The 125,352-nt window shown below is 35.1% G+C and overlaps 15 protein-coding genes, 3 long non-coding RNA genes and 1 other non-coding gene across 55 annotated transcripts; 17 read left to right on the top strand and 2 right to left on the bottom strand.

The window, feature by feature from the left end:
* Nucleotides 1–3,257: 3,257 nt before the first annotated feature.
* Nucleotides 3,258–7,528, top strand: LOC112756066 (uncharacterized). Of its 3 annotated transcripts, none has more exons than XR_003179147.2 (6): nt 3,258–3,480; nt 4,578–4,629; nt 6,046–6,213; nt 6,324–6,368; nt 6,652–6,730; nt 7,225–7,528. It is a non-coding gene; the product is annotated as an uncharacterized lncRNA (long non-coding RNA). The 3 variants fall into 3 exon arrangements; XR_003179148.2 differs by lacking the exon at nt 3,258–3,480 and adding an exon at nt 3,539–3,676; XR_003179143.2 differs by lacking the exon at nt 3,258–3,480 and having other exon boundaries at nt 4,335–4,629.
* Nucleotides 7,529–8,616: 1,088 nt separating this feature from the next.
* On the bottom strand, nt 8,617–9,640 carry LOC140176257 (uncharacterized). Its single transcript, XR_011867140.1, has 2 exons — nt 9,163–9,640; nt 8,617–9,076 (listed from the first exon to the last, which is right to left on the bottom strand). It is a non-coding gene; the product is annotated as an uncharacterized lncRNA (long non-coding RNA).
* A 276-nt stretch (nt 9,641–9,916) lies between these two features.
* Nucleotides 9,917–17,577, top strand: LOC112756017 (uncharacterized). Of its 8 annotated transcripts, none has more exons than XM_072206187.1 (13): nt 9,917–10,879; nt 11,835–11,969; nt 13,356–13,620; nt 13,713–13,785; nt 13,867–13,962; nt 14,134–14,184; nt 14,812–14,967; nt 15,143–15,336; nt 15,630–15,710; nt 16,032–16,078; nt 16,452–16,546; nt 16,849–16,900; nt 17,003–17,577. In XM_072206187.1, exons 10-13 carry the CDS (start codon nt 16,058–16,060, stop codon nt 17,426–17,428), a joined length of 594 nt encoding a protein of 197 aa, XP_072062288.1. In that variant the 5' UTR covers nt 9,917–10,879; nt 11,835–11,969; nt 13,356–13,620; nt 13,713–13,785; nt 13,867–13,962; nt 14,134–14,184; nt 14,812–14,967; nt 15,143–15,336; nt 15,630–15,710; nt 16,032–16,057; the 3' UTR covers nt 17,429–17,577. The 8 variants fall into 8 exon arrangements, with proteins under 8 accessions (XP_072062288.1, XP_025660219.1, XP_072062291.1 ...); XM_072206180.1 differs by lacking the exon at nt 16,452–16,546 and having other exon boundaries at nt 9,990–10,665; nt 10,740–10,879; XM_025804434.3 differs by lacking the exon at nt 16,452–16,546.
* A 2,929-nt stretch (nt 17,578–20,506) lies between these two features.
* On the top strand, nt 20,507–34,085 carry LOC112755990 (hydroxyisourate hydrolase). Of its 8 annotated transcripts, none has more exons than XM_072206128.1 (19): nt 20,510–20,907; nt 20,985–21,048; nt 21,553–21,608; nt 21,743–21,818; nt 21,914–21,985; nt 22,104–22,191; nt 22,438–22,696; nt 23,347–23,462; nt 24,190–24,410; nt 24,535–24,563; nt 24,655–24,742; nt 26,762–26,852; nt 28,623–28,861; nt 29,884–31,914; nt 32,130–32,231; nt 32,427–32,523; nt 32,795–32,890; nt 33,273–33,374; nt 33,482–34,085. In XM_072206128.1, the coding sequence occupies exons 1-14, from the start codon at nt 20,752–20,754 to the stop codon at nt 31,656–31,658; spliced, it is 3,330 nt and encodes a 1,109-aa protein (XP_072062229.1). In that variant the 5' UTR covers nt 20,510–20,751; the 3' UTR covers nt 31,659–31,914; nt 32,130–32,231; nt 32,427–32,523; nt 32,795–32,890; nt 33,273–33,374; nt 33,482–34,085. The 8 variants fall into 8 exon arrangements, with proteins under 8 accessions (XP_072062226.1, XP_072062229.1, XP_072062239.1 ...); XM_072206138.1 differs by having other exon boundaries at nt 29,055–31,914; XM_072206125.1 differs by lacking the exon at nt 32,795–32,890 and having other exon boundaries at nt 20,507–20,907.
* A 424-nt stretch (nt 34,086–34,509) lies between these two features.
* LOC112755961 (putative disease resistance RPP13-like protein 1) lies at nt 34,510–44,213 on the top strand. Of its 12 annotated transcripts, none has more exons than XR_011867134.1 (7): nt 34,510–36,719; nt 36,828–37,033; nt 37,337–37,451; nt 39,624–42,914; nt 43,151–43,214; nt 43,364–43,398; nt 43,605–44,213. XR_011867134.1 is itself a non-coding variant. In XM_029293448.2 (5 exons), exons 3-4 carry the CDS (start codon nt 37,387–37,389, stop codon nt 42,907–42,909), a joined length of 3,351 nt encoding a protein of 1,116 aa, XP_029149281.1. In that variant the 5' UTR covers nt 34,510–36,719; nt 36,828–37,033; nt 37,337–37,386; the 3' UTR covers nt 42,910–42,914; nt 43,605–43,961. The 12 variants fall into 12 exon arrangements, 6 of the variants coding, with proteins under 6 accessions (XP_029149281.1, XP_072062202.1, XP_072062205.1 ...); XR_011867132.1 differs by having other exon boundaries at nt 43,364–43,465; XR_011867137.1 differs by having other exon boundaries at nt 34,719–36,719; nt 37,337–37,543; nt 43,364–43,465.
* Nucleotides 44,214–47,610: 3,397 nt separating this feature from the next.
* LOC112755952 (putative disease resistance RPP13-like protein 1) lies at nt 47,611–52,718 on the top strand. Its single transcript, XM_025804310.3, has 3 exons — nt 47,611–50,898; nt 51,583–51,651; nt 52,327–52,718. Exon 1 carries the CDS (start codon nt 47,747–47,749, stop codon nt 50,891–50,893), a length of 3,147 nt encoding a protein of 1,048 aa, XP_025660095.1. The 5' UTR covers nt 47,611–47,746; the 3' UTR covers nt 50,894–50,898; nt 51,583–51,651; nt 52,327–52,718.
* Nucleotides 52,719–53,127: 409 nt separating this feature from the next.
* On the top strand, nt 53,128–59,197 carry LOC112755934 (putative disease resistance RPP13-like protein 1). 3 transcript variants are annotated; one of them, XM_025804291.3, is made up of 4 exons: nt 53,185–56,654; nt 57,892–58,001; nt 58,154–58,277; nt 58,617–59,197. In XM_025804291.3, the coding sequence occupies exon 1, from the start codon at nt 53,350–53,352 to the stop codon at nt 56,647–56,649; it is 3,300 nt and encodes a 1,099-aa protein (XP_025660076.1). In that variant the 5' UTR covers nt 53,185–53,349; the 3' UTR covers nt 56,650–56,654; nt 57,892–58,001; nt 58,154–58,277; nt 58,617–59,197. The 3 variants fall into 3 exon arrangements, with proteins under 3 accessions (XP_025660083.1, XP_025660076.1, XP_072062246.1); XM_025804298.3 differs by lacking the exon at nt 58,154–58,277 and having other exon boundaries at nt 53,128–56,654; XM_072206145.1 differs by lacking the exon at nt 58,617–59,197 and having other exon boundaries at nt 58,123–58,245.
* A 5,981-nt stretch (nt 59,198–65,178) lies between these two features.
* On the top strand, nt 65,179–65,763 carry LOC140177574 (putative disease resistance RPP13-like protein 1). The gene has a single exon (XM_072210701.1). The coding sequence runs from the start codon at nt 65,179–65,181 to the stop codon at nt 65,761–65,763; it is 585 nt and encodes a 194-aa protein (XP_072066802.1).
* A 38-nt stretch (nt 65,764–65,801) lies between these two features.
* LOC112729534 (putative disease resistance RPP13-like protein 1) lies at nt 65,802–66,782 on the top strand. The gene has a single exon (XM_025779711.1). The coding sequence runs from the start codon at nt 65,802–65,804 to the stop codon at nt 66,780–66,782; it is 981 nt and encodes a 326-aa protein (XP_025635496.1).
* Nucleotides 66,783–66,955: 173 nt separating this feature from the next.
* LOC112729525 (putative disease resistance RPP13-like protein 1) lies at nt 66,956–68,332 on the top strand. Its single transcript, XM_025779702.1, has one exon. It carries the CDS (start codon nt 66,956–66,958, stop codon nt 68,330–68,332), a length of 1,377 nt encoding a protein of 458 aa, XP_025635487.1.
* A 1,806-nt stretch (nt 68,333–70,138) lies between these two features.
* Nucleotides 70,139–72,683, top strand: LOC112755928 (uncharacterized). Of its 2 annotated transcripts, XR_003179108.3 has the most exons (6): nt 70,139–70,671; nt 70,800–70,865; nt 71,070–71,205; nt 71,298–71,357; nt 71,456–71,581; nt 72,015–72,683. It is a non-coding gene; the product is annotated as an uncharacterized lncRNA (long non-coding RNA). The 2 variants fall into 2 exon arrangements; XR_003179107.3 differs by lacking the exon at nt 70,139–70,671 and having other exon boundaries at nt 70,725–70,865.
* A 1,892-nt stretch (nt 72,684–74,575) lies between these two features.
* On the top strand, nt 74,576–103,543 carry LOC112720405 (putative disease resistance RPP13-like protein 1). The gene is made up of 5 exons (XM_072206168.1): nt 74,576–74,667; nt 74,901–74,991; nt 98,783–102,846; nt 102,945–103,014; nt 103,137–103,543. The coding sequence occupies exon 3, from the start codon at nt 98,808–98,810 to the stop codon at nt 100,275–100,277; it is 1,470 nt and encodes a 489-aa protein (XP_072062269.1). The 5' UTR covers nt 74,576–74,667; nt 74,901–74,991; nt 98,783–98,807; the 3' UTR covers nt 100,278–102,846; nt 102,945–103,014; nt 103,137–103,543.
* LOC112755913 (putative disease resistance RPP13-like protein 1) lies at nt 76,373–80,749 on the top strand. Of its 2 annotated transcripts, XM_025804251.3 has the most exons (3): nt 76,373–79,856; nt 79,986–80,130; nt 80,262–80,749. In XM_025804251.3, the coding sequence occupies exon 1, from the start codon at nt 76,500–76,502 to the stop codon at nt 79,599–79,601; it is 3,102 nt and encodes a 1,033-aa protein (XP_025660036.1). In that variant the 5' UTR covers nt 76,373–76,499; the 3' UTR covers nt 79,602–79,856; nt 79,986–80,130; nt 80,262–80,749. The 2 variants fall into 2 exon arrangements, with proteins under 2 accessions (XP_025660036.1, XP_025660043.1); XM_025804258.3 differs by lacking the exon at nt 79,986–80,130.
* TRNAM-CAU (transfer RNA methionine (anticodon CAU)) lies at nt 81,302–81,386 on the bottom strand. The gene is given in 2 exon segments: nt 81,302–81,337; nt 81,349–81,386. It is a non-coding gene; the product is annotated as a tRNA-Met (tRNA).
* Nucleotides 89,543–95,138, top strand: LOC112755905 (putative disease resistance RPP13-like protein 1). Of its 4 annotated transcripts, none has more exons than XM_072206163.1 (5): nt 89,543–93,100; nt 93,927–94,057; nt 94,302–94,393; nt 94,489–94,602; nt 94,703–95,138. In XM_072206163.1, exon 1 carries the CDS (start codon nt 89,797–89,799, stop codon nt 91,243–91,245), a length of 1,449 nt encoding a protein of 482 aa, XP_072062264.1. In that variant the 5' UTR covers nt 89,543–89,796; the 3' UTR covers nt 91,246–93,100; nt 93,927–94,057; nt 94,302–94,393; nt 94,489–94,602; nt 94,703–95,138. The 4 variants fall into 4 exon arrangements, with proteins under 4 accessions (XP_072062264.1, XP_072062262.1, XP_072062261.1 ...); XM_072206160.1 differs by having other exon boundaries at nt 89,597–93,100; XM_072206161.1 differs by having other exon boundaries at nt 93,927–94,393.
* On the top strand, nt 100,674–101,321 carry LOC140177567 (putative disease resistance RPP13-like protein 1). Its single transcript, XM_072210692.1, has one exon. The coding sequence runs from the start codon at nt 100,674–100,676 to the stop codon at nt 101,319–101,321; it is 648 nt and encodes a 215-aa protein (XP_072066793.1).
* LOC112755891 (putative disease resistance RPP13-like protein 1) lies at nt 100,928–102,900 on the top strand. Its single transcript, XM_072206173.1, has 2 exons — nt 100,928–102,402; nt 102,701–102,900. Exon 1 carries the CDS (start codon nt 101,354–101,356, stop codon nt 102,395–102,397), a length of 1,044 nt encoding a protein of 347 aa, XP_072062274.1. The 5' UTR covers nt 100,928–101,353; the 3' UTR covers nt 102,398–102,402; nt 102,701–102,900.
* A 3,415-nt stretch (nt 103,544–106,958) lies between the features above and the next one.
* LOC112755900 (putative disease resistance RPP13-like protein 1) lies at nt 106,959–109,357 on the top strand. Its single transcript, XM_072211895.1, has 2 exons — nt 106,959–107,111; nt 107,380–109,357. The coding sequence occupies exon 2, from the start codon at nt 108,172–108,174 to the stop codon at nt 108,904–108,906; it is 735 nt and encodes a 244-aa protein (XP_072067996.1). The 5' UTR covers nt 106,959–107,111; nt 107,380–108,171; the 3' UTR covers nt 108,907–109,357.
* Nucleotides 109,358–113,973: 4,616 nt separating this feature from the next.
* On the top strand, nt 113,974–119,065 carry LOC112729477 (putative disease resistance RPP13-like protein 1). Of its 3 annotated transcripts, XM_025779660.3 has the most exons (4): nt 114,124–117,637; nt 117,748–117,811; nt 118,494–118,562; nt 118,653–119,065. In XM_025779660.3, the coding sequence occupies exon 1, from the start codon at nt 114,336–114,338 to the stop codon at nt 117,630–117,632; it is 3,297 nt and encodes a 1,098-aa protein (XP_025635445.1). In that variant the 5' UTR covers nt 114,124–114,335; the 3' UTR covers nt 117,633–117,637; nt 117,748–117,811; nt 118,494–118,562; nt 118,653–119,065. The 3 variants fall into 3 exon arrangements, with proteins under 3 accessions (XP_029149275.1, XP_072062251.1, XP_025635445.1); XM_029293442.2 differs by lacking the exon at nt 118,494–118,562 and having other exon boundaries at nt 113,974–117,637; XM_072206150.1 differs by having other exon boundaries at nt 113,981–117,811.
* Nucleotides 119,066–125,352: the final 6,287 nt, after the last annotated feature.

Genomic DNA, 125,352 nt, shown 5'->3' with positions numbered 1-125,352 from the left:
CCCGGTCTTCTTCTGGACCCGGGACTACCAACTCATACTTTGGCTCGTCCTCCTCAGAAGTACAAATCCTGTGGTGAGTATGAAGATGAGTAATAAACTCAGCATCGACCAAGGGTTCCTCCCCTAGGACGTGATATCAACCCATTGAGAAAGAACATATACGAAAGCCCATTTCCTTTTCTTATAAAGGGTGACAAAAACCTACAAAAGAAAAAGAAAAGGAAAATAAAAAACACGGTCTCTAAAGGGATGATATACGGAACCAAAATCTACAAACCAAACTATCTACCTATAAAATAAAAGCATGCAAAACACAAAGCATGTCATGAAAGAAGAAAAGCTAACCTTTAGCCAAAAAGTGAAGGTTGGAAGAAGCAGAAGTCCAAACACAAGAACGCAACACGAACGAAGAAAGAAGAAATTTGAAAAATTGCAGAAACGAAAAAATGAAAGAGAGGGAAAGTATTTAATAACATGCTAAGGGACATAATGGTAAAAGCGGGGCAGTCATTAATGAGAATGCACCGTCCAAGACCTACGCACATCCCTAACGGACACGACGCTTGATTAGACGTAACTGTCAGAACCAAAAGGACACGGAAAGTCACGTCGGTCCTCCAACAAGTCGGCTACGACCCCGAGCAGAATACTCGAACCCAAATCTTGAAAAAATTGGGCTCGAGTAGGGGCACTGTTCATACCCTGGCCCAATAATAAAGGCCCAGGATCAAGCAAAGGACCTAATCCAAAGGTTGGGTCTCACCAGTACCAATCTTCATCCTATGAAGTCGGTACTCACCACGACCTGTCTAAAGAAGTCGGGCACGAGATTAGCTGGCGGATAAACACTCATTTAAATGAGTAACTACCCCTAGAATCTCTCTAACCACTTCCACGAGCCATATCTTAACCTCCCTAAGATAATGGAACGGTTAACACCTAAAAATGGCACTACTCCAACGGTGGTTATTGGTTCACCACTATAAATACACTGACACCTCAGGTATCTCTAAGCCCAATACTCTCTAGACCTGCTTACACCCTTGCTGACTTAGGTATCGGAGTGTCTTTGCAGGTACCACCTCCATCTCCTCACACAAACAAGTCGGACAGAACCTCCCGAGTTGCAGATCCTTCGGAATCCTCCTCCTTCACACATTTGGGCCAACCAACTCCATCTAGCCCATCAATATCCGGTTACCCACCGTAACAATTACCAATCGTTGAAACTGCATATCTGAATTTGTCACGAATTTAGCAAAACTGAACTGAAACTAAGGGAATTTAATTTCATTATGTGCTCCACTTCGAAGATTCTCGGGCAACGTAAAAAGCATGGAGGGAATGGAACTTGAACTTGCCCTATAAAGTTCCGTAGATGCTATTCCTCAATCAAAAATCGAGCTCCTCCTAAGAAATCTAACTTTAATCACATTCCATTAGGTTGGTCATAATAGGTGAGTAGATCCAACCATCCTTCGATAAAGTAGAGACTATTGCCTCTTCTTTGAACGCTTACATCCATGTAGTTGGAACCCGAATCAGTGAAGACAACTCGATGAGGTATTTCATGGATGTGATGCATTGTAAATGATTGTGGCAAAAGACAATCGAACTGGAACATTAGACGATAAGAATAACTTAGAGTAACAACAAATTAAAAATTATCAAAAGAATAATATAATAGAATGATATAATGAAATATTATAAAAAAATTATAAATTGTACCTTAAAAGGATCAAATTCAATAAAAAACGAAGAATACATTCTTATTCTATGAAGTAGTAAAAAAAAATACTAAATATAAAATTATGAATTCACTCACAAATTTAGATTCATGTACCACAGGAAAACACTATATATAAATTTTAGTAAAACAAAAATAAATATGTAAATTACCTATTATTAAGATAATTTTTTAACAATGCATTAAATATTGATTTGATACAATTATAATGAATATATATTCCTAAATTAGTATAATTATATATTAATTTCATCATATCACGGGTAACAAAGATCTTTTATTATTAGTATTACTATTATTGATATTATTATTATCATTAAAATGAATAAAAGTATTTTTAATTGATAATTGATAAGAAGTTTAATAATACATTAAATTTTGATTTGATACAATTATAATGAAAATATGTTTCTAAATTAATAATTATATATTATTTATTAAATATTAAATACAAAAATTATATTAAGGATATTTTTATAAAATAATTTAGAAAAATTATTTGATATACGTGAATTGGATAACAAAGATTTATTATTATTATTATTACTATTATTGATATTATTATTATCATTAAAATTAAAAGTATTTTTAATATAATTGATAAGTAGTTTTATAGTGCATTAAATATTGATTTGATATAATTATAATAAGGATATGTTGCTAAATTAGTATAATTATATATTATTCATTTAGTATTAATTATAATATAATTACAATAAAATAATTTAGAATAGAAAAAAAAATTTATTCGTTTTGGAGGAAACGGAGCATGAGAGATCGCACGTACCTTAGTAGTTGGGGAAAACCCAATTTAGTATACTAGTAATAATTTTTAAAACCGAGTTATTAGCCTTTGCCAAATTATTTTAATATGAGGATAAGATGATGTTTTGATTTAAGATTGATATTTAAGTGATTATATATTATGATATGTAAAAAATGTGTCCAACACGTATTTTACGTATTGTCAGAAAATGTTTGTTTTAATATGATAATAAAATTTATACGTACCGATACGTTTAAAAATATAAACAAATAATAATTAGAAATATAAAATTTATTTTCTACATCAGCATTTATTTTTTGTTTAAAATATATATTATATTATCATTTTTACTATAATATTTTTTTAATTAAATACAAATAAAAATATTTTTTTATTTAATTCTATAAAAAGACTTAAATATCTTTTTGTATGTTGGATAAAATGTAATCTCTTTAAATTAATCAAATATCAGTCATCTATTGATTTCTCGCCGCGCTCCTCCCACGTGCTCCCGCCGTGTCCCTTCCCTGGACCCTCTCTCTCCTCTGTCCTCTTCTGACCCACCACTGAAGCCCACACTCCCGCTCGGTCCGCCTCCGGGTGCGGGCCGGCCGTCTCGGTCCGTCGTCTCGGTTTCGGGACCTCGCCGTCGCCGAGTCGTCGTAGACCGTAGTCCGTGGTGAGTCCCTGCATCGTCGCTTCCCCTGTTCTGTCTTTTCCAAATTTTCCTTCTCCTTGTATTTTGAGATGATGTTGAATTGCTAACCAATTAATTTACTTTGTTTCTGATCTAAATGTTGCTATAAATCATTGTCGGTAAAATCATTGTAATATTTTTCCCAAATTGACGTTATTGCTTGAGATCTTATGTGTGTGGACATGCACGTGGCGGGTTGGGATTGAAGAAATCCCAGTCATTCGGATCTTTGGTTTGTGATTCAAACTCAATTGGGGTTCAGCCATTCAGGTGTGTGTGATTTGTTCTGATTCCAAATGTGATTGTTTTTTTTGTTCCTTTGTCGTGCCTGGTTTATGCAGATTACATGTTTGAGATTTTGATTCTATGGTTTTGAAGCTGAAAATTTTGCTATAGAATGTTCAATTTTCATTATATTCTATCACCTTCAATTTCGATAGTGAAGGTTTGAAGCCTTGATTCAAAGGTAAGAAGAGATAGTTTTTCAAGTTTATTGGCTGAATTAAGAAATTTGGGTTGCCCTGCAGTTAACTTGTTTCTTTTTAGCATTTCAGTTGTTAATTATGTCTATGTTCTTATTTAGCAATTCTATTGAAAGTATTCCAAAGTGCATATTTTTTGAACTACACTGTAAGTGCATCTGTTCAAGCAGTCTGTTTTTTTTTTTTAATCTTTATATCTGATTTCTTGACTGTCATTGAATATGACCCGTCATTTTATAAACACAGTTTTGCTTGTTGTCAGCTCAATAAATTCTTATATGAATCAGATAAGATATTAACTGATTGATGAAACTGTCCTGTATGAACCACAATGAAAGAAATAAAAATTTCCTTGGAGATGAAATATACTGTTTTAAATTAAGGTTTCTTTTATAATGCATTATTTCTCTTTTTTTTTTGCCAAAAATTTAATTTATTCAGTCAGAAATCAAGGTAACAAAGTAATTCCGTTAAAGTCAAAACTTACTTATTTATTTGATGTAATTCCTAGGATACATGTCATTATTGTTTCATGCTCACTGAGAACTTGTATGGATATCTCCCTTTTTAAAGTTGGTGGAAAGCAGATGCACAGGCTGAATTTGCCTTTTTAATTGCAAAGATAATTTATAACAATGAAATTAAAGGATTGGTTTTCATGGTTAAATTTATAGTTACCTCTTAGGTCCTAGATATCTTAGTATGCTATGTCTTATGTTGCTCAAATTCATCTGTTGCATGAACCATTCATATATGTATCTTTCCATATATCACATTATCTATTTTCTTAAAGGTGTGGTTTCTTTGATGATTCCATCAATATCATTGTTTATTTAATTGTTAATCCAACACTTTGTTCATGTAAAATAAATTGAATGCTTCTAGGTTTGGGTAAAGTGGGGAGAGAGACGCCAGTTCATTGCCCAGAACAAGCTAGGTAACTTAATGATAATTTTTTATAATAGATCAGTTGTTCATTCCTTCTTTGAATTGTCCAGTTATATTTAGGTCTTCCTAGTTTGTGATTAGTTCAACAATTGTCTGTGATTTGACTTTTAGGTTGGATAGTACTTGATTTTGTTACAAACTAGAAATTTGCTTCGATTCACACTTTCACTGTATCAACTGGTCTTTCACTCACTTACAGCTCATAACAAGCATGCCAGTAGCATTTGTCATAGTATACGGAAGATGTAGCTAATTGAAATGCAGATTTTGATTATTTGGGAAGTCTTTTGTGAACAAATTTTACAAAAATATATTCCTGTTGCCTCCATCTAGGCATGTTTATTATGCATGGTGATGCTCATTAAATTGTTTAGGAAGTATTTTTCTTAAAATTTTACAAAAATATAATTATTTCTATACTTTTATTTGCATATATAATAAACTTCTAATATCTGGTTTTGGTGCTTTTTGAGAAAAGGGATAGTTTCCTAGGTGCTTTTTTCAAACTTGTTATTATACCAGTTGCAATTTGGATTAGTATGACTTAGAGGATGTATCATTAGCTCATTACTTTAAACACAAACTATATTACCTTACTAACACAAGTTGAGGCTAAAATCATGTTTGGGCTTTGGGAGTTGGGACATAGCTCAGCTCAATTTTATTGAGCATATTTGAAATGAATTGAGACTTGGTTTGCATGCTTCAATTCATTAACTGGGCTACTTTTTCAATGCCAAGACAAACATGCACTATGATTCTAATTAGATCCAATGATAATTGCATAGTTAACGGAACTAGCTTTTCAAGGTTGAATTGGTGATTTTAATGAATAAGCTATAAACCTCAAAGTGTCCATATTGTTAAATATCCGATGTTCTGAATGCTGCATGACATCTACATCTTCAAAGAACTACCCTGAATTTAGTTTATAATTAATTTTCAGTTGAACCAGTGGGACGATCTTATTTTTCACTTCCTCCCGCCAGGCTCACCTTTCTTTCTGTTATATTTTTATGCTTACATATATTCTTTACAGGGATGACTTCCTGTCACAAGGTAGTTGGTGATATCAGTGCACTTAGGAGGTTGTATTATAATATGTACAAATTTTCTTATTTCACAAAAATAGTTTTGCACTTGGTTGACTCGGTTAAGTAACAATAGAAGAAGGAAGTATGTAATGCATGAATCATAATAAAATAATGGCCTAATTAAGCAACAAGATCCATTAGTTTACCTTAGGTTTCTTGAAATTTATTACCATGTTAATATTCTGGGGTAAAAAGTAAGTGAAAGATTATTGTGCGATTTTATGTTCATCTGTCCTGTGTTAGTGGTTTTTTCCTTGGTACTGTTCACTAATTTAGACAAGTGCCTTTCTCTAATATGCCCTCATTTTCAGGAATGTCACAATACACATATTTCATAACAATTTGATCACCGGTGAAAACTCATATAGCAAACTCTCTCTTGTTGATTTGAGGAGCTGTTTGATTTAGCTAATTCAGATTCAACTGCCACTTCTCAGTACCAATTTAGCATTACCGTTTGTTAGCTCTATAATGAACAGGTATTGTTCTCTTTTACTTACTATATACAACTTTTCTGGTATCCAATGTTTGCTTCCTGGTAACTGTTGGCATTAGATTATCAAGGCCTTTTTTTTGAATGTTCCTGCAGGCTAGAGATCTTGTCTTGATTTTGCAATGACTCCTTCTCATTGAGGTAAATATTCGTCATGGAATTTCGTAGCAGACAACATGTTAGTTTATTAGTTATGTATTTTTAGTTTTTACTGACTTCCTGAAGTTCCTTTCTAGCAGTAGCATCTATAGTTGTAAAGACGGTTGTCATGATGTTTTGAGAATCTCTAGTAAAACATCTCAAGATGGTTAATAATAATATTATCGTTCTTTGGCAATAAAGGTCATTTGAATTGGGAGTTTGGCACAGCCCAATATTTTTCATTGTATGGTAATTTGTTTTTCTTGTTCAATGTTCATCTCAGGTGCAAGATTTACACCTTATTATTCCTGGCTATTTCTTTTGAGTGGAGCAGTGATACACGCCCGCTTTCTTATCAGCAGGTTAATATTGTGTACATTAAAATTGCACTTTCATGGATATTCTGATATTTTGGAAACTATGAGAGTAGACTATTAATTATTTCTTTATTATGCATATATATCAATTTTATAGATAAAGATAATGTTCCTAGCTATATAGATAAATATGAGTAGAAAAATGATGCAAACTCTATTGTAATTAGAACATACAAAGTAAGTATATGCCAATCAAGCAGTTTCCAGAACTCTTTCAAAATGCAGCTGTGAGTATATGCTGAGCAGGAAAAGAGGGGAATTTGTGTGATATTCAGTACAGTTTGAATAATATGTATCAGCTTTGCGTAGGGTCTTACATTTTGTAAAGGTCTAAAGGGAAGTTAGGGTGTTTAATGCGACCATTCAAATGGTTATTGTAATTGATATTAGTTCAGAACAATTGGAATTTTTAATTTATGCATGTTAAAATTGCTGATTCTATCTCCCTTTCTCTAATAATTCTTCATGCATGTGTACAGGATCTGCCACAGACTTTTCCTGGCCATCCATGGTTGGACACTCTCGAGGACATGCTGCTCTTAGACGTGTTCTTGTTGTTTATTCTTTATGCGATTCTAATGTTGGATATTGTCAGGTGGATTTGATCTGCTCTTCCTTCTTATTCTGAATTATTTTCCCCTCTCTTAAGTTCTTGTTGGATGATCTGGCCTCCTTGTTTTCAGGATGCTTGTATTGTAGATCAGAATTGTAAAATTTAATACCTTAATAACTTAACTGTTACTGTTATAATGTGAATAAATGTCAACTTAGGACATTGTGCTATTTCATTGCCCTAGATTTACATTATTAAAGAGGCATTTGCACCTGTTCAGTTTAACTTTTGTTAGCTCGACATTTTATTTTAATAGTGTAATAGAGAGGAATTGGTTGTATAATAAAGTGGTGGTTTGTAATTTTGAAGTGTAAAGGTTTTGGAAAATCTTTACTCACTCTTGATCTCAACATCTGAGGGCAACAAGCAAAAATACGGATGCATTTAGGAAATATAAATTCTCTTATTAATTATTATACATATATCATATCACTTTAGAGGATTCATTTGTGAATTATTTATCAACAAAAATTATGAGATGTAGATTTATCTTTTTGGGGTGAGATGTCGCCAGTTTCAGCGATAATGGCAATGAAGAACGATCGATACTTATTTGATAGCTAATAACTACCTGAGTATTTAATTTCTGTTGACATTTATGTAAGCAATCCATTTAATTTTTTAAATAATTTTGGATAAAATATAATATTTAAAAAGGAGCATGTTACTTCCATGGGTGAATTATACTACAAGATCCACGGTTATATCTTACAAAACTTGATCTTCAATTATAATGGCAAAAAAGCTGTCAATTGGAATAAGGACAGGTTCAATGATGTATCATCTATTACATGCCCACACTGACCTATGCTTCATGAAATACCAAGAGAAGACTGCAGATGCAGATCATCCATCTCTGCAAGTTCTTTAGTAATTCATCTTGAGAAGCTATCAACCTTCTTCAGCATCTGTAGAGCAGCCCTACCACCCTCGACACAAGTAACTGTTGCCCTATATTTCTGTAAAACACCTTCTGCAACTTTTCTGTTCACTGCATTAGCATCAACCACCAAAATTCTTTTTTGTAATGATAGATTCCCAAGTTTGGATACTTTCTTTCTAGTTGTTTGCCTTTTTTCAATTCCAAGGGATTCTCTATAGGAGCAAACCAAAACACTCAGCCAAAAAGGCTTCATTAATATATCATCAATGACACCTAAACTAGAAGAGACTGTATAATCAAACTATGGAGTAAAGTAACTTTGGTTATTACGTTTGAATAAACATACAATCGAGTAAAGTAACAGAAAAAAGATTTATCAACGGTAAATACTCATTCAGCCTTAATTATTTACAAAAGAACTTCTACTTTCAAAGTCCACTTGCATGGGGAATTAAATACTAAGAAAAAGCCAGCAAATATGGCATGGCTTATGGTTAATAATTCAAACTGTTACATAGAGATATTTAGGGAATAGCCAATTATAAAAAATTGTATTGAGTGGTTAAAGAAATGCAACGAATAAGGATGAAACAAGAGTTTGGCTACAGCCATAGACAACAATATCTAGGATACATGAAACCTGTTGGCTCTGCTTCCTCTAGAAATTTTTTTAACATCTTTGGATGGTACTCTAGAATCTCACAATATATAAGTTCTTCTACATCTTCCTTTGTTATCCTGCGTCTCTCAAACTCAAATTCCATCTTTGTAACTGGCTGGCAGAAGGTTTTCTCTCAACCTTGGCCAAGCCTTTAAAATATGGAGCCGCTAACGCCTAACAATATCATACACAAGATACCAAGTTAATAAAAGATTACCAAAGAAACTGAACCAAAGACGGATGAAAATTCAGAATTCAACCTCTTCAGCAGAAGGCCAATCTTTAGGCTCAAGGGCCAACATTCTATCTAACAAACGAAGAGCAAGGGGGTCTGCATTAGGAAACTTCTGGGAGAAAGGAACTGGCTTCTTCTTGGGTATGCTGCTCAAGTATCTCCGAGCTTTCTCATTCCTTACCTATTAATATGCAACCAAGGTTGCATTGAGTAAAAACTAAAACACACAAGACTGCAAAGAGGAAGGGAAACTGAAGAACAGATCCTAGCACACTACAAGATTTCTGCTTGTTTATGGAGATTTTTTTGTGGAAGTTTTGAAAAACCTCCCTAACATATTTTATTTATGGCAAAATATAAAACCTCCATTAATTAAAACTAGTTTAAATTTCTAAGCCCAATTTTCTAAACCAATAGCCAGTGCCTAACCTATTCTGATTAAACCCAAACAAATTTAACTCAAAAAAAAACTTAGACCAAAAAAATTGGAAGAGGAAGAAGAGGGAGAACACTACAAAAAAAATATCCATTTAACCACATTTTTTAGGCTACATTTGAAAAGCGTAATATAGGAATAGGTTACGCTTTTTTCTGTGTTTTTTTTTTAGGAAAATAAAAAATACATTTGTAGCATCACTTGAAAATTGTAGTCTTAGATATTATAAATGTCACTTATAAAGTATAGCCTTATCTTAAAAACTATGAGTTCACTTTTTACACCAAAAAATACACTTTTAAAAAATAACCTATTTATCAGATTTTAGGTACGCTTTAAAAGTGCTGTCTAATGTATCTCAGATCAAATGTCCAACACTCTAATATTTGTTTTTTTCAATTTTCAGCAAATAATACACATACAAACACTTAGCCAAATAAAATGAAAACATAAAAGTGTAAAACCCCAGCTTAGCTTTTCCCTTCTTCACGCCACCCCCAACCCAGAGAAGACTCTGCGCCATCACCACTCACTATAACATCCCTAATTTCTAACCCAAAATCCCCAAACTAACTCAGAAAATCCTAATTTCCCCGATTCCTAACCCTAACAGCCGCAACCTCACCCTCCTTCAACGTAACAAACAAAAGCAGCCACTGTAGAGAGAAGAGGGACCGGGAGAAGAAGAGAAGAGAGGAAAGGCCTGCCCAGCCGTCACCACCGCAGCGCCGCTGCAGCTATTGCCACCTTCAGAGCTGCGGAAAGTCGTCCTCCCTGCCGTCGAATGCCGCCGTCGTGTCGCACATGAGAGAGAGAGAGAGAGAGAGACAGATTCGAGAGGAGCTACCCACGATCGCTGCCGTCGAAGCCAGGCTCGTCGCCGTCACCACCTACGAAGCTGCGAGGAGCCGCTGTCGTGCTCGTGTCGCTGGGCGCCGTCGAGCTTCCCTCACCCTGAGCCGTCGATCTGTCGCCACCGCTACAAGGGCTTGTCGCTGGAGCCACGACTGTCACTGAGCTTCCGTCGCCGCTGCCGTTCAAGCCGCTGCTGCCGTCGATTTGTAGTTGCTGCGATTGGAGCCACTAGCGGGGGTGAGTTGCTACTGCCTTGTTGCCGTCCTAATCATATTCAACGTCCACTGCCCTGAGCTGTTTCTGCCCTTCAGTTTGTTGAGTTCGGATTCCTTGTGCTACTGTAACTGTCATTACTGAGGTGGGAACCAACGTTTCTGTTTGGCTGCTGCTGAAGGTCTTCCACCATCACTGGAGCTGCCCAGAATCATCGTGGAAGCTGCCAAGATATATGGTTGATTTCTAATTATGCCAAGACATCATCACTAATTAAGTTTTATGTTGATTTTTTTTATTTTATTTTATGTCCTGACTGCATTATAACTTGTGAATTCCATTTCCTTTTTGATATTCAATGTTTTGACAAACTGCCATGGTTTATAATCTATTGATACTTGCCATTTTCATGCTTAATCAGTCTGATTTAGAGATATTTTGGAGCTGACTAAGGCTTTTAACATGAAAGAGACTGAGGCAAAGGCATATATATATTTAAAATCCTGATTACTTTCCTTTAATGCATCACAGCCTTTAATGCATCAGCTTGCTCTTTTTATTTTGTTATGCTTCTGTTTTGTGTTGCCTCCTTAATAGTAAAAAAGATTAAGGAGGCTCTATTTTGTGTTTTAGTTAATAGTTTAAGGATTAAGACATGATATTGACTAATGAATATGAATGAATAGTATTATCCTATTGTGCATTTCACCAAAACTCCTTATTTAACAGCTAATATTATATATAGTTCTACGTTCCTAGTAATCTTAGTGGAAAGTAATTAGCTGAAGTTGCTGGTTTTTTGTTGCAAAGTGGTAGTTAATTACTACACTCACCTAACTATATCAGCTTATAACTCTCGAGGGGTAAAATATCTACATAAAGGTAGTGATGCTTTATTTGAATGTATTGATTTTTGTTTATCTATATAAAGACTTGTTTGAGAAGTGCATGGAGATTGCTCAGAAGTCTCTTGATGATGTACATGATGTTGTCCTTGATAGTTATTCAGATGATTGTTACTAAGAAAGTTATAGATTGTCCTTGATAGTTATTCTGTGTTGTCCTTGATTGTCTTATGGATTTTGTGCTGGAGTTGTAGATTTTCTGTTCTTGGTATTAGATTTCTTTGTTTTCTCTTTTCAAATAGGATATTGTGAAAAGCTTATTTTTGGTTTTATAATGTAACTGTTTAGGATGCTGGTTTCAATCGTAATCATTCCAGTGAAGTTTCTTCTCCGGTTGCTGGGCACTTTCCAGGTTATATGGACTATCAAGTAGGAATGAGACCACAGATCCCTGTTGAGAGAAAATGGGCCCTCGGGATTCAGGTGCAGTGTTTTACTTGGCTAAATATATAGTTATTAGACTTGCAATGCTGTTATGCTTAAATATATAGTTATTAGACTTGACTTTCTTTTACTGCTGGCTACTCTGGATATCTAGTCTATCTTTAAAGTTTTGCAGGTATTTAATTTCCTGATTATTTTGGTTATTTCTCTAAATAAACTCTGTATATTTCTTAATATTAGACAAGTTGTGTTACTTGCAATAATAATACTCCTTTTTATACACTTCCAACTTTTCAATATAAAAAAACTATAATTGAAAAAATAAAAAATAATTGTATACTATTTTCTAAATAAAAAAGTCAATAGGTTAAGATATAACAAAAAATAGTGTAAGTATTACTTCTCAATGTTAGAGTTGCTTATAGCTATCAAACAAGTTGGTATGATCCATTTAGGCCTACTTGACTAATTATATATCAAATATGTGCGTCTCTAAAATGAAAGCTTAGTCCATTTAAAAGAAATTCACTGAGCTAGATAAACTAGTCCATTTATTTTTATTTTTTATTTTTTATTTAAATAGGCAGTTTTTTATTAAAAAATTAAAAAAATGGGCTAAAATAACTTGAGATTGTTCTAAAATCTGGGTAAGGGAATTTAGCAGCCTTGATTTCAAAGTTAACAACAAAGTTATTTTATTGAGATTAAGTAGAGGTAGAATCTTGCAGGTGAGTTCTTTTATTTCAGATATCAGAGTTGTGTATTGTGGTGTACTAAGAAATTGTCTTGCTTCTTTGAAGAACAAGTGATATGCTTGTGTCTTATTTTATTTTCTGGATATAGTTAATCAAAGTGTGTGTTATCTGTTTCTTGGATATAGTTAATCATGTGTTATCTGTTTCCATTTATTTTTCATAGAGAGAATAGATGCAAATGGGGTAGAAATTGGTAACTCATGCAATGTTTTTCAACTTCATATGTTTAGTTTGAGTGAAGATTTGAATGGAACTAAAGTATTTATAACAGATTTGTGTTGAATGGTAGTATACTTAACAGATTTTTATAATCAAGTGTGTGCTAGAACTAGTTGCATGAAATGTTAGTCAGTGTCTATTTGGATTAGAAAGAATTCAAGAATGGAATACATGTATTCAGATTAGATTTGAGTTAGAGTTCATTGTGCACTACCACATACTGGTTGTGACTTGTGGCAAAACATGTTCTTTGGATTAAATCATGACTTAAAATCTGTTTATATGGATTGTGGAGTATCACTGCTTCTAGTAAGGGTCTAATGTTGTTTGCTGTAGGCTTATAAAGCATTGAATGAGTGGGTTATCAGGTGATTTATTACATTGTTGTTTCCTTCAATTAGTATTGAAATCAAGAATTAATTGGAAACTTTGGTCTATGAATAATTTGTAGGTAGAGGAGCGTGGTGTTCCAGTGGAAGAATTGTTAGAAGCTGATGAAGTTTTCTGCACCGGAACTGTTGTGGTTATCAACCCTGTTTTCTCTGTAACCTATTGGGATTGTGATACTGATTTCTGGTGGCATGTATCAATGAATTTTCGAATAATGATTTATTTTTCTGTGTGACATGTTTGTATTAATTCATCAACACTAATTCATCACTAAGTTATGGAGTTCTAGTTAATACGAGCTCTTTGTTATTCACTGCTCTAATCAGGTTACTACTCTATCTTAAGGACCATCAATTGCTTGTTGGTTGTTACTTCTTTTACAATCTTTACCTTATTGTATTTATGAATCATCAAACAGCTGGAGCAGAGGTGCAAGCATTGGGCATCATAGTGATGATAACAGACCCTACCTCAAACAGCGGCACTTTGCAGTCAGGATTCCACTTTCCATTACTCCTCTCTTTTATTGAATTTTATTTAATACTGTTGTTGACAATTTTGGTTCATCAAAGGTGGTGTGCTATTTAAATAATTATGGCAAGGATTTCAATGATGGACTCTTTCGTTTCCGGGATGGCCAGCCAATGTCAATTATGCCAATGGCTGGAGTGAGTTTATACTCTTTCACTACTACCACTTGTGTTTTTCTTTTCTGGTCAAATGGTTTCTACTGCTAAATAAGGAGAGTGATTTCTCAAAATTTCATTATTGAAATGATTCAATGTAAGAGGAAATGTTTCGCTTTTTAATTTATTTTATCCTTTTTTATCTTTTAACAGGATGTTCTGATGTATACTGCTGAACAGCGAAACATTCATTCTGTTGATGAGGTATATTCAATTGTGCTCCTTTCTTGCATGCCCTTACTTACTTGGCCTTGTACATAATCATCTGTTTTATTTCAATTTAAATCTCCTTCTCCCGGACTCCGTGTCCTTAGAAGAAAAGGGATAGAAGAGAAAACAGGAAATCATAATTTTCATCTTTGATAATTACCTGATGGGAAACCATATTAATTCTTGAAAAGAGTACTTACTTTAGGGTACCATTCTAAAGATTCCAGAATGCTGAAATGAAATAGTCAAGGATGTATCTGGTGCTTTCACTGATTTATGTCAAAATATTATTTTGGTGAATTGGTCATATGAACTCATTTGATCTTCTTTACAATTTGTGTAACTGAATTATTAGTTCCCGAGGAAGGTGTGAATGTGATTGAGGGTAGCAACTAGCAACTAGCAAGTAGCAACAATAAGAGAAGAATCCTAGGTTTACTTTTGTGGCTTCATGTTTGGTTTCTATCCTTTTTAATTCTCATTTTTCTTTTTTTTTTTTTTTTTTCTTGCAAAACAGGTCTAGCTCTCTGAACTTCAAAGAAAGTTGTCTATATTGATGACTATAACACAAGAAATCATTGCCACCGAGCTTAAATTATTAATTTTTTTTTATATAAACAGGTCTAGCTAAAGGTGTTGCTGTTGGAATATCTATAGCTGGAACAAGTGGGGTTCTGCCATTATTAATTTGTGCTTGTGTTAGATATTTCCAGAAGAAGGAAAAAGAAAAAATTAAATTGCCAACAGAAGATTTTATATCAAGTTCAACCCAAGATGGTAACTGTATTTTATTGAAATTCTAGGCTTCTTAATCTACTATTTGTTTCTTTCTATTTGATTAAGTTATATTAACTATGACACAATGTTAAAATGTTCAATGAATTAATTATGTTGTGATCATGAATTCATAATAATAACACTTTTTGTTTCTTTTTTCCTTATCCTTGTAAAGCATCTAGCAGTGGTGAATATGAAACTTTAGGATCCACAGCTGCTAGTGCTTCTGGCCTTCCAGCAATTATGGCGGCAAAATCGATGGAATTCTCTTATCAAGAACTAGCCGAGGCTACAAATAACTTCAGCTCTGATAACAAAATTGGTCAGGGTAGATTTGCAGCAGTCTATTTTGCAGAATTGAGAGGCCAAGTAAAAACAAGCCAATTATATCTTTAATAATGTTATATAATCTTCCAGAATTAAAAGGAAAAATAAATTATCTTTGACCATTAGTAGCTTATCTGCATAATTTTATTGATAGTTAAAGATAGTAAAAATGGTAGTTAGGCATTTGGCAAACGAATAAAATTGATGAGACGTGGCAAGGGACCACATACATATACATAATAAATATAATAATAATAATACTAATAATGCTACAAGATTAGTGGTCCTATCTATATATGATTTTGCAAACCCTTTGATGAAAATTTCAATGCTAGTTGGTGAAGATCAACACAAAAAGTCCACAAACAACAAAGAGGTGGTGGAGCCATGAAGGTATTAATATGTCAGCATTAAAGGTTAGCTCTAAATTATAAAATGTTCTTCTATTGTTGTGTTCTGTTCTAACCAAAATTCACATATCAGAAACCCGTGAGCATCACAGTGTAACTCTCACAAGTTTTCATAACAGTGAGTTCCATATAGGAATAATAACAGGCAAAGATTTTTGTATATAAATCCAAGGCTATAATCTGCAGCTTTTGGAGTGTTTAGCAAAGTTGAAATTAAAGATATCATATATCTCTTGATGAGTAAGCTTCTATAATATGATTTTTTTAAGAATGTTATGTACCAAACTTAATCATCAGCTTTTAATTCTGGATGGTTTCATTTTGCAGGATATTAGGAAGAGTTTAATTATCTTATGGAGATTTCATCTGAATTGGTAATAACATATTCATATCTATAGTTTAGCACATGTATGTTATCAAAATCAATTATGAAATTTTTTGCATTATTGTATATTATGTATATGCAAGGTATAATGGAGGATCCTAATAGCTTTCTCTGGCACTTAAGCTCTATTGATACTTGTGCCTAACTACCATTTTAACCATTTAGTTCTTTATCTCACACTGTTCCTGTTTATATCCACCGTGATGTGAAACCTGCTACCATATTAATATATAAATACTTCCGTGAAAAGGTTAGTTTATTGTAATATTCTTGGTAATAATCATTATTTTCCAATTTTTGTTTTCTTTTTTCTGATGAGACTAATATTAAAACTGTCTAATAAGGTTTTGGAAATTCACCAGGTTGCAAATTTTGGGCTAACTAAACTTAGGGAAGTTGGAAGCTTTTTATCACTTCATACTCGTCTTGTGGGAACATTTGGATACATGCCTCCAGTGTAAGAACTTAGTTGTTAATTGTCTTAGAACATAACAGTAAGTATTAGAAAATATAAAATAAGTCAACGAAAGTTGTGGTTGATACAATTTATAGATTCTGAATGTCTAAGAACTTGGTTTGACATGACTGAATTTATAGATTCTTGGGTTGGGCATAATGTCAGATGTGAGTGTTATCTCTACTTTAGTGACATCTTTTTTCCATTCTTGATTCAAAATGATATCTTCCTTTGATTTTGGTCATCTCTGCTTTGTATATTATTGATATTTTGCACCCAATTTAATGTTATTTCTACTTTAGCGGATCAAAATGCTTCAACCAGCTAAAGGTTGTTATGGGCGCAGCACCAACAGTAAGTTTTACTCTCATCATTATGATCTTGTGTTATCAGAATGTGAACTTCATATTATGTTTCTATGTAGATTGAATTTTAACAAATTGCTAAATTATGCAGATACTTCTGGCAATCAAATCAGAAGAAAACAAGCTACAAGAAGTCATGGTTGGATTAGCAGCAAATGTTTTCACATTCATGTCCTCTCAGGAATCAAGCTATGTATTTCAAGAAGCCGGAATCATTGAAGTTGAACTGGCAAGTATACTAGTACATATTCTCAAGAAGCACAAGTATCCGGCAACAAAGGTGCTGAGGATAAGGAGGTTTGCCATAGAGTTTGCGATTTGGATGATGAAAGACAAAGCAGAAAACATAGATACCTTCAAGCATATGGGAATGGAGAAGGTGCTGGAAGGTGTATTAGAAATCACATCAGAGCTTGAAAGCTTCAATGTTTTCTCTGGTACTGTTGGATTGAACAGGCACAATCTAACAATTCACTCACTGGTTGAGACAGCCTTCAAGTTGCTGGAAAATAGGTGAAGTAATACATCACTTTTGAACCATATTGTAAAATCAGTAATCCATGTTAACGTTGAGCAAAAATTGTAAATTTGTAACACCGTACACTGTTGTTTGTTTTGTGTAAATGTGTATTATCCCACATTAATTTTGATTTTGGTTTTGGTTTTTGGTTCTGATGGTTATTTATTTATTTTTCCCTCTAGATTTTGATTCTTCAGTCGAAGAATCAAGGCTTTATTGATTTATATCAATAAGAACCAATTATTAATGAAAATTCAGGAGGAACACTTTTCAATGCTATACTCCATGGCATTTATATTTATTAAATTTTGATATTAAAAAATAAATTTTTAATTTGAGAGTATGTAAATGAGATGAGATTAAGAATGTTTTTAAATTAAAAAGAAATAAATAATTATAGAATTTGTGGAGGTTTGAAAATCTCACAAAATAGTTAATTTTTATTAAATTAAAAAATTAATTTGTGGGGGTTTTCAACTGTTACAAAAGTGATTTAAAACCCCCACAAAAGTTTAATATAAAATCTCTACTAAACATACATAAAATTCTCCACTAAATAGATTGTGGAGGTTTTTAAAAACCTCAGCAAAAGCACCTTAAATTTTTTGGGGTTTTAGAAACCTCTACAAACTATTTGGAGGGGGTAATAAACCTCGACAAATAAAAAAAAAATTGCCACAAATAAACAAAAATCTTATAGTGGCAATGGCTTCAAGAGATGGTGTTTCAAGAAGATCAGTCATGAGATCCAATTGATGGACAACATTCTTCCTAGGGAAAAGAGGCTTTCCAGTCAAAAGTTCTGCGAAAATGCATACAATGCTCCATATGTCTATAGCTGGTCAAAAGTTCTGCGAAAATGCATACAATGCTCCATATGTCTATAGCTGGTGTATACCGGAAAGAAAATGATTTCAGGTAATAGTGATTTACTGAATGAAATATAATAGATAAGTGAAAGACACACAAGTAGATTCATAAACCAACTAAAGTATTTAGCATATGGCAAGGAAGCATAAACATTTGCAAGACCAATTATTATTTATTAACCACACGCAAGCCCCATATCCAGCACACAACTAAAACAGTAACAGAACAAAATTTCAATCACCAAAAGAGTATAAATTCATACATAGGTAATAGATACATTCACAAGTCACCACACATATCATCTCCTACCTCTCAACATCCACTAAATTCCTCCCTAAAAATACAAAACACCAATTCAAAACATATTAAGATACATACATGTAAATCTAAATATACATATGAGTTGAATAACTTTACCTTTTTTCTCTGATCAGGCAGCATCTTTAAATTTTTTACAATATATTATATACTATATTTTGATTATCCATTTTTTTTAAATTGATTAAGAAACAAATTTGTATATTTTCGGTTTAAAAAATGAATTTATATTTTAAATTATTTTTTTCATGTTTTTTGATCAATTATGTTTATTCATATAAATATTTTTTACTTAAAAAAAAGTAAAGAATAATTCCAACCCAATTTCATCCCAAACAAATTTAATAACATCCATTTTTATCGCATAAAGCCATAATGAAAACTATTCCTAGAAATTTGCCAAGTTCACTCTAAGTTAGTCAATTAGCCATAATCACTCTTGTAAAGCTGCTCTCTAATTAAAAATAAAAGCTAAAAACTGCTGTACCTACAATACATTGTCATTATAGCAAAGTTTTAAAATCAAACTGGTTATCAAATCGTTCTAACTACTGATTTACTAGTTTAATTGGTTTGACTGTAGTTCAACCAAAAAAACTGTTTTTTAATAAAATAATACATAAAATATAAATACACAGAGTAAAACATAATTATAATCTAATATAAACTTTAAAATATCATCAAAAGTAAAAATATTACTTAAACCACAATATTATGATTTTTTCAAAATACAAACTCAAAAGTCAAATTAAAAAAAAAACCATAAAATGCCATATGATAAACTATTTAAGATTATTCACAATCCTACACCACACAATTATGAAAAATCACAGTTTACAGATTAACTAACAACAATTATTTAAGATTATTCACAATCCTAACCAACACAATAATGAAAAATCACACTTCATATATTAACTAACAACAACTATTCAAGATTATTCATAATCCTAAACTACAAAGTAATGAAAAATCACAGTTCATAGATTAATGGACAACAATTATTTAAAATTATTCACAATCCTAAACCACACAGGAATGAAAAATTAGAGTTTACAAATTAACTAACAATAATAACAGTTAAAAAAAATCTAAAAGAGAGCAAATTGAGTAGTGAGCACACAGGAAGACAGAGAGCACGACTGGAGGGGCTGACCCGGCTGAAGGGGTGGAGCGCGGTAGAACAGAGATAATATATATTAACTATAATCACAAATTAAACAATTTTAAATGAAATAATTTATATAACGATAATCTTATTTATTGTTATAAATACTGAATTAAATAAGTTATTATTATTTTTTATTTGAAACTATTTTTTATTAAACTAGCCTCAATATTACATATCAAATAATGCAAAATATAATTTCATACCCACTTTAATAACTTTACCATATATACAATAATGTTTCTCATAAAACTTAAGCAAAATAAATTATTTCAAAACTATTTACCATCCAAATATAAAGTAATAATTCTGATATAAATTAGCTTATATATAAACATTAAAGTAATTACATATATATAATTATTAAAACGACACCATTAAAAAAAACCAATTTTAAACAAAAAAAAATCCAAACCAAATTATATTTATTTTATAATTTGGTTTTAATCTACATATATAGTTATTAATAAAATACTAATAATTTTAGGAATATCGTGTTGAAAGTCACGTTCTAGAATTCAACATCCAAATCTTTTGTACTACAAATTATTTTAAACAAAACACCTTTTAAATTTAACTTTAATTTAAACATATTTAATTTAATTTACAAAAATAACAATTTTTAATATTTATTATATACTATCATTAATTTGCTTAATTTACTGCCCGGTTCTCATTCCAGTGGATATATAATATAGCAAGGATGCCGGCCAGCATTTGATCCTAAACTGCTACATCCTTTTGCATAATAAGTGTCATCATCACTTGATTATTTTAGTGTAATTCATAAATCAATATATTTAAATACAAATTATTTATATTTAGACACATTTAGTCCACACAAATATATTTGGTGACTGATGAACTTATCTTGTTACTGAAACCACATTTGAGTGCTTTCATGAAATGAATGAAGAAATAGTATAACAGGTTCTAACATAGCAGACAAACACAAGCATAGTTGATGGAATCCAAATCCAAAGCATCCTTCAACCTTGCTCTGAATCTCATTCTCTTACTTCTGAATTTGCCACTGAGAGTAGTTCTTAGTGTTGATGAATACAGCATAAATGACTTCCCACTTGATTTTGTCTTTGGTTCTGGGACAACTGCATATCAGGTTCATCTTTAATTTCTTCATATATACATAAATAATGTAATATATGATTGTTTTTATAAGAATATATATGTATATAGTGGGAAGGAGCTGTTAATGAAGATGGAAGAACACCTAGTGTTTGGGATACCTTTGCCCATGATGGTTGGTATTCCTATTCCATTTTGTCTTTTTCATGAGTTTGTTTTCTTAATTTTTTTTTTGTGTTAAATTAAAAAAAGTAATACTTTCTAGTTTCAATGTATTTCCATAGGTTTATCTTCAGTTTTCTAGAGTTTTGTTTGAAAAGTTAAAGAAATTAAACTTTTTTCAATATTATTAAGGATATAGAAAAGCACAGGTTCAAAAGCATGCAGAAGCAAAACATATTAGCATAAAAATATTAACATACTTTTATGGATTCACCTAACCTTTCTCTTTGCATAATACAAGCTAGTTGAGCTTTGGTCAAATTGATTCTAGTTATCAAATATTATATAAGTGCGAATATCATTTTATACCCTTTTTAGTAATTTTATCATATAAAAACAGTTTAATCATTAGTCCTTATGATTTTTACATTTTAGGTTCTTAGTACCAAAAAATGGTTTAGTTATATCTATTGTTTAATTATGCACACATGCATTCCTCTCAAATTGTAATTCACAGGTGATATGCATGAAGAAAATGGAGATGTAGCCTGTGATGGATACCATAAATATAAGGTGAATAGACATGGCCCTAGCTTCAATTTATATTCCTTTGCCCAATAATGCATACCTTGTAGTTCACCTGTTTGTTGAAAGTCCTGAAAAAGGTTTTAACATTTTAATTGTTTCTTTGGGAATATATAATGCAGGAAGATGTGAAGCTGATGGTGGAAACAGGCCTTGAAGCCTATAGATTCTCCATTTCTTGGTCAAGATTGATTCCAAGTATATAATACTCAAACTTGTGTACATTTTTATTTCTTTCTTCATTAAAGGCTTTTCTGAATGCATTTGAAAGTTGTGATTTTCTTTGTTCTCAGATGGTAGAGGACCTATCAATCCCAAGGCATTAGAGTTCTACAACAATCTTATCAATGAACTGATCAGCAATGGTTTCATATGAATTTCTTAATTTGTGGAACTATACTTTGAAAATTACTTCCAGAACAGAACAAAGTCGCAATCAGTTCTGATTCTTAAACTGATTTATCCATTTTGTGCCTTGAGCAGGAATCCAACCACATGTGACACTAAACAACTTTGATTTTCCACAGGCACTTGAAGATGAATATGGAGGATGGATTAGTCCTCAAATGATGTATTTCTTGATCTCTTGCACTGTAATGTTGTTAGCATTAGTTCATGAAACTTATACTGAATTAATTACTTTATGCAAAAGGATGTAAATCCTCTAGTTCACTTTATTTTCCTTATTGTTATTATCATCTTGCTTAGCTTCTTCATATGATAACAGGCCTTTCACATTCATATGTGATTTAGCAAACACTATGCATAAAAAAAAAAAAAAACTAATGGATAAATTACTTGGTGTGTGTGAATGCAGAAGCGACTTCACAAATTATGCAGATGTGTGTTTTAGAGAGTTCGGTGATAGAGTATTGTATTGGATCACTGTGAATGAGCCAAATATGATTGCTCTAGGTGGTTATGATCAAGCAATCGTACCACCCCAGCATTGTTCTCCTCCATTTTGTGTTAACAAAAGCATCAGGGGAAACTCAACAACTGAGCCTTACTTGGTAGTTCATCACATTTTGTTAGCACATTCTTCAGCTGCAAGATTGTATAGGACAAAATATAAGGTATAATACTATAATACCAGACCTTTAATTTTTCCACAGAAAAAGAGTGTATATTTTACTTCAAATCTTACATTGTATTTTTTTTTTTCTAAAATTAGTTTGGAAGTCTCTATAATTTCACTTAATTTTTAATTTGTTACTATAGCTTAAAAGTTTGTAATAAAGTTCATATATATATATATATATATATATATATATATATATATTTTTTAAATTCGATCAAATCATTATAATTTAGACAGTTCTAACTAAGTCTAGTTACTATACTAACATTTTTCAGTTAGGTTCTTCTAGTTGTAAAGTTTGTAGCAAGTCCTTATATTGTACATTAACTTTCAGAAGAAAACAAGCATTTATAATCCAATACAATATAGGAACTTAAATACAAACTTTCAAACTAAGGAAACCAAGTGAAAATCAAGTGAAACTATAAGGCCTCCAAAATAACATATATAATCTTTATTATATTATTTATGTGCTATTCCTTACTAATTTCTGTATGTGGTTAAATGCCAAGAACTTCAACTCATATACAAGAAAAGATTATTCTGACCCTCAATCTATTTATATTGGATTTAGTCTCCTTGCTGAAAATTGTTGACCTGGTTGCAAAAGAATGTGATTCCAGAGATACATGTCTGAATTTGCAGGACAAACAACATGGATTTGTTGGTATCACTATCTACATATTTGGGCTTTTCCCTCATACAAATACAGAAAAAGACAGAACAGCAACTGAAAGATATCGAGATTTTACTGTTGGTTGGTTAGATACAAACACCACACTAGTTCAATTCACTTCTCTTTTGCTTTTATTTTCATAGTTTTTCTTCTTAAGACAAGTTAACATATATACATAATATGAGTGTATCAATGAAGTTACAATTCATGTTTAACCTTTTTATTCTCAATAGTGTTTTTGGGCAGAAATACAGAAACATAAAATACAATTTGTTTGAAGGATATAGATACAAAAATAAATAACTTATGCAGAAAAAAAAATTGACTAATTTTTGTCCATCCGAAAAAGGAGAGTCTTGGAGATGAGTTGTCTCTGTATGAGCTAAAGGTCACAAATTCAAGCTGTAGAATCAGTTACTAATGCTTGTATTAGGTTATGACAGCCTACATTACACTCTTTAAGTATGACCCTTTTCCGGACCTTGTGTAACGCAAGATACTTTGCACAAGCTATCTTTTTCTTGTCCATCCGGAAATTGGGGACAATGGAGACGGAGACATAACTATTTTGTCTACTCTCTATCTCAGTATTTGTTCTGAGAGACTTACAAAATATAGCTTATCGACCACTAGGCCTAAAGTTTGCTTTATTCCATTGACCATGATACTATTTTTATTTGATCTCAAGTTATTAACACTTTTGAGAGCTTCCTTTTGGGGAAAATATTCTCAAGGAACTTTTATGTCAAGTTTCTGTGCTGGTTATTATATAAGTTAAGATATTGTACTCTTATTTCCCTGCTCTATTGCAGGATTATGGAGCCATTTTTGCATGGAGACTATCCCATTTCCATGAGAGAAACTGCTGGTGCAAGAATTCCATCCTTCACAAATCGCGAATCCGAACTGGTTAAGGGTTCATGTGATTTCATAGGTTTAATTCACTACAGCAATGCTAATATCACAGATAATAGTGAAGCACTGAAGAACAATCTGAGAGATTACACAGCAGATATAGCTGCAAAACTAATCTGTAATGAAATTTCCAACTAGTTGAACTTTCAATTCTCTTAACATTATTTGATAGTTTTCATTCATGTCCACAACTATGTGTACCGTTCATTTATGAATAATGAGTACTTTCTTGGTTTTGGCAGCTGGACTGAATCCATTTTCAAATGAAGAGGTGATTCTTTTCTTTCCTTTTTCATTTTTTTTACCAGTTACATCACTTTACTGTACAACTAACGTGGCTTTGAATGCTTTGACTGAATCAGTACCCTGTCGCACCGTGGGGTTTACATGAAGAATTGAATAAATTCAAGCTCCGTTATGGCAATCTTCCTATATTCATATATGAAAATGGTAAATCCCTTTCACTTTGGCATTTCTGATAGTTCTGTATTTTTGAATAAGAAATCATAGATGACCATTAGATGCACATAGAATATTATTCACATACCTACTCCAATAAAAAAATATGTGTTGTCTCATCATCCTGATAAGTGAGCATCTTAAGTTCTATGAAAATTATGACTGAATTATTGAATCCTTGGAGGATTTGTTGAAGATGGGTTTGGTGAACTAACAAAATGAATCACTAATTGCACTAAATTTAACTGCTTGGTGTATGATATAGATCAAGATACTTTAGTGGTATACGAAGGTTGTAAAAGGTTTAGAGAAAGAGGGTTGAATCTATGTCCTTTTTTTTTAATGAAATAACCCTTTAATTACAAACTTTCAATCTGAATCTGTTTGAAGTTAGCAGTGAAAAATTTATGAGACAATTTATTTTTGTCTCATGAATATCAGAAAACAGAACAGAGAAGAGAAGAGAGAAGCTGACACCATCATGTATCCTGGTTCAGTTGCCTTGTGCAATGCAACCTACATCCAATTTCCATCACAACAGTGGTGAAATTTTCATTATAGTTAAAGTATTACATACACCAATCACATAATTGGCACAATTCTTTCCCTTTCAAGTTCTAACCTAACTTGACTTGACTATGCTAATACCTAACTCTTCATTCTTAGTGCTAACCCAACTAAAAAAGTGGTACTTCACAGGAACTGGATACAAGACAATGGAAACATCCTAAAGAAATCTGAAATCACTCTAGATTTTTCATTCAAGTGTATCACTCAGCCTTTTATCACTCTTTGGCTTTTTCATATGCTCTCTCTTTCAGCCTTTTACCACTCAAGAAATTACAAAAAAGATATACATTGAAAATTAAATTACAATCTATAAAACATAATGGAGATTGATGCTTCAACAACCTTAGTTGCTATAGGTAGAACCAGATTCACTTTCTTCTGATTTAGTTCTTCATTCTGGCGGAATGCTTCTTTTACTAGAGAGCATCGTCCACGTTGATGAACTTCTTTAGAGAAAACTTCACAGAACAAAAACCTCAAACCTTGGTTCTCTCTCCTTGCCTTCAGAAGCATAAAACAACTTTCTTTTGTATCTTATTGCATGTTGTTGAGATGTTTTATTTCAGGTCAACTCATCGAGCTGTGTACTTCACCAACTTACCCTTTCACATTCTTCTATTAATCCCCAAAATGGGAAAATGAAACAAATCCCTTTTTCTTGACTGAATGCCTAAGAATAGTAAAGAAAAAAAAATTTCAATAGTAAACCCAGATCTGAACCCTTGAGCTACTATTTTGTTCCCAAGAAACAATCTTAACCTTTGATTCACAACAAATTGAGTTAAATCTTAATTTGGCCCCTGAAAATTAGCCCGATGCTCAAAATGACCCCCACAATTTCGTTGGCCTCAATTAGAACCCCCAAATTTGCAATTGTGGCTCCAACTTACCCCTGTGATCATCTCTGTCAACAGAGTGCTGATTTGATGTAACTGCATGACACGGTGGACACTACTTAAACGACGGCGCATTGGTCTCGCGCCCAAACCCTTTGGAAACCGCGTCGTTTTAGTTTTTTGTGGGTTAAAACTCTCTTTCTTTCCACTACGACAATCATAAGTTGCCAAACATCAAGAAAATCCTTACACTACGTGGTTTCCAAAAGGTTTGCGCGCGAACCCAATGTGCCGTCGTTTAAGTAGTGTCCATCATGTCATGTAATTGCGCTAGATCAGCATTCCGGTGACGGAGATGATCGCAGGGACAAGTTAGAGCCACAATTGTAAATTTGGGGTTCTAATTGGGGCCAACGAAATTATGGGGGTCATTCTAAGCATCAGACCAAATTTCAGGGGCCAAATTAAGATTTAACTCGATTTAAATTACTTAAAAATTTTAATGCATGATATGCTAAGTTTAGGTTGAAATGCATGCATTTTATAATACTGTATAGTTACCGATAAAGATTTGGTTTGCAACTTTGCATTATCATGTGGATAGGTCAAAGAACACCAAGCAATGCATCATTACAAGATGAGTCAAGGGTCAAATACTTGCATGGATATATTGGTGCCACACTTGATGCCTTGAGGTATGGAAAGTGCATCTAGATTCTTTCATCTTTGTGCTTTTGAAGAAATACTAGAGTTGATATTTTGATTATTTTCTTTTTTTTTTTCAGAACTGATTTATGGAAATTTTAAAAAATATTCTTTTTGAACATAAGTAAAAGCTATTTTGCATTTGGATGGATTTATAAAATAAGTCTCTAGCCGCCCTTCTCCCCCCCCCCCCCCTCCTCTCTAGATGTTTTATTAATTCAACATATATCAAATAAAATTAGTTCCAAAAATGGAATCTATTAATAAAACCCATGTATACACTTCTTGTGTTTCCTAATTTTCCATTTCATCAACTTTTTCTTAACTTGCAGAAATGGATCAAATATAAGGGGGTATTTTGCATGGTCCTTTTTAGATTTATTTGAGTTATTGGATGGTTACAAAGTAAGTTATGGCCTATATTACGTCGATAGAAATGATCCGGAACTGAAGAGATATCCAAAACTCTCTGCAAAATGGTTTAATTGGTTCTTGAGAGGTAGAAGAAGCATTTCTATAGTTGGAGCTATGAAGCTTGTAAAGGATCCTTCTCATATTTCTATTTGACACTTCTTTGATGAGTAGGTTGTTTAATTTTTTAGCACTAGAGCTTAATGTGGGAATGTATTGGAGAAGTAGAAACCTTTAGTATAATAATTTTTCATTTCTACATTGTATCACAAATGTTGTTGTCAAATACTGATTAAAGCTGTCACCAAAAAAATATAATGATAAAAGCAGAAGAATAATATTTAAAGTTGTTATTGGTCGCGTAAATTTTTATCGTTATATTTATGTTCTTTATCTTATAAATATGACACATAATTAGAAATGGAATCTTACATATACAAGGTTCTTTTGTTCCTTCACCAGTGTTCTAAATCCAAAGTTGAAAATTCATAAACCAAACCATTTAATAAAACATATTAAACTCTCTGCTAAAGGGTAAGATAACAGTGAATGTGCCTGTAATAACTTGATAAATATGAAAATGTTGGAGACCAAAATTAATCAAAATCATTGAACCAGATGCCCCACTTCTAGTGGTGGTGCAGTGTTATTTGGCTTCCAAGGCTATGTTCTTTTTTTGTCTTTTTTCTTTTCTTATGCTGCTGTTTAGCAAAGATAAAATGGTTAACTGAGTTAACAGTAATATATAATATATAATCAGTTTTATGTTGAAGTTTTTTTTTTTAAAAAAGGTAGCAGATGCATGCATTGTAGTATGTGACAAAATACTAGTGGATTCACACTATATTTTATCTGCTAATAAAAAGAGAGGTGAACAATTTTTTATGGTATAGAGAAGCGCTAATGGTAGGTGGATTGGTAAATAAATGTACAAGTGGATATTGTTAAACATTTTCCACCTAATGATCCTTTGTACAGGACATTTAAAAAATGTAAAAAGTTGAAGACCAAAGGCACCGAAAGCATCTCACAGACTTTGGAGAAAGATAACAAGAAGCTTCACATGAACTTTGTCATGAAGACCAAAGGCCAAAAAAGCATATGAAGGCAACATAAATTATTATTGGTTAATTATAATAATCTCAGCCTGCAACACATTACAATAATACTTCACTTAACTGCTACCACTTCCATACTCTCTGTCTTTGTGAGAGAATTCTGAGTTTGGAGTGCAAACAGAAATCGCTTCCCTTTCCTTACCTTTCTTACTTTCTTGCTCTTGTGAGCATGGCTGCTGAACTTGTTGGAGGAGCTTTTCTCTCTTCTTTCCTCAGTGTTCTTTTTGACAGGCTGTCTGATCCTGAGATCATCAACATGATGCGAGGAAAGAAGGTTGACCAGAAGCTGTTTCAAAGGCTGGAGAACATTCTGAATGTGGTTGAAGCTGTGCTGAATGATGCTGAGAAGAAACAGATCACTGACCCTGCTGTCAAGAGGTGGCTTGAAAATCTCCAAGATGCTGTCTATGATGCTGATGACTCGCTGGATGAAGTCGCCACCAAAGCTGCCACCCAGAAGGATCCACCAGGTAACTTCTTGTCTTGCTTTCTCAATTTCCAAGATAGGGAGATGGTTACTAGGATTGAAGAAATCATTGATAGACTAGAAGATATTGCAAAACACAAAGATATCCTTCGTCTAGAAAAGATTGCAGCCAAGAACATGTCCGGGAGGATTCCATCAACCTCTTTGGTTAAAAAATCTGATATATTTGTTGGCAGGGACAAAGAGAGGGATACCATAGTGAAATTGTTGTTAGATGATAGTAACAATGGTGAACTGTCTGTGATTCCCATCGTGGGCATGGGTGGGATAGGAAAAACTACCTTGGCTAAATTGGTTTATAATAATGAAAAAGTGCAGCAAAAATTTCATGTCAAGGCTTGGGTTTGTGTTGGGGAGGAATTTGATGTTCTTATGGTGACAAAGGCCGTGATAGAGAAAACTTGTAGTCCTTGTAACTCAAATGATTTAGATACAGTTCAAAATCATTTGAAGAATGCGCTAGTGGGGAAGAACTTCTTGGTTGTTCAGGATGATGTATGGAGCAGTAATTGTGAGGGTTGGGAAAGTTTTCTAATTCCTTTTGAATGTGGAAGTGAAGGAGGGAAGATTCTTGTGACAAGCCGTCTTGATACAGTTGCTTCTATGGTGAAAACTAAACATAATGAAGCTCACAATTTGAGTCTGTTGGATGAAGAAGAGTGCTGGTTAGTGTTTGCAAATCGTGCATGGGACCCTGCTGAGTCCCGAGACTGTTCAGATTTAGTAGAAATTGGTAGAAAAATTGTAGAAAAATGTAAAGGATTACCTTTGGCAGCTCAAACCCTTGGAGGGTTATTGCGAGGGGAAGATAGTGAAAAGGTTTGGAATGATGTTTTAAATAGTGAAATTTGGGAATTTTCTGAGGAGAAATGCGGGGTTCTTCCAGCATTGAGGATTAGTTATTACCACCTTCCTTCACATTTAAAACGTTGTTTTGTTTATTGTTCTTTGTATCCGAAGGACTTTGAATTTGATAGACATAATTTGATGCTATGTGGATGGCAGAGGGTCTTTTGCAGCTACCAAAAAGTGGAAGCACTTTAGAAGAAGTTGGTTATGGATATTTTGATGATTTGGTTTTGAGATCCTTTTTTCAACATGCTAACTCTAATGAAAATTCATTTGTGATGCATGATCTCATGCATGATTTAGCAACATTCTATGGTGGAAAGTTCTTTTCTGGAGCCTTCGGACTCAAGAATGCGGCCAAACATGATGCCAAAACTCGTCATTTGTCATATGATCTGATCGACGAGGATTCAATCCCAAAGATATGGGAAGCATGTAGTAGTTTAAAACATGCAAGGACATTGTTGAAAACCAGCTTGATTGCATATGAAACATTCCCAGATGAAAGAGTTGATTCTAGTCACTTACTAGAACAATTAAAGTGCTTGCGAGTTTTGTCATTTAAATTCTTTTGTTATGAGGAAGACTTGTTGCATGATTCAATTGGTGAATTGATCCATTTGCGTTATTTGGATCTCTCTGGCCAACCAGTCATGATGTTGCCTGAATCATTGAGTAATTTGTACAATTTACAAACGTTGAAGTTGAGAGATTGCAGTAACCTTAAAAAACTTCCCACCAACATGCAAGATCTTGTAAATTTGTGCCATCTCGATATTCATGGCACTGATTTGGAAGATATGCCAAAGGGGATGAACAAGTTAAAAGATTTGCAGTTTTTAAGTGACTATGTTGTGGGGAAGCATGAAGAGAATGGGATTGGAGAATTGGGAGAGCTAGCAAATCTTCATGGGACATTTTATGTCCAGAAATTAGAGAATGTAATCAGTAGTGTTGCAGCCTCGAATGCAAGGATGGATGAGAAGATACATCTCAATGATTTATCTTTGAAGTGGTCATCAGGTGAAGATAGTGATATTGATGATTCCCAAGTTGAAAAGGATGTACTTGACAAATTAAGGCCTCACAAAGGCCGAAAAAAGCTAAAGATCGAGGGGTTCAGGGGTACGATGCTTCCGGATTGGGTAGCGCACTCTTTCTACAACAACATGACTTTCTTGGAGCTGAGGGGATGCAAGACTTGTTGGATGGTTCCTTCTCTTGGACAGTTACCCTCTCTAATGGAATTGAGGCTTGATGGATTTGATATGGTGAAGATCATTGGTGCTGAGTTTTATAAGAGTGACAGAACTCATCATCATCATCATCATCAGACACCCTTTAGATCCCTTAAAGCTCTGTTTATTTCTCATATGCGTTGGTGGGAGGAATGGGAGTCATTTGAATGTGATGATGCACCATTTCCTCAACTTAAGCAACTTAGCATATGGGAGTGTCCTAAGTTAAGAGGTGATTTGCCTGCTTTCCTTCCGTCTTTGAAATCACTATACATTGAAGACTGTGAGCAGCTTGGTTGTTATCTGCCAAGAGCTTCCATCATAAGGGAACTAAGAATATATGGCAAACAGGAAGCAAGAATGCAGGACCTACCACTTTCACTGCAACAACTATCAATTGAAGGAAACCAGCTTGTGGAGTCTGTTTTTGGGGCCATGACCCGAACCCAACCAACCTCTATCACAGGGTTATGGATCTCAAACTGCTCATCAGCCATATCATTTCCAGGGAATTCTTTGCCTCCTTCATTGAAAGAGTTGGGGATCATGAATTGCAAGAATATGGAGTTCCCAATGCAACAACAGCATCATCATGAGTCACTAGTTAAATTAAGAAAACAGTTGTGTTTCACTTACATCCATGGTGTTGGAAGCTTTCCCAAATCTGACATCTATCACAATCAAAAGATGTGAAAATTTGAGATCTCTTGAGGTGGTGCCACAGTCGCAGTCCCTCGAAGGATTATCAATTGAAGGCTGCCCTAAGATGGAGAACATAGCAGGGGAAAGGCTTCCTGCCTCTTTAAGGTTTCTCTTCATCAGTGAATGTCCATTGTTGGGTGAAAGCATAAAGAGGAAGGACCTCTGCATTTGGCCTACTATTTCCCACCTCAACCACATTTGCGTTGATGGGAGACGGATTTCATGATGACTCAACATCTTAAAACAGGTACAGAATCAACTTTTATCATCTATATTTCATTCTTAACCTTAGGAATCATCATTCTTTATCTTATTTACCACTTGGTCAAGCCACAATATAAGAACGCTGCACTGACAAGTTGCATGAATTAAGTATCTTGGTTTTTGACACAACTTTGTTTCTTCAGCTTGTTTTCATCAAGTTTCATTACTTAAAACAAATTTCATCTGATGTTATTGCAGATTATGTCATTTGGTGAAAAAAAAAGTGAGACGATTTTCACAATGACAAGCCTCAACACATTCATTGGGTTCTATTATGGTACTGCAATGCAGCACATGAAGGTAAAGCTCTTTCATCATGTTGGTTCTACAAGGCAAAAAAATATCAATGGACTAAGCATGCTTTAAGAAAGATTTTGTAAATACAAAACCGAATCTTCTCTTTTGACACTGTTAATCACCACTCTACTCAATGAGCATGCTTAAAGAAAGATTTGTAGAATAATTGAGTTATTTGTTTCAATTTTCTTAATGCAGAAGATCTTTCAAGTTTTGGATGTAGTAATTCTTTGCTGGTTGAGTACATGGACAAGGAGCTATGCATATATAGTAGAAAGCTGGACCACTTTTAGAGGTATAATCCTACACTGCATCACTCTTTTGACTCATAACATTTCTTGTACAATATACCTTCTCATACACCTTTTTAACCGTTGTGAATAAGGATCTTGCTTTTGCTACATTGAAATATGTACAACCATCACATGTGCATGGTGTGGCCTATTTTAATGAGATCATAAACAAATAAGCACAGGGATTAAATTTATCGTGTCCTTTACCAATTTTCCACAAAACTCTTAGATTATTGTTGTTGTTGGGTGTTTTTGTTTTTATTTTTATGATAGCATGGTAAAACATGGTTTATTTGGAGCAAGTAAGGCTGAATGGCTGATATGGTGGTTCCAATATAATGGAAGAAATGAATTCTGAGCCATGTCAGAGTAAGTTTTTAGTTTTAAGTAGTGTTATATGGTTGTTACTGTTATTTTATCATAAGTAGTTGTTTAGGCCATAAGTATGTGTGAGAAGTATTGAGCAAGTGGCATGACTTATAAGCTTACACAAATGGCCATAATTTTTTTTCTTTTTCTTTTTTTTTTTTTTATGTCAGAGTGAGAGATTAGGGATTTTGGCCATAATGTTATATATAAACTACATACAGCATAGACTTGCTTTATTCTAATTCTAAGTGCAAATGCAATGTTTAGAATGTTATAATTTTATAAATTCAAAGATCATCCCTTGAGAATGATGAAATCTGTACCTTCCATTCTTTGCCTTTGTCGTTAATGGTTTTTCTTCTTTTATTCTTATTTCTTTCAGTTACTTTTGCACCATGCCTTGTCTCACACCCAAATCTAAGGCCTTTCATTACCTTTCTTGGTGTTGCTCTTGCTTGCTTGCTCATGGCCCTCATTGGTTTCGGTATGCCATTTATTATCTTGGTTTTAGTTTCCGTTGAATTGAGAAACTAACTTTGTGATGGTAAACATTTATGGTCTGGTTTCTAATGTTTGTTTTGGTGCAACAAGAAAAATACTGAAGCAAGTTGGAGTAAGCACAATTTGGAGAGCAAAGGAACCTGGGCAAGAATGATTTCACAAGGCGCGGTCTCTGTATCAATGAGAAAGCAGAATGCATGGAAGACATCATCCTTGTACAAAATCAAAAGAAGAAATGGATGATGTAGAACAGAATTTGCAAGGACAAATAAACCAATCAAAATGCAAAAGAAACACTATCAATGATAAGGATACAGTTGGAGCAGCCTGTCAAAATAGGCAGAAAGTGTACAAACTTTGCAACGTTCAAAGAAAAAGGGGAAGGGAAAACCTTAGTTTTATAATTGATTGATATTGTGCAATCATATTTATTTTTCTCAAGTGTTTTCAGGTCTTCATCATTTCATTTTATTTAAGGATAGCTGATATGAGTTATTCTATTTATCAGAAATAGAGAGCTTAGAAAGTGAGAATCAATTTCTGTTATGAAAAAAGGCGGTAGGATGTGAGAAATTTGTATTTGTATTTGGCTTGAATTGGTATTTGTAACTTGAATTTGTTTATAGTAAAAAACTCTACCATTTCTTGTGGTGAAAACTGGATGTAGATCCCACTTTGGGGTTGAACCAAGATACATCGTGATGTTCATCTTCTCTATTACAGCTTGCATTCACAATATCAATAAAACTGTCATCTGCATATTTTTTTCTGCAAATCCTGAGATAACTTCATAAAATCAGTCTCCTCCTTTTTATTTTTATTTTTATTTGTTTTGTGTGAACAAATGAAGATGTATTGAGAATGTTACTATATTACAAACATGAAGTGCACAGGGCAAAGGCTTTGGTAGCTGCTACTTTTGTATGTTACTAATAAGCAAGGATTAGGCGGTGTTAGGTAATTCTGTTATGACCCTTATAGGTTAGTCGTGTTATAGCATTTCTCTTCCATTTTTCGTGTGTAATAGCATAGTGCAATAGGTTAATATATAAGCATTAGTATTATCAATTTATTGAGATAGAATTATAAATGTAATTCATTCTCATTCACAAATATACAATTCAGTTTTCTCTATTCTCTGCTTTCAATCCCTTCAACTCTTCTTTCTTTCTACATTTTCTGATTTTTTTTCTTACTTTTATTCTTTTAAACTATAATTTTGGCACTTCTTTTATAAAATTCCTACAATACTTTTATTCTTTTTTTTTTTTTTCCAAATCAAACCCTAACCGTAATTCCTAAATTAAACCCCCACACACTTACTCTCACACAAGCACACACTCTGAAGTGGGAACAAAAGAAAAAGAAAGAAAGAAAGAAGAGGGAGCGAGAAAGACACCGAGGGAAGAAGAGAAGAAGATGACGGCACTGGCGAAGCAAAGGGAAGCCGTCGCCGCCGTCGAGTTATAGAGGCAGAGAGAGACGAACAAGGAGAGAGATGGATAGAGAGAAGGCAGCAACACTATCGTCGCTGCTGGTGCTGGGACTCGTCGCTGGAGTTACGGTCGTCGCCGTCGAAGCGGCTGCGTCGGAGGGAAACATTGCCGTCGCCGAAGCTCACTGCTGGTGCAGCCCGAAGTTACCTCCGCCTCTACCCTGCTTCACCGCGGTTGACCCCTGCCTCTCCCCTGTTCGTCAGAGCTTGTAGTGTTGCTGCGGGAGTCACTGCCAAAGGAGAGGATCCGCCGCCACCATTATTCTGCCGTGTCCTTCACCGTCGATGCTGGAGAGGGTCACCGGAGCTACTAATGCTCCATCCCCTTGTTTCCTTTGGGCTGTTGTTGATGTGGCTGCAGTGAGAATTGTTGTTGCTATTGTCCGGGTCTAGATTTTGTGCTCTTTAGTTCCATCCTACTTCAACCATCCTCACCCCTTAATTTGGGACTCTTGAGTTTGGTCTCTTCGGCCCTTAGGACCATCTTGTGGGTAGACTTTATATTGATAACCGTTAAGCTTTTGGTTGATGCTATTCTGAGTTTTTAATTATATTTATAAAATTATTATTTGAAAAACTTTGATTTGATTAGAATAATTGATTTATTATAGTTGAATAATTATTTTTTTAAACCTCATACCTTAGAAATTTTACATGAGATTATATATATATTTGATAAAGTTTTATATTATTTTAGAACATTTGATTTTATTCGAATATATACTTTTGAAGCATTGAAATATTGTTGGTATTCACTTACTGTAAAATTGTGATTGAAATTGGGAAATATCTTTGAAATTTTTTATGATTAGAAAAACATGATTGGAAAAGATTTCTGATGAGGAAGTATTATTTGATTTGATTTGATCTGATGCTATATATATTTGAAAAATCAAACATTTGTTGTATTTGAAATTATATGTTTTGAATTGGTTTGACAATCGTAGTTATAACTTAGATGTATCTAATTCAGACTCCAGCTAGCAAGGGTGTTGCTAGCCTAAAGTGTAGGTCACACGTTAGATGTTAGGACACACAAGAGGAAAGGGCTACCATAGAGGTGGAGCCGCCTAAGTGTGGACTTTTGATTTGATTTCTGTATGAGAACTCCCTTATTGATTTACTTATTCATATAAATTATTATTATTTTCTAACTAAAATCATTTTATAATAATGTTTATATGGTCTCATGTGAATTATAGATATACTATCTAGCCACTGAGTTACAAAACTCACTCTGTTTTTTTAAAAATATTTTTCAAGAATAAATATTTGATTATGTGAGCATTTCTATTCAAGAGTAATGATCTGCAATGTGTATCTATTTTTTGTTGAATTTTTAGACGTCATTTGCTCCATATGTCACAGGCAGAATCCATCCATATTTATTTATTTTATTTTTGTTTAAAATATGTAATTATTCATTTTAGAAAGTGTAAATTTATCAAAAATATTTGTAACCTTTTTGATTATCTTATATTCGAATCTGTTAGGCTAGGGGACTGTTTCCCTAAACGCCAGTCATGGCTCATTTTCGGCTATGACATCTTTCTGACAAAAGTTTTGGTTGTGTAGCATTGTTGTAGTGCAAAAGTTAAATAGAAAAATTTTAAATAGATGGCAACAAAGTTGAAAATCAAATCATATGCTCTGGGTGCAAATTTAATTCCATCCCCTTGCTGCATAGCTGCAACACTTAACACAGGAGCCAAAATGATTACAAGGTGTTGCACATAATCACACATTCCACGCCCTTGGCTATTAATCATTTCTTGAAAATATTAGTGGCATGCTTTCTCACAAGGACAACCTCCATGCATGTATAATGTATAGGTGCCACACTTGATACCTTCAGCTATGAAATCTTTGTTGATACTTGAGACACAATATATACTTCTTGTGTTTCCTAATTTTCTATTTCATTTTTTTTTATTATTTCAGGAATGAATCAAACATAAAGGGGTATTTTGCATGGCCTAGGTTTATTTGATTTATTGGATGATTATAAAGTAAGCTATGGCCAATTATAAAGATATCCAAAACTCTCAGCAAAATGGTATAATTAGTTCTTGAGAGGTAGAATCATGGAAGGACCTTTTTCTAGCATTAAACATTAGGCAACATCGAGCACAGAAGATGACGGAGAGGTATTTTGAAAGCTTCAAATTCTCATTTGGTTTTTGAGTTTAATTTCAATGCATCAACAGTGTAAATCGTTCAATTATATCCGTTCTTTTAGATGATCATTCACGCTATCAATGTAAAAAGTAGTTCATATTTGGTGATATGGCGCTACGTACTTAGATTCATGTGTAAAAATCACTTTATACTGACAGTGCATCAAAATTAAATTATTAGTTTTTGAGTTTAATTTTAATGTCACAGATTCACAATACATGACAACAACTATTATTCATAATCTTTTAGTTTTATTTTATTTTATTTTTCAGTAGGGCTAGAATATATGTGTGAAAGATGATCAAAGAGGCTGAGGGAGAAAATGATGATCCACAAATTGAGTGCAGATATTATCCAGATTCCACTTGGATGGAAGGAAATAGATCTGTAACTACTGAGCATCCCTTTCTCTTTCTCAACTGAAACAGAATTTTGTGAATAACATACAAATTGTGCGTTCAGATTTGTTGATAAAACTGGTAATTTTGACAGCTTAGCTGAGTCCATTACTGAGATACTTTATGCTGTTAGAATCATGCTTTTTTTTTTTTACTTGTTTTAATACCAAATAGATTACTTTTCTGTTTGACTAAGTGGCTTTGATTGATTCAATACCCTGTCACACTATGGGGTTTATGGCAACAATTGAATAAATTCAAGTTCCGTTTTGGCAACTCTCTTATATACATTTCTGAAATGGTATATCTCTTTCTCTATGGCTTATTTTGATAATCCTGTATTTTCCAATGAGTAATCCCAATGAATATGTGATATGCCACATCATCCTAATAAAAAAGTTTTGCTAAAATTTCAAGCTATGTAGCATATTTCCTTTCCAATAAGTGAGCATCTTAAGTTGCATGATGGACCAAGGGAATTTAATGGTTAAATTCAGTAGAAATTATTGCTATAAAGTTTTGCTTAAATTTATATATTATTAAATAATTTCAGTCCATATGATATACTAAATTTATCTCAAAATGCATACATTTTATAGTGCTATATAGTTACTGTCTTACTGATAAAGATTTGGTTTGCATTAGTGTGGTTTGGTCAAACACCAAGCAATGCATCATTACAGCTTAAAAAACTGTCATATACTAGTACTTTTTTGAGATTGTTTTTTAAATTTGCTTGTAGAAAATTGTGTGAACGTTCTGATAAGTTTACTAGTCTTGGTGAGTGGTTGACCTTGTGCCATCTCTTTTTAATACGTGGGCTTGTTATGGTAAAAATAGTTTATATATAATAATTTTTTTTAATAGCAAAATCAGATTGGACCATTATTGAAGACTGCATGAAAATGTTGTTGAGGTTGTTGGGATACATGTCTTCAATTTATGTGTTTAGCTTTTAGAATCACCTACTGAGGGGAAAAAAGAAGCTTTTAGAAATCATATTTCCCTCTTAATGAAGCGTAGAAGCCAGAAATAGATAAAGGCTGAATACATGGTTTTCTGGTTTGTTTTCTCATTGATTTAATATGACATCACATGAATTTTCTTTTCTTTACGCATCATATTCGATCTAGTGAACATGGAGCCTTGAACCTATAAGAAAACAAAGCTCATGACGATGATGTAGATTGTAAACAGCAAGAAGGAAGAGGAATGGACATAGTTAGTGACTCAATTTGCGCTATGTAATGTGACCTGTCATATAGATATCTTCCTTTCTTTTACTTGGGCACTATCAGAGTGTGGCAACAAATTCAAGTATATAGGCATCTTCATTATCCCATGCTGTAATTTAATTTATAATCAAAAGCGTCATATTTGATATTTCTATAGTCTAATACTAAATCATCATAGGATCGAGTGAATTTGGTTAAATGGGTAAAGCAACAAATATTTGTGTAAATACCAACCTTGTTATTCTTTGTATATAATCAAGGACCATTCACCTTGGTTTTTTCATAGTTGGTGGAAGATGGTCCCCATGATCTGTTAAGCATCATACTTATCAGTTCACTACATTTGGATTAAAAGATAAAAATTATTAACTATAATATAAACAAACAAAAATGAAAGATAAAAATACAAGTGGATTCACACCTCATCTAGTTTTTGGTAATAAAAACATAAGGGTGAATAATTTTTTATTGGTATAGAGAAGTTTGAATGGTAGGTGGGTTAGTAAATAAATACAAGTGGATATTGTTAAACATTTTCCACCTAATGATTCATTGTAGAGATCATTTAAAAAATGGAATGATGAAGACCAAAGAAAACGAAAGCATTTCACAGCTTCGGAGAAAGACAATAAGAAGCTTCACATGAAATTTGTCATGAAGACAAAAGGGATAAAGCAAATGAAGTCAACATATATTATTATTGGTCAATTATAATAATCTCAGCCTGCAACACATTACAGTAATACTTCACTTAACTGCTACCGCTTCCAAACTCTGTGTCTTTGTGAGAGAATTCTGAGTTTGGAGTGCAAATAGAAACCGCTTCCCTTTCCTTACCTTTCTTACTTTCTTGCTGTTGTGAACATGGCTGCTGAACTTGTTGGAGGAGCTTTTCTCTCTTCATTTCTCAATGTTCTTTTTGACAGGCTGTCTGATCCTGAGATCATCAACATGATGCGAGGAAAGAAGGTTGACCAGAAGCTGCTTCAAAGGCTGGAGAACATTCTGAACGTGGTTGAAGCTGTGCTGAATGATGCTGAGAAGAAACAGATCACTGACCCTGCTGTCAAGAGGTGGCTCGAAGATCTCCAAGATGCTGTCTATGATGCTGATGACTTGTTGGATGAAGTCGCCACCAAAGCTGCCACTCAGAAGGATCCACCAGGTAACTTCCTGTCTCGCTTTCTCAGTTTGCAAGATAGGGAGATGGTTACTAGGATTGAAGAAATCATTGCTAGACTAGAAGATATTGCAAAACACAAAGATATCCTTCGTCTAGAAAAGATTGCAGTCAAGAACATGTCAGGGAGAATTGAATCAACATCTCTTGTTCAAAAGTCTGATTTATTTGTTGGTAGGGACCAAGACAGGGAGGATATAGTCAAATTGTTGTTAGATGATACTAATGATGGTGAACTATCTGTCATCCCCATCTGGGGTATGGGTGGGATCGGAAAAACTACTTTGGCTAAGTTGGTTTTTAATGACGATAGAGTGCAGCGAAAATTTAATATCAATGCATGGGTTTGTGTTGGGGAAGAATTTGATGTTCTTAAAGTGACAAAGACTGTAATAGAGGAAATAACTTCTAGTCCCTGTGATATGAATAGCTTAAACTTAGCTCAACAACATTTAAGGAGTAAGCTAACAGGGATGAAATTCTTGGTTGTTTTGGATGACTTGTGGAGTAACAATTACACAGCTTGGGCAAATTTTTTGATTCCTTTTAGATGTGGAAGTGAGGGGAGTAAGATCCTTGTGACAACTCGTAGCGAAAAGATTGCAAACATGGTGAAAGGTTTTCATTATCAAGCCTACAATTTGAGTGCGTTGAATGATGAAGATTGTTGGGTAGTGTTTGCAAATCATGCATTTCTTTCTGGAGAGCGTCTAGCTTTTGAAAAAGTTGCCAGAGAAATTGTTAAAAAGTGCAAGGGATTACCTCTAGCTGCTCAAGCACTTGGGAGCTTATTAAGGTCCAAAGACAATGAAAAGGATTGGAATAATGTTTTGAACAGTGAAATTTGGGAATTTTCTGAAGAGGAAATTGAAATTATTCCTGCTTTGAGGATCAGTTATTACCACCTTCCTTCGTACTTAAAACGTTGTTTTGTTTATTGTTCTTTGTGTCCCAAAGACTATGAATTTGATAGAGATGAATTGGTGTTATTGTGGATGGCCGAGGGTCTTTTGCAACGGCCGAGGGGGAGAAGCACTTTAGAAGAAGTTGGCTATGAATATTTTAGTGATTTAGCATCAAGATCATTTTTTCAACCTTCTAATAATGCTTATAATACTTCATTTGTAATGCACGATCTCATGCATGATTTAGCAACGTTCTATGGTGGAAAGTTCTTTTCTAGAACCTTTGAAGTCAAGAATGCAGCAAAGCATGATGTCAAAACTCGCCACTTGTCATGTGCTCGCAAGAATGATGATGATTCGTTTATGAAGATCATGGAAGCATGCAAAAGGTTAAAACATGTGAGGACATTGTTGCAACTCAATTTTCGTAAGGATGGTGGAATCCCAGAGGGAGATAGTGTAGCCGTTCCTTCTGACTTACTAGAACAATTGAAGTGCTTACGAGTTTTGTCATTTAAATTTTTTCCAGATGATGAAAACTTGTTGCATCATTCGATTGGGGAATTGATCCATTTGCGTTATTTGGATCTTTCAGACACATCCATCGTGACTTTGCCTGAGTCGTTAAGTTGCTTGTACAATTTACAAACCTTGAAGTTGACATACTGTAAAAAGCTTAAAAAGCTTCCTAGCAAGATGCAAAATCTTGTGAATTTGCGTCATCTTGATGTTTCTGAAACTGGTTTGGAAGAGATGCCAAAAAAGATGAGCGAATTAAAAGATTTGCAATTTTTAAGTTCTTACATCGTGGGCAAGCATGAAGAGAATGGAGTTGGGGAATTGGGAGAATTAGCACATCTTCATGGGTCATTGTGGATTGAGAAATTGGAGAATGTTAAGAATAGTGGTGAAGCATCGAATGCTAGGATGGATGAAAAAATACACCTGAATACTTTATATTTGTGGTGGTCAACGTTTGAAGAAAGTGAGGTTTGTGATTCCCAAAGTGAAAAAGATGTACTTGACAAATTACGTCCTCACAAAGACTTGAAGAAGCTATCCATCAGTTGTTACAGAGGTACGATGTTTCCGGATTGGGTAGGGCAGTCTTTGTACCACAACATGACTTGGTTGGAGCTGAGGGGATGCAGGAATTGTTGGGTGCTTCCTTCACTTGGACAGTTACCCTCTCTGAAGAGGCTGCTCATTTCAGGGCTCGACAAGCTGAAGAAGATTGGTGGGTCATTCTATAAGGGTGATGGAACTCATCAGCATCAGGAGACACCCTTCCGATCCCTTAAATTTTTCATTATTCAAAGAATGCCTTGCTGGGAGGAATGGGAGTCATATGAATGTGATGATGATAAGGATGCACCATTTCCTCAACTTGACGAACTTCATATATTGCAGTGTCCTAAGTTAAGAGGAGATTTGCCCACTTTCCTTCCGTCTTTGAAATCACTATTCATTTATGAATGCAAGGAGCTTGGTTGTTATCTGCCAAGAGCTCCCATCCTACGCAAATTAATAATAAGGGACAAACAGGAAGCAAGAATGCGGGAGCTACCACTTTCCATGTTGGAGACACTAGTAATTAATGGAGAGCAGCTTGTGGATTCTCTGTTTGAGGCCATGACCCACACCCAACCAACCTCTCTCATAGAGCTAGACATCTCAGAGTGCTCATCAGCCATATCATTTCCAGAGGATTCTTTGCCCCCTTCATTGGAATATCTAGGCATCTTCAATTGCAAGAATGTAGAATTCCCAATGCACCACCAACAACATCACTCGCTACAGAGATTAGAATTTGTCAACAGCTGTGATTCGCTTACATCCTTCGCATTGCCAGCGTTCCCAAATCTCAAGTATCTCAGAATCGCAAGACGTGAAAAGTTGACATCTCTGGAGGTGTCACAGTCCCTCCGAGAATTATCAATTTCAGACTGCCCTAAGCTGGAGAACATAATAAGGCTGCCTGCCTGTTTATGGGAACTCAAAATCAGAGAATGTGGGTTGTTGGGTGAAGGCATAGAGAGGAAGGACCCCCACATTTGGCCATCCATTTCCCACATCCCCGTAATATTTGTTGATGAGAAACTGATTCAATATCACCCAACATCTTAAAACAGGTAACTCTTTTGCTCTCTCTCTCTATCCCAAACCCACTTCATCTTCTCCAACATAATCTTACTTCTATTTCCAAATTTCTATACCTCTTTCAAATTCTGTGTCTCCTACTCTTTTCACACTGTTAATCACCACTCTAGTCAATGCCTACTTTTGGGAACTTATAGTATGGGTATACAATGTCAATTTTGGTCTTTTTTCCCCCCTAATTTCTTCTTCTTTGTTCTTCATGTATAAGGACATTTAACTATTCTTCTGGGACTTATCAATTTAATGCAGTTCGGTTGTGCACCTCCATTCTTGTAAGGATGCTTCTCTGTCTCTAACATCTCTCTATTGAAGCTTGTTTTGTTAATTCAAGGATCATACCTTGAAAATGATGAAATCTTTCCCTTCCATTTTTTACCTTTTCTATTAATAGTTTTTCTTCTTTCTTTCTTATTTCAATCAGCTACTTTTGCACCATGCCTTGTCTTGCACCCAAATGTAAGGCCTTTCGTTACCTTTCTTGGTGTTGCTCCTGCTTGCTTGCCTGTGCCCTTTGTTGGATTTGGTACAAGTTTATTATCTTATTATTAATTCTGTTGAATTAAGAAACTAATAAACTTTGTGATGGCTAACATTTATGGTTGAGTTAATGTGCGCTAAGCAAAAATTGTATGAGTTATTATAATGTGTTTGTTTCGGTGCAGCAACAAACAAATTGAAGCGAAGTTGGAGTAAGCTCAATTTGGAGAGCAGGGGAACCTGGTCAAGAATGATTTCATGAGGTGTGGTCTCTGCATCAATAAGAAAGCTGAATTCATGGAAAACACCATCCTCATAGAAAATCAAAAGAAGAAGTAGATGATGTAGAACAGAATTTCGCTAAGACCGATAGATCAATCAAAATGCAACAAGAGCACCTTCAATGATAAGGATACAGTTGGAGCAGCCTGTCAAAAATAGGCATAAAGTGTACATACTTTGCAATGTTCAAAGAAAAAAGGAAGGAAAAACTTAATTATATATTTTGACTGACATTGTCCAATTATCTTTTTTCTCTTTAAGAGTTTTCATGTCTTCATCATTTCATTCTATTTTAGGATAGCTGATATGAATTATTCTATTTATAAGAAAGAGAGAGCTTAAAAAGTGAGTATCAATTTCTGTCATGAGAAAGGCAAGAGAGCTAGGATGTGAGAATATGTAGAAAAAGCTATAAGTGGTGTTTGAGAAATTTGTTTTTGTATTTGGCTTGAATTGATATTTGTAACTTGAATTTGTTTATAGTGGAAAATTCTACCATTTTTTGTGGTGAAGATTGGATGTAGATCTCACTTTTGGGATTGAACTAGGATATATCTCGATCTTTTCTATTATAGCTTTCATCCAAAATATCATTAAAATTGTCATTTGCATATCTTTCTGCAAATCTTGTGAAATTGTAAACACTAGCAGGTTTTTTTTCCTTAACAAATCAAGATGCATTCAGAATGTCATTATGTTACAAATATGAAGTGCTTAGAGCAAAGATTGTAGTAGCAGCTACTTTTGTATGTTAGCAATAAGTAAGGATTAGACTGAGCTAGGTAATTCTGTTACAGCCATTATAGGTTAGTTGTTATAGCATTCTTCTTCTATTTTGTGTGTAACAGCATAGTACTACAGGTTGATATATAAGCATTAGCGTATTAATTTATTGACATAGAATTGTAATTGTAATTCATTCTCATTTAGTAAATATACAAATTAGTTTTCTCATTTTCTACTTTCAATCCCTTCAACTCTGCTTTCTTTCTCCATTTTCTGATTTTTTTTCTTACTTTTATTCTCCTAAACTATAATTTTAACACCTCACTCTGACAATAGTTTTGGTTGTGTAGCATTGTTGTAGTGCGAAATTTAAATAGTAAAAGTTACAATAGATGGCAACAAAGTTGAAAATCAAATCATATGCTTTGGGTGGAAAGTTCATTCCATTCCCTTGCTGCATAGTTTCAACACTTCACACAGGAGCCAAAAGATTAAAAGGTGTCACACATAATCACACATTCCATGCCCTTGGCTATTAATCATTTCTTGAAAATATTAGTGGCATGCTTTCTCACAATGGCAACCTCCATGCAGTATAGGTGCCACACTTTATAACTTCAGCTATAAAATTCTTGTTGATACTTGAGACACAATATGTATTTCTTGTGTTTCTTAATTTTCTATTTATTTATTTATTTTTTATTATTTCAGGAATGGATCAAACATAAAGGGTTATTTTGTATGGCCGTTATTACATTTATTTGATTTATTGGATGACTACAAAGTAAGCTATGGCCAATTATAAAGATATCCAAAACTCTCAGCAAAATGGTACAATTGGTTCTTGAGAGGTAGAATCATGGAAGGACCTTTTCCTAGCATTGAATATTAGGCAACATTGAGCACAGCTTATTGGCCCAAAAGATGATGGAGAGGTATTTTGAGAGCTTCAAATTCTCATTTAGTTTTTAATGTCATAGATTCACAATACCTGACAATTCCTATTATTCATAATCTTTTAATTTTATTTTGTTTTAGTTTTCAGCAGGGCTAGAATATATGGGTGGAAAGATCATGATATGATCAAAGAGGCTGAGGGAAAAAATGATGATTGACAAATCCAGTGCAGATATTATCCAGATTCCACATGGATGGAAGGAAATAGATGTGTAACCACAGAGAAGCCCTTTCTCTTTCTCAACTGAAAAAGAATTTTGTGAATAACCTACAAATTGTGCATTCAGATTTGTCGATAAAACTTATCATTTTGATAGCTTAGCTGAGTCCACTACTGAGATACTTTATGCTGTTTGATTTAGAATCATGTTTTTTTTTTTTGTTACCAAATAGATTACTTTTCTGTATGAGTAAGTGGCTTTGATTGATTCAATACTCTGTTACACCATGGGGTTTATAGCAATAATTGAATAAATTCAATTTCCTTTTTGGCAACTCTTCTATATACATTTTTAAAATGGTATATCTCTTTCTCTATCGCTTATTCTGATAATCCTGTATTTTCCAATGAGTAATCCCAATGAATATGTGATATGCCACATCATCCTGATAAAAAAAGTTTTGCAAAAACTTCTAGCTATGTAGCATATTTCCTTTCCAATAAGTGAGCATCTTAAGTTGCATGATGGACCAACATAATTTTATGGTTAAATTCAGTAGAAATTATTGCAATAAAGTTATGCTCAAATTTATATATTTTTGAATAATTTCAGTCCATATGATATACTAAATTTATCTCAAAATGCATACATTTTATAGTGCTATATAGTTACTGTCTTACTGATAAAGATTTGGTTTGCATTATTGTGTGGTTTGGTCAAACACCAAGCAATACATCATTACAGCTTAAAAAACTGTCATATACTAGTACTTTTTTGAGATTGTTTTTTGAATTTGCTTGTAGAAAATTGTGTGAACGTTCTGATAAGTTTTCTAGTCTTGGTGAGTGGTTGACCTTGTGCCATCTCTTTTTAATACGTGGGCTTGTTATGGTAAAAATAGTTTACATATATAATAAATTTTTTTAATAGAAAAATCAGATTGGACCATTATTGAAGACTGCATGAAAATGTTGTTGAGGTTGTTGGGATACATGTCTTCAATTTATGTGTTTAGCTTTTAGAATCACCTACTGAGGGGAAAAAAAGGAAGCTTTTAGAAATCATATTTCCCTCTTAATGAAGTGTACAAGCCAGAAATAGATAAAGGCTGAATACATGGTTTTCTGGTTTATTTTCTCATTGATTTAATATGTGACATCACATGAATTTTCTTTTCTTTAAGCATCATATTTGATCTAGTGCACGGAGCCTTGAACCTATAAGAAAACAAAGCTCATGACGATGATGTAGATTGTAAACAGCAAGAAGGGAAGAGGAATGGACATAGTTAGTGACTCAATTTGCGCTATGTAATGTGACCTGTCATATAGATATCTTCCTTTCTTTTACTTGGGCACTATCAGAGTGTGGCAACAAATTCAAGTATATAGGCATCTTCATTATCCCATGCTGTAATTTAATTTATAATCAAAAGTGTCATATTTGATATTTCTATAGTCTAATACTAAATCAACAAATATTTGTGTAAATACCAACCTTTTTATTCTTTGTATATAATCAAGGACCATTCACCTTGGTTTTCTCATAGTTGGTGGAAGATGATCCCCATAATCTGTTAAGCATCATACTTATCAGTTCACTACATTTGGAATAAAAGATAAAAATTATTAACTGTAATATAAACAAACAAAAATGAAAGATAAAAATTAAAAAGTAGTTTTATGTTGAAATTATTTATTTTAAAGGTAGCAGATGCATGCAATGTAATAAAACCCTACAACTTGTCTGCTAACAAAATACAAGTGGATTCACACCTCATATTGTCTGGTAACAAAAACAGAAGGGAGAATAATTTTTTATTGGTATAGAGAAGCTTGAATGGTTGGTGGGTTAGTAAATAAATACTAGTGGATATTGTTAAACATTTTCCACCTAATGATTCGTTGTAGAGTTCATTTAAAAAAGGGAATGATGAAGACCAAAGAAACCAAAAGCATCTCACAGCTTTGGAGAAGGACAATAGAAGCTTCACATGAACTTTGTCATGAAGACCAAAGGGATAAAACAAATGAAGTCAACATACATTATTATTGGTTAATTATACTAATCTCCGCATGCACCACAATACAATAATACTTCTCTGACCTGCTACCACTTCCATACTGTGTTTGTGAGAGAATTCTGAGTTTGGAGTGCAAACAGAAACCACTTCCCTTTCTTACTTTCTTGATCTTGTGAGCATGGCTGCATCACTTGTTGGAGGAGCTTTCCTCTCTTCTTTTCTCAATGTTCTTTTCGACAGGCTGTCTGATCCTGAGATCATCAACATGATGCGAGGAAAGAAGGTTGACCAAAAGCTGCTTCAAAGGCTGAAGACCATTCTGAACGTGGTTGAAGCTGTGCTGAATGATGCTGAGAAGAAACAGATCACTGACCCTGCTGTCAAGAGGTGGCTCGAAGATCTCCAAGATGCTGTCTATGATGCTGATGACTTGTTGGATGAAGTCGCCACCAAAGCTGCCACTCAGAAGGATCCACCAGGTAACTTCCTGTCTCGCTTTCTCAACTTGCAAGATAGGGAGATGGTTACTAGGATTGAAGAAATCATTGCTAGACTAGAAGATATTGCAAAACACAAAGATATCCTTCGTCTAGAAAAGATTGCAGCCAAGAACATGTCTGGGAGGATTCCATCAACCTCACTGGTTAAAAAATCTGATATATTTGCTGGAAGGGACAAAGAAAGGGATGCCATAGTGAATTTGCTTTTAGATGATGCTTACAATGGTGAACTGTCCGTGATTCCCATCGTGGGCATGGGTGGGATAGGAAAAACTACTTTGGCTAAATTGGTTTATAATGATGACAAAGTGCAGCAGAAGTTTTATGTGAAGGCATGGGTTTGTGTTGGTGAGGAGGAATTTGATGTTCTTAAAGTCACAAAGGCTGTGATAGAGAAAACTTGCAGTCCTTGTTACTCAAATGATTTAGATACAGCTCAAAATCATTTGAAGAATGGGCTAGCGGGGAAGAACTTCTTGGTTGTTCTGGATGATGTATGGAGCAGTAATCGTGAGCATTGGGAAAATTTTCTAACTCCTTTTGAATGTGGAAGTCAGGTCTGCAAGATTCTTGTAACAACACGTCTTGATACAGTTGCTTCTGTGGTGAAAACTAGACTTAATGAAGCTCACAATATGAGTTTGTTGGATGAAGAACAATGCTGGTCAGTGTTTGCAAATCGAGCATGGGATCCTGCAGAATCCCGAGATCATTCAGCTTTAGAAGAAATTGGTAGAAAAATTGTTAAAAAATGTAAAGGATTATCTTTGGCAGCTCAAACAGTTGGAGGGTTATTGAGAGGGAAAGATAATGAAAAGGATTGGAATGATGTTTTGAATAGTGAATTCTGGGAACTCTCTGAGGAGGATAGTGGGATTCTTCCTGCATTGAGAATCAGTTATTACCACCTTCCTTCGTCTTTAAAACGTTGCTTTGTTTATTGTTCTTTGTATCCGAAGGACTTTGAATTTGATAGAGATGAATTGACATTATTGTGGATGGCAGAAGGTCTTTTGTTACAACCAAAGAGTGGAAACACTTTGGAAGAAATTGGTTATGAATATTTTGATGATTTGGTTTCGAGATCATTTTTTCAACATTCTAACACTTATGTGAATTCATTTGTGATGCACGATCTCATGCATGATTTAGCAAAGTTCTATGGTGGAAAGTTCTTTTCTTGTATCCTTGAACTCAAGAATGCAGCAAAGCATGATACCAAAACTCGCCACTTGTCATGTGCTCGCCGCAGGAATGATGCTGATTTGCTTATGAAGATCACGGAAGCATGCGATAGGTTAAAACATGCGAGGACATTGTTGCAAATTTATAATGAATATGGTCTATTCTCAGTGGGAGATAGAGTAGCCGTTTCTTGTGACTTACTAGAAAGATTAAAGTGTTTACGAGTTTTGTCATTTAATTTTTTTTCAGATGATGAAAACTTGATGCATGGTTCTATTGCCAAATTAATCCATTTGCGTTATTTGGATCTTTCATACACATCCATCGTGACTTTGCCCGAGTCTTTAAGTTGCTTGTACAATTTACAAACCTTGAAGTTGAGAAACTGTAGAAAACTTAAAAAGCTTCCTAGCAAGATGCAAAATCTTGTGAATTTGCGTCATCTTGATGATTTTTTAACTGATTTAGATGAGATGCCAAGAAAGATGAGTAAATTAAAAGATTTGCAATTTTTAAGTTGCTATATTGCGGGCAAACATGAAGAGAATGGGATTGGAGAATTGAGAGAGCTAACACATCTTCATGGCTCATTGAGGATTGAGAAACTAGAGAATGTTAAGAATAGTGGTGAAGCATCGAATGCAAGGATGGATGAAAAAATACACCTGACTACTTTATATTTGAGTTGGTCATCATTTGAAGAAAGTGAGGATTGTGATTCCCAAAGTGAAAAAGATGTACTTGACAAATTATGTCCTCACAAAGACTTGAAGAAGCTAGTCATCAGGCGTTACAGAGGTACCATGTTTCCGGATTGGGTAGGGCAGTCTTCATATCACAACGTGACTGAGTTGCAGCTGATTGGATGCAGGAATTGTTGGGTGCTTCCTTCCCTTGGACAGTTACCCTCTCTAATGAGATTGGAGATTTCACATTGTGATATGGTGACGAAGATCGGTGGTGAATTCTATAAGGGTGATGCAACTGATCATCATCAGGAGATACCATTCCGATCCCTTCAATATCTGGAATTTTATCGTATGGGTTGCTGGGAGGAGTGGGAGTCATTTGCATGTGATGATAATAATGATGCACCATTTCCTCAACTTGAGATGCTTGTTATAAAGTACTGTCCTAAGTTAAGAGGAGATTTGCCCACTTTCCTTCCCTCCTTGAAAACACTTCAGATTAAAGGATGCGAGGAGCTTGATTGTTATCTGCCAAGAGCTCCCATCATACGCGAATTAAGAATATCTGGCAAGCAGGAAGCAAGAATGCGGGACCTGCCACTTTCACTGCAACAACTAACAATGGAAGGAAACCAGCTTGTTGAGTCTCTGTTTGAGGCCATGACCCACACCCAACCAAATCTCTTGGTTCTTAAAACAAGCAGGAGTGAAAATTTGACATCTCTGGAGGTGTCACAGTCACACTCCCTCCAAGAATTAACAATTTCAGAGTGCCCTAAGCTGGACTACATAGTAAGGCTGCCTGCCTCTTTAAGGGAACTCAGTATCTATAGATGTCCGTTGTTGGGTGAAGGCATAAAGGGGAAGGACCCCCACATTTGGCCATCCATTTCCCACATCCCCGGTATTTATGTTGATGGGAAACAGATTCGCAATGACTCAACATCTTAAAACAGGTAAAGCATTGTTTTTTCTCATCTATATTTCATTCTAAACCTTACAAATCCTCATTCTATGAGCCTTATTTTTCACTGCTCATTATGTCATTTGGGAAAAAGATTAGTAACATGCTTTCTCACAATGACAACCCCCAGGCCCCAACACATTGATTTAGTTCTATGTTATAGTAATGCAAAACAGGGCATCAAGGTAAAACCTCTTTCAACATATTACTCCCAAAAGGCAAAAAAAATAGCAATTGACTAACCACTATCTATTCATTATGATTGACATTCTGTGTTTTTAAATTTTTATTATTAGTTGCAAAAATGACATGAAATTTCCAACTAGCAGTTCAACATTCAGGTTTCTTAGCATTTCATAGTTTTCATTAATGTCCTCAACTATGGGTACTACTCATTTATGTATAACTACCACCATCTATGTTTTGGCTGATGCAGAGAGTCCATTTTCAAATCAAGGGGTGTTTTTTTTAGTGTATTTTATTTTTCAATTAGATTATTTTACTGTATAGCTATGTAGCATATTTCCTTTCCAATAAGTGAGCATCTTAAATTGCATGAAGAACCAAGATAATATAATTTTAGCGAACGATATAATAAATTTATCTTCAAATGCATGCATTTTATGGTGCTATATAGTTACTGATAAAGATTTGGCTTGAATTATCATGTGGTCAGGTCAAAGAATACCAAGCAATGCATCATTACAAGATGTGTCAAGGGTGAAATACTTGCATGCATGTATAGGTGCTACACTTGATACCTTCAGCTATGAAATTTTTGTTGATATTTGAGACACATAATATATACTTCTTGCGTTTCCTAATTTTCTCTTTCATAATATAAATTCATGAGAACTCTTAATCTCTTATATTCGTGCTTTTTTTTTCATTTTCCTTTTATTTTTTATTTTTCTTAACAGGGCTCTAATATATGGGAAGCAAGATACTTATGTGATAGGAAAAGTTATGGGAAAATAAAATGATAATTGAGAAATCGAGTGAATGATGGTTCTAATGAGTCAGTCTCTTTTTCTTCGAAACACCTTATTCTATAGGATACTATGAGGTAGAAATCAAAATGAGTGTTTGGTGTGAGGTGTTCACTTTTCTGTTGAAAAAAAAGGAGAGGCATGAGTGGCTTGTAATCTATCTTGACAAATTTATAATCTAAACTTGATTAGTGAAAATTCAATCCCACCATTTTTTGTGTTGGGGACTGAATATAGATTCATATTGAACTAGGATATATTGCCTGGGTAACTCTTCTACCTTAGTCTCTTCATTAGAATTTTTATTTGCTGCATTTCATGAGTTCTCATAAACTGTTATAAACGGTCGTACTAGTACTTTTGAGATTGTTTTGTAAATTTGCTTGAGTTTCCTAATTTTCCACTTCGTCTACCTTTTTTTTTCCTGGCAGGAATGAATCAACTATAAAGGGGTATTTTGCATGGTCCTTTTTAGATTTATTTGAGTTATTGGATGGTTACAAAGTAAGCCATGGCCTATATTTTGTCAACAGAAATAATCCAGAATTGAAGAGATATCCAAAACTCTCTGCAAAATGTTTTAATTGGTTCTTGAGAGGTAGAAGAAGCACTTCTATAGTTGCTGTTATGAAGCTTGTAAAGGATCCATCTTATATTTCTAATTGACACTTATTTGTTTAATTTTTTTGCACTAGAGCCAAGTGTGGGAGTGTATTGTAGAAGAAGAAACTTTTAGGATGATAGTTTTTCATTTCTACATTGTATTCCAAATGTTGCTGTCACCAAAAAATATAATGATAAAAGCGGAAGGATAATATTTAAAGTTGTCATTGGTCACATAAATTTATCACTCTATTTTTGTTATTTATCTTATACATATGACACATTATTAGAAATGGAACCTCTTATATACATACCATGTTTGTTTGTACCTTCACAATCGTTCTAAATCCATAAGCTGAAAAATCATAAATCAAACCATTTCATAGATGAAAACATTGAAGACCAAATTAATTGAAATCATTGAAGCAGATGATGCCCCACTTATAGTGGTGGTGCAGCGTGATTTGGCTTCCTAGGCTCTGTTCTCTTTAGTTTTATGTTGAAATTATTTATTTAAAAGGTAGCAGATATATTCATTGTAGTATGTAACAAAACACTACAACTTGTCTGATAACAAAATACAAGTGGATTCACACCTCATATTGTTTGATAACAAAAAATGGAAAGATGAAGACCAAAGGGATAACATATATTATTCATGAAGACCAAAGGGATAACATATATTATTATTGGTCAATTATAACAATCTCAGCATGCACCACATTACAATAATATTTAGCTGACCTGCTACCACTTCTATACTCTCTGTGTTTGTGAGAGAATTCTGAGTTCAGAGTGCAAACAGAAACCGCTTCCCTTTCCTTCCCTTTCTTAGTCTTGCTCTTGTGAACATGACTGCTTCACTTGTTGGAGGAGCTTTTCTCTCTTCTTTTATTGGTATTCTTTTTAATCGGCTGTCCGATCCTGCCATCATCAAGATGATGCGAGGAAAGAAGGTTGACCAGAAGCTGCTTCAAAAGCTGGAGAACATTCTAAACGTGGTTGAAACTGTGCTGAATGATGCTGAGAAGAAACAGATCACTGACCCTGCTGTAAAGAGGTGGCTTGAAAATCTCCAAGATGCTGTCTATGATGCTGATGACTTGTTGGATGAAGTTGCCACCAAAGCTTCCATTCAGAAGGATCCACCAGGTAACTTCCTGTTTCGCTTTCTCAATTTACAAGATAGGGAGATGGTTACTAGGATTGAAGACATCATTGCTAGACTAGAAGATATTGCAAAACACAAAGATATCCTTGGTTTAGAAAATATTGCAGCCAAGAACATGGCAGGGAAGCTTCCATCAACATCGCTAGTTAAAAAATCTGACATATTCGTTGGAAGGGACAAAGAGAGAGATACCATACTGAAATTGTTGTTAGATGATGGTAATGATGGTGAGTTGTCTGTGATTCCCATCGTGGGCATGGGTGGGATAGGAAAAACTACTTTGGCTAAAGTGGTTTATAATGATGACAAAGTTCACCAGAAGTTTCGTGTATTCAAGGCATGGGTTTGTGTTGGTGAGGAGGAATTTGATGTTCTTAAGGTGACAAAGGCAGTGATAGAGAAAATTTGCAGTCCTTGTAACTCAAATGATTTAGATACAGTTCAAAATCATTTGAAGAATGCACTAGCGGGGGCGAACTTCTTGGTTGTTCTGGATGATCTATGGAGCAGTAATCGTGAGGATTGGGAATGTTTTCTAACTCCTTTTGAATGTGGAAGTGAGGGAGGCAAGATTCTTGTAACAACCCGTCTTGATACGGTTGCTTCTATGGTGAAAACTAAACATAATGAATCTCACAATTTGAGTTTGTTGGATGAAGAACAATGCTGGTCAGTGTTTGCAAATCGAGCATGGGATCCTGCAGAATCCCGAGATCATTCAGCTTTAGAAGAAATTGGTAGAAAAATTGTAGAAAAATGTAAAGGATTACCTTTGGCAGCTCAAACAGTTGGAGGATTATTGAGAGGGAAAGATAATGAAAAGGAGTGGAATGATGTTTTGAATAGTGAATTCTGGGAACTCTCTGAGGAGGACAGTGGGATTCTTCCTGCATTGAGAATCAGCTATTACCACCTCCCATCATATTTAAAACGCTGTTTTGTTTATTGTTCTTTGTATCCGAAGGACTTCGAATTTGATAGAGTTGAATTGACATTATTGTGGATGGCAGAAGGTCTTTTGCTACAACCAAAGAGTGGAAACACTTTGGAAGAAACTGGTTATGAATATTTTGATGATTTGATTTCGAGATCATTTTTTCAACATTCTAACTCTGCTAAAAATTCATTTGTAATGCACGATCTCATGCATGATTTAGCAACGTTCTATGGTGGGAAGTTCTTTTCTAGAATCTTTGAACTCAAGAATACCGTCAAGCATGATACGAAAACTCGTCACTTGTCATGTGCTCCCACGAATGATGAGGATTTGCTTATGAAGATCACGGAAGCATGCGATAGGTTAAAACATGCGAGGACATTGTTGCAAATTTTTGATAAATATGGTCTATTCTCAGTGGGAGATAGAGTAGCCGTTTCTTGTGACTTACTAGAACAATTAAAGTGTTTACGAGTTTTGTCATTTAATTTTTGTTCAGATGATGAAAACTTGATGCGTGGTTCTATTGGCAAATTGATCCATTTGCGTTATTTGGATCTTTCATGCACATCCATCGTGACTTTGCCTGATTCTTTAAGTTGCTTGTACAATTTACAAACCTTGAAGTTGAGATACTGTGAAAAACTTAAAAAGCTTCCGTCCAACATGCAACATCTTGTGAATTTGCGGTATCTTGATATTGACGGCACAGGTTTAGAAGAGATGCCAAAAAAGATGAGCAAATTAAAAGATTTGCAATTTTTAAGTCACTATATTGCGGGCAAACACGAAGAGAATGGGATTGGAGAATTGGGAGAGCTAGCACATCTTCATTGGTATTTGAATATTGGGAAACTAGAGAATGTTAAGAATAGTGGTGAAGCATCGAATGCAAGGATGGATGAAAAAATACACCTGAATGCTTTATATTTGAAGTGGTCATGGTCATCATTTGAAGAAAGTGAGGATTGTGATTCCCAAACTGAAAAAGATGTACTTGACAAATTACGTCCTCACAAAGACTTGAAGAAGCTATTCATCAGGTGTTACAGAGGTACCATGTTTCCGGATTGGATAGGGCAGTCTTCGTACCACGTGACTGAGTTGGTGTTGGGTGGATGCAGGAATTGTTGGGTGCTTCCTTCACTTGGACAGTTACCCGCTCTAACGAGATTGGAGATTTCAGGATTTGATATGGTGAAGAAGATTGGTTGTGAATTCTATAAGTCTGATGCAACTCACCGTCATCAGGAGAAACCCTTCCGATCCCTTAAATATGTATCATTTCGTGATATGGGTTGCTGGGAGGAATGGGAGTCATTTGCATGTGATGATGATGATGCACCATTTCCTCAACTGGAGAAGCTTGTTATAAAGCACTGTCCTAAGTTAAGAGGAGATTTGCCCACTTTCCTTCCATCTTTGAAATCACTTGTCATTGAAAAGTGCGAGGAGCTTGCTTGTGATCTGCCAAGAGCTCCCATCATAAGCCAATTGGAAATATATGGCAAACAGGAAGCAAGAATGCGGGACCTACCACTTTCAGTGCAACATCTAAGTATCTCAGGAAAGCAGCTTGTGGAGTATGTGTTTGAGGCCATGACCCACACCCAACCAACCTCTCTCAGTTATTTATTTATCTCAAAGTGCTCATCAGCCATATCATTTCCAGGGGATTCTTTGCCCCCTTCATTGCGAAATCTGTCCATCATACATTGCAAGAATGTAGAATTCCCAATGCAACAGCAACAACAACATCACTCGCTACAGACACTATTCATAGACAACAGCTGTGGTTCACTTACGTCCTTCGCATTGCCAGCGTTCCCAAAACTCAAGCATCTGACAATCGCAAGACGTGAAGATTTGACATCTCTGGGCAACATAACGCTGCCTGCCTCTTTACATTCTCTCCAAATCTTCGAATGTCCGTTGTTGGGTGAAGGCATAGAGAGGAAGGACCCCCACATTTGGCCATCCATTTCCCACATCCCCTACATTTCTGTTGACCGGACACTGATTCACAATGACTCAACGTCTTAAAACAGGTAACTCTTTTGCTCCCTATCTCAAACCCACTTCACTTCATCTTCTCCAACGTCATATTCATTCTCTCCTACATAATCTTATTTTTATTTCCAAATTTCTACCCAAAACTGATTCCTGTCTTTTGATACTGTTAATCACCACTCTAGTCAATGGCTACTTTTGATACTGTTAATATCTGCAGTTTCTGTTATAAAACCTTCCAAAATGTTTTGACATACAAATTGTCAAATTATGATCAAACTAAAAGTTGTCAAACAAATCAATAAGTGCATCATCAATACAATACTAACTTTACATTCAAAGTGTATATGCAAGATAATATTTACACTAGTGTTTAATTTCTCAAATGACAATTTCATTCATTTCAACGCAAAATATTATATCTCAAGTGGGATTTTCTTTGTAAAATATTTAACATAAACATCATATGGACAAATAAGTTAGTAAATAACTAAATAAAAAATTTTAAAATTATTTTCAATAATTGAAAAAAATGATACAATGCTACAATTTAATCATAAATACAAAGTTTACACTTTATTCAATGACTAAAATCCAAAAGAGGAACTTCTACTCCACAGGTTTCAACAAGCAAGGAGAGTGGTTTCTTTGAGTATCTAATACCACAAACATAACAATAATAACTCTAATAAGTTAATCTTAACATCAATTGATATAATAGAACCTATATACTAAATAATCCCAAATTCTATCTTATGCTAACCCTAAATTTTCGGATTTATTAATACCCATAATTATAAACATGACAAAAATTAAAGATATAAGTAATTATCAAGCTAAAAAATCACCTTAATGGCTTAATGTCTTAGTAATTGGTAATACTTGAATTAAAGGTTATTTTCCTCTTCTTCAAGTTTAGACTACTTCAATAGAGTTTTGGAATAATACCAACATAAGAGAGCACACTTGATAGGATATAATAGAGTTAGAATAGAAGAGGAGTAGTGTAAATATTCAAAATAAAAGTATATGAGAATTTATTATTGATGAAAATAACATGAGAGAAGGGAGGGGAGTATGTATTTTGCTGGGGAGTATGTGTCTGCTGTTGGAGTGGGAAGGGTTAAGGGGTTATGAGCTTGGCCCAAAGTCTTTCATCATCATCATCATCATCATCATCATCATCATCATCATCATCATCATCATCATTATTATTATTATTATTATTAAGGCCCTACAATAATTGAGTTATTTGTTGCACTTTTCTTAATGCAGAAAGATCTTAAAAGTCTTGTACGTGGCAATTCTTTTCTGGTTGAGTACATGGACAAAGAGGTACACATTCTTGTCTCAGACTGGAACTTCAAGCTGGACCACTCTTAGAGGTATACTCCTACACTGCGTTACTCTTATGATTCATAACATTTTAATGGGATCATAAACAAGTAAGCACAAGCATTAAATTTATCTCGTGTCTTTTTCCAATTTTCCACAAAACTCTTTGAGATTGTTGCCTCCTTTTCCAATTCCAATATAGCATGGTTAAAGTTGGTTATTTGGAGCAAGTAATGCTGAAATCTAGGCTGAGTAACTGATATGGTGATCTCAAAATATTGTTGCTCAACTCAAGGAAGAAATGAATTCTGAAGCATGTCTTTTGAGTAAGTTTTTAGTTTTGACTAGTATTATATGGCAATTATTGTTATTTTATCATAAGTTGTTGTTTAGCTCATAAGTATGCATGACACAGTATTGAGCAAGTGGCCTTGAGAATGATGAATTCTTCCCCTTTCCATTCTTGCCTTTGTCATTAATGTTTTTCTTCTTTTGTTCTTATTTCTGTAAGCTACTTTTGCACTATGCCTTGACTCATACCCAAATCTAAGGCCTTTCATTACCTTTCCTGGTGTTGCTCTTGCTGGTTTCGGTTGAATTAAGAAACTAACTTTATGATGGCAAACATCTATGGTTGAGTTTCTAATGTGTTTGTTTTGGTGCAGCAAGAAACAAATTGGAGCAATCTGGACTAAGCACAATTTGGAGAGCAAAGGAGCCTGAGCAAGAATGATTTCATGAGGTGCGGTCTCTGCATCAATGCAAAAGCAGAATTCATGGAAGACATCATTCTCGTACAAAATCAAAAGAAGAAATGGATGATGTAGAACAGAATTTCGCAAGGACAGATAAGGAGCAGCCTGCCAAAAATAGGCAAAAAGTGTACAAACTTTGCAACGTTCAAAGTAAAAAAGGAAGGGAAAACTTAGTTTTATTTTTCGATTGATATTGTGCAATTACCTTTTTTTCTTAAGAGTTTTCATGTCTTCATCATTTCATTCAATTTAAGGATAGCTGATATGAGTTAAGTATATTCATCAGAAAGAGAGAGCTCAGAGAGTGAGAAGAGCTAGGATGTGAGAACATCGAGAAAAAGCCATGAGTGGCATTTGAGATATTTGATTTTGTATTTGGCTTGAATTGGTATTTGTAACTTGAATTTGTTTATAGTGAAAAGTTCTACCATTTGTTGTGGTGGAGACTAGATGTAGATCCCATTTTGGGATTGAACCAGGATATATTGTGATATCTATCTTCTCTATTTACAACTTTCATTCACAATATCGTTATAACTGTCATCTTCATATTTTTCTGCAAAATCTTGCGATAATTTTATAAAATATCTCTATCTAATAAAATAAAAATTTAAGCACTAGCAGCCTTTTTCTTTTTGAGCAAATGAAGATTCATTGAGAAAGTTATAATGTTATAAATATGAAGTGCATAGGGCAAAGATTGTGGTAGTAGCAATTTTTGTATGTTAGTAGTAAGCAAGGATTAGGCTGAGTTCGGTAATTTTGTTATGGCTGTTATAGGTTACTTGTGGTTTATAGATTCTTTGCTTTCTGTATGTAACAGCATAGTACTATAGGTTGATATATAAGTATTAGTGTTATTATTTTAAATTGACATAGAATTGTAATTGTAATTCATTCTCATCAGTAAATGTACAAATTTCATTCCATTCCCTAGCTGGATAACTGCAACACTTAACACAGGAGCCAAAAAATGATTAAAAGGTGTCACACATAATCACACATTCCATCCCCTTGAGAGCCATTAATCAAGGAAGCATTTAAGATCCCCTTGACACAACTAATATAAACTCAGAAAGGGTCAAGTTTCATGACATCTCTGTGATATAATCTACAGAGAAATTCAAACTCAAACAACACTTAAATGCATCAGAATTAAATTGTACTTTAATGCATTAAAATTAAACTCTAAAAATTTAGATAAGAAAATTATAGATCATCACCATGATTTTTGGTTGACGGGGAAATCAATAAAAAATTTACTTAAACTCAAACCTTATGTATATGTTTGTTTGTACCTTCAATGTTCTAATTCCAAAGTTGAAAATCATAAACCAAACCATTAAATAAAACATATTATTAATCCGTAAAGCAAGATGTGCTAACATGGCATAGCTGAAAATATTGAAGACCAAATTAATCGAAATCATTGAACCAGATGACCAGCTTTCTAGTGGTGGTGGCGTGGTGCAGCGTGATTTGGCTTCCTAGCCTCTATTCTCTTTTTGTCCTGTTTATTTTCTTATCATACTGTTTAGCAAAGATAAAACTATTTAGTTAACTGTAATATAAACAAAAAATAAATAAATGATAAAAATTAAAAAGTAGTTTTATGTTGAATCATTTATTTTAAAGGTAGCAGATGCATGCAAGATAACAAAACACTACATCTTGTCTGGTAACAAAATACAAGTGGATTCGCACCTCATCTTGTCTGGTAATAAAAAGAGAAGGATGAATAAGTTTTTATTGGTATAGAGAAGCTTGAATGGTAGGTGGGTTAGTAAATAAATACAAGTGGATATTGTGCATAGTTGTCAGAACCGAACTGGTAATTAAACCGGTCAAGCTACTGAGTTACTGGGTTATTGGTTCAACCGGTAAGTCACTAGTTGAACCGGTTAACCCAGTCCTATGTAAATAAAAAATAAAAAATAGTCAAAAATTTAAAATATATATTTTTACTAACATTTTAAGAAGATTCAGCTATTCTAAAATAATATGAAACAGAAATAATAATTATTTTTGTTAATTTCACTCTATCGTAAATATTTTATTTTGTTTTTATATTAAAATAATAATTATTTTCAAATTTTAATAATTTATTAATAAATTTATATCTATTATACTATTATATACTACAAGTATTTATTAAAAAATAAGTGAATTTATAATTGTTGTTAAATAAAAATATATTTGATAAAAGATATCTATATATAAAATAATGTGTAAATATACTAATTAGAATTGTGACAGCTTGGTGGTTGTGACTTGTTCTTTTTTACATTGAGGACAGGGGGTTCCTTGTTCGGTTTAATTAACAGATCGGATCAGTTTAGAGTCTGGTTTACCGATTTTCCGGTCAAATTGGCCGGTCCGATCCGATTTTGACAACGCTGATATTGTGCTTGTTTGGGCGCCATTATTTTGATAAAAAATATCTTCTTTTCAATGAAAAAAGATTTTTTTATTTTTTAGCATGTTTGACAAATTTTTAGTAGTAAAAGTAAAAACACCACAAAAATAAAAAACATCTTTTTTGAGAAGCTGTAATTTACATCTTTTTTAGTTTTTTTAAAATATTTTTTTATAAAAATATTTTTCATGTAATAAATAAATAAATAAGTACTTTTGTATTCTTACACCCAAACATAATTGATAGATAAAAAGATCTTTTTGCATGAGATACTCAAACATAAAATTACTTTTACTTTTCCATAAGATCTTTTAAAAAAAGATAACTCGAAAAAAGATATTTTTTTAAAAGCTCACTCAAACAAGCCAGTTAAACATTTTCCACATAATCATTTGTTGTAAGGATCATTTAAAAAATGGAATGCTGAAGACCAAAGAAACCAAAAGCATCTCACAGCTTCGGAGAAAGACAATAAGAAGCTTCGCATTAACTTTGTCATGAAGACCAAAGGGATAAAGCAAATGAAGTTATGGTTATAAGTGGCTAAGAGAATGGGTGTTGAATTTTAATTTCTTTTTCTGTTGATTAAAACTTTTTCCTTTTCAAGAAAACATATAAGATATTTTACTTTTGTCTCGTAGCGAGTTGAGAGACTTTTTTATTTTGTCTCCTAAGTGACAGAAATAGAAGTGAAATAGAGACTAAGTAACATTCAGGTGTATCCTAATTCAACTACTTAGTACAATGTAGTCTACATCTAATCTCCATCATAACAGTGACAGGATTTCACTAACTTTTCAACACATTACATACACCAATGTTTTCTCTAGGATCTACCTGATCCTATATGGGATAAATCCAGATTCTAACCCAATCCGAATTTGACTAGACCTCAATCTAGCTTTCAACAACAAAGTGCTAACCTAACTTGCAAAGTGATGAGTTTGGAAAACTCTAAATTAATATTTGTGATGACTAAACATTATTAATATGATTAATTGCAAAATTAATTTTGGATTTAAAATTGATTAAATTAATTTTGTAATGCAGGTTTTATTTGGGCCGAAAATGAAATTCTGATTTAAGCCCAATTAAGCCTTGCTATATGCTTCTCATGCTATGAAGCTGAATTATTATTTGGGCCAGAATGAATGTTATTGATGCAAGCCCAAGTGAATGCTTTCTTATGTGCTCAATAATTGATTCAAACTTACCAGGAAAGCAAACGCTTTTAGTTGGGCCAAAATGAAACTTATTGGTACCAAGCCCAAAATTAATGAATGCTTCCATGCTTTACCCGAATCCATAAAGCAAAGCCTTAATGCTTCCAACGGATTCCAATTCACTTTTTGAAGGATTTGAAATTTAATTAAACTAGCATGGGGAACATGAGAAAGAAAGTGTGATTGACATGATGGTGATCATAATGATACACGCTACTCTAAGCTAGGGAAGTGGGACTTTAATTTCACTTTGTTATTACCCATTAGTTTGAGTTCAAACTTTCTCTCTCCTCTCTCTCACCTTTGCTTCTTCTCTTCGGTTATTACACAGGAAGCCATGGAAGCTAGTTGGAGCTACCAAAAGGAAAGCAAAGCAAGGCTAAAGACCATCGAGTTGATGGCACGAAAAAGAAAAAGAAAAGTATGCAGTGGCTGAGATTATCACCTAATCTGGTAAGATTTGGTGAGGTAATCTCGGATCCTTCATACACAAAAAGAAGGAAGAAGATTCGGCCAGTAGGGAAGATCCTTGGAGGCATGGCTTGTCTTTGATTCTGCTCAACCACCACAGGGAGTAGCTAGAGTGGCGAAGTGATGGTTGAAGGCAGAGATTGAAGCAGATGAAGTCATGGTCATCATGAAGCATCAAGGGCCAGAAATCCATCTTGGAGAGGAAGCCAAGGATGGAGCGCTCGGATTGATGAAGAGTGATGAACAAGGAAGGACTAGAGGTATTTGCATGTTGGTTCTTGCATGAGTTACCTCTTCTCTCTGTATGGCCAAACCGGTTTTTGTTGAAGGAAAAGAAGCTGAGCTCGGGTTGGTGTTTCAACTGTGAAGGCTTCACTTCTCTATAAAAGAGGTGAACAGTCATGGTTTGATTCAAGGAGTAAGATTTGAGAGTGCAAGGCACAGAGTTCTCAGAGCTACCTAAGCTAGCAGTTCTCTTCTCCTTCAATGTTTTCTGTTTAGTATTTTTCTGTTTAATTTTGTCATGTCTTGAGTCTCATGGAAAAAGGCAAACAGTGAGGTTTGTATGAAAAAGCCATAGAGCGGAAAAAGGCAGAGAGTGCAAAATTAAAAGAAAAAGTCATAGATGTCTTAGAGTTCCTTTGTACATCTGTGTTGTGTTTCATGATTCTGTGGGAATCCCCTTGTAAGTTGGGTTAGCACTTTACAAGTTGTAATCTGGATGATTATAGTGAAATTCCATCATTGTTGTGATGGAGACTGGATGTAGGCTGCACTGCACTTAGCAGCTGAACCAGGATATATCTGGGTGTCATCTTCTCTCTCTTCCTACTTCAATTCTGTTTTTACTGTTCAAGATGAAAAATAAAAAATGTCTCGTGTCAAATAACGAGACAAAATGAAAATGTCTCGTGACTAAGGACGAGCTAAAAACAGAAAAGCTTTCTCTAAGTCCAGCAAGTGTCAGCAAGCAAAAAAGGGGCTAAGATTCAACCCCCCTTCTCTTAGCCACTGAAACCATCACAAAGAATGGCCACAGGATCATGAAACAAAAAATTAAGATGTATAAAGAAAACCTAAACCTGAGACATCTTATGACTTTTTCTCCTAGTTTAACTCACTGCATTTTATCTCTCATTGGTTTTTTCTTACAAACCTCACCATGTTTGCCTTTTTCAATGAGACTCAGACAGATTAAACTGAGAAAAAGAAAATACTAAATAAACAATATGAAGGAAAAGAACTCAAACAACTTAGGTAGCTATGAGAAAAGAACTCTGTACTTTTTACTTATTCTCCTTACCTTCAACCCTTGGCCGTTTACCTTTATTATAGAAGAGTGAAGCTTCGTTGAATCAGGTTCAACCCTAACACTGTCTTCTTCTCCATCATCAGAGACTTGCAGCGGCTTCATCAGAGAAGAAAGAGAAATCCAAATCTGTTGGATGCAACTCACCTATTCTCTCCCATCCTTTTTCTTCAAACTTCTTCAATCTTGACCCTAGAGCATTGCTTTGGCTCCAAGTTTTTATTTTGAGCGTTAATGAGCTTCTAACCATGGTTGACCTCACATTTTCCATATTGTTTGTTCTATGCTTGAGACTTTGTAATTTTCTTTTTAGTTCCTTGGTGTAACACAAATGAAGGAGATATTTTTTGATATGGTCTGGTCGTATGTCACTAGCTTCTTAGTTGTAGCCCTTCCTTCTTGATTGGATTTAGCAACAAACTTTTTTCCTTCGATACTCCATAACCTCTGCACTTTTCTTTTCTTTCTTTCTTTTTTATTGAGTGAGTGAGGTGACCGAAATGAAGAGAGATGAGAGAAGAAAGAAGAGAGATGACTTTTGACTTTCGGCAGAAGTTTTAATGAAATTAATTGAAATGAATTTAGAGTTCAAGTAACCAAGAGTGGGAGTAGGTAACCATACGAGGCTTGTGTCTCTTGGGTTCATTTATTTAATTCCTCATATTTGGTTCATGGGCTTGATCGGTCTCGGCTTAATTTTGATGGACCATAATGTATGAATTATTTGGGCCAGGTTTACAAAATTATTTTCCTCCATTCAAGCATAACATAATCCCCTGACAAAAAAAAAAGGCAAACATAATCACATAAACAATTTATAATACTTTAATAATATTTATTCATCATTTTAATTAAATAGTATTTTTCCAAACTCTACAACATACATTATTATTGGTTAATTATAATAATCTCAGCCTGCAAAACATTACAATAATACTTCACTTAACCGCTACCACTTCCAAACTCTGTCTTTGTGAGAGAATTCTGAGTTTGGAGTGCAAACAGAAACCACTTCCCTTTCCTTACCTTTCTTACTTTCTTGCTGTTGTGAACATGGCTGCTGAACTTGTTGGAGGAGCTTTTCTCTCTTCTTTTCTCAATGTTCTTTTTGACCGGCTGTCCGATCATGAGATCATCAACATGATACGAGGAAAGAAGGTTGACCAGAGGCTGCTTCAAAGGCTGGAGAACATTCTGAACGTGGTTGAAGCTGTGCTGAATGATGCTGAGAAGAAACAGATCACTGACCCTGCTGTCAAGAGGTGGCTCGAAAATCTCCAAGATGCTGTCTATGATGCTGATGACTTGTTGGATGAAGTTGCCACCAAAGCTGCCACTCAGAAAGATCCAGGTAACTTCCTGTCTCGCTTTCTCAAGTTGCAAGATAGGGAGATCGTTAGTAGGATTGAAGAAATCATTGCTAGACTAGAAGATATTGCAAAACACAAAGATATCCTTCGTCTAGAAAACATTGCAGCCAAGAACATGTCTGGGAGGATTCCATCAACCTCACTGGTTAAAAAATCTGATATATTTGTTGGAAGGGACAAACAGCGAGATACCATAGTGAAATTGTTGTTAGATGATGTCAACAATGGTGAACTGTCGTCATTCCCATCGTTGGCATGGGTGGGATAGGAAAAACTACTTTGGCTAAATTGATTTACAATGATGACATGGTGCAGCAAAAATTTGATGTGAAGGCATGGGTTTGTGTTGGAGAGGAGGTATTTGACGTTCTTAAGGTGACAAAGGCATGTCTGTCATTCCCATCGTTGGCATGGGTTTGCAGTCCTTGTTACTCAAATGATTTAGATACAACTCAAAATCATTTGAAGAATGTGATAGCGGGGAAAAAATTCATAGTAGTTCTGGATGATGTATGGAGCAGCAATCGTGAGGGTTGGGAAAGTTTTCTAACTCCTTTTGAATGTGGAAGCCACGCAGGCAAGATTCTTGTAACAACCCGTCTTGATACGGTTGCTTCTATAGTGAAAACTAAACATAATGAAGCTCACAATTTGAGTTTGTTGGATGAAGAACAATGCTGGTCAGTGTTTGCAAATCGTGCATGGGATCCTGCCAAATCCCGAGATCGTTCAACTTTAGAAGAAATTGGTAGAAAAATTGTTAAAAAATGTAAAGGATTACCTTTGGCAGTTCAAACACTTGGAGGGTTATTGAGAGGGAAAGATAATGAAAAGGATTGGAATGATGTTTTGAATAGTGAATTCTGGGAACTGTCTGAGGAGGATAGCGTGATTCTTCCTGCATTGAGAATCAGTTATTTCCACCTTCCTTCGTATTTAAAACGTTGCTTTGTTTATTGTTCTTTGTATCCGAAGGACTTTGAATTTGATAGAGATGAACTGACATTATTGTGGATGGCAGAAGGTCTTTTGCTACAACCAAAGAGTGGAAACGCTTTGGAAGAAACTGGTTATAAATATTTTGATGATTTGGTTTCAAGATCATTTTTTCAACATTCTTACACTTATGTGAATTCATTTGTAATGCACGATCTCATGCATAATTTAGCAACGTTCTATGGTGGCAAGTTCTTTTCTAGTATCCTTGAACTCAATAATGCAGCAAAGCATGATACCAAAACTCGCCACTTGTCATGTGCTTACACAACAATGATGATGATTCGCTAATGAAGATCACAGAAGCATGTGAAAGGTTAAAACATGCAAGGACATTGTTGCAAATCAATTTGGATAAATATGGTGGATTCTCAACGAGAGTAACTGTTCCTTGTGACTTGCTATAACAATTAAAGCGTTTACGAGTTTTGTCATTTAATTTGATTTCAGATGATGAAAACTTGATGCATGGTACAATTGGTGAATTGATCCATTTGCGTTATTTGGATCTTTCATACACATCCATCGTGACTTTGCCTGAGTCTTTAAGTTGTTTGTACAATTTACAAACCTTGAAGTTGAGAAACTGTAGAAAACTTAAAAAGCTTCCTAGCAAGATGCAAAATCTTGTGAATTTGCGTCATCTTGATGATTTTTTAACTGATTTAGATGAGATGCCAAGAAAGATGAGTAAATTAAAAGATTTGCAATTTTTAAGTTGCTATATTGCGGGCAAACATGAAGAGAATGGGATTGGAGAATTGAGAGAGCTAACACATCTTCATGGCTCATTGAGGATTGAGAAACTAGAGAATGTTAAGAATAGTGGTGAAGCATCGAATGCAAGGATGGATGAAAAAATACACCTGACTACTTTATATTTGAGTTGGTCATCATTTGAAGAAAGTGAGGATTGTGATTCCCAAAGTGAAAAAGATGTACTTGACAAATTATGTCCTCACAAAGACTTGAAGAAGCTAGTCATCAGGCGTTACAGAGGTACCATGTTTCCGGATTGGGTAGGGCAGTCTTCATATCACAACGTGACTGAGTTGCAGCTGATTGGATGCAGGAATTGTTGGGTGCTTCCTTCCCTTGGACAGTTACCCTCTCTAATGAGATTGGAGATTTCACATTGTGATATGGTGACGAAGATCGGTGGTGAATTCTATAAGGGTGATGCAACTGATCATCATCAGGAGATACCATTCCGATCCCTTCAATATCTGGAATTTTATCGTATGGGTTGCTGGGAGGAGTGGGAGTCATTTGCATGTGATGATAATAATGATGCACCATTTCCTCAACTTGAGATGCTTGTTATAAAGTACTGTCCTAAGTTAAGAGGAGATTTGCCCACTTTCCTTCCCTCCTTGAAAACACTTCAGATTAAAGGATGCGAGGAGCTTGATTGTTATCTGCCAAGAGCTCCCATCATACGCGAATTAAGAATATCTGGCAAGCAGGAAGCAAGAATGCGGGACCTGCCACTTTCACTGCAACAACTAACAATGGAAGGAAACCAGCTTGTTGAGTCTCTGTTTGAGGCCATGACCCACACCCAACCAAATCTCTTGGTTCTTAAAACAAGCAGGAGTGAAAATTTGACATCTCTGGAGGTGTCACAGTCACACTCCCTCCAAGAATTAACAATTTCAGAGTGCCCTAAGCTGGACTACATAGTAAGGCTGCCTGCCTCTTTAAGGGAACTCAGTATCTATAGATGTCCGTTGTTGGGTGAAGGCATAAAGGGGAAGGACCCCCACATTTGGCCATCCATTTCCCACATCCCCGGTATTTATGTTGATGGGAAACAGATTCGCAATGACTCAACATCTTAAAACAGGTAACTCTTTTGCTATCTCTCTATATCCCAAAGCTACTTCTTCTTCTCCAACATTATATTCATTCTCTCCTACATAATATTGCTTTTATTTCAAAAATTTATCGCACTCTTTTTGCTGTAAACACAAAACCGAATCCTCTTTAACACTTAATCACCACTCTAGTCAATAGGATGATGTAGAACATAATTTTGCAAGGACAAATAAGATCAAAATGTAACAGGAACACCAATGAAATTGGTATTTGTTTATAGTGAAAATTCTACCATTTGTTCTTGTGGAGATTGGATGTAAATCATATTTTGGGACTGAATCGGATGCATACTGATGTTCATCTCTGTTACAGCTTTCTTTCAAAATATCAGTTATATGCATATTTTTTTCTGCAATTTTATAAAGTCTCTCTTTCTCTCTTATAAAGTAAAATTGTAAGCACTAATAACTTTTTTTTTTCTTTTGAACAAATGAAGATGCATTCAGAATGTTACCATGTTACAAATATGAAGTGCTTAGGGCAATGATCGTGGTAGCAGACTAGCAGCTATTTTTGCATGTTAGTAATAAGCAAGGATTAGACTGAGTTAGGTAATTCTGTTATGACCGCTATAGGTTAGCTGCGTTATAGCATTCCTATTCAATTTTCTATGTGTAGCAGCAGAGTCCTACAGGTTGATATATATGCATTAAAGTTATTAATTTATTGAGATAAAATTGTAATTGTAATTCATTCTCATTCAGTAAATGTACAATTCAGTTTTCTTTTTTCTCTCCCTTCAACTCTGCTTTATTTCTTCATTTTCTGAATATCCTTTATCTTACTTTCACTCTTTTAAACAATAATTTTCGCACCTCATTCTCACACAAGTTTTGGTTGCACAGCATTGTTGTAGTGCAAAATCTAAATAGTAAAATTTAGGGATAAGTATTTTTTTGGTCCCTAACATTGAGGGTTAGAATCGAAACCGTCCAAACGTAATTTTTTATTTAGAATCGTCCTTAACATTTTTTTTTTCTTATTAAAATCGTCTTTTTAATTTTTTATAAACAAAAATATCTTCCACCACCACCACCACCACCACCACCACCACCACCACCACCACTCCCATCAAATACTAATAATCAAATTCAGAAATAACAACATCAATCAACACAACAACAATAAAATAAAAAAATAACAAATCTAAATCAGAATTAAAAACAAAAATAGAAACAGAAGCAGAATCGGGAAGCAAGAAGCAATAAGCAAAATTATATAAGAGAAAATTGAGCCGAGCTGAGCTGAGCTAGACCAAGCTCAAGCTCAGTTCACGAAAATTGAGCTTGGCTCACGGTTCGACTCATTAACAATCGAGCTTATTTCTTAAGTTCAAGCTCGGCTCACCAAAAACTTACGAGCTGGCTTGAGCTCACGAGCTGGCTCAAATAAGAGAAACATAAATACATAATTTATAATTCTATATTAATAAATTATAACTTATATATTTTAAAAAATATTTGAAAAGATTAATTTTATATATTGTTTATCTATCAATAAATTATAAATTTTTTTATTTATGTCTTATATTAAAATTATATGTAAAAAATAAATATAAATATTAAATAATTAAGATTGTTATAATATATATATATAATCAAGCCAGCTCATTTAATTTATGAGCTCAATTTTAGGCTCAAGCTTGGCTCACCAGCTCACGAGCTGAGCTTAACTTAGCTTATCGAGCTCGAGCTTGCTCATGAGCTGGCTCGACTCACTTCCAGCTCTAAGCAGAAGCAAGAAAGCAAGAAGCAGAAGCAGGAAAGCAAGAAAGCAGAAGCAAAAGCAAGATGCAGCAGCAGAAAGCAACAAGCAGAAGCAAGAAGCAAAATCAGGAAAGCAAGAAAGAAAGAAGCAACAAGATGCAGAAGCAGAAAGCAACAAGCAAAATCAGGAAAGCAAGAAAGCAGAAGCAAGATGCAAAAGCAGAAAGCAAGAAGCAGAAGCATGATGAGGCCGCGAGGCGGGCGAGGCGACGAGGCGGCGAGGTGCAGCAGCGAGGTCAGCGGCGGCAGGGGCTCGCGTCTCCTCTCTCCCTCGCGATTCCCAACGGCGACGGCTCTAAGCTTCGCCGCCGCCGTCCCTCTCCCCACCTTTCCCCTCCCCCTCCCCCTCCCCCTCCCCTTCCCCCCTTCCCTCCCATCCCCCTTCGTATACCCTTTTCCTTACCCCCCCCCCCCAAACATCATATTCATTCTCTCCTACATAATCTTGCGTTTATTTCAATAGTTTATCGTACTCTTTTTGCTGTAAATACAAAACCGAATCCTCTTTGACACTTAATCACCACTCTAGTCAATAGGTACTTTCGGGAAAACTGTTAACCTTTTTTAGGATACAATGTCAACTTTTTTATCTTTTTTTTTCCCTCCTCATTTAACTGTTATACCCTATTTTTTTATTGTTTCTTCTTTCTTTGTTCATGTACAGGGACATCTATTGATTCTTCTGGGACTTGTCAGTGTATTGCAATTTGGGTGCTGCACCTCCAATCTTGTAAGGATGCTTCTCTATTTGGATTTAAAGTTACGTTTGTTCTATAGTTTCCTTTATTCCGTTGAAACTTAAAGGATTCCTGGAGAAATAAACAAAGTATCATGTTTGAAATCTGCAACAAATGAATATAGGAAATCTTTAGGCATGCTTAAATAAAGATCTTGTAGAATAATTGAGTTATTTGTTTCAATTTTCTTAATGCAGATGATCTTTCAAGTCTCAAGTTGTAGAGTACTAATTATTTTTTGGTTGAGTAACGAGTACATGGACAAAGAGCTACATAGATAGATAAAATTTGTTGTCTTGGGCCGGAACTTCAAGCTGGACCACTCTTAGAGTGGTATAATCCTGCACTGCATTACTTTGTAGTACTTTCTCATGCACCTTTTTGTAACCATTGTGAATAAGGATTTTGCTTTTGCTACGTTGAAGTATGTACAAGTACAACCGTCATGCGCATGGTACAGCCTATTTTAATGTGATCATAATCAAGTAAGCCCAAGCATTAAATTTATCTTGTGTCTTTTTTCCAATTTTCCACAAAATTCTTAGATTGCTTTTTTTACTTTTTTTCTTTTACCCTACTTGAGAGCATGGTAAAAATTGGTTATTTGGAGCAAATAATGTTGAAAGCAAGATTGAGGGGCTGGTATGGTGATCTCAAAACAGTGTTGCTCAACTAAAGGAAGAAATGAATTCTGAGGCATGTCTCTTGAGTAAGTTTTGAATAGTACTATGTGGCTATTACTGTTATGGGATTTTGGCCATAATGCTACATATAAACTACATACAACATAGAATGTTTATTAGAAGGTTATAGTTTTGTTAATTCAAGGATAAACCCTTGAGAATGATGAAATCTTCTCCTTTCAACTTTTGCCTTTGTCATTAACGGTTTTACTTCTTTTTATTGTTATTTCTGTAAGCTACTTTTGCACCACCCCTTGACTCACCCAAATCTAAGGCCTTTCATTACATTTATTGGTGTTGCTCTTGCTTGCTTCCTCGCTCGTGGCCCTCGTTGGTTTGATATGCTGTTTACTATCTTAGTATAAACTTCTGTTGAATTAAGAAATTAATTAACCTTGTGATGACTATGCACTAAGCAAAAACTGTATGAGTTGTTCCAATGTGTTTGTTTTGGTGTAGCAACAGATGAATCGAAGCAAAGTTGGATTAAGCCTAATTAGGAGACCAAAGGAATCTGGGCAAGAATGATGGAGGAAAATCGAATCCCAAACAAATCAGATGAGGTGCAGTCTCTGCATCAATGCAAAGGAAGAATTCATGGAAGACATCATCCTCGTACAAAATTAAAAGAAGAAATGGATGATGAAAAACATAATTTTTCAAGGACAGATAGACCAATCAAAATGCAACAAGAATACCTTCAATGATATGGATACAGTTGGAGCAACCTGTCAAAAATAGGCAGAAAGCTTACAAACTTTTCAAAGTAAAAAAGGAAGGACAAACTTAGTTTTATATTTTTATTTACACTGAACAATTATCTTTTTTTTTTCTTAAGATTTTTCATGCCTTCATCGTTTCATTCTATTTTAGGAGAGCTGATATGAGTTATACTGTTTAATACGAAAGAGAGAGCTTAGAAAGTGAGAATCAATTTCTATTATGAAAAAGGCAAGAGAGCCAGGATGTGAGAATATCTAGAAAAAGCTATAGCGCAGTTTGAGAAATTTGTTTTTTGTATTGGCTTGAATTGGTATTTGTAACATGAATTTGTTTATAGTGAAAAATTCTACCATTTGTTGTGGTGGAGACTGGATGTAGATCCCACTTTGGGATTGAAACAGGATACATCGTGTTGTTCATCTTCTCTATTACAATTTTCATTCACAATATTGTTATAACTGTCTGCAGATGTTTTCTGCAAATCATGCGATCATTTTATAAAATCACCTTTTAATTATTCAAATCTGCATCCCTCTTCCATTTTCTATGTCTAACAGTATAGTGCTACAGGTTGGTATATAAGCATTAGTGTTATTAATTTATTGACATAATTAAATTTGAAAATGAGAGGGAAGAATGTCATCATCAAATAGTAAAATCAGAATGTGTTTACTGTGTATGGTGTTCACTTTTCTGTAAAAGAAAAAAGGTATGAGTGTTTGTATGTGAGTGAGAGCATCTAGCAAAATCCTTAAGAGAGTCTGAGTGACTTGTAATCTTGACAATTTGAATTCTGAATCCGTTTAGTGAAAATCCCACCATTTTCTATGGTGGGAACTGGATCTAGATTCTACATTATTGGATTCGAACCAGGATATATCACTGAGTAACTCTCTTCTAACTTTCATCTCTTTATTAGCATGTTTATTTACTGCATTTCATGAGCTCGCATAAAATTGTTATAACCTGTCATACTAGTACTTTTGAGATTGTTTTGAAAATTTTCCTGTTGAAAATTGTGTGAATGTTCTGATAGATTTATTGATCTTGGTTAGTGGTTGACCTTTTGTCATCTCTTTTGAATATGTGGGCTTGTTATGGTAAAAAATAGTTTATATGTTTATATAATTAATTTTTTTTTTCTGTAACATTAATTTTTTGTCTCAAGTGGTTTGGACATGTGAGAAGAAGACCGATAGAACATCCAGTCAGGAGGGTGGATGAGATAGAAGATGGACAAAGGGCAAAAGGCAGAGAAAGACCTAAGAAGACCATCCATGAGGTGGTCAAACGAGATCTACATGTAAACGGTCTCTCTGTAGACATGATACATGACAGAGCACAATGGCGTCGTTTGATTCATGTAGCCGACCCCACTTAGTGGGACAAGGCTTTGTTGTTGTTGTTGTTGTTGTTGTTGTTGTAACAAAATCATATTCCGAGATAGTGATGTGGTTGATTCCCAAATTGAAAGAGATGTGCTTGACAAGTTACATCCTCACAAAGACTTGAAGGAGCTAAGAATCAAGGGCTACTGAGGTACAATGTTTCTAGAAATAGACAACAGTTGTGAGTTGTGATTCACTTACATCCTTCATGTTCCCAGCATTTCCAAATCTCAGACTTCTGACAATCAAAAGATGTGAAAATTTGAGATCTCTTGAGATGATGTCAGAGTTACAGTTCCTCTGGCAATTATCAATTAAGAGCCGTCTTAAGTTGGATAACATAAGGCTACCTGCCTCTTTAAGCGAACTCAGAATTGGTGAATGTCCATTGTTCGGTGAATGTAGACGGAGGAAGGATCGCCACATTTGGCCTACTATTTCCCGCATCTCCACCATTTATGTTGATAGATTTCACGATGATTCGAAATCTTAAACAGGTGAAGGATGAACCTTTTATCATCTGTATTTCATTCTTAACCTTAGGAATCATCATTCTGTTGTAAGCCTTTTATCTTATTTTACATACTAATGTCTAGCTTAAGACAATGGAGAAAGGCAGGCATTGTAGAATCATGGAAACACTTTTTTCAGCATTGTGCATTGGATAATGATGGTGAAATAGATATGGTTTCAAATTACAGGGCAACGTTGAACACAGCTTATTGGTCCAGAAGATGAAGGGGATGAATCTTGAGAAGTAGAGTGAAAGCTTCAAACTCTCATTTAGTTTTTTGTTTTCACAAATTCACAATACATGACAATCCTTAATATCATAATCTTCTTCTTTTTCTTTTACCAGTTACATCACTTCACTGTACAACTAACGTGCCTTTGAATGCTTTGACTGAATCAGTACCCTGTCACACCATGGGGTTTACAGCAAGAATTGAATAAATTCAAGCTCCTTTATGGCCATCCTCCTATATTCATATATGAAAATGGTAAATCCATTTCACTTTGGCATTTCTAATAGTTCTGTATTTTCGAACTAGAACTCATAGATGACCATTAGGTGCACATAGAAGGTTACTCACATACCTACTCAAGGATCAACAAATACGTTATGTTTCATCATCCTGATAAGTGAGCATCTTAAGTTCTATTGAAATCCATGCATTTTATAATACTGTATAGTTACTGATAAAGATTCAACTTTGCATTATCATGTGGATAGGGCAAAGAACACCAAGCAATGCATCATTACAAGATGAGTCAAGGGTCAAATACTTGCATGGATATATTGGTGCCACACTTGATGCCTTGAGGTATGGAAAGTGCATCTAGATTCTTCTATTTTTGTGCTTTTGAAATACTAGAGTTAACATTTTTTTCAGAACTGATTCATGGAAATTAAAAAATATTTTGCATTCGGATGGCTTTATAAAATACTAAAGTAAAAGCTCTTTCGTATTCAGAGGACATTATAAAATAAGCCCCCCCCCCCCCTTTTCTTTTTTTAGATGTTTTATTAATTCAATGTATATCAAATAAAATTAGTGTCAAAAACTTTACCCTTCAACTTGGAATCTATTAATAAAACCATGTATACACTTCTTGTGTTCCCTAATTTCTATTTCACTGCCTTTTTTTTCTTCGCAGAAATGGATCAAAGATAAAGGGATTTTTTGCATGGACTTTTTTAGATTTATTTGAGTTATTGGATGGTTACAAAGTAAGCTATGCCCTATCTTACGTTGATAGAAATGATCCAGAATTGAAGAGATATCCAAAACTCTCTGCAAAATGGTTTAATTTGTTCTTGAGAGGTAGAAGAAGCACTTCTATAGTTGGAGCTATGAAGCTTGTAAAGGATCCATCGCATATTTCTATTTGACACTTATTTGATGAGTAGGTTGTTTAATTTTTTAGCACTGGAGCATAATGTGGGAATGTATTGTAGAAGTAGAAACCTTTAGCATAATAATTTTTCATTTCTACATTGTATCACAAATGTTGTCAAATACTGATTAAAGCTGTCGTAAAAAAAAAATATAATGATAAAATCAGAAGAATAATATTTAAAGTTGTCATTGGTCAGGTAAGTTTATCATTATTCTTTATCTTATAATTTACAAATTATTAGAAATGGAACTTCTTTTATACATACCATGTTTTCTTGTACCTTCACCATCGTTCTAAATCCTAAAAAGAAATATCATAAACCAGACAATTTAATAAAACATATTAAACTATCTAGTAAAACTGTAAGATGATATTGAAACGTGCCTGTACTAATTAACTGTGAACCAAAATGTGCTAACTTGGTAAAGTTGAAAATGTTGAAGACTAATTTAATCGAAATCATTGAACCAGATGCCCCACTTCTAGTGGATTCACATTACATCTTGTCTGTTAACAAAAAGAGAAAGGTGAAAATTTTTTTATGGTATAGAGAAGCGTGAATGGTAGGTGGGTTAATAAACAAATGTACAAGTGGATATTGTTAAACATTTTACAGCTAAAGATCCGTTGTCGGGAGCATTTTAAGAATGCAAAAATGAAGACCAAAGGCATCTCACTGTAGCTTTGGAGAAAGAAAACAAGAAGCTTCACGTGAACTTTGTCATGAAGACCAAAGGCAAAAAGCATATGAAGTCAACATATATTATTATTGGTTAATTATAATAATCTCAGCATGCACCACATTACAGTACTTACACTGAACTGCTACCCCTTCCATAACCTCTGTGTTTGTGAGTGAATTCTGAGTTTGGAGTGCAAACAGAAACCGCTTCCTTTTCCTTCCCTTTCTTACTTTCTTACTCTTGTGAACATGGCTGCTGAACTTGTTGGAGGAGCTTTTCTATCTTCTTTTCTCAATGTTCTTTTTGACCGGCTGTCTGATCCTGAGATCGTCAACATGATGAGAGGAAAGAAGGTTGACCAGAAGCTGCTTCAAAGGCTGAAGACCATTCTAAATGTGGTTGAAGCTGTGCTGAATGATGCTGAGAAGAAGCAGATCACTGACTCTGCTGTCAAGAGGTGGCTCGAAGATCTCCAAAATGCTGTGTATGATGCTGATGACTTGTTGGATGAAGTCGCTACCAAAGCTGCTACTCAGAAGGATCCACCAGGTAACTTCTTGTCTCGCTTTCTCAATTTGCAAGATAGGGAGATGGTTAGTAGGATTGAAGAAATCATTGCTAGACTAGAGGATATTGCAAAACACAAAGATATCCTTCGTCTGAAAAAGATTGCAGCCAAGAACATGTCTGGGAGGATTCCTTCAACCTCCTTAGTTAAAAAATCTGATATATTTGTTGGAAGGGACAGAGAGCGAGATACCATAGTGAAATTGTTGTTAGATGATGTTAACAATGGTGAACTGTCTGTCATTCCCATTGTTGGCATGGGTGGGATAGGAAAAACTACTTTGGCTAAATTGGTTTACAATGATGACATGGTGCAGCAAACATTTAATGTGAAGGCATGGGTTTGTGTTGGTGAGGAGGAATTTGATGTTCTTAAGGTGACAAAGGCTGTGATAGAGAAAACTTGTAGTCCTTGTTACTCAAATGATTTAGATACAGCTCAAAATCATTTGAGGAATGGGCTAGCAGGGAAGAAATTCTTGGTTGTTCTGGATGATGTATGGAGCAGTAATCGTGAGCATTGGGAAAGTTTTCTAAATCCTTTTGAATGTGGAAGTGAGGTAGGCAAAATTCTTGTAACAACACGTCTTGATACAGTTGCTTCTGTGGTGAAATCTAAACATAATGAAGCTCACAATTTGAGTTTGTTGGATGAAGATCAATGCTGGTCAGTGTTTGCAAATCGAGCATGGGATCCTGCAGAATCCCGAGATCATTCAGCTTTAGAAGAAATTGGTAGAAAAATTGTTGAAAAATGTAAAGGATTACCTTTGGCAGCTCAAACAGTTGGAGGGTTATTGAGAGGGAAAGATAATGAAAAGGATTGGAATGATGTTTTGAATAGTGAATTCTGGGAACTCTCTGAGGAGGATAGCGTGATTCTTCCTGCATTGCGAATCAGTTATTTCCACCTTCCTTCGTATTTAAAGCGTTGCTTTGTTTATTGTTCTTTGTATCCGAAGGACTTTGAATTTAATAGAGATGAATTGACATTATTGTGGATGGCAGAAGGTCTTTTGTTACAACCAAAGAGTGGAAACACTTTGGAAGAAATTGGTTGTGAATATTTTGATGATTTGGTTTCGAGATCATTTTTTCAACATTCCAACTCTGATGATAATACATTTGTGATGCACGACCTCATGCATGATTTAGCAACATTTTATGGTGGAAAGTTCTTTTCTAGAATCTTTGAACTCAAGAACACAGAAAAGCATGATACCAAAACTCACCACTTGTCATATGCTCTCAACATTGATAATGATTCGTTTATGAAGATCGCAGAAGTACGCGAAAGGTTAAAACATGCGAGGACATTGTTGCAAATTAATTCGGCTACATATGGTAGATTGTTTACGAGAGTAACTGTTCCCTGTCACTTACTAGAACAATTGAAGTGCTTACGAGTTTTGTCACTTCAATTCTTTTTAGCTGATGAAAACTTGTTGCATGGTTCAATTGGTGAATTGATCCATTTGCGTTATTTGGATCTTTCATATACATCCATCGCGGCATTGCCCGAATCGTTAAGTTGCTTTTACAATTTACAAACCTTGAAGTTGAGAGACTGTGATAAACTTAAAAAGCTTCCGTCCAACATGCAAAATCTTGTGAATTTGCGTCATCTTGATATTGAGGGCACTGGTTTAGGAGAGATGCCAAAAAAGATGAGCAGATTAAAAGATTTGCAATTTTTAAGTTGTTATATTGCGGGCAAACATGAAGAGAATGGGATTGAAGAATTGGGAGAGCTAACACATCTTCATGGGTCACTGCGGATTGAGAAACTAGAGAATGTTAAGAATAGTGGTGAAGCATCGAATGCAAGGATGGATGAAAAAATACAACTGAATACTTTATATTTGAGTTGGTCATCATTTGAAGAAAGTGAGGTTTGTGATTCCCACACTGAAAAAGATATACTTGAGAAATTACGTCCTCACAAAGACTTGAAGGAGCTATTCATCAGGGGTTACAGAGGTACCATGTTTCCGGATTGGGTAGGGCTGTCTTCGTACCACAAGATTACTAAGTTGGAGCTGAGGAGATGCGGGAATTGTTGGATGCTTCCTTCACTTGGACAGTTACCCGCTCTAACGAGATTGGAGATTTCAGGATTTGATATGGTGAAGAAGATTGGGGGATCATTCTATAAGGGTGATGGAACTCATCAGCATCAGGAGACACCCTTCCGATCCCTTAAATCTCTGGAATTTTATAATATGGGTTGGTGGGAGGAATGGGAGTCATATGAATATGATGATGATGATGATGCACCATTTCCGAAACTTGAGGAGCTCCGTATTTATAACTGTCCCAAGTTAAGAGGAGATTTGCCCACTTTCCTTCCGTCTTTGGAGGAGCTTTGGATTGAAGGATGCGAGGAGCTTGGTTGTTATCTGCCAAGAGCTCCCATGATACGCTCATTAAGAATACATGGCAAACAGGAAGCAAGAATGCGGGACCTACCACTTTCCATGTTGGAGAAACTAGCTATTAATGGAGAGCAGCAGGTGGAGTATGTGTTTGAGGCCATGACCCACACCCAACCAACCTCTCTCAGTTATTTACAGATCTCAAACTGCTCAACAGCCATATCATTTCCAGGGGATTCTTTGCCCCCTTCATTGAAAGAGCTGGCCATCCACGATTGCAAGAATGTAGAATTCCCAATGCAACACCAACAACATCACTCGCTACAAACATTAGAAATAGACAACAGCTGTGATTCACTTACATCCTTCGCATTGCCAGCGTTCCCAAATCTCGTCTCTGAGAATTGAAAGATGTGAAAATTTGACATCTCTGGAGCTGTCACAGTCACAGTCCCTCCGATATTTATGGATTTCCAAATGCCCTAAGCTGGAGAACATAATAGGACTGCCTGCCTCTTTGTGGGAACTCTACATCGACAAATGTCCGTTGTTGGGTGAAGGCATAGAGAGGAAGGACCCCCACATTTGGCCATCCATTTCCCACATCCCCCGCATTCGACTTGATAGGAAACTGATTCTCAATGACTCAACATCTTAAAACAGGTAACTCTTTTTTTCTCTCTCTCTATATCCCAAACCCACTTCATCTTCTGCATATGTGCATCAACATCATCATATTCATTCTCCCTTAACAAAAATTTTACACTTCTATTTCCAATTTTAAATTGATAGGTTATTCATCAACCCACATCCCCACTATTGTAACCAAAGTATTCCTGTCCCAAGAAACTCATTCCTCAACTTCTACCCTCAACTCATTTCTACTCACGTTCATACTCTTGTGAAGTAACAGATTTTTTGGCTCCAATTGGGAATTGTAAGCGGCTTTTCATTCTTTAATGTCTGTTGAATTTTGAAACTAATTATCATGTGATGACAAACACCGGATTGAATTTGCACCGAGTTAAATTGTTTTCTGCTTTTGATGTGTGTGTATTTGTGTTTCAGCAAAAAGAAATTTTGGATCAAGGAGACACATGGGCCAATTAGAATGCAGCAAGGAGTCTCCCAATGATGAGGATACAGCAACAATGTAACATTAGAGCCTTCTAAGAAGAGGTAGAATTGTACCTCAAGCACCTCAAGCAGCATTCAAGTTTGGAAACTATACAGTTGAAGGTTTGGAAGCAGCAAGAAAATTAGAAAGTGAGAGGGAAGAATATCATCATCCAAATAGTAAAATCAGAATGTGTTTACTGTGTATGGTGTTCACTTTTCTGTAAAAGAAAAAAGGCATGAGTGTTTGTATGTGAGTGAGAGCATCTAGCAAAAGCCTTAAGAGAGTCTGAGTGACTTGTAATCTTGACAATTTGTATTCTGAATTCGTTTAGTGAAAATCCCACCATTTTTTATGGTGGGGACTAGATGTAGATTCTATTTCGGAATAGAACCAGGATATATCACTGAGTAGCTCTGTTCTAACTTTCATCTCTTCATTAGCATGTTTATTTACTGCATTTCATGAGTTCTCATAAAACTGTTATAACCTGTCATACTAATACTTTTCAGATTGTTTTGAAAATTTTCCTGTTGAAAATTGTGTGAATGTTCTGATAGGTTTATTAGTCGTGGTTGACCTTGTGTTATCTCTTTTGAATATGTGGGCTCGTTATGGTAAAAAATAGTTTATATGTCTATATAATTAATTTTTCTGTAGCAAAATCATATTCCTATAGTGGCTATCAGATGAAGATAGTGATGTGGTTGATTCCCAAATTGAAACTTGAAAGAGATGTGCTTGACAAGTTACGTTCTCACAAAGAGTTGAAAGAACTAAGAATCAAGGGCTACTGAGTACAATGTTTCCAGAAATAGACAACAGTTGTGAATTGTGATTCACTTACATCCTTCCCAGCTTAAGAGATGTCCTAAGATGGAGAACATAAGGCTACCTGCCTTTTTAAGCGATCTCAGAATTGGTGAATGTCCATTGTTAGGACATACTAATGTGCAGCTTAAGATGAAGGAAAAATAAAAAAATGGCATATTGGGGTGAGAGAGGCTCGAACTCTCGACCTCAGGATAACTCAGAAGCTATGAGACCTACGCGCTAGCCAACTGCGCCACCACCCCAGGATATATCTTTTAATGTGATATGTATTTAATGAATTAGGCTTGGTGATATGTAGCAGAACATTAAAAATTTAAAACCATAATTCCTTTGTAAATATGGGTGCAAGAGATAGAGAGACATACATAACAAATAAGATTTTGGCCTTTTATTAACAATAAAAAACATTTCTACTTTCCTAATCCTAACATAATGACAGGTTTAATTAAAGTAAATTTATTTTGCTATTTTGAGGGACATAAGTTTAATTTTCCTTTGTCGTGAACATTTTGATCCTCTTATACATGAGTGTTGAAGTAGCGCGGCAGCAACACTTGCTCATCATTATCATGGAGGTCAATACTCTCCAGAGGCTGCAATTCTGATTCCATTTGGGCTATCATTCCTGCTTGCTCTCTGTCCCTTGGATACGTCCAATAAAGGATTGAATAGATGCAACAGGCGATTGCAGTATAAAGTGCTTTTGCCAATGCTGCAGCATTTCCTCTATTACGCTGAGCCATAATGTCAACAATAGGAGGAGCAATTGACGCCAATATAGCCTCAAAAAACTTATCCACCGCATATATAGTTGAAGAGACTTCTCTGGGATTATCTCTGCAAGTATTGGACTGTTCATAATGTTAACTAAACATTTTTTGTTATGGTAAGAGTCATATGGGTACGTACTTGTTTGTTGCTGAACCATTCCAGCTCATGAAGAAACCCATGATGAAGAGAGCAAGGGCGTGCAAGAAGGGAGTGGATGGATCATAAGGCAATATCAACAGCAAAGAGGTGTACTAATACACCTGCTATGACACTGATAAGGGCAACAAGGTGGTATGCCAGCAAATGAAGTTGAGGCTAGAATTACAGCCAAGGGTCCGCCAAGAATGCTTCCAATGTTTCCGGTTAATGAAAGCCACCCAAAAGCCATGCCACGGTTCAACCAGAGATTTAGTTGCCGGAACAAAAATGGCAAGTCCTATCCCATTTAAAGCTCTTGAAATTGCCACCTAGTAATAATTAAAATTAAATGGTGATCTTGGTGTGATATGTTGCAATAAGCAAATAAGCTCAGAGCAGCGGGATCTTCTTGAAAAGTTTTACCAACTTCTGCAGAGACGAGTCTGCGTTATCCATTATGTTAACCATGTTAATCATCACCAGTGTCACCGTTGCACTCTCCCATTTCATCTTCATCTTTTTCTGTTTCCAACTAAGACCATAAGAATTCGCTCTTTTTGCAGTGTATTCCACGATTCAAGAACAGATATGAGAAACTCAAGCTTGACTTGGACTAGCTGTGAGAGATGAGCCACCACTTTGCTTGGTTTGCACAACACCATCATTTTACATATATTGCCATTGAGATGCTTTGGGAAAAATGATGATTGATGAATTGAGTGAAGATATTATCAAGGTTCTACATGGATGGAAGGAAATAGGTGTGTAACCAGCATCCATTCACCAGCCCTTACTCTTTCTCAACTGAAAAATGAACTGAATGAGTAACCTACAAAGTGTGCATTCAGATTTGTTGATAGAACAAATAATTTGGATTGCTTAGCTGAGTCAATTAGTGAGATACATTATGCCATTTGATTTAGAATCAAGTTTTCTGTTTTGCTTTGTGATTTTATTATTAGTTACCAAAATGACATGTCACAGTTTTCTGTGTGAAGTAAGTGAGAATAATTTTGTTAATTTTTCATGTTTGGTTCCACAGTTGATATCTTGAGGAATGGAAAGGGCATCTAGATTCTTCTAATTTTGTGCTCTTTGTTAGAGATATAACCATTAATGTTACCTTCTCCTATCAGCTTAAGCTTTTGGGATGAGTGGTTTCATGACATGGTATCAGAGCTTTCTTCGATCCATGGATAACTCTGCACAAATCTCACAAGCTCCAATGAGCTTCCTCAGCCAGAATCCCTTCACGGCTTTCTCAGCGATCAAACTTAATGAAAACAACTACAAAGCATGGAAGAAACAGGCACTAGCGTGCATCAAGGTAAACAAGCTTCAAAATCATCTTGATCCAAGAAAGGTTCCAGCGCAATTCAACTCAGAATTAGATAGATGTAATGGAATTGAAGCACAACAATACATAGACTGGGAGGTGTGAGATCAATGCCTGGTAGCTTGGTTAATTGCATCAATGGAGTAGAATTTTGTAAATCGAGTAATTGAATATGATCATGCATATCAGATCTGGCATGTGTTAGATGAATATTTTGAAGCCAGAGTCAAATCAAAGATTAAGCAGTTGAAGACACAGCTGAAGACTTTCAAGAAACAAGGATCCTCAGCAGCTGAATATATCTCAAAAATCAATCAGGTAGCAGACGCATTGAACGCTCTTGGAGCACCACTTACCAAGGAAGAATACATAGAAGCAGCACTAGGAGGTCTCAGTGAGGAATATCGGGCATTCATTACAGTTACTACAGCAAGAATGGACCACATGACAGAAAGCGAATTTGAGTCACAATTACTCACAGAAGAAGAGCTGATTGATAGATTCAGAAAGACAGATTTAGGGTTGGTTCATGCAAATGTAGCTCAAAGCAGTGATGAACAAGAAAAAGCACAAGATAGAAGCTATCATCACTACAACAGAGGTGGATTTCGAGGAACGCGAGGCAGAGGCTACTTCAGATGTTCTGGAAGGTCTACGTGGTGGCAAGGTAGCAGACCTCAGTGCCAATTATGTGGAAAGATAGGACACACAGTTATACAATGTTACCATAGGTTCAATCCAGAATTCATGAATCCTCAATTGCAACCCTTAAACACAGCTCAACCACCTTCAATGGCATTCCACAATGCCTCAGGTAATCAGCAACGTTACCAAGATCCAAAGATGCAGTCACCTACAGCAGCGAATCCACAAGCACTCCTCTCACTGCCATCAGCTCTCCCTGACACCGCCTGGTATCCAGACTCAGGAGCCTCGCACCATATCACATTTGACCAAAGAAACCTTGCCACAGGATCAGACTATGAAGGCACAGAGAAAGTGTATGGAGGTAATAGCCAAGGTATGAAAATTGAGCATATTGGAAGTTCATTTATGCATGCAACTTTGTCCAACAGACCTTTCACACTAAGAAACCTACTACATGTACCCACTATCTCTAAAAACCTTGTTAGTGTCGCTAAGTTTGCACTAGACAACTGTGTCTTTTTTGAATTCTGGCCTTATTTTTGCAATGTCAAATGCCAGATGTCCAAGAAGATACTCCTTCAAGGGCTACTTAAGGAAGGACTATACAGATTTGAAGGGATCCAAGTCATCCCAAAAGCCACTGAAACCAAGCTTTTACATTCCCCACCCATTACACCAACCTGCAACATCACCAATATATTTGAAAAACCAAAATTCACAACCTATGATCCCAAAGAAAAACCAATTACACCTAACCAAGGTCCCAAGTCTTCAAGTTTACCTGCTGCAGAGCCAAATTCACCAATCCAAGTTATCCCAAGAGCCACTGACACCAAGCCTTTACATTCCCCACCCTCTATACCAACCTGCAGCATCACCAATATATCTGAAAAATCAAAATTCACAACCAACAATTCCAAAGAAAAACCAAGTACACCTGACCAAGGTCCCAAGTCTTCAAGCTTACCTGCTGCAGAACCAAATTCACCAACCTCAGCTAAAGGCACACCACACACTATGGCCAGCTCAGGCTCAACTACTGACAGCCCTCAAATTTTCCTTTGTAATAAAATATCTGTCCTACATGAAAAAGAAAAAGAAAATTCAGAAAACAAAGGTCTTCTTAAGTCTATAACAAAGGAGTTTGATCCTATCACAACAAACATCACTTGTAAAAGAGTCAGTGACATAACTCAGCAGTGGCATAGGAAATTAGGCCACCCTTCTGATAAAGTAGTTACACTTGTAATGAAACAATGTAATGTGCCAAAGCTGGCTGGTGCAATAAATAAAAACAATCTTGATCCTTCATTTTGTCATGCTTGTTGCATAAGCAAAATACACCAATTGCCATATCCTGACTCATGTACATCTTATGCACCTGTAGAATTAATATTTTCTGATGTTTGGGGGCCAGCACCAGTATATAGTAGATCAGGTTTTCGTTACTATATATGTTTCATTGATGCATGTACCAGACACACCACCACTTACCTGCTTAACACCAAAGCTCAGGCCTTTAAAGCCTTTCAACAGTACAAAGCAGCTATTGAACTCAAAACAGGACTGAAGATTAAAGCATTACAGGCAGACAATGGAGGAGAGTACATGTCTTTGGCATTCAACCAATTTCTTACTAATCACGGCATTCAACACAGGCTTACCTATCCCTACACCCACCAACAGAATGGTACCGTTGAAAGAAGGCACAGACACATCACTGAAACATCACTCACCTTACTAGCTCAAGCCAACCTACCTCTCACATTCTGGGAAGACTCAACCATGACTGCCACCTATCTCATAAACAGATTGCCCACCCAACTTCTCAACAACAAAACCCCATTAGAAGCCCTCACCAATACCAAACCTGACTATGATTTTTTAAAACCCTTTGGCTGCACTTGCTATCCCTTGCTAAGACCATACAATGCACACAAGTTTGATCACAGATCTGACAAATCAATATTTATTGGTTATGCCACAGACCACAAAGGATATAGGTGCTTATTCCCAAATGGAAGAGAAGTTATCTCAAGAAATGTGTACTTCAATGAATCAGAATTTCCTTACCCACAACTATTTCGGTCCCAACCTCACCACAATATCCCACAACCAATCCCCAATCCCACTTTCAATCTCAGTCCTCTTTCCATTATTCAACCTCTTCCTCTCATCACACCCCCACCCCCTCCTAATGCACCTCTTACATTGCATTCTATAAATGATACTTCCAATATTCCCAATGACATACATGCATCATTACCTGTCATACCTGTATCTGTGTCTGATTATTCTGCTCTTTCTGATGATACTACTGCTGTCGCTAATCCATCTCCCAGCAATGTCACTCCTAATGCAGGTGCTCATCAATCACCCAGGATTGAAGCTGTACTGCTAGCCCCAGCTGCCTTGTCAACGAACCAGCATCCAATGTAAACAAGAAGCAAATCTGGAATTTTCAAGCCTAAAACGTATGCAGCAGTAGTGCAAGAAGGTACCACTGACCTCTCGGAGACCCTGCCACCGACAGTAGCAGAGGCTCTCACCTGTCCCCATTGGCGAAGAGCAATGGAGGAGGAATATGAAGCTCTTTTGAGGAACCACACTTGGCAGCTAGTCCCCAAACCCACTCCTAATGCTGCCCCTGTCATTGGTTGCAAATGGATCTTTAGAATAAAGAGACATCCCAATGGCACCATTCAAAAGTACAAAGCTAGACTAGTGGCAAAGGGTTTTCACCAAAAGGAAGGCGTGAATTTTGACCAGGTTTTTAGTCCCGTAGTAAGGCCACCTACTGTGCGAATCATGCTAACTTTGGCTTTGGCAAAAGGATGGAGAATAAGGCAATTTGACTTCAACAACGCCTTTTTAAATGGGGACCTTGAAGAAACAGTATATATGACTCAACCGGAAGGCATTCTCTCACCGAACCATTTGCATCATGTGTGTAAACTTCAGAGGTCACTATATGGATTGAAGCAGGCGCCTCGTGCGTGGTTCACTAAGCTCAAGACAACCCTCGACAGCTTTGGATTCCATAACACTATCTCAGACACGTCTCTCTTCACAAGATTTACAACATCCTCAGCAACTTATATTCTTGTCTATGTCGATGACATCTTAGTCACAGGGAGCTCAGACTCTGAAATTGCCACACTAATCGGCCAGCTTAACTCAATCTTTTCTCTAAAGGACCTAGGAGAAATGAATTATTTCTTGGGTATCGAAGCTGTTAAGAGAAACGACAATGAAATACTCCTCTGCCAAACCAAGTATATCAAGGAGCTGCTTGCAAAAGCGGGAATGCATGATGCAAAAGCCATGCCTACCCCAATAGCTTCCAACTTGAAACTCTCAATGCATGATGGTGAAGCATTTCAGAAGCCAGCGCTGTACAGATCCATTGTAGGAGGCCTCCAATATGCAACAATCACCAGACCAGATATTACCTTTGCTGTCAATAAAGTCTCACAATTTATGAACCACCCTCTAGAAACTCATTGGAGAGCTGTCAAAAGAATACTGAGGTACCTGGCTGGCACAACCCAGCATGGCTTAAGGTTTCAAAGGTCGAGTGACTGCAGAATTTATGGCTTCAGTGACTCAGATTGGGGGAGTGATGTTGATGATAGAAAATCTACCAGTGGTTTTTGTGTTTACCTTGGACCTAACTTGGTCTCTTGGTCAAGCAGAAAGCAGACAGTGGTGTCTAGAAGTTCCACAAAAGCTGAATACAGAGGAGTGGCATTGTGCCTCACTGAAATTATTTGGGTTCAAAACCTGCTGAGTGAGATGAAAGTGCCATGCACCACCAAGCCAAGCCTTTATTGTGATAGTCAAAGTGCTGTGCTACTTGCAACCAATCCTGTTCTTCACAACAAAAGCAAACACTTTGAGCTAAACCTTCATTTTGTCAGAGACTTTGTGGCCAACAAAAAGATTCATGTGCTTCATATTCCTTCCCACGACCAAATAGCTGACTACCTTACAAAGCCACTGTCAAGTGTATCCTTTCTAAAATTCAAACCACAACTCAGAATTGCTGGTCGAGAACTGGAGACAGACAGCAGAGAAATTAGTAGCAGTGTTGATGTTAGTAGTAATACAAGAGTAGAGTCCAGTAGCAGGGTTGATGTTAGTAGCAATGACCCTGCACTTGCAGAAAACACGTGCAGTTAGTTAGAACTACTGAGCCACATCAGCAAAGTTGTTAGAAGTCAGTTAGAGCCAAATTAGCAAAGTTGTTAGAAATCAATTAGTCTTTCCGTTTAAACCCTATGTGTATATATATCAGTCCCTGTACTAACTTTTGTGTGATTGAATTCATTTTACAATTGCACTTCCAAAACCTTCCAGCATCTTCTAGATATTCTTCTTCCTCTTCTCTATTCTTCTTCTTCCTCTTCTCAAGGAGGCTGATACCTTCACACTCTTAATATATAAGATTTTTTTTTCAGTTCTGATCTATGGAAATTTAAAATATTTTTCATACACAACATAAGTTAAAAAATATTTTGCATTTGGATGAATTAATAACATAACCCTCCTTCCCCCTCCCTTTTTTTTCCCCTTTTCAGATTTTTTTTTCAATGTAAAATAATAAATCAAATTTGGTAAACTATTAATAAGACCAAGTATATGCATCTTGTGTTTTCTAATTTCCCATTTCATATCCCATCCCCCCCCCCCCCCCCCAAAAAAAAAAAAGGGATCAAATATATATAAAGCGGTACTTTGCGTGGTCTTCCTTAGATTTATTTGAGTTATTAGATAAAGTAATCTTATTAAGCTATGTCCTATACTTTGTTGACAGAAAAATGACCCTGAACTAGAGAGTTCCAAAACTCTATACAAAACGGTTTAATTGATTCTTGAGAGGTAGAAAAAGCACCATATAGTTGGAGCTATTGATCTTGTAAAGATCCATCTCATATTTCTGTTGGACACCTATTTGATAAGTAGGTTTTATAACTTTGTTTGCATCAGAGATTAAAGTGAGATTGTATTGCAGTAGAAGAAAAATGAGTTTAACATAATTTTTCATTTTCTACAATGTATCACAAAATGCTGTTGTTAAAAACTAATTAAAGGGAAAAGATAATATCAAAGGCTGACATTGGTCAAGTAAAAAATTTATCATTATATGTACTTTTATGAGTATGGACTTTTCACATAAATTTTTATGCAATTTATTAATATATATGTTAATAAATTACTAAATAGCATGTATGATACTTCTCTTTTCTTAATTAATAGCAAAATATCACAAAAAAGTTGGATTTAATTTATGTCCACATGTAAGTCAGTTGACACAGATATTTAATCATGTGTTATTCTATTAACAAAAGTGATTATATTTTACAACCTATACTTTTTCACCTTCATTTCAAGATATTTGGATTCTATTTACGGCGAAATATGTGAATGAAGTGTGATGTAAAAAAAAAAAAACAAAATAGAGCTAGAATCATCCTACAGGAATTACACAGTACACTTTGTATTGGTAAATAAATGCATAAATAGAGGGTGTTATTATTGTTGACAAATATCTACTTAATCATTGAAGCAAAGAGGGGATATTGGTTATTGGATGCAACAGTGGACCCTATCCTTTATGTCAATTTACTTTTACTAAAGAAAATATCAGCAGCGAACCATATACTTGGCTAAGCTTCACTGCAACCTACCATTTCTGTTTTGAGTGCATACCACAAACCACTTCCCTTACACTTTCATACTTTCTTGATATTGTGAACATGGCTGCTGAACTTGGAGGAGCTTTTCTCTCTTCTTTTCTCAATGTCCTTTTCGACAGGCTGTCTGATCCTGATATCATCAACATCATGCGAGGAAGGAAGGTTAACCAGAAGCTGCTTCAAAAGCTGAAGACCATTCTGAATGTGGTTGAAGCTGTGCTGAATGATGCCGAGAAGAAGCAGATCACTGACTCTGCTGTCAAGAGGTGGCTCGAAGATCTCCAAGATGCAATCTATGATGCTGATGACTTGTTGGATGAAGTTGCCACCAAAGCTGCCACTCAGAAGAATCCACCAGGTAACTTCCTGTCTCGTTTTCTCAATTTGCAAGATAGGGAGATGGTTACTAGGATTGAAGACATCATTGTTAAACTAGAAGAGATTGCAAAACACAAAGATATCCTTCGTCTAGAAAAGATTACAGCCAAGAACATGTCTGGGAGGATCCCATCAACCTCACTGGTTAAAAAATCTGATATATTTGTTGGAAGGGACAAAGAGAGACATACCATAATGAAATTGTTGTTAGATGATGCTAACGATGGTGAGCTGTCTGTGATTCCCATAGTGGGCATGGGTGGAATAGGAAAAACTACTTTGGCTAAATTGGTTTATAATGATGACAAAGTGAAGCAAAAGTTTCATGTATTCAAGGCATGGGTTTGTGTTGGTGAGGAGGAATTTGATGTTCTTAAGGTGACAAAGGCTCTGATAGAGAAAATTTGCAGTCCTTGTTACTCAAATGATTTAGATACAGCTCAAAATCATTTGAAGAATGCGCTAGCGGGGAAGAACTTCTTGGTTGTTCTGGATGATGTATGGAGCAGTAATCGTGAGCGTTGGGAAAGTTTTCTAAATCCTTTTGAATGTGGAACTGAGGGAGGCAAGATTCTTGTAACAACACGTCTTGATACAGTTGCTTCTTTGGTGAAAACTAAACATACTGAAGCTCACAATTTGAGTTTGTTGGATGAAGATCAATGCTGGTCAGTGTTTGCAAATCGAGCATGGGATCCTACAGAATCCCGAGATCATTCAGCTTTAGAAGAAATTGGTAGAAAAATTGTTAAAAAATGTAAAGGATTACCTTTGGCAGCTCAAACACTCGGAGGGTTATTGAGAGGGAAAGATAATGAAAAGGATTGGAATGGTGTTTTGAATAGTGAATTTTGGGAACTCTCTGAGGAAGATAGCGGGATTCTTCCTGCATTGAGAATCAGTTATTACCACCTCCCTTCGTATTTAAAACGTTGTTTTGTTTATTGTTCTTTGTATCCAAAGGACTTTGAATTTGATAGAGATGAATTGACATTATTGTGGATGGCAGAAGGTCTTTTGCTACAACCAAAGAGTGGAAACACTTTAGAAGAAATTGGTTATGAATATTTTGATGATTTGATTTCGAGATCATTTTTCAACATTCTAACTCTGCTAAAAATTCATTTGTAATGCATGATTTCATGCATGATTTAGCAACGTTCTATGGTGGAAAGTTCTTTTCTGGTATCCTTGAACTCAAAAATGCAGCAAAGCATGATACCAAAACTCGCCACGTGTCATGTGCTCGCAACAATGATGATGATTCGCTTATGAAGATCATGGAAGCATGCAATAGGTTAAAACATGTGAGGACATTGATGCAAATCAATTTGCATAAAGGCGGTGTAATCCCAGAGGGAGATGGAGTAACCGTTCCTTGTCACTTACTAGAACAATTGAAGTGCTTACGAGTTTTGTCATTTAAATTTTTTTCAGATGATGAAAACTTGTTGCATGGTTCAATTGGCAAATTGATCCATTTGCGTTATTTGGATCTTTCATACACATCCATTGTGACTTTGCCTGAGTCTTTAAGTTGCTTGTACAATTTACAAACCTTGAAGTTGAGAAGCTGTAAAAATCTTAAACAGCTTCCCTCCAACATGCAAAATCTTGTCAATTTGCGTCATCTTGATCTTTTCGACACTGGTTTAAAAGAGATGCCAAAAGGTATGAGCAAATTAAAAGATTTGCAATTTCTAAGTAATTATATAGTGGGAAAGCATGAAGAGAATGCAGTTGGGGAATTAGGAGAGCTAACACATCTTCATGGGTCATTGAGTATTGGGAAATTAGAGAATGTTAATAATAGTGGTGTAGCATCGAATGCAAGGATGGATCAAAAAATACACCTGAATGCTTTATATTTGATGTGGTCATCATTTGAAGAAAGTGAGGTTTGTGATTCCCAAACTGAAAAAGATGTACTTGATAAATTACGTCCTCACAAAGGCTTGAAGAAGCTTTTCATGTGGGGTTACAGAGGTACCATGTTTCCAGATTGGGTAGGGCAGCCTTTGTACTACAACATGACTCAGTTGCAGCTGGGTGGATGCAGGAATTGTTGGGTGCTTCCTTCACTTGGACAGTTACCCTCTCTGGAGAGACTAGTCATTTCAGAGCTCGACAAGCTGAAGATGATTGGTGGCTCATTCTATAAGGGTGATGGAACTCATCAACATCAGGAGACACCCTTCCGATCCCTTAAATCTCTGGAATTTTATGATATGGGTTGCTGGGAGGAATGGCAGTCATATGAATGTGATGATTATGATGATGCACCATTTCCAAAACTTGAGGAACTTCATATATTGCACTGTCCTAAGTTAAGAGGAGATTTACCAACTTTCCTTCCATCTTTAAAAGAACTCCGGATTAATGAATGCGAGGAGCTTGGTTGTTATCTGCCAAGAGCTCCCATCATGCGCCAATTATTAATATATGGCAAACAGGAAGCAAGAATGTGGGACCTACCACTTTCACTGCAACGACTAATAATTGAAGGAAACCAGCTTGTGGAGTATGTGTTTGAGGCCATTATCCACACCCGACCAACCTCTCTCAATTATTTAAGAATCTCAAATTGCTCATCAGCCATATCATTTCCAGGGGATTCTTTGCCCCCTTCATTGAAAGAGCTAACCATTGAGAATTGCAAGAATGTAGAATTCTCAATCCAACACCAACAACAACATCACTCGCTAGAGTCTCTACGCATAGACAACAGCTGTGATTCACTTACATCCTTCACATTGCCAGCTTTCCCAAATCTCAAGTATTTGACAATAGCAAGATGTGAAAATTTGACATCTCTGGGCAGCATAAGGCTGCCTGCCTCTTTACATTTTCTCTACATCAGTAGATGTCCATTGTTGGGTGAAGGCATAGAGAGGAAGGACCCCCACATCTGGCCGTCCATTTCCTACATCCCTGACATCTATGTTAATGGGAAACGGATTCACAATGACTCAACATCTTAAAACAGGTAACTCTTTTTTCTCTCTATATATATCTCAAAGCCACTTCATCTTCTCCATATATGCACCAACATCATATTCATTCTCCCTTACCCAAATTTTACTTTTATTTCCAATTTTAAATTAATAGGTTATTCATCAACCCACATCCCCACTATTGTAACCAAAGTATTCCTGTCCCAAGAAACTCATTCCTCAACTTCTACCCTCAACACATTTCTACTCACATTCAGTAACAGATTTTTCAGCTGCCTTGAGCTTCCAATTCCAAACTTTTGAGTAAAATCAGAAAATTAGAAATTTAGAAAGTGAGAGAGAAGAATATCATCATTCAAATAGTAAAATCAGAATGTGTTTACTGTGTATGGTGTTCACTTTTCTGTAAAAGAAAAAAGGCATAGTGTTTGTATGTGAGTGAGAGCATCTAGCAAAAGCCTTAAGAGAGTCTGAGTGGCTTGTAATCTTGACAATTTGAATTCTGAATCCGTTTAGTGAAAATCCCACCATTTTCTATGGTGGGAACTGGATGTAGATTCTACATTATTGGATTCGAACCAGGATATATCACTGAGTAACTCTCTTCTAACTTTCATCTCTTTATTAGCATGTTTATTTACTGCATTTCATGAGTTCTCATAAAATTGTTATAACCTGTCATACTAGTGCTTTTGCGATTGTTTTGAAAAATTTTCCTGTTGAAAATTGTGTGAATGTTCTGATAGGTTTACTAATTTTGGTTAGTGGTTGACCTTGTGTCATCTCTTTTGAATATGTGGGCTTGTTATGGTAAAAATTAGTTTATATGTCTATATAATTAATTTTTTTTTCCTGTAGCAAAATCATATTCCTACAATGGTTATCAGATGAATATATTGATGTGGTTGATTCCCAAATTGAAAGAGGTGTGCTTGACAAGTTACATCCTCACAAAGACTTGAAGGAGCTAAGAATCAAGGGCTACTGAGGTACAATGTTTCCAGAAATAGACAACAGTTGTGAGTTGTGATTCACTTACATCCTTCATGTTCCCAGCATTTCCAAATCTCAGACTTCTGACAATCAAAAGATGTGAAAATTTGAGATCTCTTGAGAATGTGTCAGAGTTACAGTTCCTCTGGCAATTATCAATTAAGAGATGTCCTATGCTGGAGAACATAAGGCTACCTGCCTTTTTAAGCGATCTCAGAATCGGTGAATGTCCATTGTTAGGTGAACTTATATGGAGGAAGGATCCCCACATTTGGCATACTATATCCTGCTTCTGGAGACAGATTTCATGATGATTCAACATTTTAAAACAGGTAAAGATGAACCTTTTGTTGTCTGTATTTCATTCTTAACCTTAGGAATCATCATTCTGTAAGCCTTGTATCATATCTTACATACTAATGTGCAGTTTAAGACAATGGAAAAAGGCAGGCATTGTAGAATCATGGAAACACTTTCTTCTAGCATTGTACATTGAGCACAGCTTATTGGGACAGAGGATGAAGGAGATGAATCTTGAGAGGTATAGTGAAACCTTCAAACTCTCATTTAGTTTTTTTTGTTGTCACAAATTCACAATACATGACAATTCTTAATATTCATAATCTTTTTCTTTTAAACAGAGCTATAATATATGGCTGGAAGGAGCTTGATGTGATCATAGATGCTTTGGGAAAAATGATGATTGATGAATTGAGTGAAGTTATTATCAAGATTCTACATGGATGGAAGGAAATAGGTGTGTAACCAGCAACCACTCACCAGCCCTTACTCTTTCTCAACTGAAAAATGAACTGAATGTGTATCCTACAAAGTGTGCATTCAGATTTGTTGATAGAACAAATAATTTGGATTGCTTAGCTGAGTCAATTAGTGAGATGCATTATGCCATTTGATTTAGAATCAAGTTCTGTCTCGTTTTGTGATTTTATTATTAGTTACTAAAATGACATGTTACACTTTTCTGTGTGAAGTAAGTGAGAATAATTTTGTTAATTTTTCATGTTTGGTTCCACGGTTGATATCTTGAGGAATGGAAACAGCATCTAGATTCTTCTAGTTTTGTGCTCTTAATATACTCAGATTTTTTTTTTCAGTTCTGATTTATGGAAATTTAAAATATTTTTCATACACAACATAAGCTAAAAGATATTTTGCATTTGGATGAATTAATAACATAACCCTCCTTCCCCCTCCCTTTTCTTCTCCTTTTCAGATTTTTTTTCGATGTAAAATAAATCAAATTTGGTAAACTATTAATAAGACCAAGTATATGCATCTTGTGTTTTCTACTTTCCCATTTCATCCCCCCCCACAAAAAACACCCACACAGACAAAAAAAATGGATCAAATATATTTAAAGGGGTACTTTGCGTGGTCCTCCTTAGATTTATTTGAGTTATTAGATAAAGTAATCTTATTAAGCTATGGCCTATACTATGTTGACAGAAATGACCCTGAACTAAAGAGTTCCAAAACTCTATACAAAATTGTTTAATTGATTCTTGAGAGGTAGAAAAAGCACCATATAGTTGGAGCTATTGATCTTGTAAAGATCCATCTCATATTTCTGTTGGACACCTATTTGATAAGTCGGTTTTATAACTTTTTTTGTATCAGAGATTAAAGTGGGAATGTATTGCAGTAGAAGAAAAAATGAGTATGGAATAATTTTTCATTTTCTGTAATGTATCACAAAATGCTGTTGTTAAAAACTAATTAAAGGGAAAAGATAATATCTAAGGCTGACATGGGTCAAGTAAAAAATTTATCATTATATGTACTTTTATGAGTATGGACTTCTCACATAAATTTTTATGCAATTTATTAATATATATGTTAATAAATTACTAAGTAGCATGTATGATCCTTCTCTTTTCTTAGTTAATAGCAAAATATCACAAAAAAGTTGGATTTAATTTATGTCCACATGTAAGTCAGTTGACACAGATATTTAATCATGTGTTATTCTATTAACAAAAGTGATTATATTTTACAACCTATACATGTAAAGACATTCAAAAGATGACAAGGATGAATTTAGTTAAATAACAATGTAAATAAATTTATACTTTAGATAAAAAAATCTACTTCTGTAACAAAGTTAAAACATGTTTTTGCACATTTCTATCTAGTGCTTTGTATCTATATCTGAAGGTAAATTTGGCCAAACAACCTAGCAGATAACTACCACCTTTTCCTTACCCTTTTGTTTGTGAGAAGCCTGAGTTTGAGTACAAACTCAAAAAGAACTTCATGAATAACCTATAAATTTTGTATTCACCTTTGCTTCAGGTTATTAATAATAAGTATTATTTTTTGTAAAAACTATGGACAAGATTACATAAGAAAACCCAATGGCAAATAGAAGCTATAAAATTTATCACTTGATCAATCTAAATTATAAGCAAGCAGTACAAACAAGCTGCATAATTGAGTATGGTTTTTTACAAAATGTTTTGTTTGTTCAGCTTGTGTTTGTCAAATTTCCTGGCTTCGCTTATTTGTTGAGATTACAGTAAATGTCATTCTTCTGCAGTTTATATATTTAATGCAGAGAATTTGGACAAATACATTAAAAATAATAATAAAAAAAATGAAATCATCCAACTTTGATAAAATCATCCTACAATATTCTTATTTAGATTATTGTTTTCCCTGTAAAAATTTGGACATTGTAAGATACATTTGGACACACTGAGAGTGTGGCAACAAATTCAAATATAAGGGCATCTTCATTATCTTATGCAATAATTTAATTTATAATCCAAATAGTCATATTCTGTAATCTAATACTAAATCATCGTATGATTGCGTGATTTTGGGTAAATGGGGGAAAACAACAAATATTTGCTTAAACAAAACCCTTTTTATTGTTTGCATAAAGCAGTTTGCTACTTTACTGTATGTATAGCTAATAATACAATTAAGGACCATTCACATTTGGATTCCTCTTCAGTTGGTGGAGGATGGTCCCCATGACGTTAAACATCAAACTCATGATTTCAATACATTTGCATTCCATTTAGAAAATAGAAGTATCTTATCCAGAAAAAAAAGTAAGAAATGAGTGAATGAAATGTGATGCAAAAACAAAAAAGAGTATACGTGCACTACTCAATAATTGAAGTGCGCCATAAACTTTTTGAAAGCACTGAAACATGTCACTGCCTTGGAGGAAGAAACAAAGAAGCATATGTGAACTTGTCCCGGGTACCAATAACAGTAAGCATTTCAAGAAAATATCAGCACCACGCCATATACTTGGCTATGCTACACTGCAAACTACCACTTCACTATTACCCTTCAGTTTTCGTCAATTCGGAGTTTTGAGTGCATACTACAAACCACTTCCCTTACTATTTCGTACTTTGATCTTGTGAACATGGCTGCTTGTTGAGCCTAGTTTGATTTTGGGTTATGTTATGATGACAAACATTGTTTTGGGTGAAAAGCCCAATATTGCTTAATGTGTGTATGCTAAGTGATGCAGGCCATTTACATGTTGCTTCAGCCCATTACAAGTAAATGAAGAAACTAATTAGAACCTATGAGCCAAGAGAGAGATCCGCAAGCTCATGGTTTGAACAAAAGAAGAAAATGGTAATGGGACATTTGGCACTATTATGGGACAGCTGTGGCTCTAGAAAAAAGAACAACACACAAGGACAATGCCACTACACAAAGGACATCAGCAAATCAAAATGCAGAAGATCATTAGCAAGTTTGGAAGAGCAAAACAAAAATGCAGAGCTATGGACAGTAATTGGAATGGCTCAAAAATGAAAGTGCTTTGCATGTCAAGAAAGACAGCAGCTCCAAGGACAACAGAGGTTGGTGGATCAAACCCTCCAACAAGCAGCGTTAGTGGAGCAGAGGAGCAAGGACTGCATGCCCTCAGAGAAAGCCCCAACGGGCAGCAAGGACAAGCAAAAAGATGAAGCTACAATGAAGCCAAGATGAAGATATATAGCAAGCTTCACTCCAACATTTGAAGTCAAGAGAGAGAGTACACACATTCAGAGCACCTTCTCTAAAACTGAGCTGGAATCTCTTTCTTCTACTCAAGCTTAATTCTGATCTTATGCTATGGCTGTCTTGCGTTATTTTCTGTTTTGAGAAAAAGGCAAATATGTGAGGATCAAAAGCCAAGAGAGAAAAGGCAAGAGTGATGCAAAATAGCCACTGTTTTTCTTTCTGATGTAATTTGGGTGAATGAACTAGGATTAGTTCCCCTTGCCAAGTTGGGTTAGCACTTGGTGAGAATTGAATCTGTGTAGATTCCCCTTCTAAGTTGGGATAGCACTTTGGGGTTGCTAAGCTTTGGTGTATAAAGCTTAGGGGTAGATACTAGTTGGATTAGGGATTAATTCAATAGTATTGGTGAATGTAATCTGAGAATTATAGTGAAATTCCACCATGATTTGTGGTGGAGACTGGATGTAGGATTCATGGCACTAAGAATCCGAATCAGGATACATGCTGGCCCCTTTCTCTTCTCCTCTTTTCATTTAATGTTCTGCGTATGAGACTATTTCAAATAATCTCCTGCAACTCGAGCAACAGCAAAAAACAGAACTAGAAACTTTGAGTTTTTAACCAACTTGATTCAACCCCCCCTTCTCAAGTTCAACTAGAACCATCACTGCTGAACTTGTGGGAGGAGCTTTTCTCTCTTCTTTTCTCAATGTCCTTTTCGACAGGCTGTCTGATCCTGAGATCATCAACATGATGAGAGGAAAGAAGGTTGACCAGAAGCTGCTTCAAAGGCTGAAGACCATTCTGAATGTGGTTGAAGCTGTGTTGAATGATGCTGAGAAGAAGCAGATCACTGACTCTGCGGTCAAGAGGTGGCTCGAAGATCTCCAAGATGCTGTCTATGATGCTGACGACTTGTTGGATGAAGTCGCTACCAAAGCTGCTACTCAGAAGGATCCACCAGGTAACTTCTTGTCTCGCTTTCTCAATTTGCAAGATAGGGAGATGGTCACTAGGATTGAAGAAATCATTGCTAGACTAGAAGATATTGCAAAACACAAAGATATCCTTCGTCTGGAAAAGATTGCAGCCAAGAACATGTCTGGGAGGATTCCATCAACCTCACTGGTTAAAAAATCTGATATATTTGTTGGAAGGGACAAAGAAAGGGATGCCATAGTGAATTTGCTTTTAGATGATGCTTACAATGGTGAACTGTCCGTGATTCCCATCGTGGGCATGGGTGGGATAGGAAAAACAACTTTGGCTAAATTGGTTTATAATGATGACAAAGTGCAGCAGAAGTTTAACGTGAAGGCATGGGTTTGTGTTGGTGAGGAGGAATTTGATGTTCTTAAGGTGACAAAGATTGTGATAGAGAAAACTTGCAGTCCTTGTTACTCAAATGATTTAGATACAGCTCAAAATCATTTGAAGAATGGGCTAGCGGGGAAGAACTTCTTGGTTGTTCTGGATGATGTCTGGAGCAGTAATCGTGAGCGTTGGGAAAGTTTTCTTACACCTTTTGAATGTGGAAGTGAGGGAGGCAAGATTCTTGTAACAACACGTCTTGATACAGTTGCTTCTGTGGTGAAAACTAAACATAATGAAGCTCACAATTTAAGTTTGTTGGATGAAGAACAATGCTGGTCGGTGTTTGCAAATCGAGCATGGGGTCCTACAGAATTCCGAGATCATTCAGCTTTAGAAGAAATTGGTAGAATAATTGTTAAAAAATGTAAAGGATTACCTTTGGCAGCTCAAACAGTTGGAGGGTTATTGAGTGGGAAAGATAATGAAAAGGATTGGAATGATGTTTTAAATAGTGAATTCTGGGAACTCTCTGAGGAGGATAGTGGGATTCTTCCTGCATTGAGGATCAGTTATTATCACCTCCCATCATATTTAAAACGCTGCTTTGTTTATTGTTCTTTGTATCCTAAGGACTTTGAATTTGATAGAGATGAATTGACATTATTGTGGATGGCAGAAGGTCTTTTGCTAGAACCAAAGAGTGGAAACACTTTGGAAGAAATTGGTTATGAATATTTTGATGATTTGGTTTCGAGATCATTTTTTCAACATTCTAACTCTGCTAAAAATTCATTTGTAATGCACGATCTCATGCATGATTTAGCAAAGTTCTATGCTGGAAAGTTCTTTTCTAGTATCCTTGAACTCAAGAATGCAGCAAAGCATGATACGAAAACTCGCCACTAGGTTCGCCAAGTACGTTAAAAATTCGTCCTAGAGTTGCTCCGCCCACTGGAACACTTAGGGGAGCTCCCGTATCAATCACTTCCATTCCTCTCATTAGACCATCTGTAGCGCAGCTCTAACTCGATTATTTCCTAATAATTGCTGTACTTCACAAGTCACGTTAATTTGTTGACCAACAATGTCTCGACCCTTTACTACCAGAGCGTTGTAAATATTTGGCATCTTCCCTGGAGGGAAAGCTACATCCAATACCGGACCTATTATTTGGTCGATACGTCCCAGGTTTTTTTTTTCAAGCACAGAAATCTCAGGACCAGAAGTGGTAGGATTTATTCTCATATTTTAATATATCCTTTTTTTAGTTTTAGTTAGATTAGAAGATTTTTTATGAAGATCATGGAAGCATGCAATAGGTTAAAACATGTGAGGACATTGTTGCAACTCAATTTGCATAAAGGTCATGGAACCCGAGAGGGAGATAGAGTAGCCGTTCCTTGTGACTTACTAGAACAATTGAAGTGCTTACGAGTTTTGTCATTTAAATTTTTTTCAGATGATGAAAACTTGTTGCATCGTTCAATTGGTGAATTGATCCATTTGCGTTATTTGGATCTTTCATACACATCCATCGTGACATTGCCCGAGTCATTATGTTTCTTGTACAATTTACAAACCCTGAAGTTGAAACTTTGTAGAAATCTTAAAAAGCTTCCCAGTAACATGCAAAATCTTGTGAAATTACATCATCTTGATATTGGCGGCACTGATTTGGAAGAGATGCCAAAAAAGATGAGCAAATTAAAAGATTTGCAATTTTTAAGTTTTTATATTGCAGGCAAACATGAAGAGAATGGGATTGGAGAATTAGGAGAGCTACCACATCTTCATGGCTCATTTTGTATTGAGAAACTAGAGAATGTTAAGAATAGTGGTGAAGCATCGAATGCAAGGATGGATGAAAAAATACACCTGAAGAAAGTGAGGTTTGTGATTCCCACACTGAAAAAGATGTACTTGACAAATTACGTCCTCACAAAGACTTGAAGGAGCTATTCATCTGGGATTACAGAGGTACCATGTTTCCAGATTGGGTAGGGCAGTCTTCGTACCACAACATGACTGAGTTGGAGCTGAGTGGATGCAGGAATTGTTGGGTGCTTCCTTCACTTGGACAGTTACCCGCTCTAACGACATTGAAGATTTCAGAATGTGATATGGTGAAGATGATTGATGGCTCATTCTATAAGGGTGATGGAACTCATCATCATCAGCAGACACCCTTCCCATCCCTGAAATATCTGTCATTTTATTACATGGGTTGCTGGGAGGAATGGGAGTCATATGAATGTGATGAAGATGATGCACCATTTCCTCAACTTGAGCATCTATTGATAGCAAACTGTCCTAAGTTAAGAGGAGTTTTGCCCTCTTTCCTTCCTGCTTTGAAAGAAATTGTCATTTCAGGATGTGAGGAGCTTGGTTGTGATCTGCCAAGAGCTCCCATCATATGCCAATTAGAAATATATGGCAAACAGGAAGCAAGAATGCGGGACCTACCACTTTCACTGCAACATCTAAGAATCGAAGGAAACCAGCTTGTGGATTCTCTGTTTGAGGCCATGACCCACACCCAACCAACCTCTCTCAGTTATATAAGAATCTCAAATTGCTCATCAGTGGTATCATTTTCAGGGGATGCTTTGCCCCCTTCGTTGGAAGATTTGCGCATATACGATTGCAAGAATGTAGAATTCCCAATGCAACACCAACAACATGACTCACTAACGTATCTTACAATAAAGAACAGCTGTGATTCACTCACATCCCTCGCATTATCAACATTCCCAAATCTCTATTATCTTAGAATCCAAGAACTTCAAAATTTGACATCTCTGGAGGTGTCACAGTCACAGTCCCTCCAAGACTTATCAATTTCAGGCTGCCCTAAGCTGGAGAACATAATAAGGCTGCCTGCCTGTTTAAGGGTACTCAGAATCAGAGAATGTGGGTTGTTGGGTGAAGGCATAGAGAAGAAGGACCCCCACATTTGGCCATCCATTTCCCACATCTCCTATATTTATGTTGATGACAAACGGATTCGCAATGACTCAACATCTTAAAACAGGTGACTCTTTTGCTATCTCTATCCTAAACCCACTTCACTTCATCTTCTCCAACATCATATTCATTCTTACTTTTATTTCCCAATTTTAAGCTAATGGAGTAATGGACTAACCACCATCTATTCATTATGATTGACATTCTGTGTTTTTAAATTTTTATTATTAGTTACAAAAATGACATGAAATTTCTAACTAGTAGTTGAACTTTCAGTTCTCTCGGCATTTCATAGTTTTCGTTAATGTCCTCAACTGTGAGCACTACCCATTTATGAATAACTACCATCTTCTTTGTTTTGGCAGATGCAGAGGGTCCATTTTCAAAGGAAGGGATAATTAATTTTTTCTTTTTTCATTTTTTCCAATTTGATTACTGTGTAGCTATGTAGTATATTTCCTTTCCAACAAGTGAGCATCTTAAGTTTCATGATGAACCAAGATAATTTAATGTTAGTTCATTATGTAATAAATTTGTCTTGAAATACATGCATTTTATGGTGCTATATAGTTACTGATTAAGATTTGGTTTGCATTATCACGTGGTTAGGTCAAAGAATACCAAGCAATGCATTATTACAAGATGTGTCAGGGGGTGAAATACTTGGATGCATGTATAGGTGCCACACTTGATACCTTCAGCTATGAAATTTTTGTTGATACGTGGAGACACATAATATATACTTCTTGTGTTTCCTAATTTTCTCTTTCATTTCCTTTTACTTTTTCTTTTTCTTTTCAGGAATGGATCAAATATAAAGGGTAATTTATTTTGCATGGTCATTCTTAGATTTATTTGAGTTACTGGATGATTACAAAGTAAGCTATGGCCAATGATAGAGATATCCAAAACTCTCAGCAAAATGGTACACTTGGTTCTTGAGAGGCAAAGAAGAAGCACTTCTACAATTGGGGCTATTGTTGCAGAAGTTTGGAACAGGGGAATTACATGCTTAAGTAGTTGCTGGGATGTATAGTTTTTCTAATTTTGTGTTATTTAAGCTGTTGGTTTGACGGGTCTTGATGGCATTCGACCACACCACTAGGATTTATGTCTGTTATTTTGGGTGTTAATAGGGAAATTTTATTTTATAAACTTGTATTATGAACTCCTTAAATCATAATAGCATGGTACTCTTTTTCTTTGTCCGGGTTTTGCCAAGTGAGTTTTTGACTTTTTTCTAGTATAGTTTTAACGAAGTTGCTCCATTGTGATCCTGCTGGTTTATATGCTCCGTAATCTAAAAGAATATTGTAGATAAAGAAAAAAAAAATGGAAATTGAACGATGCTGAGAGGAAACAGATCACTGACCTTGCTGTCAAGAGGTGGCTTGAAGATCTCCAAGATGCTATGACAATTCTTCATATTCACAATACATGATGGAACTGCTAGAACTTGAGAGGAGAGGGGGTTGAGGGGGTTGGGGGGCGGAGGATTGAATCAAGTTAGCTCAAAACTGAATTTCTTTCGCTCTGTTTTTTCAGAAGCTAAATATGCAAGAGATTTTTTTGTTTTATCTCGTATGTTAGTAAATAATAACAAATAGTTGATGATGACAAACATGTTGAAGTTGGGTTAATAGCCCAATTGAGTTTGATGTGTTAATTAGTGATACAGGTCCAAGGAGCAAGAAAACCGACCCAATAACAAGCAAACAAAGGCAACAACAGTTCAAATCCAGAAGCTCCAAGAAAATGAGTGGCTGAACTTATATCATCATGAGCAATCCAAAGAAAGAGTAGCTAATAGATAAGGAAGGAAAAAAGGAAGAAATCTGGTCCAAGAAGCAAGAAAATAGGCCCAACAAAATATGAAGCCCAAAGGAAAAAGAAATCTGAAATGCTAGTGTGAAGAAAGGAAATTGGACCAAACATAAAGCATAAGGCCAAACTTACAACAACAGCAGCTCAATGAGATAGAGCAATTGAAAGTTTGAAACAAAGATTGTTGATGGGTTCTCTAACCAATAAAGCCCAAAAATAATAAAGCAAAGAATTCAGTTGGGATGAAACATACATTCAATCTAAGTCCAAGAAGCTTCCACTAAGTAGAAGCCTTTCAAAGCTAACATTCACAAGTTTACTTTGGTCAAAATCAGAAAAAGAGAGAGTTTTTTCTTCCTGGTTCTGTCACCAAAGAAGAAAGAAAGAAAAAGATTCATCATGAAAGCAAAATCATATCACACTAATCAAAGCATGTTAAACAAAGTCAAAGGTTAAAGGTAAATAATTTCCATTTGCATGCAGGTTGATTTTTTCACTCCTTCTCCTACTCTTTGCAACACCATTTCTAGAAAGAAGTAGAAACTAGTGATGGATTAACTCTGCTTTAAATCAATGGCTCAAAGTTTTGCTTGGAGCCAAAGCACCTTATCAAAGGTGTGGATTTGGAATTGTCCCTGAGAAGACATCTTTTTGATGCTCTGTGGACCTCGGTCAAAACAAATGAATCAGTTTCAAAATTTCTAATTTGAGGGATGATTGAAGAAAAAGGAGACACGATTTTTGAGATCTCAAAGTCCAAGGAGTTGACTGGAGAGAAACCCTATCTCTCTTTCAGCGCAAGGTACAAAAAGAAAATTGCTTCTCTGTTTTGGACAAGGAGAGAGAACCAGAATCTAAGTTGCATTGAGAGCATTTCCTGTGAGCGTTCAACGCTTTGGACTGTGTTTCTACATCAAAAAAACATACCGCCAAAATGAAGAACAATCATAGAGAAGTTCTGAATTTGGTTCATCTGATAGCTAAAAGATTGTGATCATCATCTCCTTCATGGTTTATTGTTCCATTATTCTATTTCAATATTTATCTTTCTCTGTTTTCTCTTGAGTGGAAAAAGACATAAATGTGAGGCATTTGAAAAAGCCTAATAGAGAGAAAAGGCAAAGAGAGGAACTTAGAGAGAAAAGCCAAAGTTGATTTCAGATTTCTATTTGTTTGTATTTCAATTTTTCATCTTGTATCTAATGTATCCCTTACTAAGTTGGGGAAGCACTTAGTGTATTGAAATTTGGTTTGTCCCAAAGAGAATTATGTTGAGTCCTAGAGAATTGGTGTTTGTAACACTTGAAAGTATAGTGAAAATCCCACCAACGTTGTGGTAGAGATTGGATGTAGGTTGCATTGCACAGAGCAACTGAACCAGGATCTATGCTGGTGTCATTTTCTTCTTCTCTGCACTATTTTGTCTCTCTGCGATTTATGAGACGAAACTAAATTGTTTCCTGCACAATCCTTCACGCAGACAAACAGAAGAAAAGTTTCATTTCTTGGTTTTAAGGATTAATCAATCAACTTAAAATAAGGCCATAGATTCAACTCCCCCTCCTTCTCTAGGCCATCAAGAACCTTCAATCCTGGTTCGGATTCTAAGTGTCATGAATCTTACGTCCAATCTCCACCACAACTATGGTGAAATTTTCACTATAATCAACTGATTACATTCACCAATACTATTGAATAACAACGTAATTCAACTAGTATCTACCACTAAGCTTTCTTCACCTAAACTCAGCTTCCCAAGTGCTGTCCCAACTTGGAAGGGGAACCTAAACAGATTCAAACTCACCAAGTGCTATCCCAACTTGGCAAGGGAAACTAGTTTTAGTTCAACAACTCAATTACACAGATTTTCAGTGGCTCTTTCGTGCATCTTTTTTGCCTTTTCTCTCATGGCTTTTTCACTCACATAATTAGTTTTTTCTCAATACAAAAGATTAACATAAGATAGCCGTAACAAATAAAATCAGAAATGAAGCTCTAGTAGAAAAAAAGAATTCAGTTCAAGTATGTTGAGATGATGGTCATGAATGAAGCTCTAGTAGAAAAAAAGAATTCAGTTCAAGTATGTTGAGATGATGGTCATGAGTTTGCTCTCTTTTTCTTTGTTTTCATTGTTGAAATGAAGTCTGTTTTATATCATCAGCTTGCTTTTCAATTTGCCTCTTCAATTCCTTGTTTCTTCAATCCGTTGGAACTGTCTTTGATAGCATGTAGTCCTTTTTCATCCTGCTTCACTAACTCTGCTGGTTGAGGAGCCATTCCACCATCTCTACTACCCTTGGATTTGCTTTTTTCTTTGGCATGCATTTTCTTTATTCCTCTGCTCCATTACTTCTGCTGTCCGAGGAGCTTTTCCACTACTTTTGCATTCTTACAAGTTTGTGTTTTGCTCTCCCATATTCTGAATTTTTGCTTTACATGTCCTTGGTGTAGTAAAATTGTCCTTGTGTTTAGTTACTTTGTTAGAGCCACAACTGTCCTTGTTGTGTTGTTAATTCTTTTTTTTCCAGCTATCCTCCTTTCTTCATGATGAAGACAGATGCCTATTTTTCACTTAGCAAATGCATAGCCTTCTACTTTTGCTGAACGGTGCTTGTCAAGTGTCTTGGGCTTGTGCATTGATTTGAAACATTGAAGGAATACTCAAGCAATGGGCCTGTATTACTAATACACACATTAAATAATATTGGGCTTTTAACTCAAATAATGTTTATCATTATATATGAGCCCAAAATCAAACTTAGCTGAACAATACATATCAAAATCATGACAATTATTGATGCGATCAGAAAGGCTGTGGGAAAAATGATGATTGACAAACTGAATGACGATATTATCCAGATTAAAGCACTTTGAGATACTCACTTTCTACGTTGATGTAAGGAAATAAGTATTTCTGGATGATTGATCCAACAGTCATCTGCTGTTAGGAAGGTCAGCTAACAAATACCTTTCTTGATATAATTACATAATGTTATTATTTAAGTACAAACAGCATGGACATGCTTATTTTCTATATATATCTTTTAACAAATTAGGTGCAAATTTGAAGGTTATATTTTTTGTTAATTAAAAATAAGATCATCCCTTGAGAAATGTTGAAATATTTACCATGTCCTTGTAATTAATCGGTCTTTCAGCAAATTACTTTGGGATGAGTTAAATTGTTGAGAGCTGTTTTAATATGTGTATTGTGTTTCAGCAAAGAGAAAATTCGGATCAAGGAGTGCAAAAGCCCAACTACTGTGATACAAAGACTAAAACAAGGAAAGCAATCAAACAAGGCAGCAGCAAATTTTGAAACCAGAACATCTTGAATAATCTCATTTTCAAAAGAATCTGTTGTATGTTCATCCCTACTCTTCATATTCACAGAAACACTTAATCTAGGATGGATACTATGAGTTGGTATTGAAAATGAGTGTTTAGTGCATGATGTATTCTCTCTGTCTCTCTCTTTTCCTTTTTTCTTTTCTTTTCCCTTGAGTTTTAGGATGTTAGTCCGAGTCACAGATTAGTGAAAATCCCACAGTATTTTGTCTTGCGGTTTAGCAAAGATAAAATTATTAGTTGAGTTAATTGTATGTAAAATAAACAAAAATATAATGTTAAAGGCAGTTTTATGTTGAAATTATTTTTTAAAAAGGTAGCAGATGCATGCATATGTGACAAAATACTATTGGATTCACACTATATTAAAAAGAGAAAGGTGAACAATTTTTTATGTTACAGAGAAGCGTGAATGATTGGTGGGTTAGTAAATAAATGTACGAGTGGATATTGTTAAGCATTTTGCAGCTAAAGATCCGTTGTAGGGAGCATTTAAAAAATGGAAAGATGAAAGTCAAAGGCAAAAAACATATGAAGTCAACATTCTTCGCTGAACTATTACCACTTCCTTACTCTGTGTGTTTGTGAGAGAATTCTGAGTTAGGAGTGCAAACAGAAACTGCTTCCCATTCCTTCCCTTTCTTACTTTCTTGCTCTAGTGAACATGGCTGCTTCACTTGTTGGAGGAGCTTTTCTCTCTTCTTTTATCAATGTTCTTTTTAATCGTCTGTCCGATCCTATGATAATCAACATGATGCGAGGAAAGAAGGTTGACCGGAAGCTGCTTCAAAAGCTCGAGACCATTCTGAATGTGGTTGAAGCTGTGCTGAATGATGCCGAGAAGAAACAGATAACTGACCCTGCTGTCAAGAGGTGGCTTGAAAATCTCCAAGATGTTGTCTATGATGCTGATGACTTGTTGTATGAATTCGTCACCAAAGCTGCCACCCAGAAGGATCCAGGAAACTTCCTATCTCGCTTTCTCAATTTGCAAGATAGGGAGATGGTTAATAGGATTGAAGAAATCATTGCTAGACTACAAGATATTGCAAATCACAAAGATATCATTGGTCTAAAAAAGATTGCAGCCAATAACCTGTCTAGGAGGATTCCATCAACCTCGCTAGTTAAAAAATATGATATATTTGTTGGCAGGGACAAAGAGAGGTATACCATAGTGAAATTGTTGTTGGATGATGCTAACGATGGTGATTTGTCTGTGATTCCCATAGTTGGTATGGGTGGGATAGGAAAAACTGCTTTGGCTAAATTGGTTTATAATGATGACAGAGTGCAGCAAAAGTTTCATGTCAAGGCATGGGTTTGTGTTGGGGAGGAATTTGATGTTCTTATGGTGACAAAGGCTGTGATAGAGAAAACTTGCAGTCCTTGTTACTAAAATGATTTAGATACAACTCAAAATCATTTGAAGAATGCGCTAGCCGGGAAGAATTTTTTGGTTGTTCTGGATGATGTATGGAGCAGTAATCGTGAGGCTTGGGAAAGTTTTCTATCTCCTTTTGAATGTGGAAGTGAGGATGGCAAGATTCTTGTAACAACCCGTCTTGATCCAGTAGCTTCTATGATGAAAACTAAATATAATAAAGCTCACAGTTTGAGTTTGTTGGATGATGAACAATGTTGGTCAGTGTTTGCAAGTCGTGCATGGGATCTTGCTGAATCCCGAGGTCATTCAGCTTTAGAAAAAATTGGTAGAAAAATTGTAGAAAAATGTAACGGATTACCTTTGGCGGCTCAAACCCTTGGAAGGTTATTAAGAGGGAAAGATAATGAAAAGGACTGGAATGATGTTTTGAATAGTGAGATTTGGGAATATTCTGAGGAAGAAAGCGGACTTCTCCCTGCATTGAGAATTAGTTATTTCCACCTTCCTTCGTATTTGAAACGTTGTTTTACTTATTGTTCTTTATATCCGAAAGCCTATGAACTTGATAGAGATGAATTGATGTTATTGTGGATGACAGAAGGTCTCTTACAACAACCAAAGAGTGGAAACATTTTAGAAGAAGTTGGTTATGAATATTTTGATGATTTGGTTTCTAGATCATTTTTTCAACATTCCAACTATGATGAGAATTTATTTGTGATGCACGATCTTATGCATGATTTAGCAACATTTCATTTCTCATCTGGTGAGGAACACTTGTTTCACGATTCAATTGGTGAGTTGATTCATTTGCGTTATTTAGATCTCTCTGAAACACTTGTCATGACATTTGCGTTATTTAGATCTCTCACCCAGTTATACATCTCAAACTGCTCATCAGTCATCAGTCATATCATTTTCAGGGAATTCTTTTCCCCCTTCATTGCGATGGTTATCTATCAAGAATTGCAAGAACTTAGAATTCCCAATGCAACACCAACAACATTTCTCACTTGAGTACCTACACATAGACAACAGCTGTGATTCACTTACATCCTTTGCATTGCTAGTGTTCCCAAATCTCAAGAATTTGAAAATCACAAGACTTAAAAATTTGACATCTCTTGGGGACGTGTCACAATCACAATCCCTTCAAGAATTATCAATTTTAGGCTGCCCTAAGCTGGAGAAAATAAGGCTGCCTGCCTCTTTAAGAGAACTCAGACTTAGTGAGTGTCAGTTGTTGGTTGAAGGCATAGAAAGGAAGGATCCCCACATTTGGTCAACCATTTCCCACATCCCCCACATCGAAGTTGATGGATTCAGATTTCATGATGACTCAGCATCTTAAAACAGGTAGAGGATCATTTTTTGTCACCTATATTTCATTCTTAACGTTAGGAATCATCATTCTGTAAACCTTGTATATTACTTACAATACAAGGTACATGTGTGTATGCACTTTACTTTCAGTTTGTCAGTGGAATCCTTATGAGACTTTAGAAAGTATTCAAATTCAAATTCCCAAAAAAATTATAAACACCTTGTAGATTTACCAGTTTCAAACCGAAATATAAGAACCTTGCAAAATCACAAGTTGCATAAATTCAATGCCTTGTTTTTGTTTTTTCACACTTTGTTTCTTCAGCTTGCTTTCATCAATTTCCATGCCTTACCTTATTTCCTAATGTGATTTCAAATGGGAATTCTTCTAAAGGTTTGGATTTTATTAATACAGAACATTTTAGAATTTATGTTGAGCAAGTTATTTGATGTCAATTGTAGGCAGCATTTTAAGTATCTGTTCTTGGGCTAGATGAAGATTCATCTAATGTTATTGCAGACTATGTCCTTGGTGATGAAACATTGGTGACATGATTTTTTCACAATGAAAAGCGCCAACAATAGATTATGGCTTCAAATTTCATGAGAAATAAAGGTATTGTGAGAGCTTCAAACTCTCTCTTTTTTTTTTTTTTTTTTTATGTCTTGGGGGTAAAGACCCTCGTTTAGATTTTGATATCACAAATTCACATTACATGACAATTCTTAATATTCATAATCATTTTCCCTGTTTTTTTTTCCTCTTCATCAGGGCTAGAATATATGGGTGGAAAGATCTGGATTTGATCGGAGAGGCTAAAATGGTGATTGAGTGAAGATGTTATCCAGATTCTACATGGATGGATGGAACTTGGAAGGAAATATGTGTGTACGCACTGAGAAGCCCTTTTTCTCATTCTCAACTGAAAAAGAACTTCATGAATAACCTACAACTTGTGCATGCACATTTGTTGATAAAAGTATTGACAGCTTATATGAATCCATTGGTGATACTTTATGCCATTTGATTTAGAATCATATCAGAATGAGACCCATGCTATGCGCGGAGAGAATAAATTAATTTATACTATATAATATATTCTAATCTTGTTTAGAGATTGATTAGATAATATGCATACTTGTTAAATTTGAAGTATTTTATATTAAAAATATTTTATAAAATATTTATTTGATAATTTATATATAATTATTCAACAAAAATATAATACAAATTGGATTATAGATTATTATTTTTAGGGTTTTGAATTCATTTATTTAAAAACCATCATTTTTTTATATTAGAGTTGTACGAATCTACATCTTTGTCGTTTTCATTATTTGCAAATAATGAAACAAAAAAGTTAGGAAAAATGAATTCGAATGAAAACACAAAAAATATAATATGAAATTATGAATTAACTTTAGTGTCATTCCCCCATTGTACCTAGTAAGGAGATGTTGTGCTAAATTTAAATTTACTTGGAGCAGTTTTTAACAATTTTGTATGAGAGATTAAAAAATGAAGTAACAGTAATAAGAGTTGTATGCAACATGATTTGTAAACAGTAAATACTTAAATAGATCAAATAGTGTAGTAGTAAGAGTCTTATACAATATGTATACGTAAGCCAAATAATACGGGATTTGAATATTTATAACCGGAACTTCTTATAATTATGATTATTAATGACACTTTGTTTGTATATATTTATTGTATTTAATTAGTAATTTATGCTTTTGTTGAATAAGATTTTTTTTTTTAATTTTTTTCTTAAAGATGATTGGTTAACTCTCGAGTTAAACTTCAAATTGGTCCCTGAAATTGCACTCGAACTTCAAAATGGTCTCTGAAGTTAATAGTTATCAAAAAGCCACTGCAAAATTGTACACTTGGTTCTAGAGAAGTAGAAGAAGCACTTCCACAGTTGAAGCTATTGAGCTTGTAAAGGATCCATCTCATATTTTCTTTTTGACATATTTGATGGGTAGGTTCTTTAATTTTATTACACCAGAACTTAATTGGTTCTTCAGAGGTAGAAAAAGCGCACTTCTATAGTTGGAGGAACTATTGAACTTGTAAAGAACATCTCATATTTCTGTTGGACTCCTATTTGATGAGTAGTTTTTTTAACTCTGTTTTGCATCAGAGATTAAAGTGGGAATGTATTGCAGACTGCAGTAGAAGAAAAATTGAGTATAGAATAATATTTCATTTTCTACAATGCATCACAGAATGCTCCAAAGATAATATTTATGGTTGTCATTATTGGTCAAGTAAATTACTAAATTTATCATTATATGTACTTTTATCAGAATATGAAAAATTAGAAATGGAACTTTTCACATGAATTTTAATATAAATCAGAAGAATATCACAAAAAAGTTGGATTTAATTTATGTGCACTTGTAAATCAGTTGACGCAGATATTTAATCAGACACCAGAAGATATTTATTAACAAAAGTGATTATGTTTTGCACCCATTACTTGAAAAGACATTCAAAAGGTGACAAGAATGAATTTAATTAAATAATAATAGAAATAAGTTTACACTTAAAGTTAAACCGTTCATCTAGTGCATTGCATCTTTCTCTGGATGTAAATTTGGCCATGCAATCCAGCAGATAACTACCACCTTTTCCTTACCAATTGATGAAAACTTTAGCTGAGTGCAACTACAGCCACATCTTGTGAACATGTCAATATAATAAAGTAAACTATTACTAATAGGTGTTATTTTTTGTAAACAAATATGTACAAGATTACATAAGAAAGCCAATGGCAAACAAAAGTTATAAAATTTATCACTTGATCAATCCAAATTATAAGAAAGAAGTACAAACAAGCTGCACAATCGAGTATGGTTTTTACAAAAAAGCTTCGTTTCTTCAGCTTGTGTTTGTCAAATTTCCTGCTTCGCTTATTCGCTGAGGTCTTTGTTAATGTGATTCTTCTGCAGTTTATAGAGTTAATGCAGATAGCATTTTATATGCCTTAGACAAATACATTGAAAATCCTACCTGCTGTAATTGCAGATTTCAAATAGAAGTGATGCTGCTATCAACATAGACACCCGAGGCAGAGCCTTGCACCTATAAGATAACAAACCTCAATGGCAATGACGTAGATTGCAAACAGCAAAGTTATCATTGTTGTACCCTTTCACTTTCAGTTCAATAAATTTGTATCCCATGCTAAAATAATTAATAAATAAGAATTTCATTTGAAATTCCATTAAGAAAAGTAAAAATTCTAGAACTATAATGTGTAAAAGTAGCTTGATGTAAAAATAATAATAATATAATAAAAAAAATGAAATCGTCTTACTTTGGTAAAATCATCCAACAATATTCTTATTTAGATTATTGTTTTCCCTGTAAAAATTTGGACATTGTAAGGTACATTTTGGACACTATGAGAGTGTGGTAACAAATTCAAATATAAGGGCATCTTCATTATCCCATGCAATAATTTAATTTATAATCAAAATAGTCATATTCTGTAATCTAATACTAAATCATTGTATAATTGGGTGATTTTGGTAAATTGAGGGAAAACAACAAATATTTGGTTAAACAAGTATAAAGCAGTTTACTGTATGTATAGCTAATAATACAATTAAGGACCATTCACATTTGGTTTTCTCATCAATTGGTGGAGGATGGTCCCATGACGTTAAACATCAAACTTATCATTTCAATACATTTGGATTCCATTTAGAAAATAAAAGTATCTTATCGAGAAAAAAAAAGTAAGAAAAGAGTGAAAGAATGTGATGCAAAAACAAAAAAGAATTTCTGCTTCAACAGTTCAACTCAATAATTGAAGCAAAGATCACCATATTGGGTATTGGGTGCTGTAGTGGGCCATAAACTTTTTGAAAGCACTGAAACATGTCACTGCCTTGGAGGAAGAAACAAAGAAGCATATGTGAACTTGTCCCCAGTACCAATAACAGTAAGCATTTCAAGAAAATATCACCACCACACCATATACTTGGCTATCTTACACTGCAAACTACCACTTCACTATTACCCTTCTATTTTTGTCAATTCTGAGTTTTGAGTGCATACCAAAACCACTTCCCTTACCCTTTCATACTTTCTTGATCTTGTGAACATGGCTGCTGAACTTGTTGGAGGAGCTTTCCTCTCTTCTTTTCTCAATGTCCTTTTCGACAGGCTGTCTGATCCTGATTTCATCAACATGATGAGAGGAAAGAAGGTTGACCAGAAGCTGCTTCAAAGGTTGAAGACCATTCTGAATGTGGTCGAAGCTGTGCTGAATGATGCTGAGAAGAAACAGATCACTGACCCTGCTGTCAAGAGATGGCTCGAAGATCTCCAAGATGCTGTATATGATGCTGATGACTTGTTGGATGAAGTCGCCACCAAAGCTGCCACTCAGAAGGATCCACCAGGTAACTTACTGTCTCGCTTTCTCAATTCGCAAGATAGGGAGATGGTTACTAGGATTGAAGAAATCATTGCTAGACTAGAAGATATTGCAAAACACAAAGATATCCTTCGCCTAGAAAAGATTGCAGCCAAGAACATGTCTGGGAGGATTCCATCAACCTCACTTGTTAAAAAATCTGATATATTTGTTGGAAGGCACAAAGAGAGAGATACCATAGTGAAATTGTTGTTAGATGATGCTAACAATGGTGAGCTGTCTGTGATTCCCATCGTGGGCATGGGTGGGATAGGAAAAACTACTTTGGCTAAATTGGTTTATAATGATGACATAGTGCAACAAAAGTTTCATGTCAAGGCATGGGTTTGTGTTGGTGAGGAGGAATTTGATGTTCTGAAGGTCACAAAGGCGGTGATAGAGAAAACTTGCAGTGCTTGTTACTCAAATGATTTAGATACAGCTCAAAATCATTTGAAGAATGGGCTAGTGGGGAAGAACTTCTTGGTTGTTCTGGATGATGTCTGGAGCAGTAATCGTGAGTGTTGGGAAAGTTTTCTAACACCTTCTGAATGTGGAAGTGAGGGAGGCAAGATTCTTGTAACAACACGTCTTGATACAGTTGCTTCTGTGGTGAAAACTAAACATAATGAAGCTCACAATTTGAATTTGTTGAATGAAGAACAATGCTGGTCAGTGTTTGTAAATCGTGCATGGGATCCTTTGGAATCTCGAGATCGTTCAACTTTAGAAGAAATTGGTAGAAAAATTGTTAAAAAATGTAAAGGATTACCTTTAGCAGCTCAGACCCTTGGAGGATTATTGAGAGGGAAAGATAATGAAAAAGACTGGATTGATGTTTTGAAGAGTGAATTCTGGGAACTCTCTGAGGAGGATAGTGGGATTCTTCCTGCATTGAGAATCAGTTATTACCATCTTCCTTCGTATTTAAAACGTTGCTTTGTTTATTGTTGTTTGTATCCGAAGGACTTTGAATTTTATAGAGATGAATTGACATTATTGTGGATGGCAGAAGGTCTTTTGCTACAACCAAAGAGTGGAATCACTTTGGAAGAAATTGGTTATGAGTATTTTGATGATTTGGTTTCGAGATCATTTTTTCAACATTCTAACACTTATGTGAATTCATTTGTGATGCACGATCTCATGCATGATTTAGCAACGTTCTATGGTGGCAAGTTCTTTTCTAGAATCCTTGAATTCAAGAATGCAGCAAAGCATGATGCCAAAACTCGCCATTTTTCATGTGCTTGCAAGAATGAAGATGATTTGCTTATGAAGATCACAGAAGCATGCGACAAGTTAAAACATGCGAGGACATTGTTGCAAATTTTTAATAAATATGGTGTATTCTCAGCGGGAGATAGAGTAGCCGTATCTTGTGACTTACTAGAACAATTGAAGTGCTTACGAGTTTTGTCATTTAATTTTTTTTCAGATGATGAAAACTTGATGCATGGTTCTATTGCCAAATTGATCCATTTGCGTTATTTGGATCTTTCATACACATCCATCGTGACTTTGCCTGAGTCTTTAAGTTGCTTGTACAATTTACAAACCTTGAAGTTGAGAAGCTGTGTAAAACTTAAAAAGCTTCCGTCCAACATGCAAAATCTTGTGAATTTGCGTCATCTCGATAGTGGCGGCACAGATTTAGAAGAGATGCCAAAAAAGATGAGCAAATTAAAAGATTTGCAATTTTTAAGTGACTATATTGTGGGGAAACATGAAGAGAATGGGATTGGAGAACTGGGAGGACTAACACATCTTCATGGGTCATTGTGGATTCCGAAACTAGAGAATGTTAAGAATGGTGGTGAAGCATCGAGTGCAAGAATGGATGAAAAAATACACCTGAATGCTTTATATTTGAGTTGGTCGTCATTTGAAGAAAGTGAGGTTTGTGATTCTCAAAGTGAAAAAGATGTACTTGAGAAATTACGTCCTCACAAAGACTTGAAGGAGCTATTCATCTGGCGTTACAGAGGTACCATGTTTCCGGATTGGGTAGGGCACTCTTCGTACCACAAGATGACTTGGTTGGAGCTGTGGGGATGCAGGAATTGCTGGGTGGTTCCTTCACTTGGACAGTTACCCTCTCTGGAGAGGCTGGTCATTGCAGGGTTCAACAAGGTGAAGAAGATTGGTGGGTCATTCTATAAGGGTGATGGAACTCATCAGCAGCATCAGGAGACACTCTTCCGATCCCTTAAATATCTCAGTATTAAAGGAATGCCTTGCTTGGAGGAATGGGAGTCATATGAATGTGATGATGATGATGATGATGCACCATTTCCGAAACTTGAGTATCTCTCAATATGGGACTGTCCTAAGTTAAGAGGAGATTTGCCCACTTTCCTTCCGTCTTTGAAATCACTCCACATTGATGAATGTGAGGAGCTTGGTTGTTATCTGCCAAGAGCTCCCATCCTACGCGAATTAAGAATATATGGCAAACAGGAAGCAAGAATGCGGGACCTACCACTTTCCATGTTGGAGAGAGTATGGGTTAATGGAGAGCAGCAGGTGGAGTATGTGATTGAGGCCATGACCCACACCCAACTAACCTCTCTCATAGAGCTACAGATCTCAGAGTGCTCATCAGCCATATCATTTCCAGGGGATTCTTTGCCCCCTTTATTGAAAGAGTTGCGCATATACAATTGCAAGAATGTAGAATTCCCAATGCAACACCAACAACATCACTCGCTACAGACATTAGAAATACACAACAGCTGTGATTCGCTTACATCCTTCGCATTGCCATCGTTCCCAAATCTCAAGTATCTCACAATTTCAGAGTGCCCTAAGCTGGAGAACATAACAAGGCTGCCTGGCTCTTTAAGGGAACTCAGAATCAGAGAATGTGGGTTGTTGGGTGAAGGCATAGAGAGGAAGGACCCCCACATTTGGCCATCCATTTCCCACATCCCCGACATTTATGTTGATAGGAGACGGATTCGCAATGACTCAACATCTTAAAACAGGCAACTTTTTTGTTATCTCTCTATATCCCAAACCTACTTCATCTTCTCCAACATCATATTCATTCTCTCCAACTTAATCTTACTTTTATTTTCCGATTTTAAATGAATAGCTTATCCACCATTCAAGTTGATGGCAGGAGACAGTTTCCATGAGGATTCAACATCTTAAACCAGGTAAAGCATTGTTTTTTGTCATCTATATTTCATTTTAAACCTTACAAATCCTCATTCTGTGAGCCTTATTTTTCACTGCTCATTATGTCATTTGGGGAAAATATTAGTGACATGCTTTCTCAAAATGACAACCCTCAGGCCCCAACACATTCATTGAGTTCTATATTATAATAATGCAAAACAGGGCATCAAGTTAAAACCTCTTTCAACATATTACTCCCAAAAAGCAAAAAAAAAAAAAAAAAAACAATTATCTATTCATTATGATTGACATTCTGTGTTTTTAAATTTTTATTATTAGTTACAAAAATGACATGAAATTTCCAACTAGCAGTTCAAATTTCAGGTTTCTTAGCATTTCATAGTTTTCACTAATGTCCTCAACTATGGGTACTACTCATTTATGTATAACTACCACCATCTATGTTTTGGCTGATGCAGAGAATCCATTTTCAAATGAAGGGGTGGTGTTTTTTTAGTGTATTTTATTTTTCAATTAGATTCTTTTACTGTATAGCTATGCAGTATATTTCCTTCCAATAAGTGAGCATCTTAAGTTTCATGACGAACCAAGATAATTTAATTCTAGTGCATGATGTAATAAATTTATCTCGAAATGCATGTATTTTATGGTGCTATATAGTTGCTGATAAAGATTTGATTCACATTATCATGTGGTCAGGTCAAAGAATACCAAGCAATGCATCATTACAAGATGTGTCAAGGGTGAAATACTTGCATGCATGTATAGGTGCCACACTTAATATCTTCAGCTATGAAATTTCTGTTGATACTTGATACACATAAATATATACTTCTGTTTCCTAATTTTCTATTTCAGGAACGGATCAAATATAAAGGGGTATTTATTTTGCATGGTCATTCTTAGATTTATTTGAGTTATTGGAAGATTAAAAAGTAAGCTATGGCCAATTATAGAGATATCCCAAACTCTCAGCAAAATGGTACAATTGGTTCTTGAGAGGCAGAGCAGAAGCATTTCTATAATTGGGGATATTGTTGCAGAAGTTTGGAACAGGGGAATTGCATACTTGAATAGTTGCTGGGATGTATGGTTTTTTTGAGTTTATGTGATGTAAACTCTTGGTTTGACGAATCTTGATGGCAATGCCGAAGGGATTCAACCACACCACTAGGCTTTATGTCTGTTATTTTGGATGTTAATAGGAAAATTTTATGCTATAAACTTCATTATGAACTCATTAAATCATAATAGCATGGTATTATTTTCTCTGTTCGGGTTTTGCCTTGATCATTGATTTCTTTTTTATAATATATCTTCTGTTTACTGGATTTATTTAAATAGAGAATAGTGGTGGATGCAATCTAAAGAAACCAAATCAATAATGGTGATGAGTTTGGAAACTCTAAATTAATATTTGTGATGACTAAACATTATTAAAAATAATTAATTATAAAATTATTAATCTGATTTTCATTTAACATATATTGATTAATAATTTTGTTACAGATTTTTAAATTGGGCCGAAATAAAAAAAAATGTTGCTAGCCCAATGATTAAAACATTCAGCATTAGTATGAAGTTAGTTTCTTATGGCTGAATGGGAAATATATCACTTGGGCCAGAATGAATTTTATTGCTTCAAGCCCAATTGTGATATATGCTAAAGATCCAATGCTCGATCCAAAATCCATCAGGAAAGCAAATGTTATCATTTGCCCTATGTTCTCTAACGGATTCCAATTCTCATTAAGGATGGATTTTCAAATTTTAACTTGGTAGCATTGGAAACATAAATGAGAGAGAGAAAATGAGTGACATGATTGATGTGTTAAAGCTACACGCCACTCTAAGGGAAGTAAAAGCACATTTTCAATTAAATTGATTAACCTATTTAATTGCTTTTCTTCCAAGTTGTTTATTCTCTCTCATCTCTCTCCTTCTCTGTTTCGGTTATTACCCAGGAAACCATGAAAGCAAAAATGAGCTTCCGAAGTGAAGGAAGAACACTCTACAAGACCATCATGATGATGACAAGAAAACATAACAAAATAAAAGTATGTTGTGGCTGAGATTGTCACAAAAAATGGTAAGATTTGGTGAGGTAATCTCGAGCTCTTCATACTCAAAAAGAAAGAAGAAGATTCGGCCAGGAAGGTGAAGATTCTTAGAGGCATGGCTTGTCTTTGATTCTGCTCAACCACCACAGGAAGTAACTAGAGTGGCGAAGTGATGGAAGAGACAGAGATTGGAGCAGATGAAGCCATCATCATCATGAAGCATCATCCATCTTGGAGAGCAAGTCAAGGATGGAGCGCTCGAATTGATGAAGAGTGATGACCAAGGAAGGACTAGAGGTAATTGCATGTTGGTTTTTGCATGAGTTATCTCTTCTCTCTCTCTGGCCGAACCGGTTGCATGTGAAGGAAGAAGAAGTTAGCTTGGGTTTTGGCTTCAAGGGTGGAAGCTTCCCTCTTCTATAAAAAGAGAGAACAGCCACTGTTTGGAGTGAGGAGTTAGAAGTAAGCAGTGAGAGTGCAAGGCACATGATTCTCAGAGCTACCTAAGCTTACGGATTTTCTTCTCCTTCAATGTATTTTGTTGAGTATTTTTCTGTTTAATTTTGTCATGTCTTGAGTCTCATGAAAAAAGGCAAATAGTGAGGTGTATGAAAAAGCCATAGAACGGAAAAAGACAGAGAGTGCAAAATTAAAAGAAAAAGACATAGATGTTCTTAGAGTTCCTTTGTTCATCTATGTTGTGTTTCATGATTCTGTGGGAATCTCCTTGTAAGTTGGGTTAGCACTTTACAGTCTGTAATCAAGAAAATTATAGTGAAATTTCATCATTGTTGTGATGGAGACTGGATGTAGGCTGCACTGCACTTAGCAGCTGAACTAGGATATATCTGGGTGTAATTTTCTCTCTCTTCTACTCCATTTCTGTTTCTACTGCACAAGAGCAAAAATCGAAAAATATCTCGTGCCAAGTGACGAGACAAAAATAAAAGTCTCGTGGCTAGGGACGAGACAAAAATTAAAAAGTCTCCTCAAAAGAATAGCAAGTGTTACCAAGCAAAAAGGGGCTAAGATTCAACCCCCTTCTCTTAGTCACTAAAATCATCAAATGGCAATGTTAAAAATCCAAGTGTCTGATTTATGTTCTCTTGAACCCTCTTAAGGAATATCCTAAAAACCTTTCATGAAGCATCCGCTAGAAAATACACACGTAACAAGAACAATAGAAAAATATTATAGTAATGATAGAAAATTTTATAAATAAGGAAAATTATTGTTTGAATAAAAACTTAAATCTAACTAGAATGAGATCCGCGCAATACGCGGACGGTAAATTAATGATAGTATCTAATAAATATTAAAAATAATTATGTTTTGTAGAATTAAATTAAATATGTGTAAATTAAAGTTAAATTTGAAAAGTGTTTTGTTTAAAATAATTTGTAGTACAAAAGATTTGGATATTGGAGTTGTACAAAGTGACATTTTTATTTGGTAGTTTGATTTTTGCATTTGTTTTAGTTGATGGATTTAGTCTTCTTATGTGGCGCTCGTCCTCCTTTTTCTTTATTGGTTATTGTTAGAATTGTTGCTTTCTTCTTTCTGTTGAGGTTCTTGTGAAAGCATGTTCTTTATGAATTGTTGAGTTGTATGCACTTTCTATTATGTTGTTTGTTCCATCTTTGCATGTATGTTTTTTTCTGAAAATGTGTCTTGAATTTGTATGGTTTTCTTTCTTCTTAATCTCTTGATGTAGTTTTCTAATGACATCTACAATAAAAAGAACAAAAATGTATAAGTTTTTTTTTTTGAATAGGTTATTTTTAATAAAAATAATTGAAATAGTATAAAATGAAATTACCTGTTAGTATTTTTCTTTGACCCACTCTGTCAGACAATGTCTCAAGTGATGCAAATTCAAAATAATCTTGGAAAATGTTCAAAATTAGATCTTTAATTTCTTTCACAACAATTGTGAGTAAAAAGTTTGTTTTCATTATACCTTTAACTGGCCTATACAAATCATTTGTATCTTCTATTTTTAATTTTTTTATAGTATAGATTTTTTCTTCCCTATAGTATTAATAAATCATAGTTCATAATTAGTTAAAAAAGAATAATGAATAGCATATTAAAAAAATATAATTTTAATGATATTAAAATACAATTATATATAAAGTATTATAAAATAATATAAAAAGTATAAAAAAACAAAAATAATTAAAGTATGTTTTTCGTAAATTCAATTTTAAAATATAATAAATACGTTTATTTTCTATTTTTTCATCTAATATAATTATTTCTAAGCAAAGAGGCTCTTCTTCATTTGTGGGTGATAATATTTTCTATAGATGAACCATGCGAATTTTGATAAACTAATTGTCTTTTTGTTTGGTGATATTGTCCAAAGAATGATGCTCTATTGAGTAAGTTTGAGATGTTATGTAGTTCGAAAATAAAATTTTTGTGCTAAATTTGATGTCATTTGAAGGAATAATAATAAGAGATTTATATAAGTAGTTCAAATAGTATGGAATTTGAATATTTGTAACGTAAAATTTATTATAATTAATAATATTATTATTACATTTGTAATATGAATGTTTATTATATTTAATGAGTTATTTATAGAAATTAATAAATTAATTATTGGAATTATAAATTTATTGTATTATTTATAACGGTGAGATATAATAAATATATGGATATGAATTTAATGTCTTTGTAAGTTACAAATTTGATTACAAATTTTTGTATTTTTTTTTCTGATTTGGAAATAATAGTTGATTTGGCAAAAATTGAGTAATTGATTCTAATATTTTGCCAAGTAAGCGATGTTGCTGACATGGCATTAGTAGAAAGAAAAAGATGTTTTAAAAGTAATGTGGGTAAACTTATGTATCTACTTTTATATATTAAGAACTAGAATGAGACTCATGCGTGGGGCAGTAAATTAATGATAGTATATAATAAATATTAAAAATCATTATGTTTTGTAAAATTAAATTAAATGTGTAAACTAAAGTTAAATTTAAAAGGTATTTTATTTAAAATAATTTGTAGTATAAAAGATTTGGATATTAGAGTTGTATGTACAAAATGATATTTTTATTTGGTAGTTTGATTTTTGCATTTGTTTTAGTTGATGAACTTAGTCTTCTTATGTGGCGCTTATCCTTTTTTTTATTGATTGTTGTTAGAGTTGTTACTTTTTTCTTTCTGTGTAAGTTTTTGTGAAGACATGTTCTTTATGAATTATTGAGTTATATCCACTTTTTATTGTGTTGTTTGTTCCATCTTTGCAAGTAAGTTCTTTCAAAGATGTGTCTTGTATATAGTTTTCTTTCTCCTTAATCTCTTGATGGGTATATGATCTTCGTCTGATGATATTAGTATTGGCGAAGTTGGTTCCTATAATCAATGAATAATTTAAATTAGAAATAAAAATGATTATGGTTTCAGTGGCTAAGAAAAGGGGAGTTGAATCTTAGCCCCCTTTTTGCTTGCAATCACTTACTGAACTTAGAGGAGACTTTTCTGTTTTTATCTCGTCCCTAGCCACGAGACTTTTTCATTTTGTCTTGTCACTTGGCAGGAGACATTTTTTATTTTAGCACCTGTGCAGTAGAAACAGAAATGGAGTAGGAGAGAAAGAAGATTACACCCAGATATATCCTGGTTCAGCTACTAAGTATAGTGCAGCCTACATCCAGTCTCCATCACAAACATGATGGAATTTCACTATAATTTTCCAGATTACAAATTGTAAAGTGCTAACCCAACTTACAAGGGGATTCCCACAGAATCATGAAACACAACATAGATGAACAAAGGAACTCTAAGACATCTATGGCTTTTTCTTTTAGTTTTGCACTCTCTGCCTTTTTCCGCTCTATGGCTTTTTCATACAAACCTCACTATTTGCCTTTTTCCATGAGACTCAAGACATGAAAAAATTAAACAAAAAAATACAAAACAGAATACATTGAAGGAGAAGAAAATCTGTAAGCTTAGGTAGCTCTGAGAATCCTGTGCCTTGCACTCTCACTGCTTACTTCTAACTCCTTGCTTCAAACAGTGGTTGTTCACTCTTTTTATAGAAGAGAGAAGCCTCCACACTTGAAGCCAAAAGTCCAAGCTTAACTTCTTTTTCTTCACACATAACCGGTTCGGCCACACAGAGAGAGAAGAGATAACCATACAAAACCCAACATGCAATTACCTCTAGTCCTTCCTTGGTCATCACTCTTCATCAATCCGAGCTCTCCATCCTTGGCTTGCTCTCCAAGATGGATTTCTGGCCCTTGATGCTTCATGATGATGATGGCTTCATCTGCTTCAATCTCTGCCTCTTCCATCACTTCGCCACTCTAGCTACTTCTTGTGGTGGTTGAGCAGAATCAAAGACAAGCCATGCCTCCAAGAATCTCACCTTGCTGGCCGAATCTTCTTCTTCCTTTTTGAGCATGAAGAGCTCAAGATTACCTCACCAAATCTAACCATATTTGGTGAAAATCTCAGCCACAGCTCATTTTTATTTTAGTATGTTTTCTTGCCATCTTCATGACGGTCTTTAGGCGTGCTTTCCCTTCCTCTTGGTAGCTCCATGTAGCTTCTATGACAACCTTTGTTTCCTATGTAATAACCGAAGAAGAGAAGCAAATAGTGAGAGAAGATAGAAATTTAAAAAGCATTGAATTAGGAAAGAGAATGAGATTAAATGAAATGATTCTTTCCTTGCTTAGTAGTGTGTAGCCATAAGTGCTACAATCAAATCAAGTGTCTTATTTTCTCTCTCATAGTTTCCATGCAATAAATGACAATGTAATGAATTTTGGAATCCATCACATGGTGAAATGCTTGGATCCGTTGGAAGCAATTTTGCTTTCTTTCTCTATTGGTTTCGGATCATGCATGAGGAACTCTCATCTCAAATAGAATTGGGCTTAGTTGCAATAATCATTTAATCTGACCCAATTAATAACATTTGCTTTCCTGATGTATATTTTTTGGATTATGCATTGAGCAAATAGGAAAGCATTCATTTGGGCTTGTAGCAATAATAACTCAATCTGGTCTAAGTAACATAATAATCAATTCAGCCAAAACTATTTTATTAAAACAAGGCTGAATATAATTGATGTAATTGGACTTGCATCAGAATTTTGTTTTCGGCCCAATTAAAACCTGCATCACAAAATTATTTAATTAACATATGTTAAATGAAAATCAAATTAATAATTTTGTAATTAAATATTTAATAATGTTTAGTCATCACAAATATTAATTTAGAGTTTTCCAAACTCATCAAATGATATCTAAAATAACTAAAATAAATGATTCCTTTTAGTATTACCTGTTTTATTTGTTGTAATGGGTGTTGAAATTTAGTGTTTTTTGTTGGAACAAATGTCTTGGTAACAAATGGGTCTTGAAATTTAGTGTTTTTGGTTTGAACAAATGTCTTGGTAACAGTGTATTGTTGAGAACTTTCTTTAAGATTAAAATCATTTACATTGATTTCAAATATAAGTAAGGTT

Source organism: Arachis hypogaea, chromosome 2 (assembly GCF_003086295.3).
Source record: "Arachis hypogaea cultivar Tifrunner chromosome 2, arahy.Tifrunner.gnm2.J5K5, whole genome shotgun sequence".
Taxonomy (NCBI): Eukaryota; Viridiplantae; Streptophyta; class Magnoliopsida; order Fabales; family Fabaceae; genus Arachis; species Arachis hypogaea.
The sequence above is the reverse complement of the archived record's forward strand: the minus strand, read 5'-3'. Positions and strand labels throughout refer to the sequence as shown.

Bases quoted from the DNA above. Each gene is read 5' to 3' on its own strand.
- LOC140177567 (XM_072210692.1), top strand. From the start codon at position 100,674: ATGGAAGCATGCAATAGGTTAAAACATGTGAGGACATTGTTGCAACTC.
- LOC112756017 (XM_025804434.3), top strand. From the start codon at position 15,211: ATGGCGGCAAAATCGATGGAATTCTCTTATCAAGAACTAGCCGAGGCT. The intron at 15,337-15,629 runs GTAAAAACAAGC...TTTCAATGCTAG, and splicing joins TTGCAGAATTGAGAGGCCAA to TTGGTGAAGATCAACACAAA. The intron at 16,079-16,848 runs GTAATAACATAT...TTTCTACTTTAG, and splicing joins TGGAGATTTCATCTGAATTG to CGGATCAAAATGCTTCAACC.
- LOC112755934 (XM_025804298.3), top strand. From the start codon at position 53,350: ATGACTGCTTCACTTGTTGGAGGAGCTTTTCTCTCTTCTTTTATTGGT.
- LOC112729534 (XM_025779711.1), top strand. From the start codon at position 65,802: ATGGTGCAGCAAAAATTTGATGTGAAGGCATGGGTTTGTGTTGGAGAG.
- LOC112755952 (XM_025804310.3), top strand. From the start codon at position 47,747: ATGGCTGCATCACTTGTTGGAGGAGCTTTCCTCTCTTCTTTTCTCAAT.
- LOC112755891 (XM_072206173.1), top strand. From the start codon at position 101,354: ATGTTTCCAGATTGGGTAGGGCAGTCTTCGTACCACAACATGACTGAG.
- LOC112729525 (XM_025779702.1), top strand. From the start codon at position 66,956: ATGCATGGTACAATTGGTGAATTGATCCATTTGCGTTATTTGGATCTT.
- LOC112755913 (XM_025804258.3), top strand. From the start codon at position 76,500: ATGGCTGCTGAACTTGTTGGAGGAGCTTTTCTATCTTCTTTTCTCAAT.
- LOC112755990 (XM_072206125.1), top strand. From the start codon at position 20,752: ATGGAATCCAAATCCAAAGCATCCTTCAACCTTGCTCTGAATCTCATT. The intron at 22,192-22,437 runs GTATTTCTTGAT...GTGTGAATGCAG, and splicing joins TGGATTAGTCCTCAAATGAT to AAGCGACTTCACAAATTATG. The intron at 24,564-24,654 runs GTGATTCTTTTC...TGACTGAATCAG, and splicing joins ATCCATTTTCAAATGAAGAG to TACCCTGTCGCACCGTGGGG.
- LOC140177574 (XM_072210701.1), top strand. From the start codon at position 65,179: ATGGCTGCTGAACTTGTTGGAGGAGCTTTTCTCTCTTCTTTTCTCAAT.
- LOC112720405 (XM_072206168.1), top strand. From the start codon at position 98,808: ATGATGAGAGGAAAGAAGGTTGACCAGAAGCTGCTTCAAAGGCTGAAG.
- LOC112729477 (XM_029293442.2), top strand. From the start codon at position 114,336: ATGGCTGCTGAACTTGTTGGAGGAGCTTTCCTCTCTTCTTTTCTCAAT.
- LOC112755961 (XM_072206101.1), top strand. From the start codon at position 37,387: ATGATGATCCACAAATTGAGTGCAGATATTATCCAGATTCCACTTGGA. The intron at 37,452-39,623 runs GTAACTACTGAG...TCTTTTTGACAG, and splicing joins GGATGGAAGGAAATAGATCT to GCTGTCTGATCCTGAGATCA.
- LOC112755900 (XM_072211895.1), top strand. From the start codon at position 108,172: ATGGCTGCTTCACTTGTTGGAGGAGCTTTTCTCTCTTCTTTTATCAAT.
- LOC112755905 (XM_072206160.1), top strand. From the start codon at position 91,245: ATGCATGATTTCATGCATGATTTAGCAACGTTCTATGGTGGAAAGTTC.